The sequence below is a fragment of the Cetorhinus maximus genome, chromosome 13 (genome assembly GCF_964194155.1).
Source record: "Cetorhinus maximus chromosome 13, sCetMax3.hap1.1, whole genome shotgun sequence".
Classification (NCBI taxonomy): domain Eukaryota; kingdom Metazoa; phylum Chordata; class Chondrichthyes; order Lamniformes; family Cetorhinidae; genus Cetorhinus; species Cetorhinus maximus.
This window is the reverse complement of record NC_135891.1, coordinates 113,836,974-113,981,152: the sequence shown is the minus strand read 5'-3', so window position 1 is coordinate 113,981,152 and position 144,179 is coordinate 113,836,974. Positions and strand designations below refer to the sequence as shown.

General features: G+C 41.9%; 2 protein-coding genes across 4 annotated transcripts; one reads left to right on the top strand and one right to left on the bottom strand.

Annotated features, from left to right (window-relative positions):
* The first annotated feature begins 25,968 nt into the window (after positions 1 to 25,968).
* Positions 25,969 to 135,815, top strand: haus8 (HAUS augmin like complex subunit 8). 2 transcript variants are annotated; one of them, XM_078556045.1, is made up of 15 exons: positions 25,969 to 26,146; positions 93,720 to 93,907; positions 97,098 to 97,128; positions 98,463 to 98,665; positions 100,678 to 100,708; positions 103,222 to 103,259; positions 104,292 to 104,356; positions 106,603 to 106,636; positions 108,449 to 108,547; positions 109,151 to 109,206; positions 113,730 to 113,807; positions 115,076 to 115,234; positions 117,097 to 117,238; positions 124,418 to 124,550; positions 134,520 to 135,815. In XM_078556045.1, exons 2-15 carry the CDS (start codon positions 93,826 to 93,828, stop codon positions 134,638 to 134,640), a joined length of 1,272 nt encoding a protein of 423 aa, XP_078412171.1. In that variant the 5' UTR covers positions 25,969 to 26,146; positions 93,720 to 93,825; the 3' UTR covers positions 134,641 to 135,815. The 2 variants fall into 2 exon arrangements, with proteins under 2 accessions (XP_078412171.1, XP_078412170.1); XM_078556044.1 differs by lacking the exon at positions 25,969 to 26,146 and adding an exon at positions 87,171 to 87,666.
* ncln (nicalin) lies at positions 44,096 to 87,053 on the bottom strand. 2 transcript variants are annotated; one of them, XM_078556042.1, is made up of 15 exons: positions 86,713 to 87,053; positions 71,841 to 72,031; positions 70,113 to 70,257; positions 66,543 to 66,637; positions 65,224 to 65,304; positions 63,229 to 63,332; positions 62,615 to 62,703; positions 56,947 to 57,086; positions 55,651 to 55,826; positions 55,201 to 55,288; positions 53,865 to 53,903; positions 51,280 to 51,443; positions 50,141 to 50,194; positions 47,573 to 47,651; positions 44,096 to 46,094 (listed from the first exon to the last, which is right to left on the bottom strand). In XM_078556042.1, the coding sequence occupies exons 1-15, from the start codon at positions 86,885 to 86,887 to the stop codon at positions 46,035 to 46,037; spliced, it is 1,680 nt and encodes a 559-aa protein (XP_078412168.1). In that variant the 5' UTR covers positions 86,888 to 87,053; the 3' UTR covers positions 44,096 to 46,034. The 2 variants fall into 2 exon arrangements, with proteins under 2 accessions (XP_078412168.1, XP_078412169.1); XM_078556043.1 differs by lacking the exon at positions 86,713 to 87,053 and adding an exon at positions 72,259 to 72,381.
* Positions 135,816 to 144,179: the final 8,364 nt, after the last annotated feature.

Sequence of the window (144,179 nt, the reverse complement as noted above, 5' to 3'; positions counted from 1 at the left end):
GTAATGGGTGACTGCCAGAGAATCTAAGAGAAACAGGCAGGGAGTGCAGGAATCCCCCAAGGCTATCTCGCTCTCTAATCACTTTTCCATTTTGGATACTGGTGAGCGAGATGGTTCCTCAGAGGACTGTAGCAAGAACCAAGGTTGTGGCACCACGGGTGGCTCAGCTGCACGGGAGGAGAGGTGGAATAGTGGAAGTGCTATAATGGTAGGAGATTCCATAGTTAGAGAAGCAGACAGGCATTCTGCGGCCATAGGCATGATTCCAGGATGATATGTTACCACCCTGGTGCCAGGGTCAAGGATGTTACAGAGCTGCTGCAGGACATTCTTTTAGGGGAGGGCGAATAGCCAGAGGTTGTGGCCCACATTAGAACCAATGACGTAGGCAGTAACAGGGATGAAGTCCTGAAAGCAAATTTTAGGGAGTTAGGAAAGAAGTTGAAAAGCAGGTCCTCAAGAGCAGCAATCTCAGGATTACTCCCAGGGCCATATGCTAGTGAGCATAAGAATAGGAAGATTGAGCTGTTCAATACATGGCTGGAGAAATGGAGTAAGAGGGAGGGCTTTCAATTTCTGAGGCATTGGGATCAGTTCTGGGACAGGTGGGACCTGTACAAGAAGGATGGGTTACACCTTAACAGAACTGGGGCTAAGACCTCGTGGGGAGGTTTGCCAGTGCTGTTGGGGTGGGCTTAGACTAGATTGGCAGGGGGCTGGGAGTCTGAGGGGAAATTCAGAGAGGAGAGGGGAAAAACTGGCAGTGGGAAATAAAGAAGTATTAACTGATAAGGAGGAGATATCAGAGAGTAGTATCAAGGTAAATAGAATACTTGGAGAGTTTGATAGAACTAGAGTAGGCAATACTAAGTCATTTGGGTCAGAGCAAGGGGGAAGTTAAAAAGCCTAAATCAGGATTAATGTGCATGTATGTGAATGCACGGAGTGTGGTTAATAAGATTAGTGAACTGCAGGCACAGGTTGACAAATGGAACTATAAGATTATTGCTATAACAGAGACCTGGCTCAAAGAAGGGCAGGACTGGGCGTTAAATATTCCTGGGTAAAAGTTAGTTAGGAGAGACAGGAAAGGAAGAAATGTAGGGGGAGTGGCAGTATTGATTAAGGATGGTATTACAGGAGAGAGAGGATGTTCCAGAGGGGTCAAGGAAGGAATCTCTCTGGCTAGAGGTAAGGAATGAAAAAGGTGTAATACCATTGATCGGTGTAATACATAGACTGGGATAGGAATAGTGCAAAAGGACAAGGAGGGTGAGAGTTCCTGGAGTGTGTTCAAGATCACTTTCAACAGCAGTACGTTTCCGGTCCAATGAGAGGGCAGGCACTGTTTTACCTGGTTCTAGGGAATAAGTTCGCTCAAGTGGATCAAATATCAGTGGGAGAGCATTTAAGGGACAGTGACCATTGTATCATAAGGTTTATGTTGGCCATGGAGAAGGACAAGGAGCAATCCAGAGCAGGGATAATTAACTGGGGGGAAGCCAACTGCGATGGGATGAGAATGCATCTGAGCCACGTGAGTCAGAGTCAAATCTTGATGGAAAAGATGGTGGCTGAACAATGGGCTACCTTCACAGAGATTGACATTGCTTGCAACGTCAAGGTATATTCCCTTGAAGGGGAGAGGTAGGATGCCCTGGATGACGAGAGAAATAGTGGTGAAGATGAAATGGAAGACGTACGTATATGACAGATGTCAGGGAGAAAACACAATAGAGAATCAGGCTGAATAAAGGAGGACCAGAGCAGGACTAATCAGAAAAGCAAGGAGGGAGCAAGAAAAGAGGCTGGCAGCTAACATAAAAGGGAATCCCAAGGTCTTCTATAAGCATGTAAATAATAAAAGGGTGGTAAAAGAAAGGGTAGGGCCAATAAAGGATAAAAGAGGAGACTTGCATGTGGAGGCAGGAGAAGTAGCGGAGGTAGTAAATGAGTATTTTGCATCTGGCTTTACAAAAGAAGAGGCTGCTACCCAGGCTGAGGTGAGAGAAGAGGTAACCGGTACACTCGAGGAATTTACAGTTGAGGAGGAGGTGGTATTAGAAAAGCTATTTTTACTTTAAAATTGATATTGTACCAGGACCAGATGAAATGCATCCAAGGATACTGAGGAAGGAGAGAGTGAATATTTCAGAGGCGCTACTGATAATCTTCCAGTCTTCCTTTGACACGTGGGTGGTGCCGGAGGACTGGAGAATTGCGAATCTTACACCCTTGTTCAAAAAGGGGTGCAAGGATAAAGCTGGCAACTACAAACCAGTCAGTTTGACTTCAGTGGTAGGGAAACTTCTGGAAACTATAGTTTGAGACACAATCAATAGTCACTTAGACAGGTGCAGGATAATTAAGGAAAGCCAGCATGGATTCATTAAGGGAAAATCACGTATAACTAACTTGCTGGAGTTTTTTGAGGAGGTAACAGAAGGTAGATAAGGGCAATGCTGTTGATGTGGTGTATATGGATTTTCAAAAGGCGTTTGACACAGTGCAACACAATTGACTTGTGAGCAAAATTTTAGCTCATGGAATAAAAGGCACTTGGATACGAAATTGGCTGATTGACAGGAAACAGAGTGGTGATAAATGGTTGTTCTTCAGATTGGAGGAAGATCTGGAGTAGAGTTTCCCGGGGGTCAGTTTTGGGATCCTTGCTCTTCTTGATATATATTAATAACCTAGATTGTGGTGTGCAGGGCATGATTTCAAAATTTGCTGATGATATGAAGATTGGAAGCATTGTCAACTGTGGTGAGGGTAGTCTTGAAAGTCAAAAGGTCATAGACATATTGGTGGATTGGGCAGACAAGTGGCAGGTGAAGTTCAATGCAGAGAAGTGTGCCGTGATTCATTTTGGCAGGGAGAATGTGGAGAGACAGTATAAAATAAAGGGAGAAACTCTAAAGGAGTTGCAGGAACAAGGGGACCCTGATGTATATGCACATAGGTCATTGAAGATGGCAGGGCATATTGAGAGAGCAGTTAATGAAGCATATGGTATCCTGGGTTTTATTAATAGGGGCATTGAGTACAAGAGTAAGGAGGTCATGTTAAACTTGTATAAGACACTAGTTAGGCCTCATCTGGAGTACTGCGTCCAGTTCTGGGCGCCATACTTGCGGAAGGATGCGAAGGCATTGGAGAGAGTACAGTGGAGATTCACAAGAATAATTCCAGGGGTAAAGAACTATAGCTATGAGGGTAGATTGGAGAGGTTGGGTCTGTTTTCCTTGGAAAAAAGAAGTTTGAGAGGAGACTTGATAGAGGTATTCAAGATCCTGAGGGGCATGGACAGAGTAAATAGTGAGAAACTGTTCCCACTCAAGAGAACATCAAGAACTAGAGGGCACAGATTCAAAATAATGGACAAAAGGAGTAGAAGTAATGCAAGGAAAAATTTTTTGACCCAGAGGGTGGGTGGAATCTGGAATGAACTTCCTGAAAGGGTGGTGGAAGCATGGTTTAACCGAGGTATTCAAAAGGGAATTGTATTGAAATCTGAAAAGAAAGAATGTGCAAGGTTACAGGGATAAGGCAGTGCAGTGGGATTAGGTAGAATGCTCTTTCAGTGAACTAGTGCAGACCCGATGGGCCAAATGACCTCCTTCTGCACTGTAAAGATTCTGTGATTCCCTCTGAAATGGTCTGGCAAGCCACTCAGTTGTATCCAACTGCTAAAAAGTCAATAAAAAGGAATGAAACCAGACAGACCACCCGGCATTGACCTAGGCACTGGAAACGACAATGGCAAACCCTGCAATGTCCTCCTTACTAACATCTTACAGATAATGTCCCAGACACCACCATCACCATCCCTGGGTATATCCTGTCCCACCGATGGGACAGACCCAACAGAGGTGGTGGCACAGTGGTATACAGTCAGGAGGGAGTTGCCCTAGGAGTCCTCAACATCAACTCCGACCCCATGAAGTCTCAGGCATCAGGTCAAACATGGGCAAGAAAACCTCCTGCTGATTATCACAAACCACACCCCCCTCAGCTGAGGAGTCAGTGCTCTTCCAAGTTGAACACCACTTGGAGGAAGCACTGGAGGGTGGCAAGGGCACAGAATGTACTCTGGGTGGGGGACTTCAATGTCCATCACCAAGAGTGGCTCGGTAGCGCCACCACAGGCCGAGCTAGTCGAGTCCTTAAGGACATAGTTACTAGACTGGGTCTGCAGCAGGTGGTCAGGGAACAAACAAGAGGGAATAACATACTTGACTTCATCCTCACCAAACTGCCTGCTGCAGATGCATCTGTCCATGATAGTATCGTTGGGAGTGACCATCTTTGTGGAGACGAAGTCCTAACTTCACATTGAGGATACCCACCTTCGTGTTGTGTGGCACTACCACCATGCTAAACGGATTAGGTATTGAACAGATCTAGCAACTCAAGACTGGGCATCCATGAGGCGCTGTGGGCCTTCAGCAGCAGAATTGTACTCAACCCTGGTTCAATGAAGAGTGCAGGGGGGCATGCCAGGCGCAGCACCAGGCATACCTAAAAATGAGGTGTCAACCTGGTGAAGCTATAACACAGGACTACTTGCGTGCCAAACAGCATAAGCAGCAAGTGACAGACAGAGCCAAGCAATTCCACAACAGATCAGATCTAAGCTCTGCAGTCCTGCCACATCCAGTCGTGAATGATGAAGGACATTTAAACAACTCACTGGAGGAGGCAGCTCCACAACTATCTCATCCTCAATGATAGAGGAGCCTAGCACACCAGGGCAAAAGATAAGGCTGAAGCATTTGTAACAATCTTCAACCAGAAGTGCCGATGATCTATTGCAGCCTCCTCTGGAGGTCCCCAGCATCACAAATGCCAGTCTTCAGCCAATTTGATTCACTCTATGTGATATCAAGAAATGGCTGAGGGCACTGTTACTGCAAAGGATAAGGGCCCTGACAATATTCCGGCAATAGTACTGAAGACTTGTGCTCCAGAACTTGCTGCACTCCCAGCCAAGTTGTTCCAGTAGAGCTACAACACTGGCATGTCCTCTGCAACATGGAAAGTTGCTCAGGTATGTCCTATACACAAAAAGCAGGACAAATCCAACCTGGCCAATTACCATCAGTCTATTCTCCATTATCAGTAAAGTGATGGAAGGGGACATCAACAGTGCTAACAAGCAACACTTACTTAGTAATAACCTGCTCCGTGATGCTCAGTTTGGGTTCCTCAAAGGTCACTCAGTTCCTGATCTCATTGCAGACTTGGTTCAAACATGGACAAAAGAGCTGAACTCCAGAGGTGAGGTGAGAGTGACTGCCCTTGATATCAAGGCAGCATTTGACCGAGTGTGGCATCAAGGAGCCCAAACAAAACTGGAGTAAATAGGAATCAGGGGGAAAACTCTCCACTGGTTGGAGTCACACCTAGCACAAAGGAAGATGGTTGTGGTTGTTGGAGGTCAATCATCTCAGTTTTAATATCCAGGCTTGGGCTGACAAGTGGCAAGTAACATTCACGTCACACAAGTGCCAGGCAATGACCATCTCCAACATGTGAGAATCTAACCATTGCCCCATGACATTTAATGGTATTATCATCGCTGAATCCCCCACTATCAACATCCTGGGGGTTACCATTGACCAGAAACTGAAATGGACTAGCCATATAAATACTGTGGCTACAAGAGCAGGTCAGAGGCTAGGAATCCTGCAGCAAGTAACTCCTCCTGACTCCCCAAAACCTGTCCTCTATCTACAAGGCACAAAGTCAGGAGTGTGATGGAATGCTCTCCACTTGCCTGAATGTGCCGCTCCAACGACACTCAAGAAGCTTGACACCATCCAGGACAATGCAGCCCGCTCGACTGGCACCACGCCCACAAACATTCACTCCCTCCACCTTGGACGTACATTGGCAGCAGTGTGTACCATCTACAAGGTGCATTGCAGGAATTCACCAAGGCTCCTTCAGCAGCACCTTCGAAGCCCACGACCTCTACCACCTAGAAGAACAAGGGCAGCAGATAGATGGGAACACCACCATCTGGAAGTTCCCCTGCAAGCCACTCATTATCCTGACTTGGAAATATATCGCCGTTCCTTCACTGTCGCTGGGTCAAAATCCTGGAACTCCCTTCCTAACAGCACTGTGAGTGTACCTACACCACAGGGACTGCAGCGGTTCAAGAAGGCAGCTCACCACCAGCTTCTCAAGGGCAATTGGGCATGGGCATTAAATGCTGGCCTAGCCAGCGACCCCCACATCCCATATATGAATTAAAAAATGTAAGCGCTTTAAAATTCTCCCTTGCTGGCTGCACGACACGAATGTCCAGTTGGGTTACAGGACGATGTAAATTCCCATTGGCTGGTGGGGTGGTGGGGGATGCAGGATTCCGATCTGTTGTGCTTTTAATGAGCATGCATGAGATGCAAAATGGGTTCCTGCCAAGCTTCAGTAAGAGACCCGACTCACCTTTAACCCGCCACGAATGTCGGGAGGGGATGATCCCAACCTGGATTCCCGACATCAGAAAACCAATATTTCGCTCCTCGCCATATCTTCCGCACCCACCCGCCACAAATCCCGCTGATGGCATGGGTTGTGGGGGTGGAGTGGGGTGGGGGGAGGTGGGGTGGTTAACAGTTCTGCAAAAACATCCGTTCACCCATCAGAAAGAGGAGTTACAGTTTTTAAATAGGGGACAAGTTCTGCGTTTCCACTGTGGAAAATATAACAACCACATCGTAGATAGGAATAATTTAACTCCCCTTTCTGTCTACTGTTTCTACTCTGAAAAGCAGCTGAAAATTAGGAAAACAAATTGCTCAGCTCTTTCGGTTTGCCTGTTCCAAAATGTACAGCTAGCCAAGGAAATACAGAGGCAAGACTTAAACTTACCAAAATTTCATTTTTGCCACTTTCCCCACCCCTTGTACCTGCTGATTCTTTGACCACGTCGCCAACTCATCACCTCAGTCAAAATATACCTCTCGCACCCCGTGCTTTCCTTTACTGATGTCACTGGTGTCTCAGTTGGGTAGTACTTTCATCTTTGTATTAGGAGACTGTGGGTTCAAATCCCACACTAGAGCACAGAAATTGAGATTGGGACTGGAAAGTTGACTAAACTGTGTGCTTAAACCTTGTTTGTGAACTCGCAACCTTATAACTTAATTGGAATGGAGGGGTAGTAGAGCAGCTACATGAGAGACCTATTGGAAAATTGAACAGTGTGTAGAACAATGTTAACTGCAGTTGTCATTAGACAGTCTAATCTGCCTGACTGTCGGGTGAGACTACAGTGATGGGCAGCCTGTTTTCTGACAATGCTATAAGTTAAAATCAGGTGAGAGAATAGAAAATTCTGATCATCCAACCTCTAATAGTTTTTGTACTTTCTGAATTACCAAGGGGCACAAAGGCAATTGAAATGAATTTTCATTTCAGCAGATCAGTCAGATAGGTAATGGAAGAATGATTCCACAAGCAAATACATCCTTGGCAGATCCCAGCAAAGCTTCTTCTGGTCAGCAAGACTGTCTATTGATAAATAATTCATCACCATTAATTGGGAGGCCAGTTGTCCTTCCAGCACCTGCCAAGTACTGGAACAAACAGTGGCTGGTTGCCTAATGCTCAATATCGAGTCATCAATGGAAAAAACATCTCAACTGCACTTAACATCTATTGCCTTGTACAGTCAATCGCTGGGGCAACTGCTTGACTGTATAAATAAACAGGGATACACATTACTTCACTAATCCTGGATGTGTTCTTTAATAGAGAGCGAGGGAAAGAAAGAGAAATGCAGTCCCTGGGTGAAATGTCATTTTGAGGTCATGAAGTGCTCAGTGTGTGTGGCTGAAGGATTAACGAAAATAAAATTCCACAGAAGCTGTTCCCACTCATAAAAGGATCGAGAACGAGAGAGCACAGATTTAAAGTAACCGGCAAAAGAAGCAAAGGCAACATGAGGAGGAGCTTTATGGCGCAGCAGGTGGTTAAGTTCTGGAATGCACTGGAGGCAGGTTCAACACAGGCATTCAAAAGGAAATTAGACTGTTAGCTGAAAAGGGTGAATGTGCTGAGTTATGGGAGAAGACACTGGGTGAATTGCTCATTCAGAAAGCTGGTACAGACATGATGGGCCGAATGGCCTCCTTCTGCCCTGTAACCATTCTGTGTTTCTGTGACAAGGCCTCTTGATGGCCCATGCTGAAGGGCACATTCATCATGGGCCCACAATATAATGGGCAAAATTTGCAGTGGAAATTCACTATACTGACCCTATCTTTGCCAAGTTGCTGGATCCAGGTTAAGGCAATAGTAAGGGTGCTTCAGTTACCCCGGTAATTCAACGATAGGGAAGGTAAAATCTAAAAATCAGCTGTTTTCCTGCACCTAAGTGGTAATCAGTGGCTCCTGCTAGAAAGTGTGCACGTGCAGACATATGGTTCGAGAGAGGATCAGGATCAGCAGTGATGACTGTTCTCCAACCTCCCTGCCTCTAATTCCAACATTGAAAAAGCTCATTTGAGCTCACCTTTCTTGAATTACAACTGTATCTGTGTTCAGGCCTCAACTATCCTTCCTACTAACTAATTTCATTTGGAGACTATCTTCTTTTAAGTGTTTGCCATGGCTCAGTGGTAACAATCTAACTTCAGGCAGTTGTGGGCTCAAGCCCAGTGTCAGAGACTGAGCACATAATCTCCACTAGTGTCTCAATGTATTTAGAGCACCTATCTTTCAGATGAGATAGCAAACCAAAGCATCTATCAGTCCCTTTGTTGGCTCTAACTGATCCCAGGGACTTTCCCCCCCACCTTTATTCTTTAATGGCATGTGAGGATTACTGGCACGACCAGCATTTGTTGCCCATACCCACTTGCCCTTCAACTGAGTGGCTTGTTAGGCCTTTTCAGAGGGTAGTTAACAGTCAACCACAATGCTGTTGGACTGGAGTCACATGTAGGCCCGACTGGGTAAGGACAGCAGATTTCCTTCCCCAAAGGACATTAGTGAACCAGGTGGGTTTTTACAACAGTAGTTGTCATGGTCACCATTACTGAGACTTGCTTTATATTCCAGATTTTTATTAATTGCATTAAAATTCCACCAGCTGCTTTGGTGGTGGTGGGATTTGAACCCATGGCCCCAGAGCATTAGCCTGGGCCTCTGGATTATTAATGCAGTGATATTATCACTATGCCACCATCTCCCCATCTATACAAAGAATAGGAGACTTCCCCTGGCTGATATACATTCCCTCAACCAAAATAAATTATCTAGTCATTTATTTCCTTGCTGTTTGAGAGATCTAGCTGAGTGCAAATTGGCTTCTATGTTTCTTACAACACTTCCAAAATACTTAATTGGACATGAAGTGCATTAGGACATCCTGAGGTTGTGAAAAACACTATATAAAGACAAGTTCTTTCTTGCTCTGTAAATAGATACCATCAGGGCTTCTGTCCCAAACTTGTCCTTCACAACCCTGAACTTGTACAGAGGCCTGCTGAAACTCATCCAATTCTTGTCATTAGTGATGAGGAAACAGGATTAAAAATAATGGAAAAGAAAACAAACAATCTAAAGATATGGGACAGACCTATTTTCCTTTCCTAATCAAAATTCCTTACTTCCTTCTCAAAAGAAAATGGAATTCTTGCCAGCGTTCCAAGTAAATGTCTGGAATAAGAATCAAATTGGACTTCTGAACAGCGACACCAGCAGAAATTCAGATTCCTGACTCATAAATAGATTAAACCCAAAATGCTCCAGGCTGTATTCAAAACGCATTACTGCCTGGCTCCATTTAAAATACATCAATACTGCAGGCCAATCTTCAGTACATTTAAACAGGCTATGTCCAAATGGACATCTGTACTTACAACACAGAAAAAAAACCCTTCTCTCTCAACATTGTTTTATTACATTCTGCTTCCAGTTTTGTGTTGAGCTTATGAATTCCAAGTTCTTCTCCCCCACCTCTTCACCCCTCCCCCACTCTTTTCCTTCCTCTGCTGAAGGTGCTGATTCATTCTGACGTACAGTTCCACAAGTGTTCAAAACTATCAGGGCTGTTGATGAGGTACATCAAGGATAAAAGTTGTTCCACTTTTTTTGGAAAGTAACTGGAGGGAATAAATTTAACATTACCGGAAAACCAAAGCATGAGGTCAGAAAATGTTTTAGCTTTGCAGAGACATGTTAGGATATGGAAAACTTTGCCAGAAACAGCGGTCCAAGCAGAATCCATAATCATTTTTAAAATGGAAGTGAATTTGCTGTTAGGGCTGGATGAAGTAGAGTGGAATGAGCCATTAACACCAGCGTGGACCAGTTGGGCTCAATGGCCTGTTTCTGTGATGTAAATGCCATATAACATGATGAATAAATATTTCCCATTTTTCTTACTGTTTGATGAAAGCGGAGGAGAGACGGAACAACATGATGGGCCGAGTGACCTCCTTCTATGTACCAATTTTAAGCAGAGATTAGCATCCAGTACCTCGTCCTTTAGTGTGGACCCTGACTGTGAACTTTAGCCAACTAATCGACCGCTGAGGGCATGAACTGCTGTCTACTGGTGAACCAACTATAATTTGACCATGATGTACATCGTGGTTGGGAATTCTAGCAAGACTGGGACAATGTACAGTGAGCATGGTAGGAGTACCTAAGATTTACCTGTGAAGACTTTGGAGGGAGCTATTGCCTTGTGAACAGAAGTGATTTCTGACTCTCTAATATTTGTATTTCGAGGAACAAACTGGCCTTTATGCCAAATATTTCAAATGGAAACTTCCTTTGTTCTTTTATGTTGGTAGCATCTTAAGCACAAGAGAAAGGGAGGATTCCTCGGTGTGAAATATCTTACATCTTCATTTAACATTAGAGAAAGGGAACATGGGAAACCTCATCATGTTTTTTTTATTCATTGGATGTGGGTGTTGCTTGCTAAGCCAGCATTTATTGCCCATCCCTAATTGTCCTTGTTCAGAGGGCATTTAAGAGTCAACCACCAAGTCACAGGTAAGGATAGCAGATTTCCCTTCCCTAAAGGATATTAGATGGATTTTTACAACAATCAGCAATGGTTTCATAGGTTTTTATTGAATTCAAATTCCACCATCTGCTATGGTGGGATTTGAACCCAGGTCCCCAGAGCATTACTCCTGGTCTCTAGAATACTAGTCCAGTGACAATACCACTATGTCAGCACCTCCCAAAGGAAACTTTGCAGGAAACTTCAGCCTTGTTCTCCATGATAAAGAATTCAATACAAAAGCCCAGAAAGTTAAATATTTCGAAATAAAAAATTAAATCTGGACCAAATTTCTGCTCCTCACTTGTTGAGGGTGGTTTTAACTGGGGGTGATGGTGCAAAATAGGTGGATCAGGCCAGCTGTCCATTATATTCCTTGCCCAATGCCTGAAGTCCCAAAAGCAAATAATTAAACTTAAAACGCAGTGGGGCATGTGCATGCAATTTAAGCTGCTGGTATGCCCAGCATTCCTTCATTGCAAGTATATTAAAGTGGCTACAGTTCTTGAGAGATCATAGAATCGTGGAATGGTTAAAGCACAGAAGGGGCCCATTTGGCCCAATAAGCCCATGCTAGGCATACTGTCCAGGACAGGGTGAGAAGTTCAGCGATCCAGGAGAGCCTCAGGGTAGAGTCGCCGCTCCTCCGGATCGAGAGGGACCAGTTGAGGTGGCTTGGGCACCTGATAAGGATGCCCACTGGTAAGCTCCTGCTGGAGCTGTAATGGGCGCGGCCCACTGGGCGGAGACCTTGAGGCTGATCCAGGACACACTGGAGGGATTACATCTTTCGGCTGGCCTGGGAACGCCAGGGAATCCCCCAGGAGGAGCTGGATTCTGTGGCTGAGGAAAGGGAAGTCTGGTCAGCCAGGCTCAGCTTACTGCCATTGTGATGCTCACCAGGACATGTGGTGTGAAAATGGATGGATGGATGGAGGCTCATGCTGATTCTCCCCAAGAGCAATTTAGCTCATTCACTCCCCCATCCTTTGCCTGTGACCCTGCAAATTTTTTCTCTTCAGGTGCTTACCCAATTCCTTGTGAAAGCCACAATTGAACCTGCCTCATTGCCCTCTCAGGCAGAGCATTCCAGATCCTAACCACTCACTGAGTGAAAAAGCTTTTCCTTCCCAAAAGCGCTGCAGCGAGACTCTCCCCTCTTCCCCTCCCTTCCTACCCCAGTGTCCTAACAGTTTCCCTCCTCTCTTTTCCCTCTAAAGTTTGTAAGTCTTAATCTCCTTTCCCTTCATGCGGACACTGTACCGGAGCTGTTACTTGCTGGTGCTCCTGCCACGATTCAAGGCTGTAAACTGAATGGGAATTCCCAACCACAATGTACACCACAGTCATGTCATAGTTGGAGGATAATGTAGGCGGCAGCTCAGGAGTAACCCTTGGGGATGGTGTCTGGTCTGTGTCGATGTCAGGTCACAAACACTCTCACAGTCTTCAGAACCATGTCTGTCTGTGCTAAATGCAGATGGTTTGCAATTATAGCCTCACATCACCAGGAAACATTTCAAAGCACCATACAAGTAAGTTACTTTAAAATGCAGCGGAAGTTATTATGTAAACAAGCAAGGCAAGATCCCACAAACAGCTTTAAGACAAATCACCAAGTAATTGGATTTTGACAGTTCTCGGAGTTGGCCTCTCATTTTGTATCTTCCATAAACTTGAACTCATCCAAAATTCTGCTGCCTGTATCCTACAAGCACCAAGTCCTGTTCACCCATCACCCCTATGCTCACTGAACTACATTAGCTCCCAGTTCAGCAATGCCTGAATTTTTAAATTCTCATTCTTGCGTTCAAATCCCAACATGCCCTGGCCCCTCCCTATCTCTGTAACCTGAAAGCACCTTTGAGATCGCTGTGCTCTTCCAGTTCTGCACGTCCACGATTTTAATCTTGTTCTATCATTGGTGGCGTTGCCTTCAACTGTCTAGGCCCCGAGGTGTGGAACATCCCCCCCTAAACCTTGCTCGCTCTTTTTTAAAATGCTTCTTAAAATCTGACCAAGATGCCGGCCAGTCAGGGCCTTTCCATCCCCCAAAATATTACTTTGTTAATAAATGTATAATTCCCTAGGTAGCTCAGTGGGTGTGATTACTGCTACCGAACTATGTAGGTCCTGATTTCAACTCCTGTGCAGTGCCAAGCCAACTGGGGTGCAACCACTGACCACAGTGCCCTGCACTGGTTAGGTTTGCCAACTGTGATTAAATATATTCCTGGAGGTTTCATCACATGACTTGCCCCCATGCCCCAGTCGTTAGTCGGCCAACACATCCATGTTTTTGGCACATTGCCTTTCTACACCAATCGGAAAGTAAAAAGACGCATTACCCAATTGGATGATGGTTGACCGTCAGCCTTTTCTGCCCCCATTTTCAATATTTTTATATCTGGTAAAGAGTTCAAAGAAAATGACAGAAAAACATCTTTTAAATGTCCCGATGGTTTTTCTCCAGGGTTGCACACAGCAGTGTCCTGGACATCTTCAATGTCCTGGAGACTCCAGGCCAATCCTGGAGGGTTGGCAACCCTAACAGGGAGGGGGGGGGAAAATGCCTCCAGGGCTCCCATCCCTACTAGGCTTTTTTTTTCATCCCTACTAGGCTACTCAATGCCTCCTGCTCGTTAGTGCAGGTATCAGATGAGACATGCAACAGCCTCCATATCGATATGGTTTAATAACCAGTTCATGGTCACTCTCGTTTGAAGAAGACAACTTTGCAGGAAGCCAAGGAGAACTGCAAAGGAGCACAAGACAAAAAAAACTCCCAGAAGAGTCAAGCCTTTAGGCGGAGGGGGAAAGTGCGTGTTAAAACACTGGCCACATTATATATTCCTAATTAGGGAAGATCGCTCTCCGGAGAGGAGGAACCCTTTGGTGTTAAAAAATAAGCCCGAGGAAAAGATGAATTTCTCTTTTTTTTTTAAAAAACAAAACATCTAGTGATATGAACTGTTAGCAAAAAAAGGATAAAATATTTCAGGGAAAATAGATAAATAAATGCATTAGCAAGCAGCGAAAAACACACACGCACAACGATGCAACTAAACTTCGCACTCACTGAGTCCAACTTGGTGTATTTGTCCTACTGGATAATGCCGCTCCCCATCTCAAGGATTTGCTCAAGAAATTAAGACCGAGACAAAGTTTTAATCTTTTCCTAACGTTCTTCAGATGGCATTTAATAATCCCGAATGCCAACCCGGAATAATTACCCCGAATCAGCTCCTAGTTATTTCCTTGCCGCCGCATTGCAATTACAGTAACACTTACAGCAATACCATGTAGAGAGAGAGAGAGAGTGGATTTTAACAAAATAATACACCCCGATTATTCCAACTCCCGCCCACAGGCACTGGAATAAATCCCAGGCACAGAATACAAGTTTTACTGCAGGAACACAAGCTACTCCATTTCATCAAAAATGAGGCTTACCTGCCACGGACGTAAGTCTAACCCGACGGGGAGAAGGCATCTAATTGCCTACAAAGTAAAATGTATACATTATCGACATCTTGAATTTGCTGGAATGTGAAATAAGAGCAGCAGTCAAAGCCGGCGACACGCCCTCTGAGCTGGAGAACCGTCTCTCCAAAATATATTTTCAAACACTATATTAACAAGCCATATAAAAGGTGCCCTGCCCGCTCTGACGGCTTAGTGCAGCAGAAAACACTTTTTATACCTTGTCAGTTCTTGGGGGGGGAAGCATAGAGACAACATACAGCAAGGTTTTACTCTCACTGGGTGGCCAAACGTATCCTCTTTTATCCCATTTACCAGTGCATCACCAGTGCTCCTTGGAGACTTCTCTCTCTCTTGTTTGTTGCAATCGAATTAAACTACAGACTGAGAGAAAGCAGAGAGGTTGTGGGGGGGAGAGGCTAGCTCTGCCGTGCAATGCACCCGAGGCTTCAGAATCGTTTTGTTTGTGGAGTTGAGTGCATTTTTTTTTTGTTGAAAGAGTATTCAGATTCCTTCAGGAAATAGGTCACAGCTACAACCAGAACACGTGGGCGCAATCTTTTATTTTTTGCAAAAAAGTTAAAAAAAAACCCCTCTCGCTTTTAACCCTTTCCGCCTAACAGAATTCACCGCCCCACACCCTTCCCTTGAAGGCTTCTGATTCCTTCATTTGGACACGGTTCCGCTGGAGCTCTCCAATAACTTGCCCAAGTGTGAGCTGCGAGGAGACTAGTCGGGGGCAGCCGACCAAAGCTGAACCCCCATCCGTCCTTCCACAATATCTTGCATTTATATAGCGCCTTTAACATCATAAAATGTTCCTAGACGCAACATATACCACTGTTATGGAGCAAAGCCACATGAGCCAACATGTACTAAAAAGCTTGGTTCAAAGAGGTGGGTTTTGAGGACGAGGACAGTGAGGTCGAGAGGCATAGTGAGAGAATTCCAGAGCTTGGGGGGAGGTGTCAGCTGTGGCTCAGTTCATAGCACCCTCGCCTTTGAATCAGAGGGTTGTGGGTTCATGTCCCACTCCCGGAAACCAAGAAACTGTGATTGTACTCGAAAGAGTTGCAATCTGTGACTGTTGATAACTCAGCAGCTGGAGGCACGGCCACCGGTGGTGGGGTGATTAAAATCAGAGCACTTTTTAAAAATTCTTCCTTTCATGGGATGTGGGCATCACTGGCAAGACCAACATTTATTGCCCAGCTAGGCCATTTCAGAGGGCAGTTAAGATTCAACCACATCTGTGAGCTTGGAGTCACATACAGGCCAGGCAAGGGTGACAAATTTCCTTCCCTAAAGAGCATTAGTTAACTAAGTGGGTTCTAAAAAAAACAATCAATGATAGTTTCATGGTCACCATTACTGACACTAACTTCTATATTCCAGATTTTTAAATAACTATGGTAGGACTTGAACTTACATCCCCAGGCATTAGCTTGGGTCTCTAGATTACCAGTCTAGTGACATTACCACTACGCCACCATCTCTCCATAGCTGCAAAAGGAAAAGACTGTTAGGAACACCTTCCAACCTTCTCAGGGAGCTGGGTGGGTGCAGTAAAGCTTTCAACACAATGAAGCTCAATTAAAGCCTTCTTGTGTTTTTATTTCCTTTTGCTGACTCATGTTGCTGAATAAGTGCCATCTGAAAATGAAAATGGTGTTGAGGTAGAAGATTAGCCATGATTTCATTGAATGGCAGAGCAGGCTCGAGGGGTCAAATGGCCTTCCTCTGCTTCTATTTTCTATGTTCCATGGGGATCACAGCCGATCCCTGGTCTCACACACATTCAACATTCCAATATGCCTGGGCAAGGGCGGGAAGAGGGGTTTGGGTTACTGCACAGTAAGTAAGTGCAGGAATCACAGTCAGTTTTCCTCCCTTCCTGAAGCTGAGGATAATTAAAGCACCTGTATTGTTACTCTGGAGCAAGATCAGCTAACTGAGTACAGGTTGTGGATCAAACCTTGGACCAACCTGGTTTTCATGATACTGTTGCAGACCAGACATCGTGCTTACCAAGTGAGTCATAGGGTAAGGTTCCCTCCTGCCCTTTCATCACTTTGTGTTCAGCTTAAAAACAATCTAAATCCCTCTTTCTTCTATCTACCATCATCCTTTCCAAGAGGGTTTTAACAGAGCTTTATCTTGTTGAAAGCTTTACTGCATCCACCCTCTTCCCTTAGAAGATTGGAAAGCGTTCCTAACAGACACTTTTCCATGATTTTAATTGCCCCACCACTGGTGGCCCTGCCTACGCATTTTTATATTATTGGGCTTTCTTGCTCCTTTCTGCTGTAAATAAAGTAAATTGCCCTAAGGTGCTTCAAAGGAGCATTATAAAACATAAAATAACACTGAGCCACATAAGGAGATATTAGGTCAGGTGACCAAAAGCTTGGTCACATAGGTAAGTTTTAAGGAGTGTCTTAAAGTGAGGTAGAGTGGCGGAGAGATGCAGAGAGGGAATTCCAGAGCTTGAAGCCTATGTAGCCGATGGCATAGCCACCAATAGCGGAGCAAATAAAATCGGGGATGCTTAAGAGGCCAGAATTAGATGTAAAGACAATACGCCATGCTTTGGGTAAGATGTGAAACTAAGGCTCTGAATCAAAAAAAAACAAACTGCGGGTTCTGGAATTCTGACACAAAGGCAAAAAAATTCCGGTAAAACTCAGCAGGTCAGCCAGCGTCTGGAAGAAGGCTAGAAAAGCTGTCTGCTCCGATGAAGCAGTCACACCTGAATTGTCAAACCTGTTTACCCTCTCCACACATGATCATTGAAATATCACAGAATCACAGCATAGCACAGCACAGAAGAGTTTTGTCTCATTTACCTTTGAGGAAGAGTTTCAGGGAGAAGCTTTGTCGAATCGTTTCCTCGCGGGGGTTAAATAGGTGTGGCGCAATCCATGCAAGAGCTGCCTGCCAGAGATCTGTGCGGGTGGTTGACTTGTTCAGCTGAACAATTTATCGTTCTTCTAAATTTTGCAATCTCCTTCCTTGCAAAACCCTCCCAACGAGATTTTTTTTTGGGGATGATTAACTTACCTTTGCTCTTACTCCCAGACGAAGAGAAACAACAAGCATGTGAATTCATCGTCTCATAGCACTGAGCAATAAATTCACATTCCTAATTCAGCAGCAGAATTGAGACACTAACCTATTGTAATTTCCTTCAGAAAGGGCATCAGCAATTGACATATGCACACACAGAGCAATCTGTACATGCCATTAGTAATCTGGAACTAATGACCCAAATTTCCTACTCAAAGTCTGCCTTTCTAAATGAATCCATTCATGGTGCCTTTCAGATCAAGAGCTGTTGGTAGGAGGTTAGCTGTCGTTCATTATCAGAACTCACTTGTCACGTTAGGCCCATACATATACTTCCCACTCTGGTGAGTTTTTGTCTTATACTTGAGGCAACATTTAAAAGCAAACCAAAATCCACTGAGACCTGTGCAGAATGTACATTCTAAGCAAGAGGGGCCTCCCAGAACCCTTTATGAATTTATTCCATTTTTCCCTATCTCTTTACACGAACATAAGAAATAGTAGCAGGAGTGGATTATATGGCCCATTGAGCCTGCACCCCCCCGCCCCCGCCAATTCAATACGACCATGGCTGATCTTGGGCATCAGCTCCACTTTCCCGCCTGCTCCCCAAATCCCTTAATTCCCTGAGGCACCAAAAATCTGCCTATCCCACCTTAAATGTATTAAATTTTTACTGAAGTCACTGATTCATACTGTGGTGTGATCTCAGGCATGCTGCCACAGTCCAGCGCCTCACTCAGGTGGCCATCATGCGAGTCTATTGTTTGACTGTGGAGGGCATCACAGCTGACTCTAATTCTGTTCCTGATAACATGCAGGCATTATTTTTCCAGTTGTGGGGTCACTGGATAATGAACCTTGGCTGATTTGTTTTTTTCAAGCTCCATAACCTGGGGGTCACGGAGGCTAATTGCAGTACTCCTCATCGAGATATTGGGACATATAAGTGAACCAGTGCCACAACCCTAAATTTGTAACAAATACCTCAATGTATGTTTGAAATATCATTAAGCATTGCACACATGAGAGAGGAGGTGATGGTGTAGTGGTATTGTCATTGGACTAATAACCAAAAGACCCAGAATAATGCTCTGGGGACCTGGGTTCAAATCCCACCATGGCAGATAAATCTGGAATTAAAAGTTCAGTGGTGACCATGAAACCATTGTTGATTTTTGTAATACCCATCTGGTTCACTAATGAAAGAAATCTGTAGTCCTTACCTGGTCAGGCCTACATGTGACTGACCCACTGAAATGAGCTAACAAACAAAGACTCAAAAAAGGAATGAAACCAGACAGATCAACCTAGACACTGGAAACAATCACAGCCCTGTCAACCCTGCACAGTCCTTCCTACGGACTTGTGGGGGCTAGTGCCAAAATTGGGAGAGCTGTCTCACAGACTAGTCAGGCAACAGCCAGACAGAATCATCCTCACAGAATCATGTCTTACATGGCCCAGCCTCCCCCATCCCTGGGTATGTCCTGTCCCACTGGTAGGACAGACCCAGCAGAGGTGGCAACACAATGGTATACAGTTGGGAGGGAGTTGCCCTGGGGGTCCTCAACATTGACTCCGGGTCCCATGAAGTCTTATGGCATCAGGCCAAACATAGGCAAGGAAACCTCCTGCTGATTACCACATATCACTCAGCTGATGAATCAGCGCTCCTCCATGTTGAACATCACTTGGAGGAAGCACTGAGGGTGGTAAGGGCGCAGAATGCTCTCTGGGTGAGGGACTTCAATGTCCATCACCGAGAGTGGCTCGGAGCACCACTACTGACCGAGCTGGCTGAGTCCTAAATGACATAGCTGCTAGACTGGGTCTGCGGCAGGTGGTGAGGGAAAAACATACTTGACCTCACCCTCATCAACCTGCCTGCCACAGATGCATCTGTCCATGACACTATCGGTAGGAGTGACGACCGCACAGTCATTGTGGAGACGAAGTCCCGCCTTCACATTGAGGATACCCTCCATTGTGCTGTGTAGCACTAGCACTGTGCTAAATAGGATGGATTTCGAACAGATCTAACAACTCAAGACCGGGCATCCATGAGGCACTGTGGGCCATCAGCAGCAGCAGAATTGAACTCGAACACAATCTGTAACCTCCTGGCCCGGCTTATCCCCCACTCTACCATTATCATCAAGCCAGGGGATCAACCCTGGTTGAATGAATGAGGAGGAGCACCAGGCACACCTAAAAATGAGTTGTTAACCTGGTGAAGCTATAAAACAGGATTACTTGTATGCCAAACAGCATAAGCAGCAAGTGATAGACAGAGCTAAGCGATCCCACAACCAATGGATCAAATCTAAGCTCTGCAGTCCTGCTACCTCCAGTCGTGAATGGTGATGGACAATTAAACAACTCATTGGAGGAGGTGGCTGCACAAATATCCCCATCCTCAATGTTGGAGGAGCCCAGCACAGCAGTGCAAAAGATAAGGATGAAGCATTCGCAACAATCTTCAGCCAGAAGTGCCGAGTGGATGATCCATCTTGGCCTCCTCCTGAGGTCCCCAGCATCACAGATGCCAGTCTTCAGCCAATTTGATTCACTCCACGTGATATCAAGAAATGGCTGAAGGCACTGGATACTGCAAAGGTTATGGGTCCTGACAACATTCCGGCAATAGTACTGAAGACCTGTGCTCCAGAACTTGCCGTGCCCCTAGCCAAGCTGTTCCAGTACAGCTACAATACTGGCATCTACCCGGCTATGTGGAAAATTGCATAGGTATGTCCTGTACACAAAAAGCAGGACAAATCCAACCTGGCTAATTACTGCCCCATCAGTCTACTCTCAATCTCATCAGTAAAGTAATGGAAGGGGTCATCAACAGTGCTATCAAGTGGCACTTGTTTAGCAATAACTTGCTTACTGATGCCCAGTTTGGGTTCCGCCAGGGCCACTCAGCTCCTGACCTTGTTACAACCTTGGTTCAAACATGGACAAAAGAGCTGAACTCCCAAGGTGAGGTGAGAGTGACTGTCCTTGACGTCAAGACAGCATTTGACTGAGTGTGGCATCAGGGAGCCCTAGCAAAACTGGAGTCAATGGAGATCAGGGGGAAAACTCTCCGTTGGTTGGAGTCATACCTAGCACAAACGAAGATGGTTATGGTTGTTGGAGGTCAATCATCTCAGCTCCAGACATCACTGCAGGAGTTCCTCAGGGTTGTGTCCTAGGCCCAGCCATCTTTAGCTGCTTCATCAATGACCTTTCTTCCATCATAAGGTCAGAAGTGGGGATGTTCGCTGATGATTGCACAATGTTCAGCACCATTCGCGACTCCTCAGATGCTGAAGCAGTCCATGTCCAAATGCAGCAAGACCTGGACAATATCCAGGCTTGGACTGACAAGTGGCAAGTAACATTCGTGCCACACAAGCGTCAGGCAATGACCATCTACAACAAGATGGAATCCAAGCATCGCCTCTTGAGGTTCAGTGGCATTACCATCACTGAATCCCCCACTATCAACATCCTGGAGGGTTACCATTGACCAGAAACTGAACTAGACTAGTCATATAAATGCTGTGGATACAAGAGCAGGTCAGAGGCTAGGAATCGTGCGACGAGTAACTCGCCTCTGACTCCTCCAAAGCCTGTCCACCATCTACGAGGCACAAGTCAGGAGTGTGATGGAATACCCCCCACTTGCCTGGATGAGTGCAGCTCCTACAATGCTTAAGAAGCAAGACACTATTCAGGACAAAGCAGTCCGCTTGATTGGCACCACATCCACAAACATTCACTCCCTCCATCACCGACGCATGGTAGCAGCAGTGTGTACCATCTACAAGATGCACTGCAGGAATTCACCAAGGCTCCTTAGACAGCACCTTCCAAACACATGACCACTACCACCTAGAAGGACAAGGGCCGCAGATAGGCGGGAACACCACCACCTGGAAGTTCCCCTCCAAGTCGCTCACCATCCTGACTTGGAAATATATCGCCATTCCTTCACTGTTGCTGGGTCAAAATTCTGGAACTCCCTTCTTAAAAGTACTGTGGGTGTACCTATACCACATGGACTGCAGCGGTTCAAGAAGGCAGCTCACCACCACCTTCTCTAGGCAATTAGGGGTGGGCAATAAATGCTGGCCCAGCCAGTGAAGTCCACATCCCATGAATGAATAAAAAAAAAACTATGAGCCAAGGTTTTGCAATAAACCATGGCAAAAATGTTAAAGAGCGGCATTGTGCAACTTGGGAGAGTAACAATAAGATCCCCTTGGGTGAATTGTACCTTATAGGTTTAGATGTGCCCTCATGTTGTTAACAGGATCCAAGCCGGTTTGTGAAGCCAAAACTAAGACACAAAGAGAGAGTTTTTTTGCTTCCATTACTTTACTGATGATTGAGAGTAGACTGATGGGGCAGTAATTAGCCGGGTTGGATTTGTCCTGCTTTTTGTGTACAGGACATACCTGGGCAATTTTCCACATAGCTGGGTAGATGCCAGTATTGTAGCTGTACTGGGCATTGAGAGTTACTTGGTTCAGCCTCACAGCATCCACCCACTCAACCCAGTGTTCCAGCTATCCCCTATTCTGCTCAAAGACAATTAAAACCCATCACCTGTTTCTCTTAACCTTGTAAGGGTTAAAAAGGGACTCGTGGTCAAACAGGGATTTTATATTAGTAAAACCAAAGGTCAGCAGTACTTTCCAGGCGAACCTTGTACACCATATGGCTGACATTAGCAGAGCTCTCCAGAAAGACCTTTGGGAGCACAAGGGATTAACCGGAGAGGTGACAGAAGGGAGGGATGAGGATAAACAGATAAGGTAAAGACAAACAATGCCAGGGACAAAGCCAGGCTAGGATGAAATGAAGAGGTGCTGCTTGGGTAAGGAAAAGATACATACCTTGGAATGGAGACATCTGCTTATTGTTTGATTATGTACTGACAAGATTGGAATTTGAATAACGCAATGTGTACATGACTAGTTGTGTATAAAATAGATGCTTTTCCTGTAATCGGTACAGTTCTGTTTTAGCCAGTCTAAAGCAGACTCTCACTGCGTTCATTTGAATAAAATGATCGTTAACCGGTATCTGAGTCTCCTGTGGTCAATTCTTAGAAGGCACCACAACAACCTTAACCATGTAATTGACATGACATTAACACACGTGATCCCATGGAACTCTCCTGTTTAGGACTAATTACCCTATCACCTGCTGTAAAGTTGGCCTCCTTCTGTGCTGTATGAGTCCCATGATTTCCTGAGATCCTATACTGGCTGCTGGCTCAATAGTAGCAAAGGACCCAGGAATTAGATCAACCTCTCCAAATTTCACAGTCACAAAGAGGTTCTTGGTGCCAAACATGTGTTAAAATATATCTAAGTGGAGGTACAGGGAGCAATGAAAAGAGGAAAGAAAATTAATGTAAATAGTAATGATAATTTACATATTTAGCTCATCCTCCAAGGTGAAGATGACCATTTTCATCATCTGGGGTGTTTGGCAAGTTTCCAATGGGCATGTAAGTGACTGCTAAGGCTAATCTCCAGTGGAAGATACTATTGCAAATAGAACAGGATACCGCAGATGATGGAATTTTGGACGTGTTGCTGGCTCAGAATTTCCTCTCCTTGCATTTTCTCTCTGCCTCTGATACATGCTTACTTTTGAAGGAGGCTGCACTGTTTTTTATTTCGTTGTGCCAGATGCAGCGATCCTGGGCGAGCTTCTGCCAGGAGTTGAAGTCGATGTCAAAACTCCTAAGTGAAGCTTTCAGTGTCCTTGCAGCATTTCCTTTGACCACTACGAGAGCGCGCCACAGACTCGTGCTCTCCATAGAAGATTTGCTTTAGTAAGTGAGTGTCAGGCATTCTGGCTACATGACCAGCCCAACTTAGTTGTGATTGTCTCAATATGGTGTGGATGCTTGGCATGCCAGCTCGGGTGAGCACCGCAGAGTCTGCTATTTTGTCCTGCTGTCTGATCAAAAGAAGCTTCTGAAGACAGCTCAAGTGAAAGTGCTTGGGGCATGACGCTGGTATACGTCCAAGTCTTGCATGTATAGAACAGAATGGGCAGGACTATTGCTCTATAGACTTTCAGTTAGGCGGGCTTAGCGCTCTTTGTTCCAAGACAGATGTTTGAAGTTTGCCGAAGGCTACACATGCTTTGACAATTTATGATCATTTACATATTTAATATTTGAACAATAAATGGTTCAACTAAAGCCATCCGGTTGAGGGTTTTTTTATTCATTCATGGGATATGGGTGTTGCTGGCTAGGCCAGCATTTATTGCCCATCCTTAATTGCCCTTGAGAAGGTGGTGGTGAGCTACCTTCTTGAACCGCTGCAGTCCATGTGGTGTAGGTTCACCCACAGTGCTGTTAGGGAGGGAGTTCCAGGATTTTGACCCCGCGACAGTGAAAGAACAGCAGTATAGTTCCAATTCAGGGTGGGGTGTGGCTTGGAGGGGAACTTCCAGCTGGTGGTGTTCCCATGCATTTGCTGCCCTTATCCTTCTAGATGGTAGCAGTCGTGGTTTTGCAAGGTGCTGTCTAAGGAGCCTTGGTGAATTCCTGCAGTGCATCTTGTAGATGGTACACACTGCTGCCACTGTGCATTGGTGATGGAGAGAGTGAACAGTTGTGGATGGGGTGCCAATTAAGTGGGCTGCTTTGTCCTGGATGGTGTAAGTTTCTTGAGTCTTGGAGCTGCACTCATCCAGGCAAGTGGAGAGTATTCCATCACACTCCTGACTTGTGCCTTGTAGATGGTGGACAGGCTTTGGAGAGTCAGGAGGTGAGTTACTCACTGCAGGATTCTTAGCCTCTGACCTGCTCTTGTAGCCACAGTAGTTACACGGCTAGTTTAGTTTCTGGTCAATGGTATAGTGTGACATTGGTTATATTGAAATCAATGGAACTGGTAAAGGGTGTGATGGTGTCTAGCAGGTAGGCAACATAATACTGCCTGGTTTGAGTCAATATCCCCTCCAAAAATATTTCCTACCCCAAAGAGTTAGTTTGATGGGCACTCTCTCCATTAACAAAAGCAAATGTAAGTCTGCAACATTAGCTCCTGTAAATAGGGCAAGAGGGCATAGATTCAAAGTGGGGATTGGCAACCAATGCCCAATAATCCAGAATGTTTCTACCGGAGGCAGAAAGCAGCAATAATTCTCCTCCCAGTTTACTGGCTATAAATGGGCAGACACAAACTGGAAATGGCTCACGAAGAATGATTAACGCATGGGGTGGACTTCCCCATAGTGTAGGGCTGTTTAAGGGACAAGTGGATATTGTGGTGGATCATTGTAGGTTTGTTCTTAATTGAAGGCTTTGCCATCTATACCCACATGCCATGAATGAATAAACAAAAAAAGGAGCTAAGGATGGGGGTGAATAGGGCCCTCTTGTTGATATTTATTTCACAAATGGAGAAAAGAAATACATCCAGCTCAGCCAGCTAATTGCATTGTCGAGATAAGTTACTTTCCATCTTGTTCCTGCACCTAGCTCCTACCTGCTAGCGTCCTTGTAACTAAGAATCAGTCCAATTCTTATATTTCCTCCATTTATAATCTCTTTGCCAAGGTGCTGAACCTCAGTGGGTCACAGTTCCACTCTCTGCTTCTATGCTTGGTGAGTTCAATGAACCTGAATGCTATATTTGGGATCTTGCTGTGCATAATTTGGCTACTGCCTTTGCCTGCAGAATCCCAGCAATTGCAGTTCATAAGTAATTGAATGGCTGTGACCGGCTTTGGAACACCCTGAGGACGTGAAAGACCGCTATAGAGATGCAAATTCTGACTTTAGTGTTATATAATCAGAATGTTACCTCCATGTACCACTCAAGTTTAGAATCACAGAATCTATAATTGTGCTACTGGACCTTTTAAGTGGGATGCTGGACAAAGACTGTGTATGTCATTACACTTTACAGAAATCCCAGTCACAATGGTACTAATGAAAATGCAACAACTCAATCCTGTCCAAATGAACAATTCTCATCTCTTACCTTAGGTTGCTGATTGAGAATTGCATCCTGCACAGAGCATAGAGTGAGACATAGAATGTTTCACAAAGTGTGGGCTTGTGCTAATGTTGCTGGTTCAGCCTATATCAAGCGTGGAACCATCAAACATCATAATAATTAAAAGTAAGAAAATTAAAAGGCAATTCTACAAGAGATTGATTCAGGGGAAGGGCGAGTTTGCAGTTTGGATCTGCGAAGGTACAATCACGTTAAGTACAGTCAGACTGTATTAATGCACACGGCTCAAGTTACATAATTACTGAAGTGTTCTTTGAGTTAATGATTTCATCCCTACTGATGTCAATCTGGTTCTTTTTCATTGTTGCCTTCAGCATCTCCTCTCAGTTCCTTGTGGGTGGTACGATGTATTCAGCTGGTACTGAGTTTCAAAACTGACATGATTGGTTCCAAGCAGTAAAAAGAAGATAATGACTCCACAAATGGGACCTCATTGAGGAGCAGCTGTTCAATAATTGCCAACATGGATAGTATCCATGAGATTGTGAGGATACAGTCAGCATCCCATAAGGTAGGAACAATCCTAAATGTCACTGGCATAGCCAATATTAATCCCTCAACCAAAGCTATTAAAACAGATCATCTAGTTACTATCATATTGTTGTTTGCGGGATTTTGCTGTGCTCAAATTGGCTGCTTCATTCCCCAAATTGCAAAAGTGACTAAACTTCATTAGTGCTTACTTGGCTGTAAAAGTGCTATATAGGAGTTCCTTAGGATGTGAGAAGATGCTGTCCAAATGTAAGTATTATACTCAACATTGTAATAGCGTTGGGTCTAATGACAAACATGTCTTTGGAGCTAAACCTGTAAACAAATGGATATCTATGTCTTCAGATGCTCCTTAAGAGGAGGCTGTTTCCCATGGTGTTTGGACCCACTGGGCGGGCATTATGACTGGCTCCCATCAGTTTGACATTTTGAGTTTGGCAATGGATGGGACTGAGCACAGACCAAGAGTAGACCCGCCATAACTGAAAGTTAGTGACCACACCCACAAAACTACAAACACAGTTTTGGTTTCAACTGCATTTCTTGAAAATTGTATTTGCAGATTCAAAGAGGCAGTGCACATGAACATGCTATTACGCCTTGCTGCTGAATCTGACTGCAGATCTGTCACCGACGGAATAAAGTAATATTACAGAACTGTCTGCTGTGGCTTAGCGGGTAGCATCTTTATTCTGAATTAAATGGAGGTGGGTTCAAATCCCAGAGATTTGACCACAAAAATCTAGGCTGACACTTCAATGCAGTATTCAGGTAGTGGTGCACTGTTAGAGATGCTGTCTATTGGGTATGACGTTATACTGAGGCCACGTCGACTGCTGCGGTTTCCCATATTACAGCACTTCACAAGTACAGAATTGTCTGGAAAGCACTTTGGATGTCCTTAGGCCAAGAAGGATGCTGCATAAGAGCAGGTTCTTCATTTCCTTTTCAAATGCTTCTGTAATTAATAGGAAGTATAATTTGCAATGAAAGTAACCCTGGGCTGCCTGGGTGGCCCAACAGATAAAACCAGCTCGCCTACAGAGCTTTGATTCTTGGGTTGGGTAAAAAGATACTACAATTGTCCTCAGGACCATTGAGCCTGAGAAGGGAAATATCATGAGAAATGGGGACAGGAGTAGGTCATATGTCCCCTTGAACATGTCCCGTCATTCAGTAAGATCTTGATTGATCATCTCTACTGTCCTGTCCTTTTGTCATATCCTGGGTATCACGTTGGCTTCCTGACTACTGATCACTACCCAATCACCCCCACCTCACTCCTAACCCCTTATTGGAAAGTGTGCAGCTGATAAGGACAGCATCAGGCTCAACTCTGATGCTCACTCTTTCCCCCTCATAATTGAGCAGCTTGTTGACACTTGCTGTCTTCGCTTAGCTGAAGTGTCCATTAAGCAGTTGCCCAGTGAGAAGCAGCTTAATAAGTTAGATACAAGGAGAATCAAGGAACATTAGGATAGTGCAGGGAAGTGTCGCAGAGGTAGATTATCCATGATGTTATTTTTTAAAAATTTGTTCATGGGATGTGGATGTCACTGGCTAGGCCAGCATTTATTGCCTATCCCTAATTGCTCTTGTTCAGAGGGCATTTAAAAGTCAACCACATGACAGAATGTGCTCAAAGGGCTGAATGGCCCATTTTTGATGTTCTTCTGAGAGGAGCGGGACAACTAAAAAAGCAAAAATCAAATAACACATGTAAATTGAGACCAACAACTTACCAAAGGAAAACCAGCTTGCCTTCAAAGGCCACATATCATTGAGCCTCCAGAGCTACGAATAAAGGTTAAATCCATATTCCTATTAATGTGCAAATGTTCCATGTTGTATTTACTATCATCCTTTACTTTTCAATCAAGAAATAATTCATAATTGGAGCAACGGCACTACAAAACCAGCCCTCCCTAAATCACAAATATTCAAACAGGACAAGTAAATAATAGAATTAAAAATATGGCCTCTTGTTCGTTCCTGATTTAATTCACCCCATCACTGGTGGCCAAGCCTTCAGCTGCCTCGGCCCTTAGCTTTCAAATTCCTTCCCTAAACCTCTCCAACTCACACTCTCCTCCTTTCAGATGCTCCTGAAACCCACCTCTCCCTGTTCTAATATTCCCGTTGCCGCTCAGTTCTAATATTTGTCTTGTGAAGCATCTTGGGACAGTTTACTGCGTTATAAGCGCTACATAAATGTAAGTTGTTGCTGTAAATTGCCTGAACTTTGAAGCTGGGTGTCTTGCTTTGTGGGGTAAGCTGCTGAGTTGCTGGAGCTTGGACACTGTATTTGACTTATTGGCTGCAGTTTGGGCACCCCCCATCCCCTGGGAAAAAGACATCAAATAGCAGAGAAGCACCAGTAGATCCAAATCATTGTATTCTAATGATTAACCACACTAACAACTTTATTCATCAGCCAATTAGTGTCATTTGAAAAAGAGCTGAAATGGTTTGTGATGTGGCATATTTGATAGTGCTAAACTACCTACATAAGAACCCAAGGTGAAGGATGGACTCACACTTTCTAAAGCATCTTCGATATCACCAAGTAGAATAAGGACAAGTGTGGATCCAATTCTCAGTGGTACAGTATAGAGGCAGGTGTAGATCCCATTCCCAGAAAGATAAGGGTAGTTGTGCATCCCTTCCAGATGGTATAAGAATGGGGCACTGTTATGACACAGCAGTTGGTAAAGGCTGTTATTTAAAATCCCAGAGGGAAACTTTAAACAACTGTCATAACCTATATTTTCAATTGGTATCTTTGGGGTGCAACTCTGAATTCAGAAATGAACCCACCTAGCCTCCAGATGTTTTTATATCAAACTAAATGAAACATTTATTAATTTACAACAAGGTATTAAACATGTCTACAAATTACTGCTATCATAACTTTAAAAAAATTCCCAAATTAATCTCCACTAAGGCAACAATAACCAATAGAATTAACCAGACACCAGGCAAAGCATTTTTCACCTTATGAATTCAAAATGAGGTTCCTTTCAATTAGGTTCCTTTGCAGACAGTTGTAGTCTTACAGCTGCTTAGATATTACATGCCTCTGCCCTGCACACACAAACTCCCTTCTATTATACCCAGTCTTTCCCTATGAATGTAAATTCTCATTGTATCACCAGGCCCTTTGAATTCCACCTCTTCTAACAATAAAACCCCTTTCATAATACCAATTTTATTAGTAACATAAACATATTGCTTGGTGTCTCCTAGCTAGGTGGAAGATTTCACCCCTCCAGCCTTTGAATGGTTTATTCAACAAAATACAAATGTACTCTTTACCTTACTGTTCACATCTCAAAACTTCTATACATCAAAGCACCCAGACTAGCTGCTTTAATCCAATTAACACAAACACAGACTAAACCTCTATTTAAAAAAATAATTTCCAATAACATTATGTACATTAATATCTCTTCATGACAGGTACATGCATTTCCCAGCTAATATAAGGATGGAGTGTACAAGGATCCAGGTGCCATGAAAGTGAGTGGAAAATCCCAGTGTGATATGGGTGGTTCTACGTCCAATTCCTGGTGGTATAAAGGCAGCTGTACATCCCATTCCCAGAAGGGTGTTTGTAGCTCCTGTTCCTGGTGGTATGGCATCAGTAGGTTTACAACTATTGTCCTCAATACTCTTGGAATAGGGTGGGATAAAATCAGCCAAATCAGCCTGATCCAGAATTGTTATAGCACACAAGGAGGCCATTCGGCCCATTGTGTTTCCTCCAGCTCTCCGAAAGAGCATTGCATCTAGTGACACTCCCCGCCTTCTCTCTGTAACTGTGCACATTCTTCCTTTTCAGATAATAATCCAATTACCTCTCGAATGCCTCGATTGAACCTACCTTCACCACACTCTTAGGCAGTGCATTCCAGATCTTAAGCACTTGCAGCGTGAAAAAGTTCCTCCTCATGTCTCCATTGCTTCTTTTGCCAATCACCTTAAACCTGTGCCCTCTTGTTCTTCATCCTTCCACCAGCGGAAACAGTTTTTTCCCTATTTACTCTGTCTAGACCCCTCATGATTTTGAATATCTCTATCTGTGTGTGGAGATAACCGGATCCAGTTCAGGATCTCTCTCAAGCTTGAATAGGCTGCCAGCCGTCCCAATGGAGGCTCACGCATGAAGGTCGACCACTTGGGCTAAGTACTGGGTGAATTCAAACCCCACCAATGGTCATTGGCTTCATGGGAGGAGTGGGAGGAGAAAACGAAAGCAATGTGGGAAAACATTTCCACACAAAGCTGAACTGGAGCCTGTGAAAGAGCAGAATCCTCCGCAGAAACAATATTTGAAATAAGGTTCTGTTTTTATTGTTTTCCACTGAACGATTTTCTCTTCATACACAAGACAAAGTGTGGAAATAATTAAAGCCAAGTTCCATTAAGTCAGATTATCCAACATCATCCATCCATTATTCATCCATTTATATCATTATAAACAGTTCACTTTTTCTCTTTCAGCATTGCAGCCTTCCGTTCCAATGAGTCATTCAAAGAAGGTTTTTATTGTGTTTTTACAGCCAGCAAGCCCTTTTAAGTACATAAATTCCCTGTAGGTGTATTGCGTGACTGGAGCAGTGCCTTAGCAGCTAGAAATTAAGCTCCCCTTCATCCAATTTGACTTGGCATTTGCACAGAGACAAGAGAGCAAAATGAAGGGAGTTGATCTCTGAATGGAGCAGCTGTCACTGAAACACGGTTGTAGGGAGGAATTTAATGTTTTCTACAGGATTAAAGAAGATAACAAAAAAAACCTCAACAAAAAGGAACGTCACTGGATGGCATTTTAACCTTTGGATTACTTTAGTTGGTCTTTTCTAACTTGCTTGCTATGGTCCCTGAGGTGACAGTGTACCTTTCGTTAGCTAGCGTTTGCTAGTTTTATGAAGCCCTGTAATTCTGTTAAATGCTTTAATGAATGCACTTGCACTTTTTCAAACAAGTTACTCCCAATATTAATTGATGTTAGTTAGTGAGTGATTGGCCTTTGAAATGAAGCATTCAAAATCCTCGCCCTTTTTTACAAGTCCCTCGCCCCTCGGCTGAGGGTATAGTTCAAATAGCAGATAGACCATGCTGCCAATATTGGGGTTTCATGGCAGCTTTGGTTTAGTGGGATTTGCAGGAAGAGGAAATTAATCTTACCAGTAGATATCTTGGATCTTTGGGATTCATCAGGTACACCCATCTACCACCCTTTGTAAACTTGAGCTCATCTGGTACCTGTTTTCTAACTCGCGTCAAGTCCTGTTCACCCATTCACTTTTATGTTTGCTGAACTACATCAGTGCTTGGTCTGACAATGCCACAGCTGTTGGCTATTGTAAATGGTGGTTCAGTGGATAGTACTCTTGCCTTGGAGTCAGAAGACTGTGGGTTCAAGTAGCTCCTCCAGAGACTTGAGCACAAAAATCTAGACTGACACTCCTAGTGCATTATTGAGGGAATGTTGCTGAATGGAGGTCCCATTTGGTCTCCAAGATGGATGTTCTTTTGAAGAAGAACAGGAATTTCTCCCTGGTGTCCTGGCCAGTATTTATCCCTCAACCAACATCAGTAAAAAATCAGATTAACTGATTAATTTTCACATTGTGTTTGTGGGAGCTTGCTGTGTGCAAATTGGCTCCTGCATTTCCTACATTACAACAATTACTGCCGTTCAAAAATACTTCATTGGCTATAACGTGTTTCACAATGTCCTGAGGTTGTGAAAAATGCTGGAATGGGACTTGGGGACTTGAAGCCACAACCTCTGACTCAAATGGAAGAAGGAAAGAAGAAAATTAGAGCTGAAGAAGGGAAAGAAATAACTTATCGGAAAGGTTCTGGTGGTTGCTCCAGTGGGGAAGGGGTTAAAGGTTTATGTTTTTGCATATAGCAATGGGAAAAGGTCTTCAAACTGATTCTTTCTCACTTCTATTGTTCAGTTGATTTTGTCCCTGTGTATAGTCAAACATTCCCCCACTTCCTACATGAGGCAAACCTGTAGTTAATTCAGGAGTGCTCTGGCAATTAATCCTCCCAGACCCCCAGGAGTCCACAGGCTCACTCATTATTATCCAGAAATAAATTATTTTCACCTTCCTTATGCATGACCTTCCTAGTCTACATTACAACAGTGACAACAGTTCAAAAAATACTTCATTGGCAGTAAAGTGCTTTGTGACTTCCTAGGGTCATCAAGGGCATTATTTCAACATATAAATATAAACCTTTATTTCAGTCTCAGTGCTGATGGCTGATTCAAAATATCACTTCTTTAATCTTATTACTATGATTACCTTCACTTGTAAAAGGCATTTGTGGTACATCAGGCTATCATTATGATAGATGGTAACTGAGGATGGAGCCTCCCTGGTTTCAATTTTTAAGTGCTCCCAGGTAAAGACTGAGGTCTTTGAAAAAATTGTGATGCATATACTTTGAGTTACTGATAAAGCCGTTCAGATTAGCAGGAATTGGAACCGGATATCTCGTTCTGCAGCTTATCTGTATCATATGGGAAGGCTGTGTTGGAGTAAATCTGATCTGTGCAATCTTAATTCTTTAAACCTGTCTTTCTAAAGCTGTGAATTTACTGGTAAATTAATGCATCCAACTGAAGACTAGAGGCAAAGATGGCTGATGTCCAGCCATCTTGCATTGCACCAACTGTATGCTTCTCCAACTCTGCAGAATCAACTTCAAACCTGGAGCTGTTTTGTGTAAATTCAATTAATTCCTGGCATCATAAAATTGTGCAAACTTACAGCCCAGAAAGTGGCCATTTGGCCCGTGTGCCTTTGCTAGCTTTTTGAAAGAGTAGCTGTGTTTAGACTCATGCCCTCATGTTTTGTCTGTAATCCTGCAAGTTCCTCATCCTCAACTCCCTTTTAAAATTATTTATGGAATCAGCTTCCACCATCTCTTCAGGTTGGGTGTTCCAGATTGACACATCGCTGAGTGAAAACATTTCTCCTCACCTCTTCACTAGCTCTTTGTCAATTGTTTCAAATCTGCGGTCTGGTTATTGACCCACTCACCAGAGGGAGTAGTTTTTCTCTTTCTGTTCCTTCAAAGCTTCTCATCATTTTGAAAATTAGGTCACGTCTTAACACTCTCTGTTCCAAAGGAGAAGAGACCTAACTTACCCAACCTCTCCTCATAACTGAACTCCCTCATCCCTGGTAATCTTCAGGTTTGAAGTTAATTGTTTTTTTCTCAGCAGATTTGGAGGAACATACAATAGTCAGTGCAACGCAAGATAGCCGCACATTGGTCATCTTTGCCTCTAGCCTTCAGTTAGTTGGATGCACTAATTTACCAGTAAGTACATTTCAAGACTTCCCTCTCTTAATGTTGACTTGAAAAATGTTTGTAATTAGGTGAGTAAAGGCCCATTCAACATTCATGCTATTCCTTATTGTTAAAATCATGGCTAAATCGTGAAACTCAGTGCTGGAATCGCTTATGCTTAGATGAAAACTTAAAATTTCTTGTAATTCCTGTAGCTGAGCCCATTAACTCAGTGCCACCTAAACTAATTGAACAAAGAATAATAGGTATTCAAGGTCGAATGTTGTCATTGTGGAATCGTAGATACCTGGGTGTGGGTCGCAGGCTGGAATCTAATCCAGAGACCAGGATAGTTTATTTGTATAATAATAGCTACCAGGGTGTGGGTTTACATGAGAAGTTTGAGATGTTTCCTATATATCATGCAGGATACCAAGGAATGAGTTATAGGCTGAAATCTAATTGAGGGGTCCAGATGGTCTGGAGTGAGGTCTCCTTACACAGTTGATAAAGATGGCTTGTAAGTGTGTTATGCAGATCAAAAGACACTGAGTTTAATACCCAATCTGACGTGGGTAGGGGTAGCAGAAGGGGATGGATGTTCAAACATTGGTGAAGGGATGGGAAAATCAAGTTGGATTCCTACTCCTGATCACTCGCCAAAGACCCACTCTGAAAATTGCATGTGCGAGAGCAATTATTGAGCCATGAGAAATAACAAGCCAACACTCACTGTCTAGATTCATGCTAATAACCTTCAGGATGAGATACTGGAGGGCTCTCACTGTCCATGGGGTTTACCATCAGGAGCTGATGAGGAAGATTAGGGAGGGAGGAGGGGAAGTAATCATGGATAATTGATGATTGAGTTCAACACAGTTATGGATGTGCATAAGAAATGACTTTCGAGCAGCTGCATGCTGTGCTTGTGTTTGGTAAACATTTTTGATTTTTGCTGTAACCAATATTTCTTTTACTTCCCTTTTGTTGGGCTCCCAAAGTTGTGAGCAACCTGTGACTGATCGGCCAGCTGTGTCAAAGGAGTCTGAGCTTTTGATCTTCATTGGATGTTTCAGTACGTACCAGGGAGCTTTGGGGAGCCAGGTATAAAGTTTAACTCAATGTTCACATTCATCTGCAATACAAAGGGGTCGGTTTTCACTTCCTTCTTCTGACCTTACCAGGGCAGTAACCACCTCAAAATTGTGTCAGTGACTTTACTGTTCCATTTTAAGAGCAGCCCACTGATGGTTGTTCGGCCTGATTCAGTCCATTTTAGTATGGAAATTTAGGTCCCATGACTTAAATAGGACCCCAATTGCCATTTTAGGTCATAACCGGTTAGGAGCTGCGTGATACATGCACTCCTACCAGTTACACTGGTGATGGAACCGAAGGGACCCGGGCTAAAGTTTAAGCATCAAATTATTTCTGTGGGTCACTGGAGGAGCAGGAGTGTGACACAAAATTAATCTGAGCTGTTGTCATCCCGGGGACCACATCCTCTGTGATTTCGACACTCAATAACTTAACATATGTTGCCGACTGCCTTGGCCCGATCTTGAGGCCTCAGTCTGACACCAGCTTGCCTGCCAAATTCAAAGGAGGCCGGGCCTCTTGGTGGTGGGGCAGTTGGCCTAGTTGCCCAACAGTCAAAATGCAGCCCTAATAAATTGTGGGTTTATCCGGTATCCAGCATTGAAGCAACAGTGCGAAAGGCAGCCTTCCCAATCTTCCTGGCTCCCACAAACCCCAAACAAGAAAAACCACGAGGAACAAATATCTGCACAATTAGGACCAAGTTGCCGGAGAACTTCATGGGCCAGATTGCCCGGGTTTTGAGGTGGCCCTATGTTTCAGTAACTGAAGCTATAGGGCAGGGGACTCAGATATTCATATTGAAAGGAGCCAATTCCCTGAATCAGGTGGACATTTTGAATACCCACAGATAGGCCCATTTCAAAGTGGAACGACAAGGTCACTGACCTCATTTTGAGTCTGCTACCATCTGGGTAACGAAGTGCGACAAAGGGAGTTTGGTGATCCTCCTATGGGATTGCCAAATAGCAATGTAGTGAATAGTCCCACAGGATAGAGAGCTCATGGGATGACAGCCAATATTCGGTGAATTCCAGACTTTACACATTCTAAAGAATTTTTTTTATTCATTCACGGGATGTGGGCGTCGCTGGCTGGGCCAGCATTTATTGCCCATCCATAGTTGCCCTCAAGGAGGTGGTGGTGAGCTGCCTCCTTGAACTGCTGGAGTCCATGTGATGTAGTTACACCCACAGTGCCGTTAGGGAGGGAGTTCCAGGATTTTGACCCAGCGACAGTGAAGGAACAGCGATACATTTCCAAGTCAGGATGGTGAGTGACTTGGAAGGGGACTTCCAGGTGGTGGTGTTCCCATCTATCTGCTGCCCTTGTCCTTCTAGATGGGAGTGGTTGTGGGTTTGGAATGTGCTGTCTAAGGAGCCTTGGTGAATTTCTGCAGTTGACCTTGTAGATGGTACACACTGCTACTACTGTGCGTCGGTGGTGGAGGTAGTGAGTGTTTGTGGATCTGGTGCCAATCAAGTGAACTGCTTTGTCCTGGACGATGTCAAGCTTCTTCAGTGTTGTGGGAGCTGCACTCATCCAGGTGAGTGGGGAGTGTTCCATCACACTCCTGACTTGTGCCTTGTAGGTGATGGACAGGCTTTGGGGAGATAATTCTTTCTCCATGTTCTCATTAAAAATGTGCAAGGCTGAAATGCGGCAGAAGTATTCTGCCATTCAGCTGAAGCCCTATATAGCACACAGATCACCAGATAGGTACATTTCTCAATGGATTGCTCCCTCTCCTGGTCATACTGTAATAAACTGCATTTTACAGCTCACTTCTAATGTGTAAAAACAAACTGATAACTGAACCAACTTTTTCAGTCTTCTCCACATATTGTGATTGCCCCCATCTCTTCTGAAAGTGCTAATGTTTACAAGGGTACAGTTCCTGTCCAACCGGCTATTCTTCACGTTTGAGCCTAGGCAGCACACTCTGGCAGGATATTGGACTGCAAGGAAGCAAAGCTGAACCTGATGCTCTGTGCATACATACATTTTGCTGATTGTAGGGGTGGTGGGGGCAGCTGGGGGTGCTCACTGATGGCAATCAGTAGCAAGCGCTTTTCAAAGGCCCGGCATTCTGAAAATTACAGGTAATTGCAACACCCCAACTTGTTGTACTTGCTGAAATTGGCAAGATCCAAGAATTTAACCTGACACATTCCTAGCCTGAATCATGTCAGTAAAAGTATTGGATAGTGCTTATATCCACCAGGCCATTGGCAAAGGGTTGAATTCATATCTTATCTATATTAAAAGTCTTACACGCAGCACACATTTCCTGGTCACTGGCACATTCACATACGGTAAAAATATATCCCATCACACGTTGTTGACAATGGCCCTAGCTTTGCAGTCAGTGGTGAAGGAATGGTACTCGCCATTCTTCAGGCTTCAGCTGCACAGATTTTTTTATAGCATTTTGAGCATCAGTTTACAGGTATTTGAGATCCATTTGGTGTGTGTGAGAACAGGGCAAACAACAGACTGTCATGACACAGTACCTGCATGAAGGTATTATAAATCATTAAAGACACATTTTAAAAGACTACTATTCAAAAAAAAAACTGGAACTTAAGATGGGTCCTCAGAGTGACCAGACAGTTTTGCGGATTAAACCATCTTATCTTGCAAGAGGAAGAAGAGGACAAAGATGCCTTTTCTCATATTAACTCACTGTGGTTTTGGTCAGGAGATAAACAAAACCCCATTAACACCTTCATTGTAAAAATGCAAATCTGCATTGTCAAATCTAAAGGCTTTGGCCACCTAAAACCACAGGTGGGAGAAGATTACAGACTGTTAATTAAATGACCACAAACCATATTTGGGACTATGATCGATGCTGTGAGGTCACATGATACAGTGGCCGTCTTAGATCCCTGTTAAAGGTATAGCAGAAAATTCAAACTGCTTTTCAGAAACATCTTCAGAGACGCAGACAGGATTCTGTCAGGCAGAGAGAGAGAGAGAGACAGGAGGAGAGGTTGGAGGAGTGAGGGGATCCGACAGGCAAAGTCATCAACTGTTGCAGCCAGTTAAACAGCAAAGTAACTACTTACAATATCTTGAAAGAGAAACTAAGCCTCCCTCTTTCTCCTCTAACCTGTCCCCATTTTCAAGCCTGCCTGTGAAAACAACCTCCGGGCAGATCAACTCTAGGAACAACCACTGAGAAATGTCTACATTTTTGAGACCTTCACTTCAACTAAAGTAACAACTCGACTACGAAACATCAGGCCTGTACTGAAATAAAGACTGAGTTAAATTCCATTTTTATACTCACTGCTTTACCTTCAACTGTATCTAATTTTTTTGTGTGTGTATATGTTAGTGTGGGTTAGTTGTGTGGGTGAGATGTCATGTTTTTCTTAACCTCTGGGGAAAGAGAGAGAGAAATTATCTAATCATCTTTCTTTCAAAATACAAAAGGGCTATTTAAATTGTCTCAGCTGCTCTGAGAGTATGAAAATTCACACATCCAGATACAAATATATTTGATGACAGGCAATTAAAATTGTTTGTGACAGTCACTTAAACCATTCAGATTGAAGAATCCTCGCTGAGACACACAGTCTAAAGATCATGGACCTTAAACAATTAACTCTTTAATTTTGCTTTTGCATTTTGCTTTTGTTGGCGGAGATTTTTTATTATTCATTCATGGGATGTGGGCTTTGCTGGCTGGGCCAGCATTTATTGCCCATCCCTAGTTGCCCTTGCGAAGGTGGTGGTGAGCTGCCTTCTTGAACTGCTGCAGTCCATGTGGTGTAGACACACCCACTGTGCTATTGGGAGGGAGCTCCAGGATTTTGACCTAACGACAGTGAAGGAACAGTGATATATTTTCAAGTCAGGATGGTGAGAGGTTTGGAGGGGAACTTCCAGGTGGTGGTATTCCCATCTATCTGCTGCCCTTGTCCTTCTAAAAGGGCAGGAAGTACAAATGAGAATATTTAATGGATAAGGTGAAGAAAATTAGCAGGGGTTCGACTCTTGATTGCTATTAGTGACCCTTGCTAAAAGGTGTATGCCTGTGGATGTCAGGGGCAGACAAGTCCAGGCTCTGTTGTCATATTCTACCCACTTTCAAAGCCCAGATATCAAGACCATAGAGTCATAGAGGTCTACAGCACAGAAAAAGGCCGTTTGGCCCATCGAGTCTGCGTTGGTCAAACAAGTACCTAACTATTCTAATCCCATTTTCCAGCACTAGGCCCACAGCCTTGTATGCCATGTCATCGCAAGTGCACATCCAAATGAAGGTTTCTGCCTCTACCACCCTTTCAGGCAGTGGGTTCCAGATTCCCACCACCCTCTGGGTGAAAGAATTCTTCCTCACATCCCCTCTAAACCTCCTGTCCCTTACCTTAAATCTATGCCCCCTGGTTATTGATCCTTCCACCAAGGGGAAAAGTTCCTTCCTGTCTACCCTATCTAATCTCTCCTCATAACTAAAACTCTCCAGCCCAGGCAACATCCTGGTAAACAAAAACAAAAATACCTGGAAAAACTCAACAGGTCTGGCAGCATCTGCAGAGAGGAACACAGTTAACGTTTCAAGTCCGAATGACCCTTCAACAGAACTAAGTAAAAATAGAAGAGAGGTGAAATATAAGCTAGTTTAAGGGACAAGTAGAGCTGGATAGAGGGCCAGTGATAGGTGGAGATAACCAAAAGATGTCACAGACAAAAGGACAAAGAGGTGTTGAAGGTGGTGATATTATCTAAGGAATGTGCTAATTAAGGGTAGAAAGCAGGACAAGCAAGGTACAGATAGCCCTAGTGGGGGTGGGGTGAAGGAATCAAAAAAGGCTAAAAGATACAGATAAAACAATGGATGGAAATACATTTAAAAATAATGGAAATAGGTGGGAAAAGAAAAATCTATATAAATTATTGGGAAAAAAAGGGGGGGGATCGGAAAGGGGGTGGGGATGGAGGAGTTCATGATCTAAAATTGTTGAACTCAATATTCAGTCCGGAAGGCTGTAAAGTGCCTAGTCGGAAGATGAGGTGCTGTTCCTCCAGTTTGCGTTGAGCTTCACTGGAACAATGCAGCAAGCCAAGGACAGACATGTGGGCATAAGAGCAGGGTGGAGTGTTGTAATGGAAAGCGACAGGGAGGTCTGGGTAATGCTTGCGGACAGACCGAAGGTGTTCTGCAAAGCAGTCACCCAGTCTGCGTTTGGTCTCTCCAATGTAGAGGAAACCGCATTGGGAGCAATGAATGCAGTAGACTAAATTGAGGGAAGTGCAAGTGAAATGCTGCTTCACTTGAAAGGAGTGTTTGGGCCCTTGGATGGTGAGGAGAGGGGAAGTAAAGGGGCAGGTGTTCTGCGGTTGCATGGGAAGGTGCCGTGGGAGGGGGTTGAGGTATAGGGGGTGATGGAGGAGTGGACCAGGGCGTCCTGGCTGCTAACATCCTGGTAAATCTCCTCTGCTCTATCTAGGGCAATCACATCCTTCCTATAATGCGGATTCCAGAACTGCATGCAATACTCTAGCTAAACCACTTGGGGAAATATCCCTACAAGAAGCTTCAGGAGAGGAGAACGTGGGAGAAGAGGAGAAGGTGGAGAGAAAATTGGCAAGAGCAAAAAGAATTAATACAATCAAATTGCAATGAGTCAAACTTGGATGGCACAAAATTCTGGTTATGTTGAAGTCGTCAACCATTCTCGCTGGCAGAATAGCAAATCCCATTGACAGATGCGGGTCATAAGCCCAAATTCCACAATGGTAATTCCAGATTAGCTGAATTTGTCTAAGATTGTAATATGACTGTACCAAACAATCAGAGCAGAGTTAGACCACACAAGAGTGTGAAATCATGGAGCACTGGGCCATCACTTGACATCGAGATCTCCCCCTGTGAAAGGACGTGCAAATCCCGCAAGTGTGGCTAGACCTGTGGGGAAAGTGAAAAGTGCCGTTGATCGGAAACCGGGGTTCAAACAGGTTATGACTGCACAAGACGCCGAGAACGAGGAGGATCAAGGTGAGGCCGACCAATCCAGTGACGAGGCACCTTTTGCTCACCTGCGGGAGGCTGGCATGGAAATTCCAGCAGAGGCAACCATGGAAACTCGCGAGGAGGTGGAGCGATGCCATAAGCTACACGATGAAACTGACAGATGATGCAGTCATACATGCAGTACGTTGTTCCAACTGAGGAGCCTGAGGGCCCAATGAATGCTCACCTGAGAAGAAGGATTACGGAGTTTTTCCGGAGCTAATTCCTGACATTTTTCAATGCAAAGTTCCGACCTTTTTCAAGGTTAGGCTATTGTAAGGTATGAACAAATTGAATAAAGACCTTTTCACACATTTACTGCTTTACTGTGCTTTCGTTTGGCACTTGAAGCTGTTGTTTTTGACATAGACAGCATTTGTAGGCATATCGAGTTACATAAGAGATGCATTCATGTGGGAATGGGGCCTCCTCAGCTATCACGAAGCTCCACTTAACACAAATTTGTAGGCAGATCCCCTGGAATTCGCCTCATCGGGATTTTACTGTATTTTAGTGATCAGTTTTGCAGGTTTCTAAATAAGCAATCACAATCAGATACCAATTATAATCAGTTATGAAGATAGATTGGAAAAGTTGGGACTGTTCTCCTAGGAGAGGAGAAGGCTAAGAGGAGATTTGATAGAGGTGTTCAAAATCATGAGGGGACTGGACAGAGTAGAAGGATTGAGAACGAGAGGGCACAGATTTAAAGCGATTTGCAAGAGATCCAAATGTGATGTGAGAAAATATTTTTTCACACAGCGAGTGGTTTGGGTCTGGAATGCACTGCCTGGAAGTGTGGTGGAGGCAGGTTCAATCGAGGCATTCAATAGGGCATTGGATGATTATTTAAATAGAAACAATGTGCAGATTTACAGGAAAATGGCAAGAGAATGGCACTGAATCATAATGCTCATATGGAGAGCTGGTGCAGACACAATGGGCCGAATGGCCTCCTTCTGCACTGTAACAATTCTGTGATCTCTGACACCTTAGTGAGTCAGCCTCCTCTTGCTAGCTGAACTGTAGTGTGGTCCTGGTGATGAATGAGCCAATCCATTCCCTGCCTCCCACATAATGCAAAAGAGAGCCCACTAAACGCATGATATTCTGTGTGAAGTATTTAAATAACCTGGCTGTTTATTAAAAAATACACTGCTCCTGGCCTCCTACCACATGATTTAGCAAATGTTTTCGCTACAACAGTATCTTTCAGAAAGCTTGCGGACAAACTAAAGCAGGAAACTGAACTGCTTCAAAAATACAGCTTCACGTTCTAGGTACTAATGCGCCTATTATTCTTGAGCTGTTCAGTATAATGTATTGTAGGTTGATTGACAAAAGTTGATTCAATCACGTGGTGAAGAGTTCAGACTCCAAGGGGGCAAAAGTTAAACTGCTTTTATATTGTTCTTGCAAGAAAGGACCACTCAATGCCAGCACACAGGCCTCACGTGGACCTAGTCTGGAGTGAACTTGTCAGATTCATTAAAAACGATCACTGGGAAAGATTATTTCATCAGTCACTTCACACTGAGGGGTGTTTGCATCAGGTTCAGAAAGACCCACACAACTGGAACAAATAGAACAAGCAGCTCTCGAAAGTCAAATAGGAAAATCTGCATTAGGAAGTTAGGGTGAGCAAGAACACAGGCAGGCAGTTCTCCTAAGTGGTAATAATGTTGTGAAATAAGTTACCAGGGAGCTATTGAAACAGAGAGTATGAGTTTGAGGCAATTAGATAGGTCTCTAAAAAGAGGGCTTAAGAATCGATAATTAAAAAGGGATCAAGCTGCTGAACCTGATGAGTTTTACCTGAACATTTCCCAATCACAAGCTAATAAACGTGCCTGTTTTTTAGCTCCCTTCCCATAAAAGTCAAATTTACTCTTTGCACACTGCTTTTTACCTTATTGCAAGGCTACCTAGACAGCATTCGAATTGTTGTGATCAGAAATGTACTACCTGGGAAGTGCAGGCAGATTCAGTTATGGCTTTCAAGAGGGAATTAGGTAAGTACTTGAAGGGAAAACATTTGCAGAGCTAGGGGTAAAGGGCAGGGATTGGGACTAGGTGGATTGCAGAGAGCTGGCATGGATAGACAGGCTGAATGGTCTCCTGTGTTGTATATTTCTATGATTCTATAGCAGTTCCCAGCCCACACCGTCTCTGCCACTGATAAAGGACATTAGCAGCAAGATCATGGGAACTGCACCACCTCCAAGTCACAGACCATCTTCATTTGTACAAGTATCACCAGCACTTAACCATCATTGGGTCAGAATCTTGGAATTTCCTGCTCCAACACCATTGTGGGAAAATCGCTAGCACAAGGAAAGTAGTTGTTCAGCTTCAGGGCAACTCCACGAAGACAATGAAACAAAAACACAGCCTCATCAGCGTCGACCACATCCCCAGAACACATAATAAAATGATCTCCTATTGGCTTAATTCCTCCAATTAAAGTGGCTCCTGTATATCTGTCTTGTAAGCTTCACAAGAACAAAATCATTATGGTGCTCAAGTGGAGCACAAGGGGAAAGAAAATCAAGATGAATTAAAGCAAATTAGTTGGGTTGGAGTAGAGGGCAGGATTGAGAGATGTGGTAAGACAGGTAGGGAAGTAACGAAGTGAAGCAAACAAGACAAACTAAGGCTATGACAGATGTCTCCTGTTCCTAAAATTCTTGTTGTTATGGTAAATCATTTTGACCAATGCAGTCTGGGATCTTGCTGGGAGGCAAGTCCATTGCTATGTAGCACGAAGCCATATGGACCAGGCTGGCTGCAATCCCTTATTGGTGTTGAGATGGTTCATCTGCGTAGCAGTGAGTGGACTAGCACGAAGATTATTGCTGACATGAGGGGGTGGGAAGCTCCTGATTGTTAGCCAGATGAAAGCTCTGGATGCAAAGCATGGTTGTTTGGGGGCAGAATCAAACTTCAGCTATGAAGCCCTCCCTTCCAGTCCAACAGCTTGTTGACATTCACCATTTAGGTTCATAAATAAGTAGCACCAACTAGTAAAATTGTGTCCCAGAATGAGTCAGTGCCTTCAAGAGAGTGGTGAGAAATTGGTGGTGGAGTTGTGGAAGTATACAACAACTTTCACATTTATAATAGCAATTTTAATGTAGCAAAATGCCCCAAAGTGCTTTGCAAGATTGTTATCAAACAAAATTTGACTCCAAGCCACATGATGAAAAACTAGGACAGCTGATTAAAAGCTTGATCAAAGCGGTAACTTTAAGGGCTGTCAAAGGAGGAAAGATAGAAATAGGGAAGCTGAGAGGTTTAGGGAGGGAATTCAAGAGCTTAGGTCCTAGGCAGCCGAAGACACAGCCATTGTGTACTGATGAAAATCAATGTGTGAGGGGCCAAAAATGGAGGAGTACAGAGATCTTAAGAGGGTTAAAGGACTTGAGGAGTTTAGAGATAGGGAGGGGCTAGGCCATGGAGGGAGTTGAAAAGGACGGAAATTATAATATACCAGAGCAACATTCAAAAATACAAATACATGCCAGCTGCTCAGTTTTCTCCCCCATTTTATTTATTTTCCTTCCTCCTGTACAGAACAGTCATGATGAATGTCAGTGTTCGATACAGCTCCACTTGTTATCCCATAATCCATTTCATTACACATCAGGAAAAAAAATGTCACTGATTTTCAACAAATAACCAACACAGACATAAATAAAAGTTCCAGACAAGAGGCAGCAATTAAAATGGAAAAGAAATGTCCCATCAAGTTTCAAAAGAAAATACTTAAGGTTCTGCATTCACTGCAGTATGTGAATAGGAATGAAATTGTACATCGCAATGCTGGGAAGGAGCTGCCGTTTCTTTTGGGTTGAAAGGCAGGAAGATATGTTTGAGGTTTTGATTTTTTTTTGGTTCAAAGTTAGATTTGGTGCCTCAACTAGTCAGAGGACTGCTAGGGAGGTGGGCCCCTTCAGTCCCAGTTACTTAACTGAACAAGCTCTCATGATGGTTTGGCAAATAAAGACACGCAGACCAGAGGTCCCAGGTCCAATATCTGGGTAATGCAGAGCAAACCAATTGCGGGTGTAACATTAACTCGGTTTCTCTCTCTACAGACACTGCCTGATCTGCTGAGTGTTTCTGTTTTTTTCATTTTGGATTTCTAGCATCTGCAATTTTTTGCTTTTGTTTTCTGGTGATAGTTGCTCTTGGTGTCCATGGGTTTTGAGTGGGGTGTTGGGAGGCGTTATGGAAACCAGCTAGGGTTTCCACTCCTGAAACTGACATCAGATAAAATTGGGAATGGATTCAGCCATTCGATTGAATTACCCACTGACACTCAATTAAACTTGTGCAAATTTTTCCGCAAGGATGATTTACGTGCACTGAAAGAATGAAAACAAATAGCAAAACACTGCAACAAGGTGCAATTTGTAGATATAGGGGTTTTTTAAAAGAAGTTATAATTTAGATTAACTAATTTTCAGTCTTCAATTAGAAGTCAAAATAAATTAAAAAAGGTTATTTCACAACACAGCAAGGACAAAAAACTGTGATTTATAAAAAGGTGAGGGACCTAAATGTTGGGAAGTACTTTCCATTTTGGCTAGCCAATGTCAGACCAGGCACATCCCGATTAGTTATACCATGACTGCACGCAGCATCAGTCCCAATTTCAGAAGAGTAACCGGCACCACCCCCCACCATCAGTGCTATAGGGAAGGTCCAAACTCCAGGCCAAGTGTCACGTACAGCCACTAAGAACTGGCAATCCAGCTCTTCAAAACCTAAGCAATTGAGTTGGTTCTTCTTCACTGATTTGTGTTTCAACTTTCAGGCTCTAAGCATTTTGTCAAGGCTGTTCTCATCCTAAATCAAAACATTGAGATCTGTTTCTATGTCAGCAACTTAGAATATGGTGAAATTAAAGGGTATGTGGAATTGACCATTATATGTACTTCCATCCATATGGCCCATGAAGGCAAAAGGCTTTGATAACCGCAACTAAAGATATTTCCCATCTATGTGGCTACTTTGAAAGTAATTAACAATTAGTGCTGAATTATGATCTGTCCTGTGTTCACCACAAACTCATTTTACCAGGACCTTTACAGCTAACAGACAGAGTTAAACAAATTACAACCAACAAACATATATCCATGCATTCAAACCTGGACTGACTTCATTATGTAGAGGATTCTCAATAGTTGAACAGTAAAATGGAGGACAGGTGGCCAGGTTTTGGGTAGTGCTTAATGTGGATTGTATTTGGGTTAAAATAGAATGGTTTTTGTTGTTGCAGAAGTGAAATAGCATAGTGCTGTTATTTATGGACCATCTTCCAACCCTTAGGAAGTTGCTGATGCTGCATAATCAGAGATTTGGCTCAGTGCTGTAGTTTGGATCCAGCCACGCCGATATAGGGCGGTTGTACTGGAAGAACCCTTCTACCATGTGAAAGTACCAAGAGCAGGGGACTCTGGCGTTAGTGCTGCTTCGGCTTCAGAGTAATCCTCCGTACTGTGTTGTAAATAAAACCAAAATTCTGCAAAGAAAGAGTTGTGCCATTTAAAAAAATATATATATAAACAGAGATTTTCCCCTTCTCCCTTACCATCCTAAAAATGCGACTCTCTGTTGGGGTACATTTCAACAGCCTGTGGAGAGTCTGATGATGACCATGAAACCATTGCCGATTGTCTGGTTCATTAATGTCCTTTAGGGAAGGAAATCTGCTATCCTTACCTGGTCTGGCCTACATGTGACCCCAGACCCATAGCAATGTGGTTGACTCTTAAATGCCCCCTGAACAAGGGCAATTAGGGATGGGCAATAAACGCTGACCTAGCCAGCGATGCCCACATTCCATGAACAAATATAAAAAAAACCAAATACCAAATTCTGCTCTAAGTAGATATCCACTACAACAACAACTCATTTATATAACGTCACTGACAAAATGAAACATCCCAAGGTGCTTCACAGGGGCATTATAAAACAAAGTATGACACCAAGCCACATCAGGAAGTATTAGGTCAGCTGATTAAAAGCTTAGTTAAAGGGGTATGCTTTAAGGAGTGTCTTAAAGAAGGAAAACAAGCTCCAAAGCTTCGGGCCTAGGCATCAATTATAATTGGGAGACAAGAAGCTCGAAGTAGAGGAGTACAGCTATCTCAGAGGGTTGTGGGGCTGAATGAGATTGCAGAGAGAGGGAGGACAGGGCCATGGAGGGATTGAAAACAAGGATGAGAATTCCAAAATCAAAACATTGCTTGACTGGGAATCTACACAGGTCAACGAACAAATGGGTGATGGGGGAATGAGACTTGCTGCGAGTTAAGACACAGGCAGCAGAATTTGGCATGACCTCAAGTTTATGTACAGTAGAATGTGAGAGACCAGCCAGGAGTTAAGTCTACAGGGAATGAAGGCATCTATGAGGTATTCAACGGTAGATGAGCTGAGACAGGGTGAAGATGAGCAATGTTACAGAGGTGAAAACAGGCGGTCTTAGTGATGGCACGAATGAGGTCAGAAGGTCATCTCAGGATCAAACATGACACCCAGATGGCAAACAGACTGGTTTAATCTCAGACTGTATTCAAATCTATGAAATTATGGATTTTGGGAATTTATTCCTGCATTTGTGTCAAGAAACCAATAAAATATCATTGCCATGCTCCTCTTAGATGGAAGCACTAATGCATTAAGGGGACACTAAATTTCCCTTAAATGCATAAGGGAAAAGGAATAGTGGTCACACTGATATGCTGTTGTCAGACTGTTGTCAGGGAGATGGGTCAAGTCGGTAGCTAGGAAACAGAGTTTGGAGTGGGGACCAAAAACAATGGCTTCAGTCATCCCAATACTTATCTGCCATGCTGACCATGCACGTAGAAAGTAATGTGGAAAAAGATTGATAATTCTTCCTAACAGATCTTTTATCCCCTCCCCCGCACTTGGCTGCCTCACTTCTGCAAAGCTGAACAACACAGTTCCCATACAGGTCATACAATTACTCACCTGGGCAACAAAATAGGTAACTCCTAGATATGCTGCTATACACAATGCCAACAGTAGATCAAAGATGGCAGGTTTCACTCTGCAAAGAGAACATATTGAAGAGGTGTCACTTCAATGGCTAAAGGGAGGAGAGGCTGAAATCACAAGATAAACACAAGTCTCTCATCTAGGTTAGTATTAGATTTGGAAGTGGCCATAATACTTTCGAAATCTGAAGGGACAGGAAAACAAACCATTATTTGTGGTGCTCATTGAGTGTAGTAGTATAGATTACCTATATAATAAATATCTTAAGAGTTTGGATTTATGTGCTGCCTTAAATGTAATGTCAAAATCCCACCATACTTCATGGGGTGGGCGGTGGAAGTAAGAAGATGGGGGGAGGGAAAAGAAAAAAAAAAATCAGGCATCGAGCAAAAACTTAGTAGGGGAACGGTGATTGAAACCAGGTCAGAGTATCCTAATGCCGAAGGTTTGCTTGGAGATTTTGCAGTTTACGAACATCTGCTGCCTGTAACTGAACCCGCAACAAGTCCTGTTCACCTATCACCTCTGTACTCAAAAACCTATACCGGCTCCCAATCTGGTAATGCCTCAGTTTTAAAATCCTCATCCATGTGCTCAAATTCCTTGATGACCAGGCTCTTCTCCATCTCCCTAAGCTCCTGCAGCCACACATGGATTTCAACATAGGTGAATGAGCAAAGGGGTGATAGGGGAATGAGACTTGCTGAGTGTTAAGACACAGGCAGCAAAGTTTGGCATGACCTTAAGTTTATGTGCAGTAGAATGAGAGAGGCTGGTCGGGAGTGAAGTCTAGAGGCAATGAAGGCATCTATGAGGTATTCAGCGGTAGATGAACTGAGACAGGGTGAAGGTGAGCGATGTTATAGAGGTGGAAACAGGCGGTCTTAGTGGTGGCACGAATGAGGTCAGAAGCTCATCTCGGGATCAAACATGACACCCAGATTGCAAACAGACTGGCTTAATCTCAGGCTGTATTCAAATCTATGAAATGGTGGATTTTGAGAAATCCACCCATATTTCCACAGTCCTCCACATCTGATTTCTTGTACAACATCGATTTTTCTTTGCTTGACAATTGGCAGTCGTACCTTCAGCCCCAAGCTCTGGAATTCCCTCCCTAAACCTCTTCACTTCTCTATCCCTGGTCTGCTCAAGACCAAGCTTTCCGGATATCTCCTTATGTCGAATTCTGCCTGGCAACATTTGACTACGTTAAAGGCACTATGCAAATGCAAGCTGTTGTATGGGCAGAGGAAGAAAGATTGGGGGTGGGGGGGTTGATCTTAAGGAAAGAATTTTGTTATAGATACAAAGGTTTTGCCACCAATTGTAAAAGTAGAGGAGAAAAATACAAATAATCCAAAAGTTATAGTGATAAGAGTAAGTGAACAGAGACCTAGGCTTAAAAGGTGGATTGAAAAATTGGAGATTTTGCTATTCATTCACAGTTTTCTCTTGTTGAAAATGTTGCCAGGCGTGGAGGCATAACTTACATCCCTCAAAAAGAACACCACAGCAGCTAGACAAACGTATTAGAGCATCTAACAAATATTTTAAATTTTGCAGCTTGCTCTTTGCACCATAATCACAACATGGATGAGAAAACCATTCAACTTATCCTAGCTCATCCATTACATCAACCAACCATTTCTTGAAATGATTCCAGGGACTTTGCCTTTGTCACCCTGGTCTGAAAGCCCAATCCATGATTTGGTCACATTGTGCAAAAAAAAAGAACTATATAAGACAAAAGGTTTAGGGGAAAAGAGTCTAATTATTTATATCAGAGGAAAGGTTAGATTTGAAGAATATGAAAAAGATTTACAGCAATTGTGATCAATCAGCTACGAATAATCAAGTCTGAAACACAACGGCCAGTATGCAGATGTTGTTCCTTAATAAATCACGTTAAAATTAAAACAAGTGTCATTCTTGTATTAGAGCTACTGGTAAACAACCAATTTGGTCTGTCGTGAATAAATCATTATACTCCTTAAATTAATCATAAATGCCTAATGGGATAGTTGATGGTGGTACACTGATTGTTTCAGAATTTATCACTGTTCAATCTATAATCTTGTTTTCTTCTGCTCTTCTCTTACAAGCACTGGTGTGCTGGGGGAAGATTCTCTATGCACTAGCAGTCCTCCAGTACCTTATCTTCTGAACGCATAGATTCTTCTGGCAACACACCCAAGTGATCATTCTTCGATATGCGAGTCCGGACAGCAAGCATTGAAAGGCTATTCGACTATGGGTGACTTCACAACTGAGCCAGATCTATTGCTTGCTTCATGTCCACATTTGCATACTCTTCAGTGGGAATTACTGGTTAACGATCAGGAGTAGGATAATCAGGCAAATTTCCTTAACCCCCACCAAATGCTTGTGAAAGCCAAATAAAGCTTTCTCCACCAGCCAACTCAGCCCACAGCCATTCTAGCTTCCAAGACTCAGTGCTACATTAATACCCACCAAGCTACAGGGTTAGTAAACAACCATAACGGACCACAGACCACTCATGTGGTCTGTCTTTCATACCTGTATGCATTCATGGTTTGTTTCAACTGATCATAGAAGAGAAATTCTGGATCTCTGCAATCAACAGAAAAAAATTATTTATTCATCCACTCCATCAGAACTTCAAGAAAACTTGCTTTTCTTGTAACAGTTAAAATTCCAGCTTCACAACTCACATGTTTGAGACCCTCAGTTACTGCCCCAGTTAGTTATATATGTTTCTGCTAGTATTGTATTAAATCTTGTTATAACAAAACAGCTCAACTTTGTGAAGATAAATGCAATGCAACTAAACTCCAACTACAGCACCCCTATTGGCTAGGAAGCACCAGTGAAAGCAAATATCCCCGTTTATATGGCAACTTACCACAGCTTTCAAATACCCCAAAGTGTTGACACTGGGAGAACATCTTGCTCATCCTCGGAGAGTAGCAAGGAATTTTTACTGTCTACTTGAACAAGCAGATAAGAGCTTAATGTCTCATTTGAAGGATGGGCACCCAGCAGTGCACCAGTGTGCCAAACTAGATTATGTACTCAGGACCTGGAGTGAGATTTGAAACCACCATCTGGAGGGGATGTCATCAACACTTCAGTAATGGATGCAAGACAAATCACTGGGAATAATGGGTCACTCCCCATCAAACTGGAGCAATAGCAATAGGATTACATCACTGAGCAACACTAATAGCTTCTCATTACTTCAGTCACTCAAGGAATGGAAGAAGGAGGGAACTTAGATTCTTGTGAATTTGAATTAACCTTTCCCACCATCACCAGAATGTAGAGTTAAGTGTACCATTGCCACATCACTTCCAGTTCTGCATAATTTGCTCTGGTATATACCAGAGAGTTAATATTGAGTTCTCACTCTGCAATTCCCATCTCTGTGATAATCACCATCATGGACATTTACAGCCAGGAATCTCCATGCAGTTGGTGCCCACACTGATAGATTAATGACTGACAAAAATCAGTGCCAATTTATCCAGCGTTTAATCACTGTATTGATTCATACAAAGGCCTCAATACTTACTACAAAAAAAACTTATGATGTAGCCAATAGGCAAGGTAATTCCCATCATAAATGGTCCATATTTCTGGTGTTGCTTACATAGCATTAGTTCAGTATTGTTCCTTTATTAAAAAGCACAAGGTACCTTTTATCTGCCTTCACATGGTGGCGTTTAACATCTTTCAAATATCGACTCATGTAATACTCCATTGTGGAGATCAGGATGCTGTCCTTATCAATGAGCTGCGCTGCCCTAGGCTGGGCTGTTAACCAGTCAAGTACTGATGATAGCTGGTCCTCTTGTAGTTGCTGAATTGGGGAGGTGAAGGGGGAAAGACAGATAGATGGTGAGCAAACAGTACTGAAACGGAAAGTACGCATATTCCAGAACATCTTGCTCTTTAGTTTGTGATTTTAAACTGTTGTGCATATGATGCAAATTTACGTTTGCTAAGGCAGGTGTGAAAGCAGATAGGAGTAGGAGAGAAGCTGATGCAAATTGAAGAGAAATGATAAGGTGATGCTATGATTGGGTTTTAAAAGCCTGCAAAAACTGAGTTCCACATAAAAGCATTTAAGATTTTTGTTTTACTACAGCCAAGTTATAGTTATACCATCAAGACAGGAGGGAAAATGAATCTCACAATTTTACAGAAAATACGGTTGGCTATTCATTACCATTCAGCTAAACCTGAATCCACAGCTTCTTCAGAGAAACATTTTTGACCCTCTTCTTCAGCTTTATCCCTTCCCACAAGTTACAACATATCCAAAACATCGCAGCCTAAGCACTTTTCCCTCAGGCCTCTCCAAGTTCTACTGGGTGCCAGTGTCAAGTAGGCAGACAAATCCCGTACAGCTTAACTCCATTATGCCTTAGTGATCAGCAGTCTGTCATGTCCACACACAGACCTTCCACTCCTCTAACACTGGACTACCCTTTGTCCCCTGCTTCCTCTGTTCTACGTTGGTGACCATTCCTTTATCTACTACACTCTGTCCTCTGCAACTATCTGTACAGTTCCCCCCTGCTTTCAATAACCTTCTTGAACACACATTAGTCCCACCACCCGATCCTCTCAATATTGCCCGCTGTTCAGAATTTACTGCTTTTCTCTTTAATGTAAAAGGCAGACTTGAATTTATATAGCGCCTTTTACAATGTCGGGTCATTAAAAAAGTGCTTATGGCCAATAAAATATATTTGCTGTTCTAAGATAGGAGATGCAGCAGCCAATTTGCGCACAGGAAGGTTTCACTAAGAGCAATCTGATAATAACTAGATTTTTTTTTGGTGTTGATTGAAGGGTAAATATTGCCAAGGACACCGGGTTGGAGGCGGTGGGGGGGGGAGGAACTCCCCTGCTCTTCTCTGAAAAAATGCTATGGGATCTTTCACATCCACCCAAAAGGTTTAACATTTCATGGTGGGATTTGAACCCAGAACATTAGCCTGGACTTCTGGATTACTAGTCCAGTGACATTACCACTGCTCAGAAACAGAACATCTGGTCCACGTCATTGTTTGTGCTCCACACAAGCCCTCTCCCACCTTTCTTCATCTACTCCTTTCTCTACTCTACATCTCTGCTACTCACCTCAACCACTCCTTATGGTAGCAAGTTCCACACTTTAACCACTAGGTTAAAAAAAGATGTTAATTACATTTGTATCCCTCTCTCTTTCCTCTCCTGGAGAGGATGATGTGCTTAGTTAAGGTTCCACAAAAACTATCAACCCGCAGTACTTTGACCAGTGTCATTGCTCTTCATGGGAAAGCTGGCAGGTAATGTTGTAATGAGGGAGGGGGCACCACAGCCAGTCTAATGCTGTCCTCATCTCAATGCCATACACATGCACCTTTCATCAAGGATCGTAGGACAGTGAATCAAGAGCAGAAATCCCAGAATTTTTTTCTTCTCTTCCCTAGGTCAGTGGTGCTGAGATGAGTGAAAGCTGATTAAATGCAGCCTTGACTTAGATCAACAAACATCACAGACTACGGATTGGTTCTAGGACCATCTGGTGCTCATGGCTTAGTACAACATCAGGCAGTGAATTTAGCAATTAGACAGACGATCGGATTGAAAATCCAGCGAGCCTAGGCGTGCATTTATGCTGGCACTATTGCATTACAGTGGTTACAATAGAACTCTGGGGTTGCTTTTGCCCAACACCTGGGAGGAGGCCATTTCACATGATTAAAAAGTTTGCTATGGAAGAAGTACAACTCCAGTGTGGTGCCAAGGAGGGTCTGAAAATCCATAAGAGATCTGTAAGTCCTCAGGAAGGTATTTATTAACTTCAGTACATAGAAAAAAATCCCAAGTGTGTGGATCCTTGCATGCGCATGTGGAGCTCTCAAAAGCTGTCTGTGATGGCAGCCAGGTAATAAATGTCACTTGTTATGATCTGCAAATTGATTCTGTTGCTATTGTAATTATAATACAGCCTAAATTAACTACATCTGACACTTTGGAGGTCAGGCAATACCCATGACTCTAATTGATTGGAAACCGGACCCTGATCCCATTGTTTCAGAACATCCTCACCACCAACCTCATCCTCTTGCTGAGCATTTACAGAGGACATTACCTCAGTTCACTGGGTTATAGACTCACCTGCAGCTACCGTGCACCTCAACTTGAGTAAGACACAGCAGCTAGGATGTCTCTTGCTTTAAAAAAAAGGAAAGCGAAGTTTAGAGAAATTAAGAAGCATTCTGCTTACCATTTGCTCTGTGAAGATTTGAAGGTCCTCTGGTGCACCCTAAAAAAGACAACAAACTTATAAAGAAAGAGCCCTGTAAAGGCTGAACATACAAATTGCAGAAGTGGGGGGTGGGTGATGGAATTGGACGAGACACACACTGTGCACACAAAACACAAAGACATGGGTCAAAGGCCAACTGTGGCCCATCTCTATCTGGCTGGCAACCTTTGGCAGATTAGTTGCTTGATGTTCCCCTCCTTCCACTTGCAATTCAGTGAGCTAAAATTAAAAGAGAGCCTTATTGAGAGGCACAGGCTCCTTCCTGCATTTGTGGCACAAGTTGCCAACTCTCTGTAGCAGCAAGATCAAAATGGGGAGCTCAGAGTCAGAGGGAGAACCGAGTCCCATCACTCCATGGGCGTGGAATATCAGAATCCACCCTCAAGTAACCTGCAAGTAAGCCAGTGTTTAACATCTCGCTGAAGTGGCTACTGCTGTAGTTAGCCTTTTTGAACTAAGATTAACATACTGAAATTAAAACAGAAAATTCTGGAAACACATCAGGTCCATCAGAGTCCAAAAGAAAAAGATGGATTAACTTCCAAATTGGAACTCCTCATGTTTATTTCATATTTTCAACACTTGATGTTTCTCTTTTTATCCAATATATATTAACATTCTTTAATTTATATTTAAACAGTACTGATTCAATTTTGCATCCTTTCTTTTACAAAAAGAGGAGCTGCTCTCCTACCCATTATGGAGTCTTCAGCACTCCAGAAGGGAGCAGAAGGGGAGATTATTTCCAGTTCTACACATGCTAATCCACAGCCAGCCACTAGGTGGAGATAACAGCTGCAACAACACTGACACAGCTTTATCTCACACTCCTCCATCTACTGGTGGAGTGGTGAACCCTGCACAGGATTTGAAGGAATTGTGGAGCAGAAAACTCTCCGGAGGAGAGATATAGGTTTTTAAAGAGGGTTTAGAAGATAAAAGAGAAAGGTTGCGAGACAAAAATAGTTCTGGGAACTCTTAACACACAGTTACATAACTGAGATAGGACACAATATAATGTAGATGGAAGTTCAGAACCTAGTACCTCACTGTACAACACAGGGGAGCTTCAAACCACAGTCACTGCCATCCCCAAGCTCACGTTTTATTTCAAAAGAAAATGGCTACATATTCTATTGACAAAAAAACCTTCCCAACCAAATACTATCCTTTCCTTCATTCACCAGATCATCACGGGGAGACAAGTCCGTTCAATGAAAGCAAGACAGTTACTTGCACGTGCAGGGGGAAAAAAAGTAGTAATGGTAAATAAATTAGAAAGAAACATCCTTACCTTCTCTGTTAGGTTGTAAATTACCCGTGCCAGTGCCTCAGCAATTATTATGGTATTGCGGCTTAACTTCTGAATATTAATCTGGGACCTAAATTTGGAAGGGAAGCAATCGATGAAATCTTTGCTCGACAATTATTGCAAGGCCAAGATAAGCCTGCGGCCAACATCTACAAACACAATTACTTTAAGGAACAAACCTGATCTTTTTTGATAAATCAAACCTGTATCCTCACTATATCCCCTCAATCCTTTCTCACCCAACTGCCTCTTTAGTTCATTGATGTGTTCTGTTTCCTAGAAATTTTTTTCCGCAATTCCTTTTTGGGAGAAGTTCTACCTCGCTTTCCTTCATGCCCCTACTTTCGTGCATCACAATTTGAACGTTTCAATTCTACAGAGCGAAATGTACTAAAACAAAATAATCAAAGCAGCAAAGAGGAGGCTGCTCACCTCATGTCCATAACGCTGGTCCGAAGGCTGTTTTTATGGCTTTCTAGGCGGGATACCGTGAACGCTGGTAATCGGCGAATTCCAAACCGCTCGTGCTCCCAGGCCAACATGTCCTCCGCCAAGTTGATTTTTTTATGGATCATGGAGAATTTAACTTCTGGAAACCTGGAGGTCACCTACATTTTAAAATTCAAAATAGTTTCGGTTTTCAACGAACCCACAGGTTTCTTATTTTGGACACGTGACCTAGCCACCCGCCAACCCCCCCCCCCCCCCCCCCCCCCCGCCTGACCATTCCGCCATCTCATGCCAGGATCAGCTCCAAAGCACCATCAACTCCCACGTTCCTCATGTACGAATATAGATGCTCAACCTTGGAGAGTAAATGAGCAAAGGCTGATTTTCTGTGCTATCCTAGCCAATACGTGCACACACAAACACATTTCCCAGTGGAAATAATGGATAGTCAGAAGAAAGAACTTGGATTGATTCATTCTGCAGCACTGAGGCTAATTGTAGCACCTGCCCCTATGAGACTGACCAAATCAGAACAGGCCACACAGTGGATCTGTGAGCAGAAAAGTTCTATTCAGGAATTGGGGCACTGACCGATTTTCTCCTTTTATGATGGGCATCGAGGTAAACAAAGCCTCAACCCTGGATAAGATCAATCAATTGAGCACATGTCAAGGATCAAATCTGGGACCTCCCCTCTCAACTCCAGAGTAAGGCGGGGTTGGTGTTGGGGTGAGAGGGTGGAATTGTGTTTACTAGTGGAACTGTAAATTTTTAATTTTATGTAAATGCAATGGCCATTTTCCACAGTGAGTTTCCGATCTCAGCCTGGCTGTGTGTAGGATGCACTGGGCATTAGAGGGCAGTTTATCTCTGCCCCATGAGTAAAGAGAGAAAAATGAACAAGTCCTTCTAAGGCACTCTGTATATAGTTGGCACAAAGCATCACTGGCAGAGGGTTGGAAGCGGGATGCTCACCTGCCCACTAGAGTGGGAACTAAGCCATCCTTATGTAGGCCAATGCGACAGCCATCCCCTACATCTGCAACATCCTATAAACAGGACACTTTGAAAGCAACTTATTGTGCTAAGTGCTTCAGGAGTTACTAACAAAGTGATAAAGCATTACATGTAAAGGTAATGCGGCAAAAATAACAGTGCAAAGTGGAAATATGGGGAAATATGAGCCCAGGGTTTTACCCTGCTGCATGTTATAGCTGCACCTCTGGCAGATCCTCAAGTTCTACTGGAAACCTGAGCTTGATGTGGCAACACACTTACCGTTTCTAGCTCCTTCAGGAAGGTGTACTGTGGGGTCGCATCCTTAGGTGGCTTTGAAACATGAAGATAAAGGCCATCATCACTGCCCAAGGTATCGAGGCACAAAACGAAAGCAACGTTATCCTGTAGAAGGCTGGAATCTGGAAAACATGGAGCCCATCCACATGATTACAGCCCAGTGCAGACACTCTGATGAACTCTGGCTCTCTTCACAGAAGCGGGGTGAATCTAATCATAGAATCTTTATGTTGTAGGAGGCCATTCAGCCCATCGAGTCTGCGCTGGCTCTCTGAAAGAGCATTCCACCAAGTCCCACTCCCATGCCTTATCCCATGACATTATTTCTTTTCAGGTAGCAATCCAATTCCCCTTTGAATATCTTGATCGAACCTGCCCCACCACCCTCTCAGGAAGTTCGTTCCAGACTCCAACCATCCTCTGAGTGGAAAAAAATTTCCTCATTACCTTTACTCCTTTTGCCACTTGTGTTGAATCTGTGCCCTCTAGTTCTTGATGCTCCATTGAGTGGGGACAGTGTCTCATTATTTACCCTGTCCATACCCCTCAGGATCTTGAATACCTCTATCAAGTCTCCTCTCAGCCTTCTTTTCTCCAAGGAAAACAGTCCCAATCTCTCCAATCTACTCTCATAGCTACAATTCTTTATCCCTGGAATCATTCTTGTGAATCTCCACTGTACTCTCTCCAATGCCTTCACATTCTTCCGTAAGTATGGTGCCCAGACCTGGATGCAGTACTCCAGATGAAGCCTAACTAGTGTCTTATACAAGTTCAACATGGCCTCCTTACTCTTGTACTCAATGCCCCTAATAATAAAACCTAGGATACTGTATATTTTATTAACTGCTCTCTCAACATGCCCTGCCATCTTCAACGAATGTGTACATATACACCGAGGACCCTCTGTTCCTGCACCTCCTTTAGAGTTTCTCCCTTTATTTCATACTCTCTCCATATTCTTCTTGCCAGAATGAATCACCTCACACTTCCCTGCATCAAACTTCATTTGCCACTTGTCTGCCCAATCCACCAACATGTCTATTTCCTTTTGAAATTCAAGACTATCCTTATCACAGTTGACAACATTTTGAATCTTCATATCATCTGCAAATTGTGAAATCATGTCCTGAACATCACAGTCTAGGTCATTAATATATAGCAGGAAGAGCAAGGGTCCCAACACTGACCCCTGGGGAACTCCACTACAAACCTTCCTCCAATCTGAAGACCAATCATTTATCACTAGTCTCTGTTTCCTGTCACTCAGCCAATTTCTTATCTAAGTGCCTACTTTCCCTTTTATTCCATGAGCTAGAATTTTGCTCACAAGTCTGTTATGTCGCACTGTATCAAATGCCTTTTGAAAATCCATACATACCACATCAACAGTTTTGACCTTATCAACCTTCTCTGTTACCTCCTCAAAAAACTCCAGCAAGTTAGATTTTCCCTTAATGAATTCATGCTGGCTTTCCTTAATAATCCTGTACCTGTCAAGTGACTATTGATTTTGTCCCAAACTATAGTTTCCAGAAGTTCCCCGACCACTGAAGTCAAACTGACTGGTCTGTAGTTGCTGGCTTTATCCTTGCACCCTTTTTTGAACAAGGGTGTAACATTTGCAATTCTCCAGTCCTCTGGCACCTCCCCTGTGTCTAAGGAAGACTGGAAGATTATCACTAATGTCTCGGCAATTTCCAATCTTACTTCCCTCAGCACCCTTGGATGCATCTCATCCAGTCCTGGTACCTTTTTTTTTTAAAGATAGCCTTTCTAACACCTCCTCCTTCTCAAATTCTGTAAATTCTTGGCGTGTACCAGTTACGTCCTCTCTCACCTCGGTCTGGGTAGCATTTTCTACCTTTGTAACGACAGATGCAAAGTATTTGTTTAATACCTCCATTATTTCTCTTGCCTCCAGTGGTCCTTACGCTTTCCTTTACCACCCTTTTATTATTTATATGCTTATAGAAGACTTTGGGATTCCTGTTTATGTTAGCAGCCAATCTCTTTTCATGCTCTCTCCTTGCTTTTCTTATTAGTTTTTTCACTTTCCTTTTGGTCCTTCTACCCGATTCAGCCTGATTCTCCATTGTATTTTCTACCTGACATTTGTCATACACACACTTCTTCCTTTTCATCTTCACCTCTATCTCTCTCGTCATCCAGGGTGCTCTGGATTTATTTGTCCTACCTTTCCCCTTCAAGGGAATATACCTTGACGTTGCCTGCAATACTTTTTCTTTGAAGATAGCCCATTGATCAGTCACCATCTTTTCTACCAACATTTGATTCCAAGTCACACAACTCAGATGCATTCTCATCCCGTCGAAGTTGGCTTTCTGCCAAATAATTATCCCTGCTTGGATTGTTCCTTGCCCTTTTCCATGACCAACTTAAACCTTATGATACAATGGTCACTGTCCATTAAATGCTCTCCTACTGATATATGATCCACTTTGGCCAACTCATTTCAGGTCCAACAGTGCCTGCCCTCTCGTTGGACCGGAAACATACTGCTGTAGAGAATTATCTTGAACACATTCTAGGAACTTGCACCCCTCTTGTCCCTTTGCACATGATTCAAGCTTTTTAAAAAAAAACTTTCCCCCTTACTCTGACCCCATCTAATGACTTACTATTGCCTACTCTAATTCTGTCAAACTCTCCAAGTATTCTATCTACCTTGCTATTACTCTCTGATAAATTCTCATCAGTTACTACTTCTCTATTTCCCACTGCCAGTTTTTCTCCTCTCCACTCAGATTTCCCCCTCAGGTTCCCATTCCCCTGCAAATCTAGGTTAAACCCTCTCCAAATGCACTATAAAACTCCCCACGAGATATTAGTTCCAATCCTGTTAAGGTGTAACCCATCCTTCTTGTACAGGTCCCAACTGCACCAGAACCAGTCCCAATGGCTCAGAAATCTAAAGCCCTCCCTCCTACTCCATTTCCCCAGCCATGTGTTGAACTGTTCAATCTTCCTATTCTTATGCTCACTGGCATGTGGCATTTGGAGTAATCTTGAGATTACTGCTTTTGAGGTTCTGCTTTTTAATTCCCTTCCTAACTTCCTAAAATCTGTTTTCAGGACCTCATCCCCTTTCCTACCTATGTCACTGATCTCAATGTGGACCACAATCTATGGCTGTTCACCCTCCCTCAAAAGAATGTCTGTAGCTGCTCTGTGACACCCTTGACCCTGGCACCAGGGAGGCAACAGCTGTGACACTTCCTGCAGATGTAGTCATCAAGGGCATTTTGTGCCTGCACAACTTCCCACATTCTTCAGGATGCACATTCTACATGGCCAAGCTGCGCTGACATAAACTTTATATAAAGTGTTTATTACAGAATAGTACAATATAATAACTCACCTGTCACTCACCAATTGTCTCCTCTGTGCCGAGTCTGGAAAGACCTATACTCACCAAGCAATCAACTTACGAGACTCCTGTGATGTCACTTTTGGATTTAATCTGTAAACTCCCTGCTCATTTTAACTGACAGATAGGAGTTTATAAGGGAACTATTACAGACAATTACATAGCACAGAAACAGGTAATTCAGCTTAACGTTCTAGGCAGTGCTTATAATTCACACGAACCACCTCCTATCTAACTTCTACATCTTTTTCCTTCCTGTACTTATGTAACTTCCCCTTAAATGCAACCATTTATTTGCCTCTATCACCCAGGTAGCGAGTTCCACATTCTCACACTCTCTGAACAAAAGGCGATTTTCCTGAATTCCTTCTTGTTATTTAACATTTCTTAAAATAGTGTTGGGAAAAACTTGGTGAGAGCTTGGGCTGATAAGTGACAAGTAACATTCGTGGCACACGTGCTAGGCAATGACCATCTCTATTAAGAGAGAATCTAACCATCTCCTTTGGCATTACCATCACTGAACACCCCCCTCTATCAACATCCTGGGGGCTTACTCATTGACCAGAAACTGAACTGGACCAGTCATATAAATACTGTGACTACAAGAGCAGGTCAGGGGCTGGGAATTCTGAGGTGAGTAACTCACCTCCTGACTCCCCAAAGCCTGTCCACCATCTACAAGGCACAAGTCAGGAGGTGATGGAATACTCTCGACTTGCTGGGATGAGTGCAGCTCCAACAATGCTGAAGAAGCTTGACACCACCCAGGACAAAGCAGCCTGCTTGATTCGCACCCCACCCACAAACATTCATTCCCTCCACCACTGACACAGAGTGGCAGCAGTGTAGACCATCTACAAGATGCACTGCTGTAATTCACCAAGGCTCCTTCGACAGCACCCTCCAAACCCTCGCCCTCTACCACCTCAAAGGACAAGAGCAGCAGGGAACTCCACCACCTGCAAGTTCCCCTCCAAGCCACACACCATCCTGACTTGGAACCATATCTGTGTTCCTTCACTGTCACTGGGTCAAAATCCTGGAACTCCCTACCAGCATTATGGTTGCATCTACTCCACATGGACTGCAGCGGTTCAAGGCGGCGGCTCACCACCACCTTCTCAAGGGGAATTAGGGATGAGCACACCCTGCAAAAGAACTAAAAAAGAAGTCTGCTTCCATGAACAAGTTTGCATCATGTGCATCTTTTTAGGGGTACAGTTCACCACTGCTTTTGGAGGGTGCGTTGGTGTTAGCATGATTTTGCCTGTTAGATGGTTTCTAATTCAAGTGTTTTGTTTAAAGTCTGCTTATCTTCGCCATTGCTGACTATACCTGAACTATCCTACTGATGAGATACATGGGAGGCACCGATGCAAACTCAGTGATCAATAACTCTGATCTGCTCGCACCTTTTTCAAGTGCAATATACACCATTGTTATTATGTAATGCCCATAACATAGTAAAAACATCCCAAGATGCCTCACAGGAATGATTATCAAACAAAACTTGACACAGAGCTACATTAAGACATATTAGAACAGGTGGCCAAAAATTTGCTTAAGGAGGTAGGTTTTAAGGAGCATCTTAAAGGATGAGAGAGACTGTGAAGCTGAGGAGGAGCTCCGTAAATGAGGGCCGAGACACTTGAAGGCACTGCCACCAAATGGTGGAGCATTTAAACTTGGAGATGCACAAGAGGCCAGAATTGTGCTTCCAGGCTGATGCTGCCCACGGAGATCACTGAGCTCTGCCCATCTTCAGCAGAACTGCCCGAATGGGGAATAACTGAGAATAGGTACCTGGACCATAACGAGACGTAAACTACTTACCAAATATTCGTCCCTGCTTGAAACAGCAGGCATGCTTAACATGTTGTAAGCACTAACTTTGTAAATGACAGCAGTGATGGTAAGTGGCTCATGCTAAATATTAGGCTTAAAAATGGTTGGTTTAAGTGGTGTGCAATGTCCTCCGTAAATTTTTTCCTTCCCATGCCTGCTCATTTGAATGTGCGTACCTTTAAATTTTTTGCATGGTTGCACAAGTGATATCTTAAGGGGACAGCCTATGAGTGGCCTGCGCGGTACCTTTTGGATAGCTGTGCAGACACAGTTTATAGGCAACTTTAGTGGAAAGGATTGTAATTTAATATCAGAGGTATATAGGCAACCTGCATTCTTCTCTGTGATTTACATCTCTGCTGGGGAGGTGGCTTCCTGCTCCCAATGCAGAGACACAATCCTTCATCTTACCTGTGTGATCCAGGTGATCCTCCAGCCAGCGTTTTGTGCCCTGGTAATTGAATTTTCCTCCTCCGGACACAAAGAACAGGATATTATATCTGAAAAAGTATTGCAGAGCAAATAGGATTTCAGAAAAAAAAACATCAAAACAAAGCACTATTTAGAATCAAGTGCTGGAGGGAAGACGGACGTAACAGATACAACCTGGGTATATGAAAAGTTTGAAGGAACATTAAGTAGTGAAAGCTGTGGGAGGGAGGGAGGGACTCACACCATATGTGCGCATGCAACACACAGTGTTTTGGGATTGCACTTGCACACATGATACCCTGGATCAATTGGAGGGGTTCAGGCAAGAGAAAAAAAGTAGCAAACCCACTCATAGTATGCTTATTATATGTAAGTGAATCTGCACATTCATCACTGATACTAAATTAAAATTGCAATGTGCTCAGTGCACCTTAGTACAGTATGTCAGAAAATCTCATTTCTATTCTTTATAATAGACTTGCAGATTTATATTCATACATTTATATAAGCTAAAAGCAAAATTGAAACAAATTTCAGAATTACTTTTAGCAATGTTTCATAATCAAGTATTTGGAGTCCCTTTATGCACTCACCCAGCATGTGTCCTCTTGTAAGTATAGAGTTTGGAAAACAGTCGTGCCAGTTCTAGTAAAGCTGCTACACCACTGCCATTTGAATCGGCACCATAAGCCAGCCACTGCCAGGAGGGAGATAGGATGGGAAGGGGAGAAAGAAACACTTATTACACACACAAGGTTATTGTAAAGATACAAAACGTTCAGGGACAAAAACATGGCACATCCAGTTTATCCCTCTAATGTCTCAATTTAACTTGCCTAACAGCCAACTATATTCTGAACCACGTTGAAACACCCCAGGTCCGCTGCAATTCCATATCACATTCCAACATGTACTTGTTTAGCACAGTTAAATTTAGTAGTTTTGGGTTGTCTCAATGATGAAGTTTCTTCCTTTTGAGTGCATTTATTACTATCTTATTAGCATCAGCCACTTAACCTGCTTGTTGCAAGTGCGACTTTCTCCTGTCCATCAGGACAGCTCTACCTGTGCCTTGCAGTTAGCAAGTCTAGGGCAATACACTCTCAATTGTCTATTGTTGTAGCGTTCAGTTTGTACCAGGTAATTCAGTTTACTCCTATGTGATCCACACTTAGCACAAGGCCGTGTACAAAGCACAGCTTAAACCAAAAAGAGCCCAGCCTTGTGCACCAATCACTGAAAGCAAGCATGCAGGTCCAGCAAGCAGTTAAGAAGCAAGAATGTCTTACTGCAGCTGTACAGGGCCTTGGTGAGACCACAGCTGGAGTAGTGTGTGTAGTTTTGGTCTCCTTAGCCAGGAAAGGATATACTTGCCATAGAGGGAGTGCATCAAAGGTTCACCAGACTGATTCCTAGGATCGTCGTATGTGGAGAGATTGGGTCGACTAGGGCTGTATTCACTGGAGTTTAAAAGAATGAGGGGATCTCAATGAAACGTATAAAACTCTGACAGGGCTGGATGCAGGGATGATGTTTCCTCTGGCTGGGGGGGGAATCTAGAACAAGGGGTCAAGGCTTCAGGATAGCAGGTAGGCCATTTAGGACTGAGATGAGGAGAAACGTCTTCAATCAGAGGGTGGTGAACCTGTGGAATTTTCCACCACAGAAGGCTGTGGAGGCCAAGTCACTGAATATATGTAAGAAGGAATTAGATAGATTTCTAGACTCTAAAGGTGTCAAGGGGTATGGGGAGAGAGCAGAGTATGGTGTTGAGGTAGATGATCAGCCATGATCATACTGAATGGTGGAGCAGGTTTGAAGGGCCGAATTACCTACTCCTGCTCTTACTGTCAATGTTTCTATGAGCAACCAATTAAGTGATAAATTCAAGTGCTATTATAGAAATTAACTTACTGAGAATTGGGTTTAAAATAACAATTTGAGGAAAGATACAGGACTCACTATTTATTTGTTTAGGTTTATGGATGGACTAAGAGGTACTAATTGAACTTATAACATTTATCACCCACTTCACGTCCAGCATTCACTCCTGCTTGGATATAGTATTACTGCATTGCAGCTCTCTGGCAAACTGCCTGAGCAGACATTTTTTACATACAGGCCAAGAATAAATGCCAGCAGGCTACTTGAGAACTGGAAAACATATCATCGCCGATTGCAACACTTTTCTTACCTAATTTCCACACTTGAACATTTCCCAGCAGGGATGACTAGATCTGGAGCAGGAATTCACCCTGTCCCAGCCCCTTCATTTCAGGGTTAATAACTTCAGCTTTAGTCACCTTACTAAGCCCTGCCTGAGATCAGCTCTCAGTGCAAGCAGTATTGTTCAGTGCTGCATCAGGTAGTTCCTTTATCCACCAGGCAGTTGTGTGATGCTCTGATGTTTCAAAGTTTGGAACAGCAAAACTCTTAGTGTCTGTTACATGTTTAACAGGCTGTAGTATAAGACTTTTGCATGATCATTATACTTCAATTAAATCTTGGTGTCAGTAAAAATTACAAAACAGGTTAAAAAAGCCACTAACAGTACTAATCATCCAGCGATTAGCCAGGGTTGTACTTACAGGAGCCACTCCAAAGGAGTCGTAGTGTGCTACAATTACAATGGTGGGAAGATCTTCTCCACCCAGACCAGTCAATCTGCCCTAAAGGAACAATATAAGTATGAAATATAAAGGCATATACCTCACACTTTCAGGAGCAAATTCTTTTTATTAGCTTAGCAGAGAATCAAAAACATTTTATAAACTAAATTGACACTTTAAAACCATTAACTGAAGGAGTTGTTTTTCTGTGCACAAGAATGATTCCAACAGCCAAAAGACAGATCATCCTACTGCCTCACATTGCACCATTTGGTGTTAAATTATCACTTAAGGCACCGCAGTGAAGAATAAAATCCCACACTCTAGGAGACAAAGTGGAAACCAACAGAAATAAACTCAAGGTAAATCAAAAAAGTGAGATAACTGCACATTTTGGTTTTAAAGGCTTTAAAGTGCCTCTGCTACCCCATGATGTTTGGTTCTCCAATTCTGATAGCACAAACCCCATTTCCTCTGCTCCATCAATGTTACTCTTTCTCCATAGACTTTTCCATCTTGCTCTTTCTCTCCCTCCTTTATGGGCCTATCCCTTATCTATCTTTTCAATCATGTTTTCCGTCATCTCCCCAATTTTTCTCCTACTGCTGCTCTTCAACCATTTCACCTGAGGACTTTCCAGATCGTAAAGGCACTATGGCAAATGCTGGGTATTGCTGCAGGAGACAGAAAAGCCCAAGGGAATTCACTCAGTGCTGGATCCCAATTTTCAGAAGTTTGAATTCTAAGAGCAACATCTCAACTCATTGGCAGTCATAACCTCTCAGTGCAGAATCAATCATTCCCATGTCACTGATAGTCCTATATCTGGAGAGGGAAGCTTTGCAGATAATTGAAATTTTCATGATGGAGTTCGATAAGATTTTTGTTCAGCAAGGGTGTTAAGAAATTTGGAGCAAAGCTGAGTAAAATGGAGTTGAGGTAGAGATCAGCTATGATTTGATTGGAATAGCAGCTCCTACACCTGCTCCTATTGGTTGGGAGGAAAAAGCCTGCCTGGGAACAGGTTGATTGACTAGATGCTCAATGAGGGTGAACAGCTTTGAATACTAGTTGAAGCCTGAAATGGGGAGAAGCACTCAACCTGAGTCTTTCTTCAAAAAATTGCAAGGTCAAAATTTGAAACTGTACACTAAACTACACAACTTCTTTTGCTCCAATTCTTTACAACCAACTTCAGTTCTGCTAATTGCCCAAGAGTCATTCTATTGAGCCTGTGCAAACTTCATCTGTAGCACCAGCTCCAACCATTACAATGGAGAAGTATGATTTCAACTTACTTCAAGGCTGGTTATTGACCAATCACTAATGGGTTTACTTTGGGCCCCACTTGTAACCATTTGGAAGCCATTGGCTGTGGCTGTGTGCAAGAGGACTGGGGAGGAAAGAAACAAATATATTTTATTCAATGCATTCAAGGTATTGGCAGAGTTTACAAACACATTTGCACAGTATTGTCAACAAGGTCTTTTGGTGTCAATGCTTTATGGGGATAAAAATAAAAATCTTAGTACTTCAAACTGCTCCCACCACCAACAGACCTATAAATATATCTGACAATGTTCCAGCTTGGCAGGACAGGGTGTTTACATACAGTTTTAAGTGGATAGATTATGACATTTCATGTACACATTACTGACATGCTAATACTAACATGGAGAACAAATGACTTTATATTTATTAAAATCAGAAACATTTCCAAGTATTCAAAAGGCCCATCAGAACTTAAAAGAGACAGGACAGGTTAATGTTTCAAGCAGACATTTATCAAGAATAGCAGTTGCTGATGGATCAGAGGTGTATTGATTGTATTTTTATTTCAGCATTCTTTCTATCTACGTACTTATATAATCAAGTCTCAAATGGATAACCTATCGTTAAAAACAAAAACATTGCTCTGTGTTACATTCGAGCTTTGTAGACAAGAATGCTCTTTGTAGAAAATGGCATTCTTGATGAATCTCTGCTTGAAACATTAACCTGTCCTGTCTCTTTTAAATTCCTGCTCTGTGTTGAGTTTGGTGACCTTGGTTGGAAATTAAAGAGATATTAGAATTCATCTCATGACAGTCAGTTAGGAAGGGAAAAGAAAGTCAGCCAGGGTTCCTGCTCCTGACTGCCATTCAATGAGTCCTGTTGTGTCTGTGTGGACATTAGGTAAGGATTGGATTGGGATTGGCTATGAAACACCACAAGATACCAGCAAGATACCAGCAAGATACACGAGGTTGATTAGCATCTGTAGAACTCTACTCCAGAAGGATTCAAAGCTTTTAGGAGACAAGAAACTAAGAATAGTCTGATTTTGAAGCTGATCATCACAGTGAGAATTTATTCCTTTTCCATTATGTTTCATTTCATTTTATCATATACAATATGAGGAATATTAGTGCTGAGAAGTGGAACTCTTCCTCATTTTTTTGATGACCAGCATTAGCATCAAGCACTCCCAAGCAAATTCAGAAACAGAATAAACGTTCAGGTCAATTATAGCTTTCATCAGAACCTGATGCTCCCTGTATTCTGCCCCAACAACACAATTCTGTTCTAGCATCAGAAACCTATGTACTACTGAATGAGTATGGCACTTTTCATTTCCTAGAGTAGCCCTCCTGTGACTTCTGAAGCAGATTGCGAGCATGGGACTTTTTGTTTGCTGTAAGGCCATGACCACCAGTTACAGGATTAATTTGCTCAAAATCATTTGACATATAAAAGCCCATAACACCAGCAGGCAGGGGGATTTTTGCTGCACTAGTGTGAGTCCTCCAGGTGAACAGCCAATATCTAACCTACTTTCCACTTCTCTTTAGCTCTGAAGAAAGGTCATACAAACTCAAAACGTTAACTCTGTTTCTCACTCCACAGATGATGTCTGGCCTGCTGAGTTCATCCATCATTTTCTACTTTTATTTTGCTTTCCTCTAACCTACCCAGTTGCCTAACTCAATATTTAGTTTCTGCCAATTGATCACTTGGGCAAAGAACCAGGTACTGCCGAACAGCACATTGTCAAGATATGAAGGAAGCAAACAAGCTACAGAATGTTAAACATTAGCTACAGTTTTGTAATAGCACTGTAATATAGTATTGGTTATTTCTTGAGCAATTAAAAAACTCAAGAAAAAAGTCATTGTGATATACATTTCCACAAGATATTTTATATTGCTCTTAAATAGTTAATGTGTTGAGTTTTAAATAAATTAATGCTTCAGAGGTGGTAGTAGTTGGTATGGCTACATTATGGCTGAAATATGTGCAAAGCTCCCTTTACAATGCATCATCTTAACCCCAGCCTTACCAGCAGTTAACAACTACATCATAACATTTCCCACACTAGCTATACCAGCAGTGACCTCCCCCCTCAGCACCACTATGGTTTATTTAAGAGCTATCAATTGAACAGCAATAAGCATTGAGTTCTGTGCTCTATCCTGCACCTTTTCATTCAGGTACCTTACAGTGGTCAGAGCAGCAATATCACAGGTTATAGCCATGCTTCACCACCACTGGATCAGTAACCTGGAATCTCCCACCTAACACCATTGTAGGAGCAGCATCACCATCACAAAGACTGCAGCCCTTCAAGGAGCAATGGGGCAATGTGGGATGGGCAATAAATGTGGCCCTACCAGTATTACCCACATCGTAAAACAAATGAAAAAATATAAGACCTTTGCTGAATCAGCCTGAGGAGGAGTTGAACTAATAGGGAAAGGTCAGTATGCTCACAGCCTGGGCCACTCAGTTGCTGTAATCCAGAGGTTTTCAAAGCTGGATCCACAGATTGTAAGGGAGGTGGCGGGGGGTTGTGGAGAGAGCAGGTGTCATGAGGTGTCGTCCACCAGATGATATTTCTTCTATCATTCTGCATTTGTTATCTTTCTAGTGGTCTTTGTTATTTCAGCTGTGGCATATATTTAATGCCATGATAATGTGGTTTTCTTTCTTTTGGGAATTCAGGATAAAGCATTTCAAGATTTCTATTGGGTGATGGTCCTGGAGTGCATTACGAGGGGAAGGGGCCACCTAATAAAGCATGCCAAGGTTTTCCGGGTGTCCCGGAAGTGTGATAATATGGGATTTCTACAAACAGGTTTGAAAACTATTGCCATAAATATATATTACTGAAAAACAAAATCTGGGATTAAGGTTAAGGTGAAAATTTAAGTCAGGGCTCCCTGATAATTGTAACCTGCTCAAGGTTCACATCATCAAACCCCGGGAGAACCGATGGCCTGTAGTTGCCTATTCTCCCCATTCGATGTCAAGTGACAGCAGAATTCTCTGGTGCTGAGACACAAGGTTGCTAATAAACACAAGGCAGTGTTGAAAGTTTGCTTGCATGAAAATTGGCCATTTGAGCTGTAAGATGAGGTGGGAGTGAGAGGGGGCACTGAAGTCAACAAAATATATGAGTGATCAAGACCATGCTAATACATTTAGCATGGCACGCATTTGATTTTGTTCCAGCCTCAGTCATGCAATTTTGGAGAATTACGTCCTAGTGTCCTAGAGACTGGACAGCTCTTCAGGGTGGAGGCAGGAAATGAGGAGCATCGATAAGTTTGAACATACTTCATGGTTGCCAATTAAGGGAGGCAGTAACATGGCAGATAGCTCACTGATAGTCAAGGGAGATTAAAGGGGACCCAAATGAATCCCTTTCTCCTCCCAGTGTGAAAAAAAACTTAACCGTTTAAGAGGATTTCTCCAGAGCAGGAGCCACTTGCATTCATAAAAACAACATTAGGTTGGCTGACTGAAGGCAAACTGATAATACTACACAAACAGCTGTGATTCTGGCTAACAAATTTTACTCATAATCAGACAATAATGGTTCAACCCACCTTCTGCAGCTGAGGCAGTGCCCTGCGAGACAGAAGCTGAATTTGTTTGTTCGTGTATTGACAAGAGCTCATTGTCCTCCAAGGCAAAGTATACCGGCACAATTGTCTCAGTTGCCAACAGCTCTGGCTCGATCTCCATAAACTGCTGCAAGTTTAAGAAAAAAGTCAGCCAGTCCAGTACCCACTGACAAATCAGAGAAGATGCTAAAGTTCCACCACCCAAAATTGTTTTCCCTGATTCTCCTGAAGATGGTCACTAATGTTGGAGTGTGCAGAGGTAACAATAGAAAGTAGGAGCAGGAATCATGGTTATTTTCTATCATCAGCCCATAGTGAGAAGTCAAATGCAGCATCACATTGCGGTCCTTACTGGGATCAGCTAACAGTACACATCAGGGACCTTCCTAGTTACCACATTACACTCTACACTTACCTACTGAGCCAAAGGTGGACCTTAGAGGTCAAAAAGTTTTCAAAAATTGCCACACAATTAAACCTAATAGGAGTTGAAATTTAAAGCTCAATGTTCAATTTTTTCATAAATTCCAAAACATTTCCATGGGCAAACTGTGGAATGTCTGGCATGCAGTTCAGTTTCATTTATCCCTTCAAAAGCAACTTAACTGAAGTAACAGATTTAATTTTAATAAAACATTTTGTAAATTTTATACTCAAGTAGGAGGGATGTCAGTACTGGGGAATAGCAAGCTTTCCATTACTGGCAGCCAATGTTAGAATCTAGTACAGCCAGGCACATTCAATAATGAGTAAATTCGATGCAGATTAAAATTTGCTCCTATTGTCACAGCAACCTACTTGATTTCCAACTTCAGAAGGATCAACATAACATTTTCGCATTACCCACATTAGCTTCTCTGACTGGAATGGCAAATTTGTGCCAAATTAGGGAAGTTTTATGTTGTGGGCCCATGCCCACTAGGGATGGGATTGAAACACTCCAAACACCTTTCAAGTAGGACAGCGACAGCCAACAGATATAGACGACTTTCAACTCATCATTGTTTTGATCACTTTGGATTGATGTCTTATTAAGTGCCGATTGGAGATGGTCCGTGGTTGGATGCTTCAACAAAATCCATTTGTCATTTGGTAGTACAGAGCTTGAGTATTGCTGAAAATTGACACGTTGTCGAAGCTTTTCATCTTGCACTCATCAGGACAATTTGCAAGAATGACAAATGTAAAGAGAACAACAGTTTATACTGCATGAGAAGAGAGCACTGATTGGTTGGCAAGAGGACTCTGTTTGGTAGAGATATTGCCATGGAGAAAGCACCAGTTAACTGTCATTTATTGGTTAACTGGTGCATTCTCCATGGCAATGCCTCAGAATCCACTTGCCAACTAATCAGTGCTCTCTTCTCATGCAGTATAAACTGTTGTTCTCTTTACATTTGTCATTCTTGCAAATTGTCCTGATGAGTGCAAGATGAAAAGCTTCCACAACATGTCTTTTTTCAGCAATACTCAAAATCCATTTGCCAGTGAATTAATTGTGGTACCCATCATCTAGTCAGGCTCTAAATGACACTCTCACGCCTACTTGTGTTTCACTTATCTGTCAAAATGCTAACCTAACCCACTGAAAAAAAACAATTATTGACATAATAATTTTCAGTTACCCCTTATCCTTTATACGCTTGTGCCCCCATAATGGTTTTCTTCACTGTACCTGTAGTTGGGTAAAATACAAGAAAGCTGCTTTACCTGGATGACATCCTGAGGCATTGTCGACATGTTCTGGGGCAGAATGATTACCACTGCCCCTGCGCTCTGTCGTATGGCCTCCTGGAACTTTTCAAAGGTAAACTCTGCTAATCTCATTATCACACACCGGCGGCTCAGCACATCTGCTTCGATTGTTCGAGCCTCTGTGTTCAGCATGGCATTTCTTGTACCTGTCAAGAGGAAGAGGGAAACAGTGTTTTGGTAGCTGCCAATCCTTGGAGCCTATAATCAGCAGGCCCCCAGGCTGCATTATTGTTATTTCAGCTCCCCCAAAGGCAATGTGATAGAAGTTGGAACCAGCTTGACTATGGGGTAATTTGACTAACTCTATTATAGAAGAGAAAATATACTTTTTTAAACAAAAGATTAAGGATCAGCTTGAATGACTTTGTCTTACCTCTAACCTTGGTGGTGTCCTGCACACTCAATTTTGATCCATATCATAGGTTTCTTAACCTTCATCAACAGATTGAAATATGAGAAGAGTCAGACAAACTTCAGTTCTTCAGCATTACACAACTGAAAGTTGATCCTGTCGTTTTTATTTGATCTCTATAGCTTTGGTACAACTTGCCAACAATTCATCCTGGGGCACACGCATTAATGATTATTTGCTGAAGGCATCAGACGGTTGCTGATGTCTGTACAGCCACTCAGTAGAAGTCAATATCCTCAAGAAAGGAGGGTGAAACTGGGGAGAAAAAGAAAGCAGCATTTGCTGGCCTGACAACTGCAGAGGATGCACCCAGGCAAAAGATGCTGCAGATCAAACTCAGCCAGAAAAGAACACTGTCCTTGTCAACCCTGTCCCAAGCCCCTGTTGCTGCCCCTCTCCTGAGCTCTTGCCCCTTGCTTGGTGAGCAGGAAGTGGTGAAGGCTCGGAAGAGGGATGGCAGACAACGGGCACACAACAATGATGTCAGCGGCGGACAAAGTGGGTGATGAGTGGGCACACAAAACTGTTCCTGTTCAGCATCAGGAGTTACAGTAGAATGTCAATGACATTCTCAGTGCACCTTCTGAGCTTAAACAGCAGAAACTGTGCAATAAATAGTGTTCATTGGAAAAATTTAAACTGCATCATAGTGCTAGAAAGACAACATCCTGGAGAATGGCACATGGATTTCTGAGGAAGTTATTAGCTGCTATATAATACTAGTCCATCAGTAAATACAGCAATTAGAAAAGCATGAAGCGTCATGGCATCAATGGACAGTTCCTGATCCGTGACTGCAACCAACCACTACATACTATCCAATGGCCATCTATGCGTCACTTCGAAGCACTAAGGCATATAAATACAGTATTGTTCCATGCCATCCAGGATCCTAATGCCAACACCCAGAGGCATTTTTATAGTTAATATTTATATATCAATATGATGGCTGTGATAAACTTGAAACCTCACTGGAATCCATTTATTGGCCATTGTTATCACTCAGTAATATATAGGATAGTATGTACTGACTATTTGTAAAGTAAGGAGGGACAATAAGTAGAACAGATGAGACCAGGAGGTTGCAACAAGACATAGATTAAGTGAATGGACAAAACTGAGACAGATGAGAGTTCAATCTGTACAAGCGCGAAGGCCATCCACTTTGGGGCCAAGAAAGAAAAATCCAATTGTTTACTAATTTTTTTTCCATTCTTGGGATGTAGGCAAATCTGGCTAGGTTGATGTTTTGAGTCCGTATGACTCTTCTTCAGATACGGACTCAAAATGTTAACTCTGTTTCTCTCTCCACAGATGCTGTCAGACCTGCTGAGTTTCTTCAGCATTTTCTGTTTTTATTTCAGATTTCCAGCATCCACAGTATTTTGCTTTCATCTTAGAGGGACCTACACCTGCTCCTAATTTGTATGTTCATGCTAAGTAGGTCAACAGGCAACATAAACTTGGTTGGTATTCCCTGGAGTTCTCTGCCTCTTTGAAGATGCTCTTAAAACATACCTCTTTGATCAAGCTTTTACGCACTTATCCTAATATCTCATGTGATATAGAGTCAAATTGTGTCCAATAACACTCCTATGAAACTTTAGGGGATGTTTTACTATGTTGAAGGCACTAAATAAATCTAAGTTGTCGTTGTGGGATGAGTGTTGTTTAAAATGTTAAAAAGGACTGGATAGATCGAGTTGATACAGTGAAATGACGACTTCTGGTGTGGGAAAATCAAGAATGTGAGAGTATAATCTTAAAATTAGTTAGGCCACTCAGGATTGAAATTTAGAAAGTATTTCTGGGACAAGTTATACTTTTAAAGGGACCACCGAACTAACGCGAGCATCCTCCATGAAGCTGTTTCTACCAGCACTGAATCCCTGCTCCTGCTGAACCAACTCCAATGGATAGGCTAATGCGTCCGGATGCCTGAAAACCACCTGCCTCAGCAGGCTCTACTCTTATAGTTCTCCGTTGGCCAACGCTCAAAGGGCAGCCAAAGGAAAAGGTATAAGGATACGCTCAAGGTCGCACTAAAGCATGGAGGTATTAACACCAGTGACTGGGAGGAGATGCTGCCCATCACTTGGCATGGTGCCAGCTGGTCCACCAAGGCGCAAGCCACTTCGAGGCTCAGCAACTTGACAGCAAGGCAGAACGGCAGAGGGAGGAGGAGCTGGTCAACTTGGGGCTGCAATTTCCACTCCCCAGTGCACCAACACACCCCCCCACTGCGGAAGAACATGTGGATCCAGAACTGGGCTTCCCAGTCATCTGAAGTCACACCAAGCCTGACGGACGTCATCCTCGAGTCTGAGGGACCGCTGCTGCTGACACTTTTAAGGCAAAGATTGCTAGATGTTTGTTACATAAGGGATACAGACCAAAGGCAGGCAAATCAAGTTGAGATATGTTGCCATGATCTAACTGAGCATGCTCAAAGGGCTGAATAGCCTCCTCCCATTCCTAGGATTCCATAATGGTTTAATAGTTATTTTAATTTTGTCACTAAAGTTTGTTTCTTCACCATCCAATTTTCCCTGCTGGAGTACAATTTCAAAGGCAGCTAGCAGCCCCTTGTTTCCCTGTCAGACTAGGCATTTTTCATGTGAGCTTAAACAGTAAGTGTAGACAAGCTATTTGATGGTTGACATCAGCTAACACGGTAAAGACAGGGCTGAACATAGGATGTTCTAGTATCACAGTAGGTGGTGCTTTTATCCATTAAAGCACAGAACTGAAACCCGACTTGTACAAAATGCATTTAAGTTTGCAAACGATGAAACCAGAGAAAAGGACAGAATACAATATACAAGGGTGTGTTGTGTAAAAAGGGCACTCTAAGGGGGAAAGCTTAACAAAGGATTTACAAAATACATGCCATCATCTACTAGTTAAAAAGGTATTGCTTTCTTCAGATTGTATATTGTCAACCTTTTCTGATAACTGAATATGCAAAATATGATCAATGTCATTGAATCACTGACATATCACCTCTCTCCATCCCGTGACAAAAAGTGGGTCCATTTTTTTAAAAAAGGGAAACAGGAAAAAAGACATTTCTGCTGTTTTCACAGCTAAATATTGTTCTTAAGATCGAATATCGATCTGGTATTTAAACTGATGACCTCAATTCAGAGACAAGTACTGCCGCAGAACCGAGGCCAACAACTCAACTTTTGCTACACAAAATAAGAGCTTTGTGAGGGGGTAACATATCAGCATGAATAGAGGGTTGGTTAGTTAACAGGAAGCAGAGAGTAGAGTTAAATGTGTCTTTTTTTGGTTGGCAAACTGCAACTAGAGGAGTGCCACAGGGATCAGTGTTGGGCCTCGACTATTTACAATCTACATCAATGACTTGGATGAAGGGACTGAATGTATGGTAGTTAAATTTTCCAATGACATCAAGACAGGTAGGACATTAAGTTGTCAAGAGGAAATAAAGAGTCCACAAAGGGATATAGATAGATAAAGAGAGTGGGCAAATATTTGGCAGATGGAGTATAATGTGGGAAAATGTGAACTTGTCCACTTTGGCAGAAAGAATAGAAAGTAGTACACTATTTAAATAGAGAGAGATTGGAGAACCTGGCGGTACAGAGGGATCTGGGTGTCCTGGTGCATTAATTACAAAAAGTTAGTATACATGTGATTAGGAAGACAAGTTGAATGTTATCATTTACTGCAAGGGGAACGGAGTATAAAAATCAGGAAGTTTTACTGCAGCTGTACAGGGCCTTGGTGAAATCACATCTGGAGTACTGTGTACTGCTTTGGTCTCCTTATTTGAGAAACAATATAATTGCATAAGTAGTTCAGAGAAGGTTCATTCAACTCATTCCTGTGATGAAGGGCTTATCTGGTGAAGAAAGGTTGAGCAGGTTGGGTCTATACCAATTAGAGTTTAAATGAATGAGGGGCAATCTTATGTGTTGTGAAACACAAGATCCTGAGAGGACTTGTTAAGATGGATACTGAGAGGATGTTTCCTCTTGTAGGGGAGACTGGAAGACTAGAACTTGGGGTGGCGGTGGGGGGAACAGTTTAAAAATATTGTAGTAGGTCTCCCTTTTAAGATGGAGATGAGAACTTTTCTCTCTCAGAGGGTCTTTAGTCTGTGGAATTCTCTTCCCCAGAAAGCAGTGGAGGCTGGGTCATTGAATGTATTAAAAGCTGCGTTGGATAGTTTGATAGATAAAGGAGTTAAGGGTTCTGGGGTGGGAGGCAGACAGCAAAGTGGAGTTGAGACCACAATCAGATCAGTTATGATCTTATCGAATGGTGGAGCAGACTCAAAGGGCGGAATGGCCTACTCCTGATCCTAAGTCCTATGTTTCTAATCCGACAGGGCAGAACTCCCTTAGTCCTGCCTTGAAGTGAATTTAGATTGTGCTCAAATCAACAACCTTCTGACTCTGAGGTGAAAACACCATCACCAAAGCACTGACATCTTGAAAGATTTTAATCTCTTGATTTTTAGTGCATAGTCTAAGATAAAAAGGTAACAAGCACCTCAGGGATGTCCACTTTTAGGCAAAAAAGATTGCTGTCACTTTTGGAACATCACTATACCATTCTTGGCAAAGCTCCCCTTTAAATGGAAACTGAATTCCTATAAGAGCAAATCTTGTAAGCAAGCTCACCTTTTCTTAGGCAACTGAACTAACAGTAATAAAGCAAGTTAGGCATTCAAAACTTGTAACAGGTTTTATATTCAAAGTTAACGGTTAACCACATGATTCTTCCATTATTCAACAACTTAAGTTGCAACAATGGTGCATTTTCAGGAGAAATAAAGTTGTCTGATTGGTGACCCTTGTCCCTCTCTCCTTCACAAACTTTACTGCCTACTATATTCTAAATTGACCATTGCTTTCTTGCACCTTCCTCTTCCACATAAGTGCCAAACACACTGTTTCACATTTTCATCCTTTGCACTGTGCTTCTAGCAAGGCTATGTAGTTTGCTACTTCAACTTTGTTATTTTCAGGATCTCAAAAAAAAATGGAACTTCATACCTCTCCTCAGTCTAAAGTCCACAGCCTTTTCATACCCCAGTTTTGCATCAGCTCCTTCATTTACTTAAACCTCTCTGTAATTATTTCCGTCTTAGAAATGTCATGCAGAATCAACCCTGGCCTTTTGAATAGGTTTCTCAATAATAAATACAATAGGCTACAGCAGATTATCATGCTTATATTACTCCTTCCAATAATTTAAAATTGTGCAAATTTGCATTATTTTATCGCCATATATAACTCACAATGGGAAGGGAGACCATTTCATTTAATTTCTGTCAGGTGTTCTGAGCTCCATCTGCTTTTCTCTCACACTGTGAGGCAGTAATCCATAATTACTGTAACTGTGATGGATTAATAGGAAATGGGTTAAGAAGCTCACGTGAAATCTTCTCACTCAGACATTAGGGATTACATTTCCAAGATTAATATGTTCTACAATATCTATATTGCCAATATATTTATTCAGTTGTGCAACTCTTTCAGAAAGTAGAACATTAACATCTACAACATTAATATAGTGTAGTACTGCCACTAGCCTATTTAAAATATCACCAATATTCTGCAGAGGAAAATAATATACTTAAGCTAATGTACCTTAATACAGTGCAATATGCTACTTGTGCAATATCTTTCAAACAGCTCTCAGTAATAATACCAGCAATGACGGATCTGTCGCAACTGTAGTTAGATCTGTCTCAAGACTCCACACCCGATTTCAATTTTACTTCTAAGTAAGTTTTCAATCTTACTTGTAATAGGGCCTGTTGAATAGATGACAGACATTTCCAACACAGGAAAAAAAATCAACTCTGGAACCAAAACTTACAATTAAAGAGTACTACAATATAATGATGGGTCATTTCACTCGATTTACAAAAGACAGGACCAACAAACAAAAGAGAATTTCACTAATGTCCTAATTGTACACAGAATCTGGGGTGCTTGCTGCCAAAGCTAGGATGCAGAGACTTTGCACTGGTAACTATGAAAGAGTGGGATTAATTCATGTGGAGTTTGGTAGTGCAGAAGGTCAGCAATCAATCACAGTTTCAGAATTCCAACACTACCATGGAAAATGATTGAATCGGCATCAGAGGATTGACCACTGTAATTGCCAGATTGCTATAAAAATTTTACTGCTTTACTAATGTTCTTCAAAGGGCAGAACATGCCATCTTAACTGGTCTTGGCTACGCATTAACATTATGTGGTTCTCTTAATGCTGTCTGAAACCATCAAGCAAACAAACTCAAGTTGCATCAACAAGGACCCACCTTTTCAGAACAAGGAATGGAGCATTTTGGTTCTGAGATTTTGAGATCCTTGTTGACATGAGAGCTAAGTGGCGGAAGAAGTGTATGCACAGGCTGAAGTGTAAAAGACGAAAGATGAGACAGAGGTCCAGGTGGAACAACTACTGAAGATGCAGTACTGATCAGGCTTTGTTGAATCTTACATGGCAAATGGATTCTGATGCTTCTGTTTATACATCTTATTCTAAGACCAACAATTTAGAGGCACTTCAGATGCTGGTCCTGAGAAGGTCTTGTACATTGGTCTGTTGTGGTACTGTGCCTTCATGTACAGTAGTTGCAAAATAAAATGTGAAAACTCAAAAAAAAAATGCAGCTTTGCCAAGGTCATCAACATCTTGAGAACTTCTATTTATCTTCCAAGTTGGGGTCAAGCCCATGTGAGCCAGGAATGCTAAACTGCCTCGCAGACATGCATGGACAAGACAAGAGGTCGGTCCATCTACAGATCTACAGGTTGACTCAAAATAACAAAAACAACCCAAGTGGTGCCAAGAGCGGCTGTTTTAATTCTGCCAATGCCAGTGAAGTTAAGTGGAAGACTCAAAAGGTGCATTCTTGTGCCATCAAAGACAGCGATATTTTGGTGCAGCCCTCTTACAAGTAAAGCTGCAAATTAAACAAACAGTCTGAATCCCAGCTCAAGTCAACGTCCAACAGGCAGGCAGGTTTTGAATGGAGACTGAGAAGCACATATAGTGGAAAATCTACAGGGATGATAGGTTAAATAGAATTGGGCTGCAAATGCCCTCTCTCTCAAGTTATTATCCCACTGTTTGAGGCACCATCTGAACTTCTGTTAATATTAGTCTTACAACTACATCCAAATACCACAGTTCTACACATCTTTTGACTCTTAGAACCCATTTACCTTTCCATTCTGAATTGTGAACTGAACAAATGTCTTGTTAATAGGTTAGTGAGTAATTTGAAATCAGTCTGTTTTGGTAATTGTACATTGTTTTATGTAAATTTCTAAATTTAATTGAGAAAACACAAACACCTTTTTTTAAAAAAAAAGACTAAGCAACATTACATAGTCAACAATTTACTCTGCACACATCTCAGTCTCAGGGCCTTATTAGGCGACGTAGGAAAATCTACCCACACCTCCCCCCATAAATGCCAATCAAAATCATTTCTTTGCCAAGTGTTTAAGCTGTTTCTGCTTCCTTCCTCCCTCTTACACACAGATCACATGAAAACCTGGAGTTGCCAGATATAACTGTTTGAGTCAGGGATTTAGAAGTCCAAAATTCTAGCTTGGTGTTTGTTGCCACTCCAACATCATTTATAACAAACTCAGCAGGTTTTCTAGATTGTGGGCTGTTTATCTGAGGCCTTCTCTGTAGGTGGGTGTCATCACTTTACTGGTTATGTACAGAAAGTATATGCTGCCTGGGGACCTCCGAATCTCTTAACAGCAAGAGCAGTATTACTTTAGGCACTCCAATTGTGCATGCACACCAAGTGAATACTACTATGCTATATTACTCTCCCTATGGTGACATGACATTTCTTTCAACCTTGCTGGAAAAAAGCTCTAAACCCACTTCCAGGAGTGGAATATTCAACCACTGTACTCAGCGGGCCAAGTATTGTCCACCCTCGGTGGATTGTGGAAAATATAAAATAACCTTACCTGTCAATATACAGAGTTAGGTTGCATAATTTTACGTATAAAAAGTTGGTTCAGGCTGAAATTTGATTCAAGGTTTCTTCAGTCAGGAATGGAAAACCACAATGGGGACCAGCTAATCAACATGCACAGTATTACAACTAGGGTTTCTGTCTGTACAGCACGTTTTTTTTTAAAAAAAAGGAGTTTTGGATATGTAGAAATTCCTAAAAATTTAAACCTAAATTTGGCCTGATATTTTTTAAAAACAGGCCTCTTTATGCCCACATACTTCTGCAGCTTGTGACATGGAGATATTAACTCTTGAAGGTATTAAGAATCTCAATGAGTTTGTCAGCGGCAAACTCAAACAAAGGTCCCTTTATTGTGTAGTTCAGTTCTGAACTTGGAAGGGTGAAGAATCTTAATCACGATGGTCACCCATGTAACACTGGGTCTACTTTGCATACTGGTTTCAATATGTTAAAGAAACAATAAAACACACAAACTACCACACATTCTGCATGATACTAAGTTCATGACCTCAGATGGCTCATTCCACTAGTAACAGATGTGTAACTAGAACCTCACCCTTGTGCTACACAAGTTAAAATACTCTCTTCCTATCACGATGTTTGTAAAGGGCAAAATTTAATTGCGTCTATCCAATCAGACTAAAATATTTCTGTGCTGTACCATATGGATTACAGCTGAACTGCAGTGAATGCAAAAACAGCAGCCACTCTGTGCCAATATTGTCCCAATAACAAACAACGCACAGATTTTCTCTCCAATGGTGTTGTTTGAGACATTGAGAAATCGCCCTATTCTTTATCAAATCTCATAGCCAAATCAGTAGCAAACAGATCAATCCTTGGGTTGCATCATGGCCTGGAATTGCCTCTGTGGATGCAACCCAGTAGTTTAAGCTATTCTGCCAACAGCAAGTTCACAGAATCTTTATAACATAAACGGCGGCCATTCGGCCCATCAAGTCTACATTGGCTCTGAAAGAGCATTCTACCTAGTCCCACTCCCCTGAATTATCCCCGTAACTTTGCACGCTCTCTCTTTTCAGATAGCAATCCAATTCTCTTTTGAAATCAATGATAACAAGTGGTATCTGATACCCTTGGCTCTGCGCTATGATGTTCCTGACCATAAAGATCTGCTCGCTGCATGATCTGCCAACCCAGAAGCCTGCCTGTTCTTTGCGGAGGGTACCGTCTACTTCTGCTCTCAATCTGTTCAGCAGCACCATGCTGTAGACCTTGCCAGATACTGTCAGCAGTGTTATGCCACTCCAGTTGTTGCAGTCGCGAAGTTTCCCTTTCTTTGGCAGCTTGACGATTACTCCTCAACTCCAGTCATTTGTGATGTCCTCCTTGGTCCAGATCTTGTTAATCAGGTCTGTGGGCTCTGTTGTGATGGTTTTCTTGCCGTGTTTCAATAGCTCTGTTAGTATCTCATGATCCCAGGTGCCTTGTTCTTCAGGCTGATGGCTCTTTGGACTTCCAATCTGGCAATTTCTTCAAGTTGATGTTCAGCTGTTGAGGTGCTGGGCTGGTTGAGAGAGTGTTCCTGCCATCCTTGCCCTTCATTAGTACACTGGTGTTGCTTCTTGTACCAGTCATTTCCCATATAATCCTGTACAGTGTCTTGGAGTCATTCCAATTTGCTGCTTCTTGTGCCTCCCTGCCGTTTAACTCTATCCATCCTCATTTGTCTCTTCTGCAGCTCCTCTTCACAACTTAATCATCTTCTCATCTTTGTTCAATGTTCTTTTCCTTATCAGTGATTTCAATGCTAAGCTCCATGGCAAACGGCGAGGGCTGAATAGTATGATCGGGCCCCATGGGTCAGTAATGGGAATACCTTCTTCAAACACAAGGGCATCCACAAAAAGACATGGCTGTCTCCATATGGTAATTTCCTGAACACAATTGGCTATTTATGCACCAGCAGCAGCAGATGGAACCTACAAGCTGTCCAGACACGTTGAGCTGCTGATGTAGGATCTGATCACCACCTTATGTTAAGCAAGATCCACCTGAAGTTACACTCAAATTTCCTACAAATTTCATTAGAACAAGCGAAAACAATCAGGAACGAAGTGAAGTATGAAATTCACACCATATATTTTTTCTTTAAGCATGCAAATTAAAATTTCAACTCATTTAACCATCGTTTATACACATTAGGGACAGCATACTGAAGATCCTGCAATCAGGGAAGCTTTTTAATTTTAAATGTGACTTACACCAATACCATAAAAATGTATTCCGGACAATATTGGACCCGAGATGAGCTTCTGACCCCACATCCTCTCCATCATCAAAAGCCTCTGCTTCCACCTATGTAACATCACCCATCTCTGTCTCTACCTATGTTAGTCAGGCTCAGTAGATGGCACTATCACCTAGGAGTCAGAAGGTTCTGGGTTCAAATCCCACTCTAGGACTAGAGCACAAAAATCAAGGTTAACCCTCCAGCTCAGCACTGCGGAGTCATTAAACTGCTTGATCAGCTGGATGTGATAGGGCCATGGGATCTCTTTCGAAGGGGTAGAGTTATCCCTGGTGCTCTGACCAATATTTATCTCTTGATCAACATCACGAAAACAGATTATCTGCTCATTATTACATTGCCTCCTGTGGGATCTTGCCATACACATTTTGATTGTCATGCCTCCTACATTGCAACAGTGACTACACTTCAAAAGTACTTTATTGGCTGTAAAACGTTTCAAGATCATTGGTATTCATGAAAGTCACTATATAAATGGAGATCTTTCTTTCTAAGCAATTCTGAAATCCTCACTTATCCTTTTGTAACTCCCAGACCCAACTATTCCAATGCTCTCCTCTCATCATCCACCTTCTGTATCCTTTAGCTCATCCAAAACTTTGCTACCCCATATCCTCACTTGCACTAAGTTCCATTCATCTGTCACCCCTGTGCTCACAGACCTATACTGGCTCCTGGTTTAGCAACAGCTCGCATTTAAGGTTCTTGTCTATGATCTTGCCCCTCCCTATTTCTATAATGATCAGCCCTACAACCTTTGAGATCTGCATTCCTCTAATTTTGGTGCACCTCCAATTTCCTTCACCCTCCACTGGCAGCCTTCAGCTGTTTAGGACCTAAGCTCCAAAGTTCCCTCTTTAAACCTTTCTGCTGCTCTCTTCATTCAAGACACTCCTTAAAACAAACTTTTGGTCACCTGCCCAATTTTTCCTTATGTAGCTCAATGTCAAATTTTGTCTCATAACAACCTTATGAAGAGCCTTGGGAGATTTACCATGTTGAAGGCACTATTATAAATGCGAGTTGTAGCTGTTGGACCTAAAAATCTGGTCACAATTTGACAAAGCATTCACGACAAGGCTAATTTCAGGAAACTTGTGTGTAAGGCTCTGTAACTTTGGTATGGGCCCATTTTATTATGAGCAGGGCAGAAGGATCGTTGACAATTATAAAAAATCAAGGAGATTTGGGCTGTTGTACTTGAGCACAAAATTCCACAACATTTTATGCTATATATGTGATTTGTCCTTCGCCTGGTGAAGCTCAACGCAAACTGGAGGAACAGCACCTCTTCTTCCGATTAGGCACTTTACAGCCTTCCGGACTTAACATTGAGTTCAACAACTTCAGATCATGAACTCTCTCCTCCATCCCCACCCCCTTTTTCCAATAATTTATATTTTTTTAATATATGTCTTTCCCCACCTATTTCTATTATTTTTAAATTTATTTCCATCCATTGTTTTATCTCCACCTTTTAGTCCATTTCGATCCCTTCCCCCCACCCCACCCCCACTAGGGCCATCTGTCACTTGCTCATCCTGCTTTCTACCCTTAATGTCACCATTAGCACATTCCTTAGCTAATATCACCATCGTCAACACCCCTTTGTCCTTTTGTCTATGACATCTTTGGCAATCTTTTCTTTGCCTCCACCTATCACTGGCCCTCTATCCAGCTCTACCTGTCCAACCAGCTTATATTTCACCTCATTTCTATTTTTCCTTAGTTCTGATGAAGAGTCATACGGACTCGAAACGTTAACTGTATTCCTCTCCGCAGATGCTGTCAGACCTGCTGAGTTTTTTTTAAAAAGCTATTTTTGTTTTTGTCTCAGATTTCCAGCATCCACAGTATTTTGCTTTTATATATATGATTTGTTTTCTGCATGTGTACATGAGCTCAAATATGCAGAAAATTCCAGGCCAGTATCTTTAGGATATCATTTCCAACCATACGGCATTCACTCAACATTGTATTGGTGATGAGAGTTTGTGTTCAAACCTTGATGGGGAGCTTGAAACCATAATCTTGTGGGATGAAGCAAGAGCTCCGAACTGAACTGAGCTGACAACCAGAGGTGAAGTAAAAACAAAAAATGCTGGAAAAATTCAGCAAGTCCAGCAGTAACTGTGGAGAGAGAAACAGAGCCAATGTTTCAAGTCTGTAGGACTCTTCTTCAGACCTCTTCTGACCTGAAACTTTAACTGTTTCTCTCTCCACAGATGCTGCTGGACCTGCTGAGTTTTTCCAGCAATTTTGTTTTTATTTCAGATTTCCAGCATCTGCAGTATTTTGCTTTCATCCTACAGTGAACTGTTATGTGCATTTTCAGCATAAATGAGAACATAGAGCTTCACATCTACGGCACTTTCCCATGCAACCGCAGAAGGTGCAACACATGCCCCCTTTATTTACCCCCTCCTCACCATCCAAGGGCCCAAACACTCCTTTCAAGTGAAGCAGCATTTCACTTGCACTTCCCTCAATTTAGTCTACTGCATTCGCTGCTCCCAATGCGGTCTCCTCTGCATTGGAGAGACCAAACGCAGACTGGGTGACCGCTTTGCAGAACACCTTTAGTCTGTCCGCAAGCATGACCCAGACCTCCCTGTCGTTTGCCATTTCAACACACCACCCTGCTCTCATGCCCACATGTCCATCCTTGGCCTGCTGCAACGTTCCAGTGAAGCTCAACGCAAACTAGAGGAACAGCACCTCATCTTCCGACTAGGCACTTTACAGCCTTCCGGACTTAATATTGAGTTCAACAATTTCAGATCATGAACTTTCTCCTCCATCCCCACCCCCTTTCCGATCCCCCTTTTTCCAATAATTTATAATTTTTTTGCAACTATATTTTTTTCTTTTCCCTATTTTTAAATTTATTCCGATCTATTGTTTCATCTCCACCTTTTAGCCCATTTCGATCCCTTCCCCCTACCCCACCCACACTAGGGCCATCTGCCACTAGCTTGCTTCCCTTAATGTCCCCATTAGCCCAATCTTTAGATAATATCACCACCGTCAACACCCCTTTGTCCTTTTGTCTATGACATCTTTGGCAGTCTCTTCTTGGCCTCCACCTATCACTGGCCCCCTATCGAGCTCTCCTGTCCCAACCCCTTCTACCAGCTTATATCTCATCTCTTATTTCATCTCATATGTCTTAGTTCTGATGAAGGGTCATACAGACTCGAAAAGTCAACTGTATCCCTCTCTACAGATGCTGTCAGACCTGAGTTTTTCCAGATATTTTTGTTTTTGTTTCAGATCACCGCCTGACTAAAACAGCAAGGACAGTACGACTGGCTTCAGTGACATCGAGTTCGGTGGGTGGAAAGAAAAGGAGTCAGACAGGCTTTCTGCTCCTGTTCAATTGCCAGTGATTCCTGCTGGAAAATGTATCTGGGTGGACATGAGAGAGCAGAATGACACTCAGCTGTGAGATCCCCTGCAGCCAAACAGCCTGTCAACATTCCCCAAAACTGGCTGATATTGGAATCATACCCAAGTGTGAAAGATATATTTGCATTTATATAGCACTTTTTACAACCTCAGGACATCCCAAAGCACTTTACAGTCAATGAAGTACTTTTGAAGTGTAGTTACTACTCTAACAAAGGAAACACAGCAGCCAACTTGTGCTCAACAAGCTCCCACAAACAAGAATATGATAATAACCAGATAACCTGTTTTGGTCATGTTGACACCACTCACCTACTCTTCTTCAAAATAGTGCCATGCCTTTTACACCCACCTGAAGGGGTAGATGGGGCTTATGTTTAACATTTCCAAAACAAGGCACCTCCGACAGTGCAGAGCTCCCCCTCAGTACCAAACTGGGAATGTGTTACGCGCTCAAATCCCATGGGGTGAGATCTGAACCCACAAATCTTCTGGAGCCTTCTGCATTGGGAGCGTCAGCCTGGATTTTTGTGCTCAAGTCTCTGGAGTGCAACAAAACATTGGGGAGAACAGCGGTAGACCTCCCCTTACACCCATGGGTCCTGAATAGCCCTTGAAAGTTCCTGGCACAAAAAAATGCAGTCTCAACAGTGGGTGTTGCTTAACTTTCCAATGAATTGATCATGTGAAAATGCCATTGGATGGTGTTTGACATGACAGAGGGTGAGATACTCACCATAGGCCTGTCCCTGCAAGTCATACTGTTGCATCCTGTACACTGTGAACTCATGGGCCGCCTCTATGGGCAGAGGGGAGACCAGGATCAACACCGCCGGGATGAAGACTATGAAAGTCAATGGAAAAGAGCCCTTGAACATGTTGTCAAACACTTCACTCGCTTCTTCGAACATTCTGGAATTTCCTTCTCGGCAAGTCTCCTTTTATATATATATATATATGTTTTTTTTAAACGCTTAAAGAATAATTTTTCTTTTTTAAAAAATAAAATCTCTGGTCCTTGACCACCTCCTCCTCCACCACACACGCTCTCGCTTGACACTGACGGCCGGAGGGGTCCTTCAGGCATGACATAAACCCCCCACGGGGGGGCCTAAAAGCTACCCCAGCCTCCACTCCCACTTGATTGGCTGATAAGCATTCATATTAGCATAATTAGAACGCATCGGCTTCTGTATGGCTAGGTGTTCTGTCAATCATCTGCACCCTTCTTCCTCCTCCCCGATCCGCTTCTCCTTGTGCGGTCACATCTTTTATTCTGCCCGGTGTTCGGAAGAAAAGCATCCAGATTCTCAATGAGAAATAAATAGGCGAGATTGATAATTTTTATAGGAGTTAAATTGGAATTAACTGCATGGATTCGCCGGAGAAGCGGAAAATACGCATGCGCACAAAATAGCTTGTCATGATAATGATTGACGTCTGCAGGGTCCAATCAGAAATGGGAATCTGAGGGACGGGCCGGGACAATAGACCAATCTTAGTTTGCTATGGCCGGGGTGGGGTTTTCCTTATGATTGGCGTAGATATGAGCCAATCACTGTTCGAAAAAGCGAAAGCGCTCGAGGGTGATTGACCAATGGCTGCAGTGGAAGGCGGGATTTCCTCACTTTAAGAGGAAAGCGGCAGTTTTTGAACAAAAGATGGCGGCTTGCAGTCGGAGGAGCGTTTTGTGAGTTAAATAAAATAGCTAATGATTGACTTCTGGTTTCTTGTTTATTTTTCTTGCATGCAGCTTATCTCGTTCAGTTAACACTTTCTGTTTCCTATACGACCTACTTTTATGAAAGCCCAAAAAGTTTTGAAATGAAAGCACAAAAAATGCTGCAAAATCTCAGCATCTGTGGAGGGAGAAACGCTGTTAATGTTTTAGGACTATGCCTTCATCAGAACTGTCATGGACCTGAAACGTTAACGCTGTTTCTCTCTCTGCCGGTGCTTCGAGATCTGCTGAGTGTTTCCAGCATTTTTTGTTTCCATTTCAGGTTTTCCACATCTACAGTATTTTGCTTTTGGGAAAAAAAAAACAGTCGTCCTTGAGAGGTTTTGATTTCCTTGAATGCTTATCTCCAGACTCCATGAGCACTTTATAGAATTGTAAGATTGTTTTTTTTTTATTGTCTGGAGTTTAGATTTAAGTACTCTGGCAGTCTTGTTATTTAAAGAGAGCCAGTTACTGTAGGGTTACCAGATGTTGTTTGGTCTGGAGCTGACCAGGAGAGGGTTAGAGCGCCACTTGTGTCTGCATCATTAGGTGTATTGTATTGCAGAGAGAAAGAGAAGTGGAGTTTGAAATTCAGACTTTTGGAGTACACAGTCTGATCCAAAACTGAAGAGGTGACAGTAGCTGTCAGTCAGATAGATGGGACTGTTAGATTTCAGCACCCAGCAGGGCTACTGGTTATGGTGATCTAGGGTGTATTATTCTCGTAATTTTAATGGTGTTTTAAGATTTAATTTGCGTTACAAACAGGCGACCTAGGTAGTTGACATATTAAGGGAAATGGCACAGGAGTTGGTTGAATGTGTATTTAATGAGTGAAAGATGCTGAAGGATTTAAATGCTAAAATGTGTGCGGACTTCTTGGAGTTATCACCTTTGGAGAATTATCACATTTGGAGAAGGAGGGAAAAAATGATGAATAAAATTGTGAAGTTGCAAATATTGTGTGCCCATTTTATATGCAGTGCATTTTTTACAGTGGAATGTAATTTATTACTGAATGCAAATGGTTTGTCCTCATTAATAGTAATATTCAGTAACTATATGGCAATAATGGACAGGACATAAATATGGATTAGCCCCTGCTTGGAAAAATATTATGTACAAGATTGTAGCTGAGATGACACTGTACTTGAAGACCCAGCAGGCTGAAATGTTGGCAGTTGTCCACACTACCTTTACTAAAATTTTTGTGAAAGAGAGGCCGGAGAATAAGTATAGTTTACATTTTTTAGTGTCTTTAATGTAGAAAAACATCCCAAGGTGCTTCACAGGCATAAACAAAATTGATGCGGAGTCAAACAAGGAGATGATAGGATATCAAAGCTTGGCCAGAGAGGTAGGTTTTAAGCAGTGCCTCAGAAGTCATTAAGGGGCAGTGGAGGGGAGGGTGAAGGGGGTGCTGCTGGTGAAGTGATGGAGAGGTTTAGGAAGGGAATACAAGAGCCGATTGCATGGCTACCAATGCTGCACCGATTAAAAATCAAGCATGCACAAGAGGCCTGAATTGGAGAAACTTGGTGAGTTATAGGCCTGGGAGAAGTTAGAGGTATGGATGAGTGAGGCCGCAGAGGGATTTGAACACAAGCAATTGAATTTTAAAAAGGTGTTCCTGGACCAACAGACAATGTAGGTCAGTGAACATAAAGGTAATGGATGAATGGAACTTGGTGTGAGTTAGGATATGGGCAGCAGAATTTTACATGAGGTCAGGTTTATGGAGGGGGGAAGATGGGAGGCTGGCCAGGACAGCATTGGAAGAATTCTCTAGTTCGCTAGTACTGTGGAGGATGGTTTAAACTAGAGTGGCAGGGGGATAGGAACCTGAGTAGGAGGAGACAAGAGAGGGGAACAAAGATAGAAATGAAAGACAGAAAAGTAAAAAGCAAAAGTGGAAGGCAGAGGAAACGGGGGCTAGCAGCAAATAGGGTCTTAGTACAAAAAAAAGTGTAAAAAGACAAGTCTAAAGGCACTATATCTGAATGCACGGAGCATTCACAATCAGATAGATGAATTAACAGTGCAAATAGATGAAATGGGTACGATATGATTATGATTATAGAGACATGGCTGGGAACTGAATATCCAAGGGTATTCGATACTTAGGAAGGACAGACAGAAAGGAGATGGCATGGTATTGTTAGTTAAGGATGAAATCTGTGTAGTAGTGAGAGGGTTTATTAGCTCAAAATCTGGAGAATCAGTCTGGGTGGAGCTAAGAAGCAACAAGGGACAGAAAACATTAGTGGGAGTTGTATATAGGCCTCCAAACGGTAGGGGACAATATTAAACAGGAAATTAGAGATGCATGTAGCAAGGGTGCCACAGTGATCATGAGTGACTTTAATCTACATATGGACTGGGCTTGGAGAGTGTATGAGATGGGTTTTTTTTAGACCAGTATGTCGAACCGACGAGGGAACAGGCTATCTTAGATTTGGTATTGTGCAATGAGAAGGGGTTAATTAATATTTGTGTTGTGTGGGGTCCTTTAGGAAACAGTTATGGTAGAATTCTTCATTAGGATGGAAAGTGAAATATTCCAATCCGAAACTAGGGTCCTAAATCTAAATAAAGGAAACTACAAAGGTATGAGGCATGAGTTGGCTAAGATAGTTTGGGGAACTTCGTTAAAAGGATAGGCAATGGCTAACATTTAAGGAACGAAAACATGCATTGCAACAGTTACATATTCCCTTCTGGCACAAAAACACAACAGAAAAGTGGCCTAACCATGGCTAACAAAAGAAATTAAAGATAGAGATTCAAAGAGGAGTCATATAAAGTTGCTTGAAAAATTAGCAAGCCTGAGGATTGGGAGCAGTTTAGAATTCTGCAAAGGAGGACCAAGAGATTGATTAAAAGGGGAAAACTAGAGTATGAGAGTAAACTTGCAAGGAACATAAAAGAGGACTGTAAAAGCTTCTATAAGTATGTAAGAAGAAGATTGGTGAAGAGTAGTTTAGGTCTCTTACAGTCCGAAACAGGAGAATTTATAATAGAGAACAAAGATATGGCAGAGCAATTAAACAACTGTTTTAGTTCTAGCTTCACAGAGGAAGACACAAATAACTTCCCAGAAATATTAGGGACCCAAAGGTCTAGTGAGAAGGAGGAATTGAGGAAATTAATATTACTAAAAAAACAATGCTGGAGAAATTAATGGGACTGGAAACCGAAAAATCCCCAGGGCCTGATATTCTACATCCCAGGGTACGAAAGGAGGTGGCCATGGAAATAGTGGATGCGTTGATTGTCATCTTCCAAAATTCCGTAGATTCTGGAACAGCCCCAGCAGATTTGGAGGGGGGCAAATATAACCCCACTATTTAAAAAAGGAGGGAGGGGGAAAAACAGGGAATTATAGACCAGTCAGCCTAACATCAGTGGTAGGGAAAATGCTGGAGTCTATTATAAAGGATGTGATAACAGGATTAGACAAAGTCAACGTGGATTTATGAAAGGGAAATAATGTTTGACAAACCTACTGGAGTTTTTTGAGGATGTAACTAGCAGAATAGATAAGGGAGAACCAGTGGATGTGGTGTATTTGGATTTTCAGAAAGCTTTTGATAAAGTCCCACATAAGAGGTTAGTGTGCAAAATTAAAGCACATGGGATTGGGGTAATATATTGGCATGGATTGAGAATTGGTTAGCAGACAAGAAACAAAGTAGGAATAAATGAATCTTTTTTGGAATGGCAGGTGGTGACTAGTGGGTTACTGCAGGGATCAATTCTTGGGCCCCAGCTATTCACAATATATATCAATGATTTGAATGAGGGAACCAAATGTAATATTTCCAAGTTTGCTGATGACACAAAACTAGGTGGGAATGTGAATGGTGAGGAGGATGTTAAGAGGCTTCAATGCAATTTATACAAGTTGAGTGAGTGTACAAATACATGGCCAGATGCAGTATAACGTTATTTTGTGAAGTTCTCCACTTTGGTAGGAAAAACAGAATGGGAGAGTATTATTTAAATGGTGATAGATCGGGAAATGTTGATGTACAAAGGGACCTGGGTGTCCTTGCAGGTGCAGCAAGCAGTTAAGAAGGCAAATGGTATGCTGGCCTTCATTGTGAGAGCACCTGAGTTACAGGAGCAAGGATGCCTTACTGCAGCTAAACAGGGCATTGGTGAGACCACACATGGAGTAGTGTGTGCAGTTTTGGCCTTCTTACCTAAGAAAGGATATACTTTCCATAGAGGGAGTGCAGCGAAGGTTCACCAGACTGATTCCTGGGATAGCAGGATTGTCATATGAGAAGAGATTGGGCTGACTAGGCCTATATTCACTGGAGTTTAGAAGAATGAGAGGTGATCTCATTGAAACATATAAAATTCTGACAGGGCTGGACAGACTGGATGCAGGTATGATGTTTCCTCTGGCTGGGGGGGTCTAGAAAAAGGGGTCACAATCTCAGGATAGTGGGTAGGCCATTTAGGATTGAGATGAGGAGAAACTTCTTCACTGAGGGTGGTGAACCTGTAGAATTTCCTACCACAGAAGGTTGTGGAAACCAAGTCACTGAATATATTTAAGAAGAAAATAGTTAGATTTCTGGACTCTAAAGGGGTATGGGGAGAGCACGGGAGATAGAGATAGTTGAGATAGAGGATCAGCCATGATCATATTGAATGGCAGAGCAGGCTCGAAGGGCCAAGTGACCTCCTCCTGGTTCTATTTTTCTGTTTCTCCTGCCATTACCGCCCCTTTCTGCCAGTGCACGCATATGCACTGTGTTTTTAGATCATGTTCAGTCTGTTAATCTGATTGTGACTGAACCAAATCATCCTGTGCTGTGATTATATAGTTGCTGAGAGTTACATGGCCAAACCTCTGTTATTGCAGTGATATCCTCTTGCCTTAAATTTTGAAGTTTTGTACACATACATTATTCAAAGCATAATATAGATGTATATTTATATAGTTGCATTTTAAATTATTTTCAAGTTCAGTGACTGAAATTGCTTCAGTTGTGTGGCAGTTTCCTGAGTTTGTGCTGGAGCTGTGTGAATTCATGCCATTATTTGCAGTCACTCGAAGTCATAGCATTTATCTAGTTCAATGTGGACCTCTAGTGGCACAAAAAAAGCATTGAAGTAGGAGACCCATCCTGTTGCGCCTATTCGGTCAAATTCTATTGGTTTTGACATGAGATTGATTTTCTGTCATTATATCTGCCCATAGAATGTAACCTGCCAACCTGTGCCTCAATTTCCAAATAACGTATAGAGTAAGTGAAAAATGTGAAAATCAGTTTGATATTTTGTTCGAGGAAGTGACTTTTGTTTGCTAGCAGGCTGTGCAGTTGAGCTGATGTTGTTTTAATTGCTGAAAGTCTGTGCCTTCTGATCAAGTAAGGCATAGTCCCAAGGAATCATGTCCAAAATTTAATTCTTCAAGGGTGCTCATCACTTGAGCTAATGGCAAATGTTTTAAAATGAGCAAATAAAAAGGGAGGTCGAGCCTTTTCAACTCCAAGTGCTACTTCAGCTTCTTTCCATGGAAGCTCCCATCGTTCAGTAATGCCGCTAGTAGTTTTAAAAGCTGCTCTGTAGACGGAGTCAGTCTGTGATGCTACTTTGCTAAAGAATCACCATGAAGTAGGCCCATTGGGAGTTTTCTATTAATGTGTGTACATACTAAGCTAAAAGTGCATTTTTATTTTTAAGGCTGTTGTCACTGTTTGCTGCCAACTAACTGGTATAAGATTTTAAAAAACACGCTGCAGTATATGTGTATGCTGAGTAATTGCAGTTCTCAGCAATATTGGTTAAACACTTTCTGGGAGTGAAGTTGTGCTTTTGCACAGATTAGACTTATTTTCCATGTCTTCCCACCCCCCCATCAAACAAATAATGCCTCCTTTAAAATAGAACAGTTAGCATTGCTGCTTGTATTTATCGTGGACTAAGATCATATAAAACCACGCTGTCTACCATCACCTTGTAATCTATCTTTCTTGTCTTGTGTGACTTCATTATTTTGAAAGGGCCCCTAAAAGATCAGTGAACCTGACTAGCAGTAAACGTTTGAGACCTGAGACTGAATCAAAGTCGCCTTGCAATACATCAGTGCAATCTTCTCAACGGAAAACCATGCAGGTCGCGTCAGAGCAGTTGTTCATCAAGCCCACTACACCAAGTCTTAAACGGAGAGATTCTTTTGGGCCACGTAAATGTAAGTAATAGCATGCTTCCCCCCCACCGCCATTCCCATCCCCTTCCCTGACCCCCCAGTTTCTCTGTCCTCTTGTGAGTTGGTAACTTGCGCTGTGAAATGGCTGATTGGGTCCTTGCAGCCCTCTGCATACCTCCCAAATGGTTGCTGCTTGTATTTGAATTTTGAAAGTGAATCTTACCTGGCTTTTCGATCGTGGCGAGAATTGCACATGAGTAATATCCAGTTCTCGACTACTGCTTATTCATAATCCTCTGCACATGTACTTTCCTTTAGGGTTCAGAAGTGGAAGTCCTGCTGAATCTTCCTTCCCCCCTCCACCCTAGCCCAGGGTGTTGTGACCAATTGCACTGCTGTCCTAGATGAGAACATTGCAATCCCTGCTCTGTGCTGAATGAAGTCTTTATAGTTGTAGACCACCCCCACTGAGTTGGGAACATGCATCTCATTTATTTTGCCTTTTGGATTAAATTGGCTGCTTCTGAGGCAATCATTCATCAGGCAGAGAAGGAGGAAGCCATTGGAATATGTCCCCTGCACCAGCTCATGAATGAAGTACATGTTTCTGAGCTCTAAGGCAACTTTTGTCTCAAATATTAACTTTGCAAGAAATATCTTGGAGGATTTGGCTGTGTTTATCCATTTTTAATAAATCTGATCACTCAATGTCAAGAGAGAGAAATGTTCATGACAATTGTATTCCCTTAAAAAGGAATAGCCTATCTTTATCAGATCCTAGCTCGGAAACCTTCCCATGTACTTGCACTTATGCTAGTAAGGGATAGCATGTGATCCAAGTTTTTTGCAAACTATATATTCAGAATTGTTTTAAATTAAATTCTGTCTTGCTTTTGTGTCAATTACTTGACACAAACCAAAACACATCGCTTTTAAGTGCTAAATCATTGGCGCACCAGAAGTTCTTCAAAACTTTGCCCCCCGTCCCCCAAATAATCTGGACAAATTTACTGTCTCCACTCAAAATACTGATTTTGGGGCTTATTGGTATACTTCATTCATTTTTGTGCCAATATTTCATAGTTTTCGCTCCCATAACATCTTTCCTTCATTACCGCGCAAACCGCCCCCCCCAACCACCACCACCGCCAAATTTCCTTAATGCCTGTCTTTCCTGCTCTGCTTTCTCCATTTATTTATTGCTTCTTTTCTGTCATTGTTTTTAAATGGCTACCATCTATCCAAATGGGTGTGTGGATTTAATTCCTACAGAGTTTTCATGTGCTGCATCAAACAATGGATTTTGGTAGTGAGAGGTGTTTAAAAATAAACTTTGGAATGAGCATCGGTACATCAGCACTGTTCTTCTATCTTGATGTGAAATTGCAAAACTGAGCTTTAAGCAGCTGCTCACATTAGGGCTGACAACCATCAGATCTTCAATTCCTGAAGATCTGCAATGAAAACTACACAGGATTTTGAGGATCTCTTTGCGAAAGGTTCCAAATTTTTGTGCTTATTGTAGAAATGTAGCTGCTGGCCATGCACTCAGGCCATCCTTTTGCTGCACTGCAATTTAAAAATCAGCAAGCTAGCTGATCTCTGCCAGGGCAGTAGTTGGATATCAGTTGAATTCTGCAACCTTAGGCTAGGAAGGAGGGAGGAAAGAACAATGATCAACCAAGGTTCTTACTCCTTATTTGCTGATCGATGACCTACTCTAGCTTGATAAAACTCTTGTTCTAGCCTCGAGTATAAAGATTAGCTGCATGGGCGAGGCACCACTGAGCTGCCTGTATTTATGGAACCAGTCGAGCACTAGCACTTTCAGGGAAGCATATTGAAATTAGAAGCTTTATCTGTCAGTGCAGATGAGAGCTGAGACTTATGTTCTATGAATGATTAAATTTTTATTGATGCGCATCTCTGTCTCAGTTTGGGAACTTTTTGTGTTAAGTTATCTTCAAGTAATTGGTCCAATATGCGCACTTCAATTGCTGCCGGCTATTGAACTGTAACTATGACTAATAGATTCAATAACATTGTAAATCTACAGCAACAGCCCCGATTTACAACTTCAGCAACCTACATGTACCAGCATCAATGGATCATTCAGCTGATAGCACAGGGAAAAAAAAGCTGCTGACTCTAGGGAAATGTCACTCACTTTTTTTAATATTAGATGGTAGAACAATCTGGTGCAGTTACAGGCACATGAACAGTTCTCGCAGCACCTAATACCTCGACTGACTACACAAAAAAAGACAGGAGAATTTCATCTGGGATGTCGAGGGGCATGTACCCCCAGCTCCTGATTTAATGCGCACTCCATCAGTGCAATTTAAGTAATGGGTGAAGACAAATAAAAATCTAAGGGGAAATTTTGAGACTATTTTAATATTGATAATATATACAGGGGTATGTATCTATTTTCTTTTAAAATATCTAATGAATATCAACCATGTAGTATGGAACTAGAGTAGTACAGATCATGTAGGGATATTAGTGAGCCTGTGGCTTTTTATGACAGCTTTTGTGTGAGTTGAATTCTGGACCTCTGGGTACCTAATCCAGGATTGTAGCTGCTGGGTATGTGCTTCATTGCTATGCTGCAAATACATGAGTGTGCGGTGGGGGAGGCACTGAAATTGAACCCAGCCTACAAACCAATCCCAATTTGGAGTTACCTAATCTGAGGGAAAACTGGCTGGTACTCTGCATTCAGCAGAAGTGCATTAGTGCTCAGCGACGTCAGATGGTGTAGCAATGAGAAGGCAATCTACCTGGATCTTGGTGTGAAGTAAGCATTTGACAATTTATGATGAGATTTCTTTATAGGGGAGCTTTTTTTAAAATTGCTACAGACTTCTGTCTTTTTAAATCTGTGTCAACTTTATTTAAAGAATTAAGTGCTAGAGATCAAAGCTAGGGAAGAGAATTGTTACAGCAGCTGGAGTATATAATACTGTGCTTTGGTATTCGGTGCTGAAGTTGTAGTGCCTGTTCTTTTGGGGATTTCTAACAACACTGACAATTTTCCAGTATTAGGTACGTGTAACTCTCCAAAGCTTGTGTTCTATTTTGCTGTGAAAATATCTAGTTATCGATTCACTTTCAAATTTTTTTTGTTGTAGATCTAGTTCTGTTTTTAAATTGTTTTTTATTTTATTCTTTTTGAAAAATATGTAATAAGGAATGAACCAGTGTAATGGTGATTATCATTAAATTGCAGCTTTTAATGAAGATTCAAATGGATCAGGCGCGTGAGTATTAAGTCCTATTGTTTCCCTCATCCCCTGGATTTGCACATGGTATAGTAAGTAATTCCTTAACCTGTATTATTTTGCAATTCATTTTGGTTGTTTATATAAAAAAAACTTGTGCTCCCACTGTTAAGAAGGAAAAGAAAGAAGAGATAAAATTACCGAAAGTAAAGTTCCATCGCCAATATATATATCCATGTACAATGCACCTTGTAGTGTAAATATGGATTTTAGTTAGTCTAAAGAGAGCACTCAAACACATACTAGGGGCAGTACTGATGGTTATGTGCTTAGTGGGAATGGAATGAAACATTGCATTCATTTATGTCAGAAATGTTGGACACAATATTAAAATGGATTGGTTCGATAGAATTTTACTGGTGTATTGGTAGATAAACCTGATGACAACACTGATTTTTACTACAGTATTAATGAAGTTTGGATAAGACAATAATTGTCAGTGAATTGATCACATATTTCATTGGATTCCATTAAGCATACCCATATCCAACCAACTTGGGCTTTTTACAGTGTTGCTTTGATAACCACTTCCTTCTTAAAATTAAGATTTTTGGCATTTGTGTTTACAAATTTCATTTTATTTTGTATTCCAATATAGTTGAAACTGAGGAAATTAGACTTTCTAAAGCTATTATTTGTGGAGTTTTGAGAACAAAAGTGCTGGGATGGCCACCAAATGTTGCTATTTCAAAATATTATCTAGTAAAAATATAATGTCTTCATGCTCATTTGTAGGTGGTAATTAATTTGTATTTCAAGGATGTTAAATTAAGTCTATTGGTTTTTCTGATATCAGCCCTGAGGTTCAAACTCTGCATAAAGCTGGATATTAAATTAATCTTGGGGGCGGTTGTGGGGAAGATTGTGTGGGGAAGGGAGTTCCGCAATAGGGGATTTACTATTGGCTTCAATGTATCCAGGTTAGAGAGAGGAAAATCACCTAGGATTTCCGCTTCTGATGGCTGCTGGTAAGTCTCTTGCTGGAAGTGCACCCGTCTTGACAGCCAGTGACAATTGGATTAAACTTGACTGTGATGCAAAATATTGTGGAGCCTCTTGTCTGTATTCACTGTCTACACTTTTATATAAAATGATGTCTTGCACGAGGTACTAGAGGCGACTGAGCAGTACTGCAAGTGTCAACATCTTCTGGAGGAAGGGGGGGAAATTGGTGAAAAGGAAAAAAAATTATTGCATCAGGTATAGCTGCTTCCAATTGCGTCACTTATGAGATCTGTTGGATACTTGTATTTGGTTCAAGGAAGGATTATCGGACTTTAACTGAAATCCATTGTTGCTTTTTTTCTTTCCAGATTGCTTAAGAGCTCAAAAAGTGTGCCAAATCTGAGTGATTCACGAAATTTGCTCACCACACCCAAGTCACCCCTACCTGCAACACCTGGTCAGAGACCAGCACCAGCACACACTCCAAGGCAAAGATTGAGCCAGTGTGACACATTCCAACGTGTCACACCAAGATCATGTGCTGCTTCTCAAAACACATCTCACAAGAAATGTAAGTTTTACGATTCAAGGTATTACCTAGTCTTTTCTCTTGTGCAGTGTGCAAATGTCAGCCAGCTTCCATTGGAAATTCTGTGCTTTCTGTGAATGTTGACCTTGTGTGTAGCACTCTCGCCTCTAATCCAGAAGGTCATGGATTCAAGACCCAATCCAGAGAATTGAGCACATCTAATCGAATGCTCGGGAACCCCTCGACCAATACAGCTGAAGTTGATGATCTGCTTATTGAGCTAATTTCTACTGTGTGCAAATGGCTGCTGTATTGCCCTACAATACAACAGCAGCACTTCAGAAGTACTTTGCCAGCTTTGAGACATCCTTAGGATGTGGAGGATGCCATATAAATGCAAGTTCATTAGTTTATTTTAATTCTCTCGATTTTAAAACTTTTATTTTTCTCAAAAGAGGATAGAAATTCATTTTGGGCAATGGCACAAAACTGGTGGTATTGGACTCAGCCACTCTTCATATACAGCCCTTGATATTTAATTCTATTGACTGAACTTATTCAGTGTATTGTCTCTTATTTTAACTTGATAAGTGTTATCACTAGTGGATATTTCCATCCTTGCTGCAATGACTGGGTGGAAATCAAAAAGCTTGGATTTTCTTTTAAATTTCTAAAAATGCTTGCAAGCATTTGCTTGTACTAGTATGGTATTTGTTTATTGTACTGGACTAGCAATCCAGCAATTGAGTTCAAATCCTGTTGTGAGAATTTGTGAATTTGACTTCACAAAATATGGTTATTTATGGGTGAGTATTAGAAGAAATTACTGGGTAGAGTGTTGGATTGTTGTAAAGTGGTTTATTGATGTCTTCCTTTAGGGTAGGAAACCTGTCACCCTTTATTTGGTCAGCTGCTCAATTGCATAAAATTATTTTCTTTATCAGCAGGAAGCCCCTCCAACTCCATCTTCTGAAGGAAATAAGGCCTTTTTTTTTTCTTTATTGTTTCATGGGACATAATCTTCACTGGCAAGGCCAGCATTTGTTGTCCACCCCTAATTGCTATAATTGAATGCTTTGCTCGGTCAGTTCAGAGGGTAGTTAAGAGTCAACCACATAGGTTTGGCTTGGGTCTGGAGTCATATTTAGACTAGACTGGATAAGGATGGCAGATTTCCTTCTGTAAAGGGCATTAGTGAAGCAGCTGATAACCGTAACTAGGTTTTTATATTCCAGATTTGTTAGTTGAGCTGCTGTGATGGGTTTGAACTCAGCATTAGCCTGGGCCTCTGGATTACTAGTTCAGTGACATTGCCACCATACCACCATTGCTCCCTATTGAGCATACCCTGAGAGCAATACTAGAAGGCATTCTAGAGGGGATTGGAGGGGGGTGCTCGGTTGGTAGAAGAAACTGCTACATAACTTCAGCGGTAGGTAATCTCGCGCAAAAAAAATTTTTCATAGGAATTTTGGACTTAGGAGCAGATGTAGGTTATTTGGCCATTTGAGCCTGCTCTGCCATTCAATAAGATCATGGCTGATCTGGTTGTGGTCTCAACTCTACTTTCCTGTCTGTCTCCCATAACCCTTGACTCCCTTTGTCTATCAAAAATCTAACTCGGCCCTGAATAAATTCAGTGACCCAGCCTCCACTGCTTTCTGGGAAAGAGACTTCCACAGACTAATGACCCTCTGGGTGGGTCATTCATTCCAAATCACTTCAAAACTGTTCCTCTCATGGGCAATAATACAGAAATTCCAGTCTGAATCTTGATCACTTTCAGATGAGATAGTGCTGGAGTTATTAAAATTTGCTTTATGAACTGTATCTTGAGACAAATTTTTATGACCTAAAACAAGGTGAAATCTGGTGTGATGTTTTGTAAAAGCTGAATGTAAAAGTTGCATGTATGACTGTTCCACTAATTAGTATGTCAGATTTTACTGAAGTTACTGCTGCAGTCTTTGGTGTATTTAGAGCCTGCTGTTTTCCTTTTATAACAGCAGGAGGAGTGCAGTATACTAATGTATTCTATCCTATATTATTTACAGTATATAAAGAAGAAAGCAAAGGATCAGACATGTAAGTATCCAAAGTGGCGTTCTGGTTTCTCTGTTAGTTCCACCTGCTTATTACTAATTTGGATGTTGAGTCAGTAGTTAAGAATGCTTCTTTGATGCGTGATGAAGCCAGCTGCATCAACTTTATATAGTTGAAATTAAGCGGGTGGGGAAGCGTGCAGACTTCCTCAAGTTGATACAATAGGCGCCTGCAGAAACTGTTTGAAATGTAATGCAAGAAGTTGCAAAGTTATTTGCAGATATGAGTATGTTTAGAAAAGAGGGGAATGTGAAGAGAATGCTCCTACAAAAATGTGGCGCTCTCTCCCCTGAAATGATGTATACTTTATCAATTGATCTTTTAAGCATCAGAAAAACAACTGACATACACAAGAATATGTGTCCCATTATTTTATTTGTGGAAACGGAGCCCAGAAATTTTGTGGCTTTTGATTTTTATCACATAGACTGTAAGTGGTTTAATTAGCAATAGACTCCTCAACGCAAACTATTTTTGAATTTGCACTTGGCTTTGTGTTCTGCTGTTCCTGCAGTTCTCTGAACTCACAGCTAAGATGACAGTCTTACTGGCATATTTTATGAGGCTTCTGCGAGTAAGAAAAACAATTTCATAAATCAGTCTTTCAAACGCTGCTAAATTTTGCCCTTGTCAAGCAGCGAGGTGATCATTACTGGGGGTGGGGTGTAACTTTCTATTCTTCTATTGCACTAGCACCAAGTATTCCTAAGTAATATGTAACAATATTTGGATATTTCGGTGCAGCTGGTTTTTTCAGACACCCACCCACCACTTGTCAGTAAGTCATGTCTGATTCCGACAATGGTTAATCTTGCGATCAATCAAGAATCACATCCCTTCCCTTTCTCCTTCAACAGCACAGCAACTGCCCCACCCACTCTGCCAATAGAAAAATGAACAATTTTTGTCTGCAGGATTTTTGTTCCCTGCAGACTAATGTGACTGGCTGAACTAATTTGTACTATTAACATTTTTTTTGAAGAAACATTAAGATACAAAGTTAGGCAGGAAAGAAAGTGCTGATGAGGATGCGAAGGGGCTGCAGAGGGATATGGACAAGTTGGACGAGTGGCAGGAACTTGGCAGATGGAATACAAAGTAACAAAGTGTGTAGTCATCGATTTTTGATAGGAAAATTAACAGGATATTTTTTTGAATGGTGGAAGGCTGAGAAATGTTTGCATTCAGAGGGACCTGGCCTCCCTGTACATGAATCACAGGAAGTTAACATGCAGGGAGAGCAAGAAATTTGGAAGGCAAATGGTGTGATAGCTTTTACTACAAGCCGTTTGGAATGTAAGAGTAAAGAAATCTTGCACTGATTATGGATGGCATTGTTGAGACCACCCCTAGAGTACTGTATACAGTTTTGGTCTCCTTGTGATAAGGAAGGACATAGCTGCCCTTGAGGGAGTGCAATGAATATTCCCTAGATTGGTTCCTGCGATGAGGGGATTGTTTTAAGAGGAGGGATAGAGTAGACTAGGTCAATATTCCATGGAGTTAAAAGAACGAGAGCTTATCTAATTGAAACATACAAAATGTTTAAGGGGCTTGACGGGTGAGATACTGACAAAATGTTACCCCTGTTTGTGGAATCTAGAACATGGGGTCACAGTCTCAGAATTCCATTTAGTTCTGAGTTGAGGAGATATATAATTCTGCCCTCTTAAGCATCCCCGATTTTGTGCTCCTCCATTGGATGCCCAGTCTCCGGCTTTCGAATGCTGTCCCTAAACCACCTCTTTACCTCTCTCTCTTCCTTTACAACGTTCCCCAAAAGCTCGGCCAAAGAGGTTTGTTTTAGCCATCTACCCTAATATAGCTTTATGTGGCTCGGTATCTAACTTTTCTTGACGAATGCTCCTGTTTAGCGCCTTGGGATCCTTTATTATATTAAAGGTGTAATATAAATTGTTTACCTGTGATCTCCATGAATTAAGAAAACAATACTGTTTTATTGCATTTCATTCTTGTATATAAAAAGTAAAACCTTTGGAAGAAGCACAAATTCAAATGAAAGGTTAATGTTTGCAGTGCCTCCTTCCGATGTTGACTGATTTGTTGACATGGTGATACCAGTGAATGCATCTAAATACTGTTATCACTATGCCATAGGGCAAACATAAGCCAGTGTTGCACAATTTTATGTTACTGTATGTTCATTTGCACAATGACAGTGACAAATCTGTAACAGCCAGTTTATTGCCCTCTTCATCCAGTGCTGTGCAGCTCCAAATACTCTCCAAGCAACACAAGTTTGTAAAGACACAATCTGTAATTCTATTGCTGGATATTTTGGTGGAATAATATGATTTCACATACATACCATTACGCCTCACTGAAATTGTAGTGACAGCATTGTATGCATTTCTAGACTTTTTAATCCTTATTTAAGTGCCATCTTATCTCATCTCATCTAGAAAGAATTATCCTTTTTCATCGAGTCAGCAGTTTAGTCTTTGATGACTTAACTTTGTATTTTTTCCCCCTAGAGGGACCTCAATGGAGGAATATAGTGGGAAGACAAAAGGTAAGGGAAAGTTTTTTTTTGTGGTAAACCTGTTCGTAAGTTCTTAGTGCATCGTTGACCATCTATAAAGATGTTGTAAAATGTTTATTAATAACTTGAAACCGACCTTTCCATGTCTGAATTCTGAACATTGCAGCCAGAAGGAGCAGATTAGAGAGTTATAGAATCATAACTAGGAGCAGGAGTAGGCCATTTGGTCCCTCAAGCCTGCACTGCTGTTCAGTAAGATCATGGCTGATCTGCTTGTGGCCTTAACTCCATTTTCCTTTCTGCCCCCCATAACCCTTGACTACCTCGTCAATCAAAAATCTGTCTAACTTGGCCTTGAATATATTTAGAGATACTGCTCTCTGGAGAAGAGTATTCCAAAGACTAACAACTCTCTGGGAGAAGAAATTCCTTTTCTCCACCTTAAATGGGAGACCTTTTATTTTTTAAACTGTGTCCCCTAATTCTAGATTCCCCCATGAGAGGAAACATCCTTTTGGCATCTACCCTGTGAAACCCTCTCAGAATCTTATGTTTAAATAAGGTCCCATCCTTCTAACCTCCAATGAGCATAGGCACAACATGCTCAACCTTTTCTCGTAAGACAACCCCTTCATCCCTGGAATCAGCCGAGTGAACCTGCTCTGAGCTGCTTCCAATGGAAGTATATCCCTCCTTAAGTAAGGAGACCAAAAATGTGTACACTGCTCTAGGTGAGTTTATAGAGGAGTCGGGGGGGGGGGTGGTTACCACCCTGCAGGTTAAACTCTGCAGTTGCCTTTGTGGCATTGTGTTGAAGTTATGGAGATTATTTGGGTGAAGAGGAAAAAGGAGGGACTTAAGGTTTGGTCTTGCAACTTTCAGAAATACTAAATCATGTTGCACTCTTCCCAGCTATGCATTATTTTTACATTATTCATATCTATTATGAAGTTTGTACTCTTTTTAACTGAGATGCTAATTGTTAAGATCAGGAAAAAAATTAATATATTGCTGCAATGCAATTGAGCTAATGAAATAGTTTCCCCACACCTTTTCTTGTAGGAGCTCGAGTAGTACCATCTAGATTTCGAGAAGCTGCAGCTATGAAAAAGAAAGTGGTCGGTAAGGTAAGAGGTGATATTTTTCTTTCTAATTGGTTCTAATGTTAGTTATGTAAAACACAAATCTGTATTTATATCACTAATCAGATTAACTTACTTAGACTAAACCTATATATTATTTTAGAGGGAGGACGATGGTTTAGTATTTTTTTAATTCATTCATGGGATGTGTGTCACTGGCTAGGCTAGCATTTATTGCCCATCCCTAATTGCCCATGAGAAGGTGGTGGTGAGCTGCCTTCTTGAACTGCTGCAGTCCATGTGGTGTAGGTACAACCACTGCTATGAGGGAGGGAGTTCCAGGATTTTGATCCAGCGACAGTGAAGGAACAGCAATATATTTCCAAGTCAGGATGGTGAGAAGCTTGGAGGGGATCTTCCAGATGGTGGTGTTCCCATGTGTCTGCTGCCCTTGTCCTTCTAGATGATAGTGGTCATGGGTTTGGGAAGGTACGTGTAAGGAGGCTTGGTGAGTTCTCGCATTGCATTTTGTGGGTGCTACACAGAGCTGCAACTGTGTGTCGGTGGTGGAGGGAGTGAATGTTTGTGGATGCGGCGCCAATCAAACAGGCTGCTTTGTTAGCATTTCTTTTTTGTATGAGGGAGGGAAGCTTGGTCACATATTCCCATTTCCTGTTCTGTGGATGGAAAGCCTGATTCGGGTCTGATTTCTCTGGTGGTCTTTTGGCCATCTCTTAATATCACCTTAAAGCCTGAATTTTTCAATTGCCGTGCTGGGGAGTGGGTGTAAAATGACGCACATCCTATGTCATTGCGCTGCTTCGTGATGTTTCCGGTGCTTGCCCGCTGATAACTGATAGGCCTATTAAGTCCATTAACAAATTAATTAATGTAATTGTTTATGCTGCCCGTCCAACCTTGAGGTTGGCGGGCAGGCAAAAAGGCCAAGCGGCCTTCGTGGTTTTTTTGGAAACCTCATCCACAATCACATGAGGGGGACATGTTTCATTAAATTTTCAAACCATTTATTTACTTCAAAAGCGCTTCAATCTCTCTGAGGCAGCTCCGTGCCTCAGGGAGATTGAAGTGCGCACGTGCAAAAGAACACTGGCCCCGACTCTCCCTCCTCCCCCTGCCCACACAGGTAGAGCTGAGTGCTATGGCCCGTGTCTGGCGCTGGGCAACTATCCCTGCCCGCTACCCTGGAGCCCGCCCGCCGACTGAAAAATTCAGGCCTATGTGTCTTGGTGTCAAATTTTGCTTTGTAACATTTCTGTGAAGCACTTTGGACATTTTATTACTCTAAATGTGCTATACTTGCTGCTGCTGCTTCCATTCCCCAGCAATGATGCATCTGTCTCCATTGATGTCAACAATAGATTCCCAAAAGGGAGTGTGGTAATTTGTATGGAAACCTTAAGTTTAGGTGAAAGGACCTTATTTACCCTTGTACTTGCATACCAGGTTCCTATCGTTGAGGATCTGCTAGAGAAGGAGTATTTTGTGTATTTTAATCATTTTAATAACCTCCATGCATAAGCAAAATGAGTGGTAAGTTTTTTTTCATTAGACAAGGCGATGTGTGTTCAAGTCACCTTTAGGTAGTTCTGATCACAGTAGTGCTTGTGCACTGTGACCTCATTTTCTCCCCCGCCATGAGTAGTGGCGCTGCTGAGCTACCAGCTGTCTGATTGGGCTGGCAGGCTTGGGGAGGGGTCTGGTGCAGGACGCTGTCCTCAGTAGAATGATAGCTCTGGTGGTGGCTTGTTAATTGGCTCTCCTGGCAAAATGCCACCCTCGGGTCCCGCGCTGCCTGCTGGAGTTGGGCTGGTTCAGCTTTCACCCCTGGCCGCACAGGGCCTCTGCCAAAAAGTTCAGCCCCTGGTCTCTGCTGCCGTAGCTGCTCTTAGTTGGCGTAACTGTCAGACTGCTGCAATTGGTCACAGCACATTCGAGCAATAGAAGAGAAAAATCAGCAGTCTTTACCCCTCTCCACCTTGTGTTCCGATCACTAACTGGTGACCCTAGTGCAAAGTGTTTATATGTGGATTAACAAGTGAAGAATGGTCACAGTGATAAGTTGCAGCAAAGTAAATGATTGGTATGGAACTGCATCGCAACAATGAGTGGAAGTATCTGGTAAAGTGGGAAAGGTTACAACAGAACCAGGGAGTTAATTTAGTCTCAAATTTACTGATATATCATTAGAATGTGTTGGGAAAAGTGATATTCTAAAACAGCTGAGTGCTTCCTGTAACTGCTAGGTTAACCTAAACTCTTCTTTTTAATAGGGTCATGAGAAAAGTTCAGAACCTGGGCTGAAACGTAAGTGGCTGTAACCAATGGATCAATAACTCAAATAATCACCCAGCAAAAAAAGACTTTCATGGTCGATACTACTATTTGGAACTAGATTTTCCTGTTTGACCTCTTCGGCTCTTAGTAAAATGATTTTTTATCCATTCAGGGAATGGGAGCATTATTTATAATCTACCTTTAATTTGTTTTCTTTTTGCACGCACTAACTTGCATAAAAATGCTAAAACACTGGGTAAATACTTATTGCCTCAGGTTTACACAAACCATTATAAATATTGGAGGCAAAAAGCAGCACCTCCTCTCTGCATGAATTCCCGCTCTCATCAAATTCCCAACTTCTGCACTCCATTTACACTGCACTCCTTTTGCGACCACCATGTGTCAGTAGGCCCTATCTATATTTATAAACCTTTGAACCTCAACCAAGCTACAAGTGTTAACTCAGCCTCCTGCTCAAAATAACTGGCACCTATTCAGGTAATCACTTGTATCTGATTGACAGGTAGCTGCCACTGATGGGCAGGTTCCATAAACTAGCTTGCAGTTTACTTTGTTTTTTTTAAGTTTTGAATTGAATTCAAAAGATTAAGCTAATTTTCAGTTTCAGAAATGCTAACTATTCGGAGTGAGAGGTTTATATGATTATTATGTCTATATCTTTTAGTTTGTAAGGTTATCATGGTTTAGAGCGGTATCTTTAAATGAAAGATGTCATGTGACCTCTGCTGGAGTCTACTTGACGGTATATGTGGGTGGTTTAGTTGTTAGATCAAAAGGAGAGTCACTTTGTTTTATTGAAAGTGAGGTGCCAACTGTTAACAGCTGGGAACAATGACAGCTGTTTCTACATCCACATTGAGCAGACCCTAAGTCTCCTAAAACCTAGAAAGGTGTTATTGGTGTCCAATGGTAAATAGTTGTGCTGGAACCTGTCCCTTTGTTTCTAAGAAGAAAAACAGTGGTAATTAGGGTAGCTGATTAACATTTCTACTTGGATACAGGGCTAGTATGTTTCCCATTTGCCATGGAGAGGAGGGTAGAGGAAGCCATTTTGAGATCCGATTACCGACTTCCCTATAAACTCAGAGATACCACAGAGGGAAGGGCGGTTGCAGTTTTGGTCTTAAGTGACCTGCAGCCGACTGAGAGTTGGAGAGCAAAAAGATAGATTTTGGCCAGGTCTGCATCTTAAGTAGAGAGATTGCTGATTCTATTGTTCACCATGTGGAATGCGCATCGAAGCTTAAACTAAATTTTAATGTTTAAGAAAACCAAACACATGAGAAGTTAAATCAAGGCTGGAGGGTTCATCTAGCTGAAGTTAGAGGGAGGATACCCAGGAAAACACTCACTGTGGAAGATAGTATTGTGAAAGGAAAAGAACAGAAGTAAAACCCTTGGGAGCTGCAAAACACTTTGGATTAGTTCCAGGAGAAGTGAATTTTTACTTAAGAGACTGAGTAACATAACACAATTGAGGTTTTTGGTTGCCAGTAAAAGTAGAAAAAGGTAAATCCTGTTCGGTTGTTTAAAGTATAAGTTGCCTAAGAAAAGAAAATAGTGTTTACATGGTAGAGTTTTGTCTTTAGTCATTGATGCAGTAAAAGCTTGAAATCTTGACATGTCATCCTTTCAGTGAATCGCCCTTTAAATAGTTACCGGTCTCTACAGAGAACGTAACATCATCCAACACTTACCAGATAATTCCCACACTCCATCTACAAATAAACAACAACTGGGCACTGGGGCTTCAGATGAAGTGCTATGCATAATAAAATTAAGTGATGTATGTTGATGCGTTCTTACTTCTATTAACAGGACTAAATGTAAAGAAAAAGTGTTTGGACCTCCACTCTACAGGGCTTGAAGAAAGCGCACTTATGCCTTCTCTAAACTGGGATCTGTCAGCCATGAAGCGTAAGTTTTCCCCTTCTGTACAGACCAGGATTCTTTCCTTTCCTTTACCTCCCTTTCCCTCTTTATATTTTGTGGGATGGCAATTGGCTAAAAAATCTTAATATTAAAGTACCTTTTCAAGATGAGTAAAGTTGGCTTTGAACCGTTTGAAAATTGCCTGTGACACCAACTTTTTATCTGTGTCAAAGTTAAATAAGCTAATAATTATAGGAAAGCATGAGAGTTCCTGTATAGTGTTTTAGGTGTCTTTACTCACTGGCACCTAACATGTACTGGATAAAGGCTTACTCCTATGGATGCATCAGCATCTCTTCCTCTACGTACATGCAGTAATCTTGAATAAATTGTATATTGATTGGTGTCCTGTGTGGATCAGCCAGCTAAGATGGTGAATGGCTGTTGAGCCATGCAGGTGAGCAGCATTTCAGCCTCAACCATGTGATGTGTGTACCCCATATTGGCACCAACATGAAAGGAAGATGATGAGCTATTGCAGTGTAGCTTTTATTGATTTGTAAATAAAAATGCCTTTTTGAAAATTGTCTTTTGATTTGCTGCTGGTGCAGCAAAAGATTCCTAATTATTGCCTGTTTCTGATTTCAGCTGAATTTTCGGCAATTGAAATGCCAGAATATATATCTGTTCTAGAACCTGCTTTGGTAAGAAACTGTTTGCATTAAATAAAATGTACAATGTCATTATTGGGCTTACTTAGGCTATTGATATCAATACATCATTGGAAAAAAATCGTACCACCAATATGTACTTCAAATTTGCATTTTGGGTGATTCTCTTGATTCCTCCCAGCATTACCAACTTTCGAAATAAACATGTAACTGCCAATTCTTCACCTTTTTGCTTTTAGGGCTGAAAGATATTTTTGGATATAACCTGAGTATAAAAGTAAAACAATTGCAGTGTGTTTCAACAGTAAATGTACTATTCATTATGTTTACTAGAATTCAGGTGTCTTGTCTGATGTCTCTTTTTATATACCTACTTACCTCTTGTGGCTTGTTATTATTGTTATCGCTGTTGTTCAGCACCTTGGGACAATTTGCTATACTAAATGCACTATATAAATGTGAGTTGTTGCCATAAGATTATTATACTTAAAATTAGAAACGTAACACCTGAGCTCTCATTGTTACAAATGAGCTGACGCAAGCCCTAAATTGCTTTATTTTTCATGCCCATTTTGTTGGGTAGGATCGTAGAATGGTTGCAGCACAAAAGGAGGCCATTCGAACAGTTGTGTCCATGCTGGCTCTCTGCAAGAGCAACTTACCTAGTCCCGCTCCCCTGCCTTCTTTCCCCTTAGCCCTGCAAATTTTGTCCCTTCGGTTAATAGCCCAACACTCTCGGGTGGTGCATTCCATATTCTAATCACTTGCTGCTTACAAAGGCTTTTCCTCATGTCACCATTGTTTCTTTTCCCAACCACTTTAAAGGTGTGTTCTGTTTCTCGACCCTTGTCATCGGAAACTTTTATGTCAATCCTCCCTGAACTGATGCCTCATGATTTTGAAAATCTCTCTTCAAATCTCCTCTTAATCTTCTTCTCTAAGGAGAACAGCTCCAGTTTTTCCAATATATTCATGTAACTGGAGTCCCTCATCTCTTAAACCATTCTTGTAAATTCTTTCTGTACCCTGTCCATTGCCTTCACAACCTTACTAAAATGTGGTGCCCAGAATTGGACACAATAATCCAATTGAGGCTGGACCAGTATTTTATAAAAGTTTACCATAACTTCCTTACTTTTGTATGCCTATGCCTCTATTTGTAAAGCTCAGGATCCCGTATACCTTTAACCACCTTTTCAGCCTGCCCTGCCACCTTCAATGATTTGTGCACATATACCCCCAGGTCCCTCTGCTCCTGCACCCCCTTTTATTTTATACTGCCTCTCGTCGGTCTTCCCACCAAAATGAATCACTTCTCTGCATTGAATTCCATCTGCTACTTGTCCGCCCATTCCACCATCCTGTATATGTCCTCTTGAAGTTTATCACTCACCTCCTCACAGTTCACAATATTTCCAAATTTTGTGTCATCCACAAATTTTGAATTTGTGTCTTGGCACACCCAAGTATAGGTCATTAATATACATCAAGAAAAGTAGTGGACCTGACACCGACCCCTGGGGAACCCCTCTATATCTGCTTCCTCCAGTCCAGAAAACATCAGTTTACTACAGCTCTGTTTCCTCCACTAGTTTTGTATCCGTACTATTACTGTCCATTTTATTCCATAGGCATTAGCTTTGCTGACAAGCCTGTTATCTGTCACTTTATCAAATGCATTTGAAGTCCATGTACACCAAATCAACTGCATCACTTTTATCAAATTGAAACTAGGTAGGAACCTGATGAGCTTGTGTATGCTTTTGTTCCTAAGCCCAACCTAACTAAATAATAATCCTCTCTTAGTTTATATCTTCACTATTATCAAAATTTAGAATTGATGTGAACTATGGGGTTGGGGGAAAAGGAACATGTATGACAATCTGAATCATTCAATATTGTTGATCAAAACCCAGATATTACTAAATTTTAATTGATTAGATTTAATAAATTAATGTTAATATGAAAGAAGTATGGGCTCTAACATTAAGACCATAGTGGTCCTATCTTTTTTAGTACTGTATTACATTAAATATAAATGCTGTTATGGTCTCTCTTGTAACTTATAAACTGTTGCGTGCTCTTTCAAGTATTTTCCCCTACTTTGCTCCTCGTTCTCCAAAAGGAGAGTCGTTGACCTACGGACCATATCTATGAAAAGAAAAGAGAAAGATTTACATCTATATAGCGTTTTTCATAATCACCAGCATCTCAAAGCACTTTACAATCAATGAAGTGCTTTTTGAAGTGGAAATGTGGTAGCTAATTTGTACACATCAAGATCCCACAAAACAGTAATGTGATAATGATCACATCATCTATTTTAGTGATGTTGATTGAGGGATAAATAATGGCCAGGGCACTAGGGATAACACCTCTGTTCTTTGAATAGGGCCATTGGGTTTCCTATGCCTATCTGAAAAGGCAGATGAGTCCTCGGTTTAAGGTCACATCTGAAAGACAGTACCTCCGATTCCTTTAGTATTATACTGGAGCATTGGTCTAGATTTTTGTGCTCCAGTCTCTGGAGTGGGACTTGAACCTAAACTTTTAAATTGACACTGAAAGTTCTATCACTGAGCCAAGGCTGATACTCAATGAACATGCCCCTTGATGCATCAATTGAGTAAGTCAATGTACAACAGCGAGGCATACTGAAAACAGTTACAGGTTCAACTTTCCACTGAAGTTTAGTACAATCCAATTAACTTTAGTAACCTATTAAAGGGATTAAGCGGTTTGGAAAGTGAGGCAGGGTTTCCTTCTCTCTACTGCTTTTCGGTGAGAGGGTTGCACTCAGTGTTTGGTTAATGTTTATCTCCTGGGCTCAGGTCATAAAGAATTGGTGAGGTGCTGGAGAACACTGCAACCTGTACAAGTGTCAGCTTCTTCAAGTAGAAGAATAAATGGAATAAGCGCATAGCACACCAAAATCAATTTCCACCTGATCCTGCATGCTCATACCATTTAAATTAAACTTAATTGTCAGGTGACTAGCTGCCAATCACAATCTCATCAAGGTCACACTAACAAAAAGAGGGACTTGTAAACAATTTAAGTCAGTCAGTCTAAGAAGTATTGGATTTCAACAAGAATCCCTATCGGGCATTTAAAACAAGTTGCTACTTAACAGCTAAGTGGCCAATTATACTCCAGTACCAATCTCAGACCAGCACATGTACAGTGTCATGCAGGTCTAGATTGACGCTACCAGCTCTCAAATCGCACGCGTGTAATGGAGTTTTTTGCCATTGACAATTATACAAATGGCAATTGTATTTGAATTATAGGAGCACATTCATCCTATCTGTTAACATTTCAAAATTCGAACCTTGCATGTTTTTTAAGTTCCCAGACAGCTGCACTTTGGAAAAATTTGGCTTTGCAAGAGGGTACACTTTTATATAGCACTGTGAACCTTTTGGAAGTGGATTCACTCCTATTTAGTGCACTTTAGGTGGCTTGAATCAGTGCAAAGCCAAATCCATCCATTCAAACCAATAATAATTGGTCTATACTCATCTGACATGTTCAACATTCTTGATTTTTTTTTAAAAAACAGACCTTGAAATGAACCGAGTTCATATTTTGCTGAACATTAAGACAATATTCTTTAGCTATCTAAAGCTTTCAACCAAGCTTGAAAACGTAGAGAATTAATGATTCAGGAGTATTCAAGAAGTAGCATTAAGAATGTTGTCATTTTTAGTGAGCAGTTCATACATCCACCTGGCAACTACAAAAAATGTAAAACCCCTCGGCAGTGGCGAGGTTTGGTGGGTGGGGGTTGGTTGTGGATTCTACACCTGGATGGTGGAGCCCTCAGTGAAAGGAGTAGGAGAGAGAAAGGTGGCTAGGATTCATGTTCCTGATTATAAAGGAACTTCTGGAAATGCATCTGTGCAAATGACAGGTGAGACTTCCGTACAACACTTTAAAAAAAAATTCTGCTGACAAAACAAACTTTGCAGTCAAAGCTCACACTTGGATAACAGCCACTCAGATGACATTATCAGATTGCCCAAGGACCTGTCCCCAAGAGGGAAAACCAACCTAATCATAGACCTGTTGTCAGGTAGAATGCTATCTCAGTAGCAAAGACATGGCAAAGTACACTTTTTTTGGTAGCTCAGTTGGCAGCATGCTTGCCTCCAAGTTGCAAGTTCTGATTTCAACAACAACTTATAATGTTAATTGCATTATATAAATGAAAAACATCCCAAGACCCTTCATAGGGACATTATAAAACAAAGTGTGATGCTGAGCCATATAAGGAGATATTTGGTTAGATGAGGTGGTTTTTAAGGAATCTCAAAGCAGGAAAGTGAGGTAGAGAGACAGAGTGGTGTAGGGAAGTTATTCCAGAGTTTCCAGGCAACTGAAGGCGTGGCCACTCCATTGTTGGAATGATTAAAATATCTATAGAAGTTTTAAAAATAACAAAGAGCCTATGGTGGTTACATTTCTTCAATGCTTTAACCCTGTGTGTTTGCTTTGGTTTGACTCATCCAGATATAATTTACATTTTTTAAAAGAAATTCATTTCTTTTATGTAGCCTCCTACGCTGCCTGAAGAAGATGCAATTGAAGTGCATAATTTTGATGCATTGCTCTACTCCTACTTGGCCTCTATGGTGAGATGAGATGATTGCACCAACATTTGTTCCTCCAGGTTATATCCCAGTAGAAAGTGGTAGAAGTGTGTAGTGCTGGTCTGAGAAAGAAAGTTAAATATTATAATGTAGGCCCTACCTGAAAGGCCAACTTATCTTTCTCACGCATACTCTTGACCTTTTCTCTTCAGCACAACTGACTCATTTTATTTTAGAGCTGTCTTGATCTTTGGGTTCACCTTTTTGCCTCATCTGGTCTTTTTAGCAAGCATCTTTTCTCCTTCCTTTCAGTGGCAAAGACTGCAAGCATAAATAATTCTTTGATCATTCTTCCACATTACTTTCTTCTGATCCCAAAGCCCTCAGAATCATTCTGTTGTGCCCCAATATCGAATATCCAACTCTGCATCACGCTAAGCTCTTCTCTGCCACCTTTACACCCGCTGTTTGTTTTTTTTTTAGCCAGGATGCTTCCTCCTGCTGGGGATTCTTTCTTGTTTCTTTAGAATTCCTGTTTCATTTGGATCCATCTGGCTTCTTGCATCTCTTGATCTTTCCATTGCAAAAGGCAAGTGTGACCTGTCAATCTCCCTCTGAATGTGTAGCACTTGGGTCAAGTCCTGACAACAGTATCAGACTTGTTGACAAGCATCAATTCCATCACTTCCATCATTTAATTATTTCTGGTCTCCACCTAATCACAAAAATTATTTTCTCCTCCAACCCCCATTTACATGGCTCTATTCCTCTTTCATGAACCATTCATCTATAACATCTCCCAGTTCTAAAATTGACCTGAAATGTGTTAACCCTACCTTCCTCTTTCCTCAGATGATGACTAATCTGTTGAGTGCTTCTAAAGTTTTCTGTTTTTTTTTTTCTCTGTTTAGCTCACATTAACACCCTTTTCTCTCATTCACTGCAGTTGACTTCATTCCCTTTGGCCTGGATATAAAAGGGATGGGTTATGTTGGAAGTGTGTTTTGGTCAGAAAACCTGCATGCTATTGAGTTTTAACTTGAGAATCTGTGTCTGAGGGCTTCCTTGTCTAGAGTCAACCTGATTTGATTGACAAACTTGGCTTGCAGTTGGACTCCAGAACAGATTGGTGGATCCATGCCTGTGCTGGGATTTGTTTCTGAAATAGAAAATATTCCATCCCTCCGAATTAGCACCTTTCAGCTTTGACCTCAAAATTCAAAGTAATTTTGAAAACTGCAATAGTACTGGCAGAGGTTTGGAGGCAGGGAACCTGTTCCACATTGTGTTTTTTTTTACTCCATATGTAGAGAGAAAGTAATTTGGCAAAATACCAAGAAAAGGCAGAAGAGTACTTGCTTCTGATTGAAGAGGAAAACCAGCATTTGCGGCGAGAAATATTTCAACAGAAACAAGAGCTTATTCTGCAAGAAAAGAACAAGCAATTAGATGGAATTGTAGAACAGCAGGTAAGTTAACATTAACTGGCGATAGAGGGGAGGGGGAGATTATAGTCCAATTTATTGTTGAGATCCTATCCCTCACACAACTGCTCTACACCATTCTGCAAGCCACGGTGATGTTTTAAAGGTGCTTTCATATTTACTTGTAAATGATTCCTGCTATTTCTTTTTAATTACTCTCATTTTTCCCCCGTTTCTAATAAAATTTCAGTCATATGATCTCTCCTTTCTAATAGAAATCTGATTGTCCCTAAATACAAACATGGGGCTGACTTTTCCCTGTTTTTATGTTAAAAGGAATGGATAATCTTAACCTGATGGCAGATTTGTAAAATCTATGATGCTGTTGTACCCAAAGTGGGATGCTAGTTATGCTAAAGATTACAGGAAACAATGGTGTAAAGTTCTTGCTGTTCAATAAGGCTACAACCCACCTCGGCTATAACGTTACTTCCTATTGGAGAATGGAGCGAGAATGTATTCTGTTGGCAGGTGCCAGACACTGTTGGCATTCCAAGACTTGGATTCTGTTAATCGGTCCAAGCCTTTTGTGTCAAGATGAGCCAGTGGTGAAAGTGGGGTCGGGTGATTGTGAAAGTTAAAAACCAGAAGACCATGGTTAGGGAATGAGAATTGAATGACAGTTCTTAATGCTTCCTCTAGCATCTTTGCATTCTATTGTAAAGCTAGGGTGGGGGCCGTTGGGGATTGGGGAGGAGGAATAATTTACTTGTACAAACACCCCATTTCATCCAAGATGCAAGTGGAAGCAGGTTGAAGAAGCAATTTGCTGCAATTGCTGGGCCCTCGGCTGTTTTATGAGCACTCTTCTCAAGGAATAAAGGTGGCAGCAAAGCAAATAGTGTGTCAAATTTTAAGGAGCATTAACAATGGAACACAGTTGAGAAGAAAGAGAAAAAGATTATAAAACAAGGATGTAAAACTAATTTTATCGTGGGTCTGATTCGATATCCTGGCTCTTGACGTGGGCTGCATTTGGCAAAAGTTATTAAAATGGAAATAGGTAAGACATATAGCTTCTCAAATTTAGATTGTATTTTTTTACAAACATTTCCACAAATAGGCATAGGTATTTAAATGACTTTTGGTAACTTAATTTTCTTACTTTGTTGGCAGCAATGTAAAATAATACATTCAATTCATGCTCATGACCAGTAAGAAACTTAAATTGCTGACTTGCAAGTGTAAATATGCTTACTACTATGGTACTTCTTCAAGTCGACATTTAGTTGTTTTGTTTTATTCATGCAGGTCTTGGAATGTAACCTTCAGGTTGCTTTTGCTACCAGGCAAATCCATTAAGCATTATGCATAAGTTAGAAAAAAAGTTTTGCCTATTTATTAAATACTCGTGTGAATGCAACTTCAAATTAACCTGTTATGGCATGAGCTTCAGTGTAACTGGAGTAGTTTTTGTCTTGTAGGGGCCCCTTGCAAAGTTTGGTTTGAGATCTACCTGTTTTACGAGACCAGAGTGGAAGCATCCATCCTGTCCCTTTTTTATGTGAATGTATTGACTGAGATTGGGGAGGAGGGATTGGTGACTTTCAGCACTACCATCTATAATAATCGGAATGAAGCATTGCTCTGAGCCCCTGACCGCAGGCTGTACGTTGAACAGGCTTGTTATAAAATCAAGGTTGGGGGGAGAAAGAGTAAATGGGAAAGGAATGTAAATATGGTGGAGCCAGCTACCCTCTTTTTGCCGTTATAAATTTTTTGCACTTGCTTAATCTGTGTGCATTCATAAGTTTTACAACTCGTGTATTACAGCAGCATTTGAGCTTATTGTAGTCATATCTTTTGCATTTAGCTTGAATTATGGATTCAATTCATTCTAATTACAGTTGGAGCATTTAAGACCTGTGGTGGCATCTAACCAGCAGTTCAAAATTCAGTACAAATCCTTTGGTCAGGCTCTTGATACAACGAGGCATGGCCTTCAAATGAAGAACATTTACATGCCAGAAGACCAGAGGAAGAATTTGGGTAGGTTTAAGTCCTTGGCCAAGTTCAGCCTTTTGATGTAGGGGATGCAATAATTTTGGATTTGGCTTCTCTGAAGGTCATACTATCAAGGCAAAGTGCAAATGAATAATGCAAACTAGAAGATCCCTAGTTTGTACTGAGTTAGGTAACTTCAGCTGGGGAAGCACAGGGAGGTACTACAATTGGCTTTGGCGCACTTATGTTCCTTCTCCCCCTCCCAATTCCATTTCCTGTTTGCTTTCTAATAATCCTTGCTGGAAAGTGGATGCACCATGAATGAGAGATTTGGCAGTGATGTATTCCATGATCAAGTAGTTTACTGTTCCTCTCAATATGCCCTGATAGCACTTGCCTGAGTACCTGTCAGCTCCTGTGGAGCTATACCCCAGCAAGACTTGGCACCTTCAGGAGAAAGGGGAGAAAGTTTTGGGGCAGGGAAAATAGCTCCCTTCCTGCAAATAAGCCATATGCAAAAGGAGGCTATGTCACATCTTTGATACTTGAAATAAATATTTAATTTTGTGGCACTCAACATTCCTGCTGAGCGAAAGACTGGAGCCACTTATTTTATGTTGCTGGAAGGTACAAAAAATAAAATCCTTGCACCTCTCAATTTCTTTTGTGCTGGGGGTGCCTTAACTATAAGATGGCATCTGTTGATTTTTTTTCCAGTTTATTACCACTGACCAGTGCACCCATTGTATCTTGTTGTGCTGTGGAGACATTCACTATGTATGGGATCGCTCCGGTGTCAACTAGACGGAGGATAAGTGGCCACATGCTTGCTGAAGTTATCTCTGTCAAAGTTGTCTTGTACTGTTTCCTTTGGCATTAGTACTTTGTTGCATTCACCCCTGTCCAGCTGTCCTCCCTCCCCATCTCCCGATGATGCTGATTCACTTATGATGTTTGTTAGTGAGTGCTGAGCGCTGTTGGGGCATTGCACTGTAATTTAGTATGTCGGCTTTATCTCTGAAACTCAAGACGTTCACTTTTATAGTATAGGCAGTTGCGTTGCGATCAGGACAAAAGTATCTATTCGAGTTTCAATCAACTGATTCAATACAGACTTGTGATCAAACCTGTCTAGTTCCACACTAGGTATTTAACTTGATCACTGAACCAGTGAGAGATCTTTGTAATACTGTACACATTATTTTTCTTCTGTAGGATGCTCAGCAGATAATAAGCTGCAGCAAGGAATTTATTTTTTATTTGGTGAGTGGGAAGGAGAGAAGAGAACTGCACTGACTTTCATTAAATGTGCCTCCAGTGGGCTGAGTCATGGAATGGACTTGGCTCAGGAAGCCTGATTTCCTCTAAGGCTTTTTGGATGCATTGATTTAATTTGACACCAGTCAAAAATCGCATAAATTTTACCTTGATGCAAAGCAACATTGTATTAATGCAAGATCTTCTTGCCATCTTAAATTGTGTGCATTTATTTTAATTTTTGTGGTTGGAGGGTAATACATCATAAGCAGTTTTATTAGGTTTTTAACTTATTTTATGGGGTACTTATTATTTGTCAATGCCAAGCAGTAGATAGATGGTCAGCTATCAGCTCCTGCCTGTGGAATTGCAAGGACATGCACTAAAGTGGTGCGTGCTGACTTTCTACAGCTCCCCCTATCCCTAATTTCATAGTTGATTACTTGTAGTGTGGGAGGTCTACACCTCTCCTCATCTGCCCTCATTCTCATTCAGATGTGTACTTGTGCTAGGGTATACCATACTATTTTGCACATTACAGCTTATTATTACCTCAGTCATGTGTTTCCGCCTCAATCTTGGTAAAGTACTTCCTACTGCACTAAAATAATATTGTTCCAATTCCCACATTGAAGCACTTAATTAGCAATCTTATGCAGCAATGGCGACAGTCTTGTGCTGTGGACCTGTTCCCAGTTTGAGCTGGATTGAGACTGCCCGCACTCCTTTCACATAGGATTTTTTTCACGCACACAAGCCACTTTTTATCTTGGTTTTGTCTAGATTTTAACTCAAGGCCCAGAGATGGAAAAGAAATCTGACCTAATGCACTACACAGTCCCCTGAAGCTTTTTGATAGGAATGTAGATCTGACATTCTAATACGTGGCAGGTTTGAGGCAGTCTGTGAATTGACCATTTCGGGTTGCTGGATAAATTGCAGAAGATATTGGGATGTGCATTGTGCCTGTTTATGTAAATACAATTCACACAAGTGGCTTAATGGTGTGAATACAGCTTAAATTCATCTAAAACAAAACAAAAACAGAATTACCTGGAAAAACTCAGCAAGTCTGGCAGCATCGGCGGAGAAGAAATCAGTCAACGTTTCGAGCCTCCGTGGCCCTTCGGCAGAACTGCAGCATAGTTTCAACAAGGGAGAAATATAAATTGGTTTAAGGTGGGTGGGTGGGGGGGAAGAGACACATTGAGGGTGTGGTGTGAGCAGATAATAATCAAAAGATGTCACAGACAAAAGGGTCAAAGAGGTGTTGAAGGTGGTGGTCTTTGTCTGAGAAAAGTGCTAATTAAGAATGGAAAACAGGATATTCAAAGTACAGCTCTAGTGGGGGTGGGGTGGAAAGACTAAAGGTTTTAGTTTTAGATTTAAAAATAATGGAAATAGGTGGGGAAAGAAGAATCTATATAAATTATTGAAAAAAAAAAGCGGGTGGGGGGGGGAAAAGAAACGGGGTGGGGATGGGGGGAGGGGGAGTTTAAGATCTAAAGTTGTTGAATTCAATATTCAGCCCAGAGGGCTGTAAAGTGCCTAGTCGGAAGATGAGGTGCTGTTCCTCCAGTTTGCGTTGGGCTTCACTGGAACAATGCAGCAAGCCAAGGACAGACAGGTTGGCAAGAGAACAGGGTGGAGTGTTAAAATGGCAAGCGACAGGGACGTTTGGGTCTTTCTTGCGGACAGACCGCAGGTGTTCCGCAAAACGGTCGCCCAGTTTGCGTTTGGTCTCTCCAATGTAGAGGAGACCGCATTGGGAGCAACGAATGCAGTAGACTAAGTTAGGGGAAATGCAAGTGAAATGCTGCTTCACTTGAAAGGAGTGTTTGGGCCCTTGGACGGTGAGGAGAGAGGAAGTGAAGGGGCAGGTGTTGCATCTTCTGCGTGGGCATGGGGAGGTGCCATAAGTGGGGGTTGAGGAGTGGACCAGGGTGTCCCGGAGGGAACGATCCCTACAGAATGCCGTCAAGGGGGGTGAAGGGAAGATGTGTTTGGTGGTGGCATCATGCTGGAGTTGGCGGAAATGGCGGAGGATGATCCTTTGAATGCGGAGACTGGTGGGGTGATAAGTGAGGACAAGGGGGACCCTATCATGTTTCTGGGAAGGAGGAGAAGGCGTGAGGGAGGATGCGCGGGATATGGGCCGGACACGGTTGAGGGCCCTGTCAACGACCGTGGATGGAAAACCTCGGTTAAGGAAGAAGGAGGACATGTCAGAGGAGCTGTTTTTGAAGGTAGCGTCATCAGAACAGATGCGACGGAGGCGAAGGAACTGAGAGAATGGGATGGAGTCTTTACAGGAAGCGGGGTGTGAGGAGCTGTAGTCAAGGTAGCTGTGGGAGTCGGTAGGCTTGAAATGGATATTGGTGGACAGTCTATCATCAGAAATTGAGACAGAGAGGTCAAGGAAGGGAAGAGAAGTGTCAGAGATGGACCATGTGAAGATGATGGAGGGGTGGAGATTGGAAGCAAAATTAATAAATTTTTCCAGGTCCCGACGAGAGCATGAAGCAGCACCGAAGTAATCATCGATGTACCGGAGAAAGAGTTGTGGGAGGGGGCCGGAGTAGGACTGGAACAAGGAATGTTCCACATACCCCATAAAGAGACAGGCATAGCTGGGGCCCATGCGGGTACCCATAGCCACACCTTTTATTTGGAGGAAGTGAGAGGAGTTAAAGGAGAAATTGTTCAGTGTGAGACCAAGTTCAGCCAAACGGAGGAGAGTAGTGGTGGATGGGGATTGTTGGGGCCTCTGTTCAAGGAAGAAGCTAAGGGCCCTCAGACCATCCTGGTGGGGGATGGAAGTGTAGAGGGATTGGACATCCATGGTGAAGAGGAAGCGGTTGGGGCCAGGGAACTGGAAATTGTTGATGTGACGTAAGGTGTCAGAGGAATCACGGATGTAGGTGGGAAGGGACTGGACAAGGGGAGAGAGAAGGGAGTCAAGATAACGAGAAATGAGTTCCGTGGGGCAGGAACAGGCTGACACGATCGGTCTGCCAGGACAGTTCTGTTTGTGGATTTTGGGTAGGAGGTAGAAGCGGGCCGTCCGAGGTTGGGCGACTATCAAGTTGGAAGCTGTGGGAGGAAGATCTCCAGAGGAGATGAGGTCAGTGACAGTCCTGGAAACAATGGCTTGATGTTCTGTGGTGGGGTCATGGTCCAGGGAGAGGTAGGAGGAAACGTCTGCGAGTTGACGCTCAGCCTCCGCGAGGTAGAGGTCAATGCGCCAGACAACAACAGTACCACCCTTGTCAGCGGGTTTGATGACAATGTTGGGGTTGGACCTGAGAGAACGGAGTGCAGTGAGTTCAGAGAGAGACAGATTAGAATGGGTGAGAGGAGCAGAGAAATTGAGACGGCTAATGTCACGCTGACAGTTCTCAATGAAAAGATCAAGAGAAGGTAAGAATCCAGAGGGAGGGGTCCAAGTGGAGGGAGAATATTGGAGGTGGGTAAAAGGATCCGTTGAACGGGGAGAGGACTCCTGCCCAAAGAAGTGAGCACGGAGACGAAGACGGCGGAAGAAGAGTTCAGCATCATGCCGAGCCCGAAATTCATTGAGATGAGGGCGTAAGGGTATGAAACTAAGTCCTTTGCTGAGCACTGAACGTTCAGCATCGGAGAGGGGAAGGTCAGGGGGTATAGTGAATACGCGGCTGGGGCTGGGATTGGAAGATGGGGTGAGGACGGAGGGACAACCAGGGGTGGAGGGTCCCAGATGGGTGTTGGAGTCGATGAGTTGTTGGAGCTTGCGTTCCTTAGCACTTGAGAGAAAGAGAAAAAGTTTCTTGTTGAGGCGACGGATGAGGCGAAGAATAAAATGAAACTGGGGGCACGCGCAGCTTTGAAAAAGGGTGCGGCGGTGCTGCTGGAGGGAGAGGTCGAGTGTGTTCAAATGGCGGCGCATGGCACTGAGTGTGGATCTCAGAATGCGACGGGAACAGCAGTCTGAGAAACGTTTTATGTCCCGGAGATACCTGTAATCCTGGGTGGGTTCGAAACAAGAGGGATGGAATTTCAGTTGAAATCCACGTGGGGTGAGTCGGAGACGGAGACAGTCACTGAGAAAGGAGATATGGCTGTGAAAGCGGGTTTTAGTAAACACCTTGTCAAACACCAGGAGAGAAATGGAAAGCAATGAAGGTGAGCAGGGCAGAAGAGACAGTCGGAAATCCTGTCGGAGGACAGAACCATACTTCTTCCAAGAGGGCATTTTTTTGAAGAGAGGTGGCAGTCAATCAAACACAAAGATAAAAACAAAAAGCTAAAAGCTACTGCGAATGCTGGAAATCCAAAACAAAACAAAAACAGAATTACCTGGAAAAACTCAGCAAGTCTGGCAGCATCGGCGGAGAAGAAATCAGTCAACGTTTCGAGCCTCCATGGCCCTTCGGCAGAACTGCAGCATAGTTTCAACAAGGGAGAAATATAAATTGGTTTAAGGTGGGTGGGGGGGTGGGGGAGAAGAGACACATTGAGGGTGTGGTGTGAGCAGATAATAATCAAAAGATGTCACAGACAAAAACAGCTCCTCTGACATGTCCTCCTTCTTCCTTAACCGAGGTTTTCCATCCACGGTCGTTGACAGGGCCCTCAACCGTGTCCGGCCCATATCCCGCGCATCCTCCCTCACGCCTTCTCCTCCTTCCCAGAAACATGATAGGGTCCCCCTTGTCCTCACTTATCACCCCACCAGCCTCTGCATTCAAAGGATCATCCTCCGCCATTTCCGCCAACTCCAGCATGATGCCACCACCAAACACATCTTCCCTTCACCCCCCTTGACGGCATTCCGTAGGGATCGTTCCCTCCGGGACACCCTGGTCCACTCCTCCATCACCCCCTACTCCTCAACCCCCACTTATGGCACCTCCCCATGCCCACGCAGAAGATGCAACACCTGCCCCTTCACTTCCTCTCTCCTCACCGTCCAAGGGCCCAAACACTCCTTTCAAGTGAAGCAGCATTTCACTTGCATTTCCCCTAACTTAGTCTACTGCATTCGTTGCTCCCAATGCGGTCTCCTCTACATTGGAGAGACCAAACGCAAACTGGGCGACCGTTTTGCGGAACACCTGCGGTCTGTCCGCAAGAAAGACCCAAACGTCCCTGTCGCTTGCCATTTTAACACTCCACCCTGTTCTCTTGCCAACCTGTCTGTCCTTGGCTTGCTGCATTGTTCCAGTGAAGCCCAACGCAAACTGGAGGAACAGCACCTCATCTTCCGACTAGGCACTTTACAGCCCTCTGGGCTGAATATTGAATTCAACAACTTTAGATCTTAAACTCCCCCTCCCCCCATCCCCACCCCGTTTCTTTTCCCCCCCCACCTGCTTTTTTTTTTCAATAATTTATATAGATTCTTCTTTCCCCACCTATTTCCATTATTTTTAAATCTAAAACTAAAACCTTTAGTCTTTCCACCCCACCCCCACTAGAGCTGTACTTTGAATATCCTGTTTTCCATTCTTAATTAGCACTTTTCTCAGACAAAGACCACCACCTTCAACACCTCTTTGACCCTTTTGTCTGTGACATCTTTTGATTATTATCTGCTCACACCACACCCTCAATGTGTCTCTTCTCCCCCCCACCCACCTTAAACCAATTTATATTTCTCCCTTGTTGAAACTATGCTGCAGTTCTGCCGAAGGGCCACGGAGGCTCGAAACGTTGACTGATTTCTTCTCCGCCGATGCTGCCAGACTTGCTGAGTTTTTCCAGGTAATTCTGTTTTTGTTTTGTTTTGGATTTCCAGCATCCGCAGTAGCTTTTAGCTTTTTGTTTTTATCTTAAATTCATCTAATTTTCCCAAGGATGAGAGGAGGAACATCACTGAGTAACCAGGTCTTTTCCCAAAATGAAGAAGAATCAAAGACACCTCTTAGGCTCATATCTTTAAACGTGGTTTTGTGTTTTGAGATACTTGAGTTGACCTTCTCTTTACAGAGGAGTTGAAAATTCATCTCAAGACAACATATCAGCTGCTAGATGGACTTGGACTCAGACCAGACAGAAATAATTCAAAAGCTGGAATCGAGCTTGGAGAGGCTGCTGCAAAGACAGATACAGAGATGAAGAGGTATGTGTGCACAATCCCTTTCAAAAATTAAATTGGAGTCCTTTATCTGTGGCATTGTCTGCTTTCCCTGACTACTTGAGATGGCTCAATTTTACTTTTTCTCTGACTTTGTTAATCATAGGATTTTGTTAAATTTTATTTGAGTGACTTTCATCCCAGTTTTATATAAATAAGTGTGTGTATTATACATAAGCATATATGCATGTGTGTATTTATAAAATATGGTGTGGGAATGACATAATTTCAAGTGTTAAATCTCTAATCTAGCTGAAAGAAATGAACATGTCAATCACTGCTAGCCTCAGAAGCACAGGAAAGGTATTGCATTTGAATCAGAAACTTGCTACCTTGCGAATTCTTGGGGAGGGAATAATTTACAAATAAATAATGCGTTTTACAGCCATTTATTTAAATGGGGAGGGCACTACAGGTAGTTTATGCAGATTTTTTTTTAAAAGTCAGTCACTCGCAGTGAATGAATAAAATCCATTATTATGAAATAAAATCAGAGTTTTTAGCTAGTGTTTTGGAGGTCACGTGTCATGAATCCATTAATTTTTGAAAGTTGAAAATCAGAGCCTTGCTAAAATGGATTTTCCTAGTTTTTTTTCTTAAGTGTATGAGGTAACTGCCATGCCTCTTACAGTTAAGTACCAGTTTGGCTCAGTTGATTGCATTCTTGCCTGTGAATCAGAAAATTATGGATTCAAGCTACACTACAAACTTTGGTATATAATCTGGGCTAACACTTCAGTGCCACACTGAAGGACTGCTCCATGGTTGGAGGTGCCATCTTTCGAATGGAATGTTATGATGTTAATGATCCCACTGCATGGAGCATGAATTACCCCCAGTATTGCTCCTTAAGCCAACAGCACCAATAGCAAATCACTTGGACATTCATTCATTTAATATCGGTGGATCCTAGCTTTTTAATTTATTCTTTCATGGGACATGGGCGTTGCTGGCAAGGCCAGCATTTGTTGCCTATCCCTAATTGCCCTTGAACTGAGTGGCCTGCTAGGCCATTTTAGAGAACAGTTAAGAGTCCACCACATTACTATGGATCTGGTGTCACACGTAGACCAGGCTAGATAGATTTCCTTCCCTAAAGGACATTAGTGAACCAGATGGATTGTTACGACAATTGATGGTGGCGTCATGGTTACCTTTACCAATACTAGCTTTATATTTCAGATTTATTAATTGAATTTAAATTCCCTAGCTGTTGCCATGGTGGGATTTGAACCTATGACCTGAGAGCATTAGCCTGGACCTCTGGATTACTAGTCTGGTGGCATTACCACTATGCCATTGTCTCCCCAACATTACATAATTTAGCTACAGTGTTTTCCTACATCAATGACTAGTTCAGAAGTTATCCATTGTTTATAAAGTGCATTGAGGCATTCTGGAGATTATATTGAGATATAATATAAATGCAAGTTCCTTTACTTAACTGTGAATCTTAAAAGTAAGATGTTTCCAGTCTTCCTCACTGGAACAGACAACTTTATTAATGAACCCTTTGAAATATAGGGCTGGAATGAGGAAGATTTTTAAAGAGTAGGATTAGCTCTGTAGTTATACAAATTTTATTCAAATGCTGGGGATTTGGAAAAAAGATCACTCTTGAAGTCCCTTTTTTTAAAAAAAAGGTGCAACAGAAAGCCTGGTATTCCTAGTGATGTGCAGGAAAATTTCTCCTTTCTCTCGAACTTCTCTCCCTCACCAATGTTTCACAGCGTCCTGTGCGTCTGTGACGAGGAACAAAATGAAACACTGTAGCACCTGGCTTAGAGGGACCATACATAATTTCTGTCCAGTCTAACACTTGATTGAAAAATATAACTTGTGTTAATACTGTTGCCAAATTTAGTCAGTCCAATAAGTTCACCATTTGGTTATGGTTGCACATAAAGCGGCTTAGTTTTAATTGAAACACTTCACATCACTATTGCTTTTGATATCTAAGTCTAAATCAGAAAATGATGGTTAGTCCAACAGCCATTGCTTTTCTTCAGGGTGGATGTGATTTTAGATTTATATCGTTACCTAACTTAATTGCAAAACTTGGGGCTCATTGACTTTGAAAGGAATTTGTTTCAAGAGTATAGGTGGTAAATGGTGTGGAAAAGCTGATCCAGAACACAGCTTAAATAGTTGAGCAAGATGGCACTGGCTCAAATAGACAAAATTCAAATTTAGAACTAATACTAGGAATTTCTTTCTCAAACACAGCTATCAACATTGAAATAGAATTATAGGGAGGGTAATGCAGGCAAAAACGTTGGGATCATTTAAGGAATAGTTAAAATTGAGAAATTGTAGGCCATTCTGAGTGAATGACCTGGATAGTTGAACAGCTTTTCTTTTCTGTGTTTTCTCCTTCCTTATCCATCCAATAATAATTTTATGGTTCTTATTAATTACTGGCAATGAGTCTTAATGACAGTTGTGTTTTTAAAAATTCAGAGATGGTTGTTGTGAATGAACATCTTTGTTTTCTGCAGTTATTATCACCTTTGCTTGCATGTTTGTGAGTTGTGTCTATCATATATCCTGAGCAATGATGTCCATACAATGCAAATCAATCTTGTTAAATTAGACTTAGACTTGATATATAAATAGTAATTCTGAAGGAAAATTTCCCCGCTGCAGCCTCTTAACAGTATAATAGACCTGTTCTTTATTAAATCTTCCCATCTCTCCATACCTTTATGAAAATATTGGAACTTGCAATTTATTTGTTTTTCTGAAAATCTGATCATCTAGATTTTCATCATCTCACTGGTGATTTCATACTTAGTGAGCGTGATAAATATATGAAATGGATTTTTATACTTATTAGCATATATCTCATAACTGCAAAGCTGGTGTATGATTGCATAGTTTGAAGTGATATCATTGGAGTGACTCTGCACTTTGGGTATCTTATTCATTCCATTTTAAAACTAATATTTGGATTTTTAATTTTAGCTACAAACCTAATGTGCTGGAAACTATACAAGATGAGCTATGGAATATGATGTATGCTCCATTTATGTCACTGACCCTAATTTACTTAAAGCTTTATGTGCGATGAGTTAAGTCAGAAAAAGCTTCAACGTATCCTATTCTTTAAGCTCTGGCCTCATTTGCATAGTGGGTTATGGGGAGAATGGGACTATAATGCCATGAAAGACTGATTTTTTTTTAATAATGATTAAGAACAACACCCCACCCCCCTCATCCTCAGAGTAATGGGAGCCAGGCGCTGAGTTTGTTAAATTATGGCTGTGTACTGCCTTTTAAAGAGGAGAGAAGAAGAGAAACCTAAAGGACTATGCATGTATATTTAAATAATGTACAGAGCCAACTCATGGAAAATGTTATTAGTGGGTAGTGTAGAACCGACTGTCCCAATCTCGCGATTTTTCACTAACATGAAATGCGTAAAAGTAGTTTAGTCCACCATGGAACAGTTAGCACTGGGGTGGGTGTGCCTGTGGTCTCATACCTAGTGCTGAAACCTGAACTCATGCTAGTTTGATCAGTTATACCAAGCATATTTTATATTCCCATAAAATTTGCAGTGTAGCTGGCCTTTAAGGAGTTTCCTGTTTTGATCAATATGATTTTGCTTATACAGTGAAATCTGCCAAAGACTTTTATGTCTAGAGACTTGCTATCCAGGATAACTGGTTGACATTGATGCCAACAATCTACTAATGAATCTGATCTGCCTGTGGCCCCTCCCAAAGATGGCTGTTAAAGACTAGATTAACTGCTTCTAAGCTAAATACAAAATGAATTGTACTGTGACACTGAAAATGTGATTTTTATTGTCACACTGTGACAAGGTACTGATAATGAGATCAGTTCTTATGACTTTATGAATGGGATAACCAAGTGGAGTATAAGAAATGCATCCATACTGAGAATCACAACTGAGGTATAAATGAACCAGTTCCTTGATCTCAGGCAGGGCATCAGTATCGATGCTATATGTGGGCCGTCTCTGGGATAGAGAATTGAGAAATCAGGCAGATTTTCTACTCCAGATTACTATCTATTCCCTTCTCCTGGAAAAGTATGCATGTTGTGCACTGGATTGGTCTCTGTGCCAGTTTGGTTCTCAGATGTCCAATTCTGGAGGAACTGTATTTCCTCAAGTTAAATATTTAGTAGAGTGATGGCATTGTCTTTGCCCCTGCCCCACATCTGAATCCTTGCCAGCGATTCCATCCCCTACCCAGCCACTGTCTCAGGTTAAAACCGACTGTTTGCAAACTCAGCGGTGTCTTTGATCCCAAGATGAGCTAACTGACCCTGCATCCTCTCCATCATAAAGGCCACTTACTTCCACCTCCCATAATGTAGTCTGGATGCTGCTGAAACCCTCAATTATCCTTTGTCACCTCGAGGCTTGAATATTCCAATTCTCAGCTGACCAGGCTCCAACCCATAAAGATGAGATTTTCTCTATCCAATCCTGGTCCCACATATGCCAACTTTAGGATACTTATCCTAGTTTTTAAATCTCTTTGTGGCCTTGCCCTCTCCATATCTCCTCCTCCAACCCTAAAATCCTTTGAGAACTGTGTTCTTCCAACTCTGGACCCTTGTGCTTTCCTCACTCATTTTTGCGCACCATTAGAGGGAGTGTTTTCAGACAACTAGACTCTAAGCTCTGGAATTCCCTCCCTAAACTGTACAGCTCTACAACTCGTTCTTTGACTTTGACTCTTTTTAAAATCTTCTGACCAAGCTTCTCTTTACGCTTAATAGCTCCTCCTTTGGCTTGGTATCAATTTTTGTCTGATTATAGTTCTCTGAAATGTCCTGGGAGGTTTTACTGCATAAAGGGTGCTGTATAGGAATGTAGGAAATAGCATGAATAGGCCATTCGGCCCTTTGAACCTGCTCTGCCATTCATCTAGATCATGGCTGGTCTTCTCCCTCAATGTCATTTTCATCGCACTGCCCCTATATCCCTTGGTATCTGTAATATCTAGAAATTTATCGATCTCTGTCTTGAATAAACTCAATGACTGAACCTCCACAGTCGTCTGGGGTAGAGAATTCCAAAGATTTTTTGAATGGGATAACCAAGTGGAGTATAAGAAATGCATCCATACTGAGAATCACAACTGAGGTATAAATGAACCAATTCCTTGATCTCAGGCAGGGCATCAGTATCGATGCTATATGTGGGCTGTCTCTGGGATAGGGAATTGAGAAATCAGGCAGATTTTCTACTCCAGATTACTATCTGTTCCCTTCTCCTGGAAAAGTATGCATGTTGTGCACTGGATTGGTCTCTGTGCCAGTTTGGTTCTCAGATGTCCAATTCTGGAGGAACTGTATTTCCTCGAGTTAAATATTTAGTAGATTTTGAAGAAATTCCTCCTCATCTCAGTACTAGATGGCCTACCTATTCTGAGATCTCTGGTTCTAGACCCCCAGCCAGGAAACATCCTTCCTGCATTTACCCTGTCTAGTCCTTTTAAGAATTTTGCATGCTTCAATGAGATCGCCTCTCATATTTTGAATTCTACAGAATACAGGCCCAGTCCCCTCAATCTTGCTACATAGGACAATCCCGCCATACCAGGGATCAGTCTGGTGAATCTTCATTGCACTCCCTCTATAGCAAGTATATCTTTCCTTTGATATGGAGACCAAAATTGTACATTATACTCCCAAGTTCGGTCTCACTAAGGCTCTATACATTTGCAGCAAGACTACTTTACTCCTGTGCTCAAATCCTCTTGCAATAAAGGTCAACATACTATTTGCCTTCCTAATTGCTTGTTGCACCTGCATTTTAGCTTTCAGTGACTCACAAACAAGAACATCCAGGTCCCTTTGAACATCAACACTTTCCAATCTCTCACCATTTAAGCAATACTCTGCATTTCTATTTTTCCCACCAAAGTGATAACTTCACATTTTTCCACAATATATTCCATCTGCCAACGTCTTGCCTGATCACTTAGCCTGTCTAAATCCCCTTAAAACCACTTTGCACCCTCCTCACAATTCCCATTCCTACCTGGCTGGTGTCATTAGCAAACTTAGAAATATTGCATTTGGTCCCCACATCCAAATCATTGGTATAGATTGTGAATAGCTGGGGCCCAGCACTGAAACTTGCAATACCCCACTAGTCGCACCCTACCAACCTGAGAATGACCCGTTTATTCCTACTGTGTTTTCTGTCCGTAGCCAGTTTGAGAATTGGTATATTACCCCAATCCCATGTGCTCTAATATTTCTTACTAATCTCCTGTGTGGGACCTTATCGAATAGCTTTCTGAAAATCCAAATACACTGCATGCACTGGTTCACCCTTATCTATTCTGCTAGTTACATCCTGAATAAACTCCAACAGGTTTGTCAAACATGATTTCCCTTTCATAAGTACATGTTGACTCTGCACAATCCTACCATTATTTTCTAAGTGTCCGGTTATCACATCCTTTATGATAGATTCTAGCATTTTCTCTGACTGATGTCAGGCTAACAGGTCTATAGTTGCTCATTTTCTCTCTCTCTCCTTTCTTAAATAGTGGCGTTGTATTTGCTACTTTCCGATCTGCAAGAATTGTTCCGGAATCTATAGAGTTTTGGAAGATGACTGCCAACGCGTCCACTATCTGTACAGCCACCTCTTTCAACTCTCTGGATGTAGATCATCGGGTCCAGGGTTTATCAACTTTCAGTCCAATTAATTTCTCCAGTACTCTTTTTTTACTCATACTTTCTTTCAGTTCCTTATTCTCACCCTTTGTTCTCTAATATTCCTGGGAGGTTTTTTGTATCTTGCTCCACGAAGACAGACACAAAGTATTTGTTTAGTTTCTCTACCATTTCCTTATTCCCCATTATAAATTCTCCTGTCTCTGCCTGTAGTGGGCCCACATTTGTCTTTGCTAATCTTTTTCTTTTTACATTGCTATAGAAGCTTTTTCATTCTGTTTTATGTTTATTGCTAGTTTTACTTTCATATTCTATTTCCTCTTTATCAATTTCTTAGTCCTCCTTTGCTGAATTCTAAAATGCTTCCAGTCCTCAGGCTTACTACTTTTTTGGCAACTTAATCTAATACAATCTTTAACTTCTCTTGTTAGCCATGGTAGGATCACCTTTCCTGCTGTGTATTTCTGCCTCAAAGGAATGTAATTTTTTTGTAAACCATGTATTAATTCTTTAAATGCTAGCCATTGTCTATCTACCTTTTAATCTAGTTTCCCAATCTAGCACAACCAATTTGCCTCTGATACTTTTGTAGTTTCTTTTGTTTAGGTTACATCACTTTCAAACTTAATATGATGGAATTTTACATTATGGCCACTCTTTCCTAAGGCTCCTTTGCAAGGAGATTATTATTTAGCCCTTTCTCATTGCACAATAGTAGATCTAAGATAACCTGTTCTCTAACTGGTTCCTCAACTTACTATTCCAGAAAACTATCTCATATACATTCCAGTAATTTATCCATTATAGCATTCATGTTAATTAGGTTTACCCAGTCTATATGTAGATTGAAGTCCCCCATGATTACTGTATTACTCTTGTCACATGCACCCCTGATTTCCTGATTTATACAGTGCCCTACATTACCAGGTCTATTTGGTGGCCTGTAAGCAACTCTTACCAATGTTTGGTGCCCCTTGCTGTTTCTTGGCTCCATCTAAACTGCTTTTACCTCTTGATCTTCTGATCTAAGGTCCTCTTTCATTAATGTACTGATCTCACCCTTCATTAACAGCGCTACCCAACCTCCTTTCCCTTTTTGCCTATCCTTCCTAAATGTCGATACCCTTGAACATTCCGTTCCCAATCTTGGTCACCATGCAACCCTGTCTCTGTAATGGCAATTAGATCGTACCTGTTTACTTCCATTTGTGTCATCAATTGATCTACCTTGTTGTGAATGCTGAGTGCATTCAGATAGAGTGCCTTTAATTCTGTTTTTTCGTTATTTTTGTAACAGACCTCATTACAGCCTAGGTTTAAACATGGACAAAAGAACTGAACTCCAGAGTTGAAGCGAGAGAGACTCCCCTTGACATCAAGGCAGCATTTGACCAAGTATAGCATCAAGGAGCCCTAGCGAAACTGGAGTCGGTGGGAATCAGGGGGAAATCTCTCCACTGGTTGGAGTCATACCTGCCACAAAGGGAGATGGTTGTGGTTGTTGGAGGTCAATCATCTCAGTTCCATGACATCACTATAGGAGTTCCTCAGGGTAGTGCCCTAGGCCCAACCATCTTCAGCTGCTTCCTCAATGACCTTCCTTCTACCATTAGGTCAGAAGCGGGGATGTGCGCTGATTGCACAATGTTCACCATTTGCAACTCCTCAGATACTGAAGCAGTCCATGTCCAAATGCAGCGACCTGGGCAATATCCGGGCTTGGGCTGACAAGTGGCAAGTAACATTTACGCCACAAGTGCCACACAATGACCATCTCCAACAAGAGAGAATGTAACCATCTCCCGTTTGACATTCAATGGTATTACCATTGCTGAATCCCCCATTATCAACATCTTAGGGGGTGGGGGGTTTCCATTGATCAGGAGCTGAACTTGACTAACCATATAAATACTGTGGCTACAAGAGCAGGTCAGAGGCTAGGAATCCTGCAGCGAGTAACTCACCTTTTGCCTCCCCAAAGCCTGTCTACTATCTACAAGGCACAAGTCATGAATACTCTACTTGCCTGGATGAGTGCATCTCCAACAACACTCAAGAAGCATGATACCTCCCAGGACACAACAGGCAAATTGTTTCGCACCCCATCCACAAACATTCACTTCTTCTAATACCACACACTGGCAGCAGTGTGTACCATCTACAAGATGCACTACAGGAACTCACCAAGGCTCCTTAGACAGCATCTCCCAAACCCACGGCCACTACCATCAAGGGCAGCAGATAGATGGGAACACCACCACCTAGAAGTTCCCCTCCAAGCCACTTACCATCCTGACTTGGAAATATATTGCCGTTCCTTCACTGTCGCTGAGTTAAAATCCTGGGACTCCATCCCTAACAGCACTGTGGGTGTATCTACACACGGACTGCAGCGGTTCAAGAAGGCAGTTCACCACCACCTTCTCGAGGGCAATTAGGGCTGGGCAATAAATGCTGGCCTAGCCAGTGATGCCCACATCCCGTGAATGAATAAAAAACCTCTAGCCTTATCTGCTGGCGCACTTCTAGTTTGTATGCTCTGCCCCTTCTTGCCAAGCTCAGATTATCAGTTCCCTTATTGCTACCTTGCTCTCTTACCTTGTCCTTTCCCTTTAATTTATCATATCTTCCCTCATCTGATCCCTCGCTCCCACTAGTTAGTTTGAAGCCCTCTCTACTGCCCTATTTTTGCGAATTATATAGTTAGACTTGCTAGAACACTGATCCTTGCACAGTTCAGATCACAACCTACCTAACGGTACAGCTCCCACTTTGCCTAGTACTGATGCTGGTACCTCATGAATCGAAATGGAAGTCACCATGATGCCTTTTCCTTCAATTGGCTGATCTGACAATGCTTGTTGTTCTTAAGTTTCTTGGGCAAGTTATTGGAGGTTGGCCAGTGTTTGTGAAACCATATCCTTCAACGTGGGTCACTCTTCAGGAGAAAATGGGAGAATGTTAGAGGGAAAAGAAAAAGACACAGCAAAGCTCCTTTATAAAAACCTTGTTGTAGTTATCAGTATCCCAAATTTTGTTGCTGTAAATGAAATCAATACCAGCAATATTGAAACTAATGCTGTTTCATTTGTTGCAGCATATGTTTTAAGTCCTTGATTCACCTACAGTGCTGCAGTGCAGGTTGAATAGTTTTCTGACTAAGTCATCAGCTCTCGTTTGCTTGTTGTGAAAGATGTCTACATTTTTTAGATGGGTGCTAACCTCAACCCTTACCTAGCTCCTATCCCATTTCATTTCTTAAAAAAACTTTGTTTACTTTTACAGTTTCTTCACGAAGATTGAGGAATTGGCTTCTTGCATCAGCAGAGAGACTACTCTTATACATCAAGAGTTGGATGAAGAAACCTTGGGGATGAAAGTATCAGCAAAGGGGATCTTCATATAGACCATTGCCCTTATTTATAAATAGCATTTCATAAATGTATAATAAAATCTATTGTGTCACAATTTGTTGGAGATTGCATGAATAACATTACAACGTTTTGTATATGATCATTAAGGTGAGCATTGTACAGATTATTAATCTGCATAAAAGTTGGCAATGCGATGTATAGTAACATGTAGCTTTGCACTCCTTAGTTTGTATCACTTGGTTTCCCAGATGAAAGGAGGCTTGTGTGATTTTTCTTTTGCTTTTCCCATAGGATTGGAGGAAAGGTCTCAGTGGGGCACTCCTGGGCAGCTTCCTTGCAGAAAATGCCCTCTGAACTGGATTACCTAGTTGCCTCTTTTGGCGATGCTGCATTCCTCAAAGAGGCAATGTGAGGTGAAGCAATCAGTTTTTAATTTGTGAGAACAATTGTTGCATTTTTCGGGCAGCATGTTTCACCTCATCGAGGATCTCTTGCTGCACTGTTCTTGATATTTGTGATATTTTGAACTGAATTTCTGAGATTGCTGGCCAGTTTAGGCACTAAAGTTCAACCAAATGAAAGTTCATGATACTCGCATCAGGTGCATCTCCTAACCTACCTTTACCCGGTAGTTTTTTTTTAAAACTGAGAATGACTAGAGAGAAATCAGTAAGTGTACATATATTTTCCCTTTATAACATTTGATAACACTGGGTGTTCAATCGCATATATATCCCCTTGAAGTGCCTTTGCCTTTGCTGTCATAGGCTGCTCATATTGGTTCTATGCACCCCCTTGCTTTCCCAGTAGTTATATCTGAGATGTGAAAAGTTTATTAATGGTGAGCTCAAGGTGGAGATGGATTTGTACTGAATATTTTAAAGAGAAAGTCTGTTTTGCATTTTTGCTAATCCCACTATTTCTTGTACTCCTTGGATTATAAACAAAATAAGTACATGATTTGCAATTTTATTTTTTTTTAATCTAATAGTTTTAGGTGAACAGGATTCTATACAGAAATGCCAAATTCCCTTGGGCTTTTCTGACTGAGCCATAAATATCTGTTTTGCAATCCAACATGGCCCTGACAGAATAATAAATCCCACTAACAGATCACAATAAGAGTCAAAGAAGAAATTGCTGTGTCTTTTTTTCAACTCATTAACAGTTGTTCCCCAACTCACAATAAAGCTGTTTTATTCCTGTGTTGTTGTGTCCTTAAAGATTACTAATAGTAATTACATCTTTGTTTGCATTTAACTGCAATTTGTGCTTTGCCATAAATGCTTAAATTCTTTAAAGGGTTTTTGTTTTTTCTCCCCAGTCTTGCAGGTATTTTTACTTAATGCCCCCTCCTGACCTCTGGCAAGGATATCTTGATTCTGCTTACGATCATGCTGGTGGCACCAGGAATATCATGCTCATGCTTTATTTTTCATGCCTATGCTGAAGTGCATTGTCTTTGCCAGGTGCTATACAGATGGAGAAGTTGCTTTTTGCAGATGGGCTTTTGCATTGCACTTGGCCATTCTTATGTGAACTGGTTGGTGTGTGTTGGCACCCTATTTGACTGAAGATTTGAAAGGGAGGAGAGCCCAGCCAAACCTAATCCTTTCCTTGGATGATGCCAGGCGTATTCACTTTCCAACAAGCATCACTAACCAGCAAGCAGCATCCTTTACTTTTGAACTTTTTAAAAACACTGTCCAAGTTGTTATGATCAGGAATGCACCATCTGAAAGGGCAATGGAAGTAGATTCACTAATAACTTGCAAAGGAGAATGAGATAAATATTTATAAAGGGAAAATTCGTAGGGCTATGGGGAAAGACTAGGGAGTGAATTAATGGATGGTTCTTTTCAAAGAGCTTCAGAAGCACAAGGGGACAAATTAGCTGCATCATTCTAATCTAGGGTTCCCCTCTATTGCCACATGGCTTGATTAGCTAGCTGCAAACAGGAATTGAATCTGGGGGCCATCTGTCCCTGTGACTCAGTTGCAGGCTAGGGAGGACCATTTCTAAATAGACCATTAATGAAACTCTGCCATATTTTTAACTTTCAGTAAAAATATATCTCAACATTTGCTGCGGACTATTTGGCTTCAACACTTTTTTTAAAAAAAAACTTTTTAATGACCATGTTGCCAGGGGCCAATACCCTCCTCTTCCTGGTGAATTTTGTAATGTACAGGTGTTCCTGCTCCATTCCTACAGGCAATATTCTGCAAATACTTTAATACAGGACTATTAACTAAATAATTGAGTTGCAGGTGAGCAAATTTGTAAAAGTAAGTGGAAGCTCTTTTTGTGCTGTGGAAACAAGTGCCCAAGTCATAAAGCAGAGGCTGGTATTCCAGAGTACAACTGCAAGCTGAAGGAACGATCTCAAATCTGAATGGGCTTTGATACAGATTTTGGGCATTTTGCACTCCTGTGGTCAGTTTTTACAGCTCCGTAATGGCCTGTACCTCGCATTGAGTTTTATCACTTTTGGCACCAGCCTCTTTCATCTGTAGTAATTGCCAATTTTCCTTTTGTAGGAGCCCCAGGGCAGTGTTGGTTTCAGTATTGGCAGGGGAGATGTCTGGCCAATTGCTGAAGGCAGGACTGGAAGTGCCTGTGAAAGGAGGCAGGAATGAGAACAGGAGACAAATTGAAGGGGGTGGTTACTGAAGTGAATAGATAACTAGAAATGGCACTTACGACGAGTATCAATTGTTAATGTTAATTGTTCTTGCAGCACATATTGAAAGTAAGTAAAAAAAATTACTTGGTATGTTGCAAAGAGCATAAAGAACATGAGTGATGTAGCTGTAATCTCCAGGGGTTTGGCTGATATAAGCTAAGAAGGCAAAGGTGGTTCAATTTATAATAAGCCATCTCACCACAGTAATTACTGTAGTTGTCACATTTTATAACAATTTTGACAGTTTTCTTGGTCAGCTTTGGGTCCATTCTTTTACAACAGGTCCCATTTTGCTTCAGCTGACGGACATCATGCAAAACTGACCACCTTATTAAATTCTTATTAGTTCACACACATTCTAGTGTACATATATATCTCTGGAACATGTAAAATTTTGTGAACCATTCTTTTTAGCCTCTTGAGGGAGCTGTTTGCATGTAGAATGGTGTCAGTTATTCTTTTTGTCCTACATTTAGGTCTAGTTTCAATATTTTCATTTTGCATCTTGTTCCACATGTTGCATCAGTGTCTCCTGGGTACATTGTGTAGATATATATGTAACACCAGTCAGTTTGCTAAAAGTAAATGGGTTTATATATTTGTCCCCCAAACTCTCAGCCACCATCAACCCCCTCTCTCCTCCGCCCTTAACCTGTACTGGGATCTGGTATATGCTGAGTTGACCAATTCTAATATCTCCCGCACATACCCATTCCTTGCATGTAAGCCTAAATAGTTGAATTTGTGTTTAATACTGACTTTCTAAAATTCAAAGCAAGCGCAGATTTTAAGAACCAACATTTCTTGAGCATTGCTGAAAAAAGAGATGTCAACATTTCAGAAGTACAACACGCCTCTATATAAAAGGTTTATAGTTTTAAATTACAAAATTATTTAGACCTACCAGATTCCACATTTTTCTCCTCCCTTGAGTGCTTTCTAACTTGTGAAAATCGACGTCCACTTATTTTATCTTGTAGCTGCAAAAACAAGCTTCTCTTCGATTTGGTGTGTTTCTTTTCTTGTAGCATAGCAGGTGAATGTCACTGTGGTGATGGGTTCTAAATCGGCAACAGCCTGGGGTTCAAGTCACTTTGATGATTGGATGACAGTTCTAAAAGTTAGAAATTACATTACTGTGTAGTCAGAATGGAAATCCAATGGATGTCAGTTGATATTGGAAGCACTGAAGAAATAAATAACTCCTATGGTATTTTAATGCATATTTGATTAGAAAACTTTTCTTAGACTTTGGTTAGAGGTGAAATTTTAATCCCAAACTACTTGTATATTTTCAGTTCCCTCAAAACTGGTAACCCTAAGGCACTGTTCTTAAAGTTGTTGCGTGTTCTGTAATATTTTTAGTCCAAAGACCTGGTAAAATGTCTGATAATCTTACTTAGTGGTGCAGCGTGCTGCTTAAATAATCTATTGCTAAGCTGTTCTAAATCAAGCAAGCATGGAGTGGTCTCACGCCAGTGATTTAAAGGAGAATGCTGTAACTTCCTTTTTATGGTTCAGCTGGTTAAGGTGGTCTGTAGCTATGTAATAAGGGCTGAGAAGGAAGCAAGTTTGAACTGTATCGTCATTCCTTCACTGTCACTGAGTCAAAACCCTGGAACTCCCTCCCTAACAGTGCTGTGCGGATGTCTAAACCAAATGCAATACAGCGGTTCAAGAAGACAGATCACTATCAACTTCTTGATGGCAATTAGGGATGGGTGGCAAATGCTGACCTTGCCAGCGATGCCCACATCCCATGAATGAATTTTTTTTTAAAAAAACCTTCAGCCAGTACTTAGTTCATTATTAAAGGGGCAGCAGCTTGGGGGTTGCAGTTGGCTTCTGGCTGAGTTGGAAATGGGAAATGTTAAGTAGGGCTCTAGTTCTTCTGTCCTTTTCCTTCCAGAATATTGTGGTAGGCTAGGATTGAATTAAGGTGAATACTCTGGTGTTGTTCAATGTTTAGTTCTTGCTTGGGTATCTACTGAAGAGTACTTAGTTCCTTTTCAACTGTGCCTCAGAAAGTGTATATAAAGTGGAAAGGCAGAGAGAAATGGGCAGGAAAAGGAGAGGTATCTTTAGATAAATTTAGCTGCAGCCTCACCACATTGACCACTGAATACAACTAAATTGTGACTGGTTATTTTGTCCTGACTTTAAAGAAAAATAATGATTTTATTAAAGTGTTCACTATTTTCAATAAATCAAGTTAAATGTCATTTTCTCTGTGTCATTAAGATTGTCTTGCAAGATGCATTTCTAAATTAAAAGTGTTCCTTTAACTGAACCACTTTTGAGGATGGCAGAAATCTATTGTAACCTGAAGTTATATAATTAATGCCAAACTTCATATGCACGTTTTCCCAAAATAATCAAAATTATGCCTATTTGGAACTTTGGATACAATATGCTCAAGTTCTATGTTCCCATTATTATCCAAGTTCGCTTTTGGTACACTTATTGAATGAATGTTTGACTTAAAGCTAGTTCATGGAGTGATTCAATTCTCCAACAGCACCTTGTATTTGTATTGTACCTTTAACCTAAGACATACCAAGGTGCTTCACAGAGCATTATAAAACAAAATTTGACACCAAGCCGCATAAGGAGATATTAGGATACATCATCTATAGCTTGTTCAAGAAAGTAGGTTTGAAAAGTCTTCAAGCCAAAATGAGAGGCGGCTGGAGAGGTTTAAGAAGGGCGTTAAGAGTTTATGACTTTGGCAGCTGAAGGCCTGGTCACCATTGGTGGAACAATTAAAATCTGAGATGCTTGAGAGGCTAGTATTTGAGGAGTGCAGAAATCTTGAGAGTTGTAGGACTGGAGAAAATTAGAGAGAGGGGTGAAGCTCCCCCTTCCATCACATAATTAAAAGTTGATCTATGGCATTTCAAGCATGGGCAGCCCTGGGAATAGTGACCATACAGGCCATTGCCAATCTGCCTGATGTAAATTGTGACATTCAAGAGAGTTGACTGTTCCATGTGCTGTCATTTGTAGCTTGTCTAGCTGTGCAATCTTGACCAAGTTCAGATTGAGCATTATTTCCTTTCCTTTCTCTAAAAGAATGCTATTCAAAGCTAGGCTATTGTGACATCCACCCAGAAATTGTAAGGGTTGCATTAAAATACTAGATATTAGGCATATGTGTCTGGTGGGAGTAGGTTGTTAATAGAATTATAGAATGGTACGGCACATAAGGAGGCCATTCTGCCCATTGTGACTGTGTGAGCTCTTTGATAGTTATCCAGTTATTCCCTTACCCTGGCCCTTTCATTTTCTCCCTTTCAGGTTTCATCCAATTCACTTTTGAAAGTTATTGAATCTGTTTCCAACACCCTTTCAAGAAATGCATTCTTGGTCGGTCACAACAATTCCGTACATTTTTTTTCCTCCTATGTACCACATCGGGTTCACTGCCAATTGCCTTCTTAATCTGTGTCCTCTGATTACTGACACTTCTGATGCTGAAAATAGTTTTCCCTTATTTACTCCATCAAAAACTGCATTCAGTCAAATCTCCTGTTGACTTTTATTTGCCCAGAGGCGAACAGCCCTACATTCACAAGTCTCTCCACACAAGTTTCTGGTACTATTCTAGTAAATCTGCTCTGCACCCTCTCCCAGGCCTTGACATCCTTCCTAAAATTGAACACAGTGCTCCAACTGAAGCCTAAGCAGTGTTTTTATAAAGGTTTAGCATAAATTCCTTGTTTTTGCACTCTGTACTTGTATTTATAAAACCAAGGATTCAAAGATACATTTTTTTTTTAAACCCATTTTGCAACTTGTCCTGCCACCTTCAAAGATTTGTGTACTTCTACTCCCAGGTCTCTCTCTATTCTTGCATCCTCTTTAAAATTGCACATTTTATTTTACATTGCCTCTCATTCTTCCTACTAAAATGTAAGACTTTCCTACTTTTAAAATTTATCTGCCATCTGTCTACTCTTTTCTCCTGAAGTCTGCACTATCCGCCCCCCCCCCCCCCCCCCCGCCTCCTCATTGCCTCATTGATCACTCACTTCCAAATTTCATGTTATCTTAACTTTGAAATTGTGCCCAGTATACCCAAATCCAGGTCCTCAATATATATCCAAAATAGTGGTGGTCCCAACCCCAAGGAACAACACTCTGCACTTGCTTTCAGCCGGAAAAGCAACTGCTCTCTACTCTTTCTGTTTCTTAGCCAACTTTGTACCCAGGCTATCACTGTTCTGTTTAATCTGGTGGGCTTTAATTTTTCTCACTAGTCTATTTTATGTGGCATTTTATCAAACATCTTTTAGAAAGTTCATAAGCACAACATCAACAGTATTACCCTCAGCAATCTGTTCCATGCTGTTTTCTGATTTGGAATGGGTGTACAGTTTTCTAATATCGAACAACATTTTTTGTAAAATAAGTGTACTTATGTTTTGTAGGTGCGCCAAGGAATTTTGGAAACAAAGTTAGCAATTTAATTGCTTAGTGAATAATTATTTATTTTTAATGAGAGAAGTGTATAAGAAATTAATTTTGAGGTGGTGAGAAAATAATTTTGTAGACACTTTGCCAGTTGTGAGGCAATCAGCATGCATCACTCCCTCAGGCAAGTTGGATACATATGCCAGAAGTAAAATCATTAATTCTATATGTATGTATGGGAAGTTTTGGTTATAACATAAAGAGTAAAGCTGCAGGACTGCAAACTGTAACTGCATCCAGTGCAAAGAGAACTTTTAATATAGTTCCTAAAGAGCCTAATGAGCTTGTAACCTATTTTGATGGAGACCTGGCACTCAAACCAATTGAGTGTCAATGTATTTGGTCAGATTAATTGGAGTGGCCCGACAAGAAGAACTGAGAGTGGGAATTTCCATTGCACCCTCTATTTGGAAGAGAGTATATTTCTAGTTTTTCCCAACAATAATGCCATTGTAACCTTGGAGTCTGAAATTCGCATCGCATTTTGAGGGTTGCCGAGTATTCAAAGAAGGGTAGACATGAGAAGTTTTGTATCCTGATTAAAAAGAGATTAAGGGCTAGAAAGGCTGTGAGAATGTGTAAGTCGATGAATCCTTGACTTTTCACCCCTGGTTGACTTAAGTTCAGTTGAGGTTCACTTATTTAATTTTTGGAAGCGTCCAACAGAAACCACAACTGGTACATTTGTAGCAATTTTATTCTGAGATTCGCTGAATAACAAACACCCTTTAGATACATATATACAACCTCCCCATCTGTGCAACATACCTTGTGTTATCAATTGCCCCACAGCTTGATAAGTTTGTATTTGTGTATAAAGAAATGGCACCTTACAGATTACAGATTCATAAACAAATCCAACACATGCAATATTGTCTTGTTAAATTGCTAGCAAGGTACTATTTACGCCTCAATTTATTTACAATCTAATGTATTAATTTCTGTCATTGCTTGTTAAATTTATGTGAATTGCAGAGACTCGTCATAAACTAGATGCATGGTTAAATTGTGTTACCTTGTTAAAGCCTGTTCATAAACTAAATTAACTACAGCAATTTGGGGAAATGTAAAAGGTACTTTCTGAGTTTTCTTTGCATAAGTATAACGATAAAACAACTGAATTGCTCCAGTTGGGTTAATACTGCTTTATTATTATTTTAATTTTTTTTCTCAAGTGCCTGTCTGCTGTAAAATGTCCAAGATAGGCAAGAATGTGGAGTTGGCATGACCAATGTGTTTATCCACACTTCAGGCAGCAAGTTTCTCTTGTGGCAAATGCCTCCACTGAGGAAATATTGGGAATCAAAATCAGTTTTGAAAATATAGTTTTTAGAACATGGGCATTTTAAATTTGTTATTTTTATTAATTAGGCTAGACATAAAAGTTTGTCTTAAAGCATTAAAAGATATCAAGGCCTTTCTCAGAAAAGCTAATGGTACTTGGAGTAATATTGGAAGAAGATGGGGAAAGGAACACAGGTGTGATTGAAGAGATGGCATATCGGGAGGTTTTTAAAGATTGGGAGAGTTACAGAAAGATGAAGAGAGATAGGATGATTCCAGACTTCAGCTGAAGGCCATCAAAGGCCTCAGATCTGTGACTTTAAAGAGCAGTGTGTGTAAGCTGTGGTTCTGGGTGTAGTGAGACAATGGAAGAATTTGTAATCGGGCATGAAGATTTCTTTGACAAGACCTTTAATTGCTAACAGGGATGGGGTGGCAAAGTGGCATTAAGGTAGAAGATCAACCTTGATCTTTATTGAATGGTGGAACAAGCTCAAGGAGCCGTATGACCTACTTTTTCGATATCTTAAGTTTTTGAGTTCCCAATTCCTCTTAACCTTGGTCCCATCAAAATGAAAATAATTGGCACTCACATCGTAATGAAAGCACAAATAATTTACTTTGGTGTTTAACTTTTTATCAGTTGTGTTTTTATTAGACCATTTGAGATTTATTATTATATTAGCAAAGCAAAACCTACTTTTAATTCAAAAACTTTTAGTGTATATCAAACTATGATTTTTTTTTTACTTAGGTAGTGACTTTCCTGTTGCATATAAGGGGAGGCAATGGTGTAGTGGTATTGTCGCTGTGCTGGTATTCCAGAGACTCAGGGTAATGCTCTGGTTCAAATCCCACCACAGCAGATGGTGAAATTTGAATTCAATAAAAATCTGAAATTGAAACCATTGTTGTAAAAACCCATCTGGTTCACTAATGCCCTTTAGGGGAGGGTCTGATCTGGCCTACATGTGGATCCACAGCTCTTAAAAAATGGTCTCTGAATAAGGGCAATCAGCAATGCCCACATCCCATAAAACCCCCAAAAAATTGTCAATGGAGCACAATTGTGATGTTTAGCTATCAGCTATGGCTCAGTTTCTCGCTTCTGAATCAGGAGGTTCTGG

Bases quoted from the DNA above. Each gene is read 5' to 3' on its own strand.
- ncln (XM_078556042.1), bottom strand. From the start codon at position 86,887: ATGTTCGAAGAAGCGAGTGAAGTGTTTGACAACATGTTCAAGGGCTCT. The intron at 51,444-53,864 runs GTAAGCAGAATG...TCCCCAATTCAG, and splicing joins AAATCTTCACAGAGCAAATG to CAACTACAAGAGGACCAGCT. The intron at 50,195-51,279 runs GTACCTTGTGCT...TGTTGATTGCAG, and splicing joins CATGTGAAGGCAGATAAAAG to AGATCCAGAATTTCTCTTCT.
- haus8 (XM_078556044.1), top strand. From the start codon at position 87,638: ATGGCGGCTTGCAGTCGGAGGAGCGTTTT. The intron at 97,129-98,462 runs GTGAGTATTAAG...TTTTCTTTCCAG, and splicing joins GATTCAAATGGATCAGGCGC to ATTGCTTAAGAGCTCAAAAA. The intron at 108,548-109,150 runs GTAAGTTTTCCC...TTCTGATTTCAG, and splicing joins GGATCTGTCAGCCATGAAGC to CTGAATTTTCGGCAATTGAA.